General features: G+C 46.3%; 1 protein-coding gene and 1 long non-coding RNA gene across 2 annotated transcripts; one reads left to right on the top strand and one right to left on the bottom strand.

Moving 5' to 3' along the window:
- Nucleotides 1-28,294: 28,294 nt before the first annotated feature.
- Nucleotides 28,295-98,036, bottom strand: LOC146859823 (uncharacterized). The gene is made up of 3 exons (XR_014979057.1): nt 97,977-98,036; nt 82,581-82,767; nt 28,295-28,410 (listed from the first exon to the last, which is right to left on the bottom strand). It is a non-coding gene; the product is annotated as an uncharacterized LOC146859823 (long non-coding RNA).
- Nucleotides 79,472-140,955, top strand: LOC146859822 (guanylyl cyclase-activating protein 2-like). The gene is made up of 5 exons (XM_085646295.1): nt 79,472-79,667; nt 82,655-82,804; nt 98,049-98,157; nt 119,039-119,174; nt 140,848-140,955. The coding sequence occupies exons 1-4, from the start codon at nt 79,473-79,475 to the stop codon at nt 119,164-119,166; spliced, it is 582 nt and encodes a 193-aa protein (XP_085502421.1). The 5' UTR covers nt 79,472; the 3' UTR covers nt 119,167-119,174; nt 140,848-140,955.
- The last annotated feature ends 3,224 nt before the right edge of the window (nt 140,956-144,179 follow it).

Below are 144,179 nucleotides of genomic sequence, written 5' to 3'. Positions count from 1 at the left end.
GGCCTCTAAGAAATCATGCAGCACACGGCAGAACATGCTCTGGGACATGCCACCAACTTGAGCTATGGTATTTTGAAAGGTACCCGTGGCAAGAAAATGTAGGGCTGCCATTACCTTCAGCTTGGGTGTCAGTGCCGTAGGATACCTGTGCAGCGGTTGCAGGTGTGGTGCCAGTCTTGCCGTCAACTCCAGAATCAACCGTTGGGGGAAGCGGTAGCACCGGATACAGTCATTCTCCCGCATGGCAGCCAAGTCCGGAATTGGTCGGGGAAGAGGCGGCGCTCTGCAGTAATTTGGAAGTGACAAGGAAGAGTGAGTGCACCAGAACAACAATTTATTTGTACTGAGCACATGTTAATCTGTCAATACACATATGCTACATACGGAGTCAGGTATGTGCCACATGCCCTGGATACGTATGGCTGCCAGGTGACACTCCTACCAAGACCCAGCTACACACAGAGATTGTGAACCTCCACATGCCATGGCATGGGATTAGCTGTGTCCCAGTGTAAGTGAACAGCCAGACGCAAGACAGGAGTGACATACATCCACACATCAGCAGAAGTAGGATGTCGATTGCAGAGACTGGTAGCGGAAAACTAGAGCCACAGGTCACATGACATTACACTAGGACAGCCCACACACCTTGCCATGAAGGTGTACATGTGATGACTCACCACACATTCATAGAGAGGATGCAGACATGTCCTTGTTACGCTACTCCGTGTCCCATGCATACATACGCACCTCACATCCGATACCACATGTGGCATGGTGTGCGGAACAGTGTGCCATGTCAATCTACACACAGACACATGTTGGTTGCTGCAACAGCTGCTGCTTTTGAGGGAGCTCCAACATCAAGCTAATGGGAATCCCCCACACATACATGACATAGTCACATCGTGCACCGTGGGTAGTGACATGTCAGGTGTGGTAACCCCTGTACCGGGCCTCAGGGGACACTTCCGTGTGTTGTTGTCCGTGCCATGCCAGTGACGCTCATCCCAAGTGTGCAGTACGACATGCACACATGTCAAAGGAGTCAAGGGCATGCCTGGCACACATTGCACCGTCACACATTACATGTGTACACATCTCATCATACATCTGGTGCCTTCTCGACTCAGGAGCAATGTGCCACATCACAGCCTTTCACACCTGTGCCCCACATATGTAGTACTGCCCAGACAATGCCTTGATGTCCATCCATGGACAAGTATGTCAGCCCTATTCCTTCCTGTGTGCTGCCTGTCACCACTGTGATGTGTGAAAACCACCGTACTTTCGCAAAGAGGGCCTGTGTACGTTCCCGTATCACTATGGGAGTGCTGCCGTATGTGTACCCATAGTGATGGTGAGCGTACAGGCGTGTGTACGGTCCGTACCACCATGAGTACGCATACGCAAGAACACCCATAGTGGTACGGACTGTACACGCGTGCGTACGTTCACTATCACTATGGGTGTTCTCGCGTATGCGTACTCATGGTGGTACGGACCGTACACACGCCTGTACGCTCACTATCACTATGGGTACGCATACGCGAGCACACCCATAGTGGTACGGACCGTACACGCGTGCGTACGTTCACTATCACTATGGGTGTTCTCGCGTATGCGTACTCATAGTGATAGTGAGCGTACGCACGCGAGTATGGTCCGTACCACTATGGGTGTTCTTGTGTATGCGTACTCATGGTGGTACGGACCGTACACACGCCTGTACGCTCACTATCACTATGGGTACGCATACGCGAGCACACCCATAGTGGTACGGACCGTACACGCGTGCGTACGTTCACTATCACTATGGGTGTTCTCGCGTATGCGTACTCATAGTGATAGTGAGCGTACAGCCGTGTGTACGTTCCGTACCACCATGAGTACGCATACGCGAGAACACCCATAGTGGTACGGAGCGTACACACGCCTGTACGGGCCGTTGATATGCATTTGGGGTGCCCTAGGACCCCGGAACGCACCGTACCTGTGTGTGAAGCTCCAAATTACATAGGGGACACATGAGGGACAAGTATAAAGGCCTACATGCATGCTGGTTGTCATGGAGACCAAGTTTAAAGTTAGAATTTGTTCTGGAAGGTGCACAGCAGAAGTCAGTTGGAATGAATCTACTTTCTTGCAATGTGTTTGTGGGGTTGACATCATGCTGAAGAAAAAAACACAATAAGAACCCACTGACTGTGCTAGGTTTGAAGGGATTGGAGGAAACATAGGATGCAAATGTGAGTGACCAATCACTCTGTACTCCTGTGCATGAAACAGGCCAGCAAGGCAGATATAAGGCAGCCAGGCCCCATGAGGGAGCACTTGCCTGCACATCTTTGTATTCCACGACCCAGCTGCTGCTACTGATTCCCTGGAACCATGTCAAGGTCTGTGGAGAGGTCACAGCCCTTCACCCTGGAGGAGAACCTGGCTTTGTTGGATGTGATCCTCCCACAGTACCCCATGCTGTATGGGCGACCAGGGTATCAGGTGAGTGCAGAGTCCACCAGCACAGACTGTGTCCCTTTTTTGTGAGTGTGACTTCTGGCATTGTGTCCAGGTGTGGCACACATGCTATGTACTGTAGGAGGGGTCCCGGGGGGGAGAATGCCTGATGTCTCCCAGCCAGTGTATGCTGTGGTGCATGTCTGCCGTCCTCACTTGCATTGTGTTTACTGTGACAATCACTGCATGGTGCATGCCACATTCTGCCTGTCTTGTCCTCCTGGGAATGTAGCCTCTACAGTCCTCATGTGATTCTGTGCTCACACCAGTGTGACCGGTGACTGTACCCACAGATGTGTGTTAGTTCTGTGTACCTGTGCTGAGAGTGTCCACATGATGTGTTCGTACCCTGGACATCGGTGTGTGTGTAAGTCCCCTGTCATGTGGGTGGGTGCATATGTGGAGTGTAGCACCCCAGCTGCATGAGGGATGGATATACCCTAGCCATGTGATGTGAGCAGGGAGCAGTGCTGTGTGTCTGACGTGCAGAGCCAGCCCCACACCTGTGAGCCCCTCCCCCAGTCTAGTGGCACATGTGCAGAGTGAGGTATGTCGCTGCATTTGGCAATGGCAGGTGAATGTCCTTTGCCTGTGTGTGTCTGTGTACTCTGCTGCGGTAGCGTCAGTGGCCTGTGGCATGTGACTGCTTAGAGGTGCTGCACATTATCCTGGTGTAGCTTGTGATGCACAGTGTGAGCCTGGATCATTGATTGTGTAGTTGGCCTCATTCCACCTGTGTCCTTTCAATGGCACGTACTGCTTTTGCCCTTCCCCAGAGGATCATGTCCCTATGACAAAGGTGCAATGCGTTGGATGCATACTATGCCTTGTTGTAAACAGCAAATGTGTTCTAATATGTGTCCCTGTGACATGTGCCAGGTGTATTGATGTAGTGTCACTTGTTCATCCTCACAGGTAGGCGCCTCTGCCAAGGAGCAGATATGGCTGACCGCCGTCAGCGCCGTGAGGAGTGCGGATGGTCGGAAGCGGCGCCTGTCCCAGGTGAGGAAACAATGGCAGGATATCCAGTGCTGGACGCGGAGGATCGCACGGGTGCTGCTGGGGGACTCACCTGAGAGCCATAAGAACCGCGGGCGCCGCCGACTGACCCACATCCACAAGCGTGTGCTGCCGGTGGTATTTCCAGACTTGGAGAGGCGCTTACAGGAGAAGCAGCAGCAGGAAGTGGGTAGGTACATGTGTGCTTGTTGTGTTTCACCAGCATTTGTAAGTGCACAGTTGCATGGATACACTGCCAGGGTTTAAAGGTGCTGTGCAGATCCAGTTACCCACAGTATAGCTGTGCTCTCCTGCCTCCCTTCCCCTCCTTGCAATGTGTTCCCTGGTCTGTGTGTAGTCACTCCTTCCCAAGGTAATGTAGGCTGGCGCTTTCTCCACGTGAACTATGCCTGTAGCATCATGTGTGGGGGTGGTGTGTAACAGGTTTGGGGACCTTGCCTGTGCCCTGTCCAGTTCAGTACATGTGGTTTCCATTTCAGTTGGCACTGATGCAGAGTCCAGACATGGGAGTTAGTCTCACAAGTGTCATGCCTTACAGCGCGCATGTCCTATGTTGTGGCCTGTGACATGATGTGCATGAGTGTGCCGTACGCATAGTGCAGGGATGGTGGCGTGTGTTGCAGTCATTCCCATTCAGGACCATGGAGTTGTGTTGCCACTACTGTCCCATGGGGCATATTTTCATAGGTGTCATGTGTGTCATCACAAAACGTGGACACTCTCAGTGTCTACAGCACAGGTTGTGCTCTGTGCCATTGTCCCCTGGCACCATGTATATTGACGTGAAATGTAGTACAAGTGTCCACTGTACAGTCTGACCTGATTTTCCTTGTTCATAGTCACAGTGGCCAGTGCCTGTGTGTCTTGTTACAATCATCTGATGATGGCCATTTGTACATGATTATTTGGACAGGCGCACCTCGGGTATTTGGCATCCAATCTTGCATTTATGCATCCCCTGTGTATTTCACCCAGACTAAGAGATATAAGTGCCACCTGTGTCTCAACAAATTGTCTCATGTAGGGGGTGGTTGGTGCGGGCCAAGCCTACATGTCAAAACCAGAATTCTCCTTGCTAGGTCTAGCCAGTGTGTGATGTTTGTCTGGACATACACTCAAGGTGCAGTGAGCCAGTCATGTTGGGCATGTTTTCAGTATTACCTATGCAGCATGTGCCTCAAGCTCATGGATTTGGTCCCTCCTCATCCCTATTGTCGGCAACACTGTGTGGTGCAGATGCAGTGCTGGATTGTCCCCAGGGCCTGGCTCCTATGTCAAACTCCATTTCATGTCATTTGCTATTGTGTCATGCTCTCCATGGATTTTCATTGGCATGGTGGGTCAACCAACTGTGTGTTGCATGCCCTACATCTGTGCCTTGTTTTGTAGATGTTACTGATCTTTCTTTGCAGGCTATGCACTGTAACCTATGTAGATTGGACTCATGTGACATATGTATACAGGTGTGGGATTAATTGCTGTCTCTTCACCTTGCCCACAGTCTCGTCGGGGGACACGGAGGGAGACATGAGCACAGACGGAGCGGAGGGACCGAGCACCAGTGCCAGCGTTGACATCGTGGCTGGCACATTGAGTGGTACAGAGGCGGAGGAGAGTGAGGCCGAGGACCTGTCCACTGGCACCACCGAATATGAAGCCGACGGGTCCGAGGATGATCTCTCCGAGTGGGCAGAGGCTGCACCAGCAGCTGACAGCGGAACAACATCGCACCCCGCCCCCTCCATTGCCATCAGCCGCCTCCCACTTGCTCGTGTCCCTTCCCAACGTCCACGGTCACCACATGTCTCCTTCCTGCCAGGCACCGCACCCCCTGCCCCTGTCTCCACTGCTGCCGCCAATGCCGAGTCTGTGGACATCCAGCGGCAGTTGCAGGTTGGTCAGGCTGCGATCCTTAATGTCCTCCATGGCTACAGCCAAGTGCTGCACAACATGGAGGCATACTTGGAGGGCATTTTTTCGTTGCAGGCTGACCAACGCCAGTTGCTGAGGTCCATAGACTCGACACTGACTGCAGCAGTGGGTCTCCTGCAGCGCTACGTCCCACCCCCTACCTCTGCCCCATCCACACTTCCCACTCCCATGCCTGTCCCACGTACACCCAGACGTCAGCATGCACCCACCACAACAGACACAGGCACCACACCAGCAGGGAAGGTCATACGCACACCTCCTGGCACGCACACACAGGGTGAGGTAGGCACACCCACTGGGTCGGGGGCAAACATAAGACACGCAGCCAGAGTGGGAGTCCGCATTCCACCCAATCCACTCCCTCCAAATCCCCTCCCCTCAGCTCTCCTGGCCACATATCCGGCAAGGACTCCTTCATGGCCGCTCTGTCCCTGAGCCCCACTGTGACACCACCCCGCAAGCGGTCAAGGGAGTCCCTGGTCAGGGTGGTTGAGTCCCCCCCCTGTCCACACCCTCCCCCAGTGGCGCTGCGACCCATCCCTCTGTCCCCCCCCCCCCCCTCCTTGGGGCCTGTGGTTCCTTCGGGTGCAGCGGAGACGCTGGAGGACCTTGCTAAGGTGTGCAGCGAGATCCTGGCCTCCGCCTTTGGCCCTGCCCCACTCCCTGTGGTGGAGTCCTCCATCCCTGCACCCACGACGCCTACCCTTCGCCCTCCTGTCCCTGCGGTGCCTGGTCCTTCCCCCCAACATGATGCCCTCCCCGCTGTGGAAGACAAAGGAGTCTCACTGTGCAGGCAAGCTAGGGGACACGCGTCCCACTGTGTCCCCCGTCCAGCTGTGACTCATGGACTGCCCTATGGGCTTTGTAACTATTGAACTTTCTACGAACACACTATTTAAGATCATGCTGATTAAAGCCATTTTTGTTTCCTTTGAACACTACTGCTTTTCTGATGTTGCTGTTGGTGGGGCTGCTACATGATTTTGGGTGGTAATAATGTGTTGGGTGTGTGGGAAATGTATTAGTGTGCTGGTCATAGGGGGGACCCAGTATCTGTGTGCCATCACACGGTGTTAGCTAGGTTTCTCTGTTCATGTAAGCAGTTACTGCATGGTGAAATTGTCCCAAGGTGTATTCCTTCCTCTGTGTACCCTGACATCTTCCCTGCAGGGTGTTCCCAATATTTAGCGCTGAGCTGTGTGTACATTAGCTGGGTGTGTGACGGACTCCTTCAACTTTGCACATGCATGCTGAGCGATGTCTCCACCTGCATCATTCGTGGCATCCTTGGTAGTCATTGTACTTGTGTATGTGGACTATTGACATGACTTCATGTGGACATGTTTTCTTTTCGGCGCTATGCATGCGTATACTCCCAGCCTCGCACACATGTGGTACATGTACTGCAGGGTCTTTGTGCACCTGACTGACATTTGTGGGCATGGTGTGGCTACTCCACCCTTTGCGTTCCATGGGCACTGCTGGGAGTGTTAGGCACCCACCCCTCCTGTGTTTGGGCACTGCTGGGAGGACTCTGCACACACCCCTCCTGTCTCTGGGCACTACTGGGAGGACTCTGCACACACCCCTCCTGTCTCTGGGCACTGCTGGGAGGACCCTGCACCCACCCCTCCTGTCTCTGGGCACTGCTGGTAGTGTTAGGCACCCACCTCTCCTGTGTCTGGGCACTGCTGGGAGGACTCTCCACCCACCCCTCCTGTCTCTGGGCACTGCTGGGAGTGATAGGCACACACCCCTCCGGTGTCTGGGCACTGCTGGGAGTGTTAGGCACACACCCCTCCTGTCTCTGGGCACTGCTGGGAGTGATAGGCACACACCCGTCCATTTGGTACATGTACTGCAGGGTCTTTGTGCACCTGACTGACATTTGTGGGCATGGTGTGGCTACTCCACCCTTTGCGTTCCATGGGCACTGCTTGGAGTGTTAGGCACCCACCCCTCCTGTGTCTGGGCACTGCTGGGAGGACTCTGCACACACCCCTCCTGTCTCTGGGCACTGCTGGGAGTGTTAGGCACCCACCCCTCCTGTCTCTGGGCACTGCTGGGAGGACTCTGCACCCACCCCTCCTGTGTCTGGGCACCGCTGGGAGTGATAGGCACACACCCCTCCTGTCTCTGGGCACTGCTGGGAGTGATAGGCAAACACCCCTCCTGTCTCTGGGCACTGCTGGGAGTGATAGGCACACACCCGTCCTGTCTCTGGGCACTGCTAGGAGTGATAGGCACACACCCCTCCTGTCTCTGGGCACTGCTGGGAGGACTCTGCACCCACCCCTCCTGTCTCTGGGCACTGCTGGTAGTGTTAGGCACCCACCCCTCCTGTGTCTGGGCACTGCTGGGAGGACTCTGCACCCACCCCTCCTGTCTCTGGGCACTGCTGGGAGTGATAGGCACACACCCCTCCTGTGTCTGGGCACTGCTGGGAGTGTTAGGCACCCACCCCTCCTGTGTCTGGGCACTGCTGGGAGGACTCTGCACACACCCCTCCTCTCTCTGGGCACTGCTGGGAGTGTTAGGCACCCACCCCTCCTGTCTCTGGGCACTGCTGGGAGGACTCTGCACCCACCCCTCCTGTGTCTGGGCACTGCTGGGAGTGATAGGCACACACCCCTCCTGTCTCTGGGCACTGCTGGGAGTGATAGGCACACACCCCTCCTGTCTCTGGGCACTGCTGGGAGTGATAGGCACACACCCCTCCTGTCTCTGGGCACTTCTGTGAGTGATAGGCACATACCCCTCCTGTCTCTGGGCACTGCTGGGAGGACTCTGCACCCACCCGTCCTGTCTCTGGGCACTGCTGGGAGGACTCTACACACACCCCTCCTATTTAACAATATGTACGCTTAGAACATACACGTGTGTGGGTTCGCTCCATGCATACGAGGTGGGGGTACGTGTCGTACATACACGGTTGGGGTGGGGGTACGCTCCATGCATACGCGGGTGGGGTTACGGGTCGTACTTACACTGTTGGGGTGGGGGGTACGCTCCATACGTACGCGGGTGGGGTACGGTTCGTACTTACACTGTTGGGGTGGGGGGTACGCTCCATGCATACGGGGTGGGGGTACGGTCCGTACGTACACTATTGGCATGGGGGGTACGCTCCATACGTACGCGGGTGAGGGTACGGGTCGTACTTACACTGTTGGGGTTGGGGGTACGCTCCATGCATACGGGGTGGGGGTACGGTCCGTACGTACACTATTGGCATGGGGGGTACGCTCCATACGTCCGCGGGTGAGGGTACGGGTCGTACTTACACTGTTGGGGTGGGGGTACGCTCCATACGTCCGCGGGTGAGGGTACGGGTCGTACTTACACTGTTGGGGTGGGGATATGCTCCATACGTCTGCGGGTGAGGGTACGGGTCGTACTTACACTGTTGGGGTGGGGGGTACGCTCCATACGTCCGCGGGTGGGGTTACGGGTCGTACTTACACTGTTGGGGTGGGGGTACGCTCCATACGTACGCGGGTGGGGTACGGTTCGTACTTACACGGTTGGGGTGGGGGGTACGCTCCATGCATACGGGGTGGGGGTACGGTCCGTACGTACACTATTGGCATGGGGGTACGCTCCATACGTACGTGGGTGAGGGTACGGGTCGTACTTACACTGTTGGGGTGGGGGGTACGCTCCATGCATACGGGGTGGCGGTACGGTCCGTACGTACACTATTGGCATGGGGGGTACGCTCCATACGTCCGCGGGTGAGGGTACGGGTCGTACTTACACTGTTGGGGTGGGTGTACGCTCCATACGTCCGCGGGTGAGGGTACGGGTCATACTTACACTGTTGGGGTGGGGGTACGCTCCATGCACACAGGGGTGGGGGTACGGTCCGTACATATCCGTCCCCACGCTATGTGATGCTTGTGCGGGCCGTACCCAGGCCTTTGCCACGTGGGTACAGCCTTCCCGCCATTGTTGGGATGACGTAGGTGTGGGCGGGGTACGACTCGTACCCACGCTCTTAAGGCGTGGGTACGGGACGTACCTGTATTGTTGTGTTGCCTGTTCGCGTCGTCAAGCACTTCCGTTGTGGCGGACGCTGGCTTTGCTGGACACGCCCCTACCCCCTCGTAGTGACCAGGGCCTGGGGGTCAGGTATGTCCAGGGCATGTGTGCTGTGTGACTTTGGTGGGGGTTTTGTGGCCTGCCCCTGGTCCTGCCCCCCCTTTCCCCCCTCCCTTTGTTGTTCTGACCTTCTGCGGCGTCTGCGTCCGAACCTGTAGAGGAGGTCGACTGCTATGAGGGCCGGGATGACACGTAGGTTCGGGTCCATGTCTGTCCGTCGCGTGCAGGTACTCCTTGTTCGCGTCGTCCTGATTTCCCGGCAGTTTTTGGCAGCCGGAAAATATTCACCGTGCGGGATGACGTCGGTGCGAATCGTAATTCCTGGTTCGTGATAGGCAGGCTGCGTGCGTCCCGACGTCACGTCGGCGCTTTCCCGGATCGCATTTGTATGTTTATTTTCGCCGTTCGGGGTTTTGTACGAATCGTACGGAAATGGAGTTTCTGTGCGATTCGTAATTCCATGTTTGTAAGTTTTGACGACCGGGTACGCGTCGGACGGAGAATATGCTCCGTCCGACGGTTCGCACCCGGTTTTTACAGGATCGTGATCGGCACCTTACTCTTTCCTGTAGGTACAGAAGTGCTGGATGACCTGTTACTTAGACCTAATATTGGCATCTAAGTACCATTTCAAGTACTGAACCTTCCTGAATTCTAATGTTCCAGGGGATATGATTGCAGATGGTGGGTGTCAGCTGTTGTTTCCTCGTGAAAAGGCAACCTTCTTTTACTTTGGGAGACACAAAGGCATGCTGTCATTTAGTCCCTTTAACATTGGTTGATGGGTCAGATTTAGGTTCTTTAGCTGATCGTTGGGGCTTTGTCCAAACTTGATGAGTGGATGGTCGGTCAAGAGCCCTTATACATAGCCTGGGATAAAAACAGCTCCTTCCAGCAGCTACACAGAATAAAATAAATGAAAAGGTGACATATGTCTCCTTTAGAGGGTCATAGTTAAGAGGAAAACCCCATAAAGAAAAAAAAGTCTTCTTTGGCAATCCTGTGATTCTTGATTGAAGGTGCTTATGGTGATGATAATAACAAAAAGATACCAAACTCCTCCTGACATCAATCAATCAATCAGGGGGTTTATAAAGTGTGCTACTCACCCGTGAGAGTCTCAAGGCGCTTGGGGTGGGTGGTGAGGGGACAGCTCCGGATCAGTTGAAGAGCCAGGTCTTGCGGATCGTGTGCAGGGTCAGGGAGCGTCTGTTGTTCACAGGGAGCTTGTTCCAGGTCTTGGCTGCGATGTAGGAGAAAGCTCTCCCGCCTACTCGGTTTTTGCGGATGTGAGTGACCTCTGCCAGGGCGAGGTTGGCGGAGCAGGGGTACCTCTTGGGTACCTGGAAGGAGACTCTCTCGTTGAGGTACTTTGGTCCGATGTTGTTGAGGGATTTATAGGTGTGGATGAAATGAGCCTGGCAGAACAACAAATCCAAGGAAAGAAGGTCCACAAGGAATCCCACCATATTAAGAAAAATAATACAATTGTGTTGAACTACTAAGCAGAAAGGAACAGAAAAAAAAAGTTAATTCAGGAAGCTAAAATCTAAACTGTCAAGGAAAAAGTGTGGACCAAAAATTAATAACCACTTAATGAAGATAGTGTCAAAACATCACAGAGGTTTTTTAAAAGAACCCTCACACACCAACCTGGTTGGTGTCATGCTTCGTCATTGGGTTCCCAGTTGGGTAGCCGAATGCTACCCAACTGTGCTGCGACACCTGATTACAGTGGAGCGGGTTTTGGTTTATTTATGTATGATGAAGTGGTGTAAGTGGTGAATATTAAAAATACCTATGGGAAGCTCACTATATAATACTTTATTCCCAGTGTCCCATGGTATGCTTAAAAAATATATAGTGGATAATCTGTAAGAGCAATAATTTTGTGTCGAGATTATCCCTAGGTCAGGTCGCCATGTTTCAGCACAGTAGAAGGATTGTTGGAACTTTCTTCAGGACCTATTAAATAAGTGAATGAAGTGCAAAGTGTGGAAGTGAGTGGTAAAAATAAACCACGTGTGTAGCGCAAATATACACACTCGCTAAGGTGTGTTTACCATGCAAAAATCAACTGACCTTCACTATCCAGTGGACGCCGAAGCAGGTTTAGCAGCGGAGAAGCTCTGAGACAAAAAGTACCTAATAGGAGCTCTTCCCGCCCTGGATATGACTGACATGGAAATCTGTGAATAACGATTCTTATTTTTACTATCATTGAAACTTGAAGGTCAGTTGATTTTCGCATGGTAAACACACCTTAGCGAGTGTGTATATTTGCGCTATACACTGTGATGTTTTGACACCATCTTCATTAAGTGGTCACTCTTTTAAGTGGATCGTCTCCGTTGATTTTGCGATTACTACATAGGGACAAGAACGGCCCGTGCAAAATAGTCCTACCTCTCTCGTTTGTTTTTTGAAGGACCAAAAATTAATCACAAAGGGGCCGATTCCGATGGCCGGTCGGACAGCTGTCCGTAGCCTTACGGTGCGACCGACATGTACCCGGAGACGGTCCGTCCTGTCGAGTAAGTACAATGCGCATAACTGCCAAAAACACGACCGACACGTAGGCTGTGAATCAAGCCCCATTCTCCGTCCGAAGCAATACCAAAGGAAATGATTGACGGAGTGTTGAACATTGCAAGCACTCACCCCCAGTCAACTGATCTGGGTTTAATCCACCACCGTTCTTTAGCCCACTCTGCCACCCCAGTTCAGACATGGCCATATGCAAATCAGTCTGACCCTGTGCCTCATGGGAACAGTCCAGCCCGAACTGCCAAGCGTCCGAGCAGTAACTCCTAAAGATGAACCTAGTCACCCGGAAGCAGTATCCATAGCAGTTACCGGCATGACAAGTACGATGTGTACTTCTTACGCGCCGGACGGGTCATCACGTACGGCACGTCACAGCATCTGGAAAACAAGCATATCAGCTACGATTCACGCCACAAATCAATACATGGCTACGAGACGGACCAGCTTGATGCGTGTGCGAGACGGAGCAACAAGCAGCGTATTCGACACGAACACATCATGAATCCCATCACGCAGGTCATACCAGTACTCTACATCTATGACCGGATCAGGGACCAACGCCGACGGCGCAGACAGTAAGTCAGACACCTACAACACAAACAAACGACACTTACACGCAAAATGGCACACACACACAGGGGATCCACATCCTGGCCACTAACAACAGCCCACCATATGGGTTGCATGGCCAGCACCACTAACACCCCCACCCATAGGGGGCCTGTTGCCCATCACTACTGCCACCCCCACCCATAGGGACTATGTTGCCCATCACCCGTGCCACCCACACCCATAGGGGACCTGTTGCCCATCACCCCTGCCACCCCCACTCACAGGGGACCTGTTGCCCACCACTACTGCCACCCCCACCCATAGGGACTATGTTGCCCATCACCCCTGCCACCCACACCCATAGTGCTTATGTTGCCCATTACCCATGCCACCCCCACTCACAGGGGACCTGTCACCCATCTCCCCTGCCACCCCCACTCACAGGGGACCTGTTGCCCATCACCCCTGCCACCCCCACTCACAGGGGACCTTTTGCCCATCACCCTTGCCACCCCCATTCACAGGGCTTATGTTGCCCATCACCCCTGCCAACCCCACTCACAGGGCTTATGTTGCCCATCACCTCTACCACCCACACCCATAGGGGACCTGTTGCCCATCACTGCAGTCACCCCCACCCTTAGGGCTTATGTTGCCTATCACTACTGCCACCCCCACCCATAGGGACTATGTTGCCCATCACCCCTGCCACCCACACCCATAGTGCTTATGTTGCCCATCACCCCTGCCACCCCCACTCACAGGGGACCTGTTGCCCATCACCCCTGCCACCCCCCCTCACAGGGGACCTGTTGCCAATCAACCAAGCCACCCCCACTCACAGGGCTTATGTTGCCCATCACCCCTGCCACCCCTACTCACAGGGCTTATGTTGCCCATCACCCATGCCACCCCCAGCCATAGGGCTTATGTTGCCCATCACCCCTGCCACCCACACCATAGGGGACCTGTTGCCCATCACTACTACCACCCCCACCCATAGAGTTTATGTTGCCCATCACTACTGCCACACCCACCCATAGGGCTTATGTTGCCCATCACTACTTCCACCCCCACTCATCGGGGACCTGTTGCCCATCACTACTGCCACCCCCACCCATAGGGACTATGTTGCCCATCACCCCTGCCACCCACACCCATAGTGCTTATGTTGCCCATCACCCCTGCCACCCCCAGCCATAAGATGGGTGATGCGCAACACATCCAGCATACGCAAACATCAGGTATATCCGCAAAATACATCCCCCATGACATCATGAGAACAGTGTGTAGTGTGTGACAAATGCCCACAACAGTGATTATGGCTATGAGCATACAATGTAAGTAACAGCACATGTGTGACCAACACATGAGTGTGACATACACAAGGCAAGCATCACCATAGCACTGTGGCAATGTAAAAAGAACATCCCCTCACTGTGTAGAGCAGAAGTTAAGTGGGGGATCACAAAATGCAGCAGATGTGGAGCATTGTGGTGATGGGGACCAAACCCCTCTCATCACAGTGACCAAAAGGTAAGTGCTATCATGGTCAAAGCTGCAAATAACAAACAGCATGTATGATCCCTGCTCCCAACACATCAAACACTTCTGGGGAAAACTAGTGGTTGTGTCCCATACACACAGAGATGTGGTAAGGCTAGCAGTGCTCTGAAAACATAACACTCTCAGCCATGCGCAGACAAGCACCACACATGGGGGCTGACAATGCACACAGCGTACAATGACACAACAGCAGAAGTGAGCATCACCAAGGATGCACACATCTCGAAAATAGACACACCAATCAAAACAACATGTGTAGACTGTAGGTGTCAGCTCACAAACTCACATTCCATGCCAGCAATGGCACCCAACAACCAGGATGAATGTGCACAATGATGTGAAATGACTCACAGGGCTATCATGCAAAATCACAGAAACAGCATCCAGACAGCATCCAGACCAAGGCCCACAACAGAAATACCAATGCACTGGTGCAGATACACAAACAGGCAAACTCACACTGCACATCGGACACAACATGTGTGTGTCACAGTATCCCCAGGCAACTATACAACACATGAGGCGGGCTGAACCACAGTGACACAGATGTGTACACAGTGCCATAGAAAAGTAAACCAACATTGGGACACCCTCAGTGGGCAATCAAGCATTGGGAGATGGGAGGGAGCACAACAGACACATGTAACACAAGCTGGAATGAGCACCAACTAACACAGCAAGAGACTGACACAACACAGCACTACCCCCAGGGACCAGACATTGGGGAGACACAAGCATGCATGACACCTCCACTGTGATGACAAAGGCAGATGTCGTACAAACTGGGAAACCCAGACATGTGTCCTGTGTCACAAACATACATCACACATACACAAACACAAATCACTCAGCATGGCCCCTCATCCATGGACAAACAGGAGCTAGGGGACCATCCATGCAAACATTTACATCAGTCCACCCTCAACACCACACACCCTGAACTGCAACAATGTGTATCTGTGAAGCCCACACGGACAGTTGACATTGCACATGCACCCATGACAAACACAGGAATGTTGGCAGGAACTAAGGAGCACAGACACATCACACAAGGACGGTTTACAACCGTGGGGAATGACAGACACACTGCACAGTATGCGGTACATGGCCATGACCTCAAAGGTCATGTAACCTTCAGAATCCCTGCCACAGTCCCAGGACTATGCAGCTGCCAAGGAGAAACACAAGGCACCCATGCTGACACCTGCCAGCATCGCAGCCGTGAACCTGACAAGTGGGAGCAGTCACACACACATACAAATGTCTCAATCACTGAAAACTACCACCTAGGGATAACTACATGATATTGCGAACAAACAAGTGCCTTGAGGAACCATGACTGTGTCCCATCTGTGTCTGACAACATCATCACACTCAAAACTGACAATCCCAATGATGATACACCAATTAAGAGTAGTGTGTCATGCACCCACACATCTGGTAGCCCATTGGAAAAGTAGTGGGATGAACCCAGTACCACTCAGCAAGCATCAACAACAGGAACATATCAAGGGAACACTGTGTATGAACAGGGATGTGGACACACACACATACAACACACACCATGGGCCCAGGCCATGTCACTGGACAACACACTAACTTGAGGGGACACAACTCCTGTGGGAGCCCAGCTGTGCCAAACATATTCACCGCATGTCCCACTCATGTCTGCAGAACACTAGGTCAGTCAGCCATCAGTTACCACACAATGAAGGCTCTGGTCACAACAGCCTAGGTACGTGAGTCTCCCCTAAGTCATCTGCACATACCCACAACATATGTCTAGCAAGTTGCACAGAGGCCCCAGTTGCTCCTATTACAATGATGCCCACACCTGTAGGTCCAGAATTGATGAGCACGAAGTATGTGGAAGTGACAATTTGGACAATGGGAAGCACATCATATGTGCAGGGGTGCAAGCCACAGATGTGACCATGCCAATGAAATGCTCACAGTGAGATGTACACAAATAGTTGAACCTGACACACCCAGGTAGCTACAAAGGATGACATGGATACCCACCAGAATAGGATACATATCTCATGGACCACAGGGAGTACCTCACAACAACACTTCAGTATGCAACATTGTAAACCAAGCATTGCAGGTGCAAGGGTATGTAAAACAACATCAACATGATGTACAGCTAAATCAAGTTCACAGGGACAAAGAAAAAAGCTTTATTCAGCATATGAAAAGTGAAACGTCTGATCATACAAAAGGCCAATGGCCAGTCCACGTCCAAATGGCAAGGAGTGAACTAGAGTGACAAATTCAGTATATGAAATTCTAAACGTCTGTGAAACCAAAAGGCCAATGGACAGTCCATGTCCAAATGCCAAGGAGTGAACTAGGGTGATAACTGTCACACCTTGCTTGCCTGCACTGCTAAGGACCGGGGTCATCCCCTCGGAGGGGCATACATGGGGGCAGGCCAGGCACCGCAGGGACAGGATCATGGCGCAGCAGAAGGAGGCAGTGAAAAGGTGGGGGATGCAGGCGAGACACTTACAACTGTGGGGCACAAGTCAGATGGGGTGGGTGCCGGCACAACTCCAGTGGGCAGGTCAGATGGAGTGGATTGGCTCACCACTGCAGTGCCCAAGTCAGACAGGGTGGTCGTGGACTCCAAAGCAGTGCCTACATCCATGGGAGCGGAATGAGGGACAGATGAGGTCGGCAGGGCGGGGATGGACACGGTCCCCACATCAGTGGCACCAACTGTCTGACCAGGTGTGGAGGAGCAAGTGCTAGGGGGGATGCCCTTAGCATTTTGGGGATGGTGTATCTGTGTGTGGGGGAACCTGGGGCAGGGAGTGGCGGGGGAACCTCTGGAGTGGTGGCCTGGGGGATGGAGGATGGAGACTTTGCCTTGGAGTTGCGTGGTGGCGGGGGGGCTTGCTCTTCTTGCGCCAGGGGGACTTGCGGGTGGGCGTCTCGGTCTGACTGCGCGTGGGGGAGGGTATCTGGGTGTGAGGGGCACTCTCTTCTGTGTGTGGGGACTTTCTCTTCCCCTTGTAATCAGGATCTGCTGGGTCAGTGGGGAAGAGGCCAAGGTCACAGAGGAAGAGCTTCTGGGGGGATGGGGTTGCAGGTGAGGCAAAGGAAGGGGGCTGGGAGGGAGAGGTCTCGGAGGACTGTGGAGTGGTTGTGGATGACTGTGTGTGTGTCAGCAAACCAGCCCTCTGAGTGTGGAATCAGTCCCCTGTGCTTGCTTGTGTACACGTTTAGCCCTTGGTTGGGGGGTTTCTGTGCTTGGGACAGGTAGGGTGCTAGGAATTGTGGGTGGTGCAGGGGTAGGAGAGGTGCGGGACTGTTGGAGGAGGGACACTGCTGCCGTCAAGGAGGCCATGGACTGGTTGGTCATCTGTAGGGCAGACATGCCTGAGGAAATGCGCTCCACGAATGACACTAGTTGTGTCAACAGACCTGTGTGTGCATGGAGGACCTTCAGCATCGACGTCTGCCCTACATGGATCTGTCCAAGTAAGTCCACAGACTCCTCCCTCAGGGCAGCAGGGGACACAGGGGCAGGGGATGCCGGTGCCTGGCACAAAGGAGACATGCTCACGAACACGGGAGCCCACAGGGACCTCTGGAATGCGAGCCGATGGGAGGGGGGTGGTGTTGGTGGCAGTGGCGGAGACAGCCTCACTAGCTGGGGTTTGGTGGCTGCTGACACCCGCCTCCACAAGGGAGTCATCCTCAGAGCTGCTGTGGCCTTCAGCTGGGGGGATGGTGCTGACGACTCCTCTGTGTGGCTCAACTCGCCCTCTGTGCCACTGGGTCCACCTGACTCCTCTCCTTCTGTCTCTGTAAGGCTCTGTGGCTCCTCCTGGTCCATGGAGCTGTCCCCTCCTGTGGCCGTGGATGTATATGGATAGGAATAGGAAGTAACAGAACTACATCAGTCACCTGCACCGACTGCACATACCACAGTGAGTAATCACATCACAGGGCAATCCCTGGCATCATCAGCTGAACACAGCTCAAAGTGCCAACACTGTTTAGGATAAGACAATTCTCATTCTCAAAATCAACCATGGCACACATATCCCTCCTTGACTTTCACACATATGTCCGTTGCATGTTGGTTGCAAACACACCAATGTGCCAACATGCACCACCCACACATTAGTTGTACATGCAAGTGAACATGTAGGAGTATGTCACTATACACACAGCACATCTCTTGCGACTGACTCAGTACAGGTGTCCGGATGAAGGGATGGGCAGAGACTCATTTCACATGCTTGGGATGCATGCCAGCAACACACACTATGATGTACTCATGTCCTGATGGGCAAGACCACAATGGGGTGCCTGCTGCACACTTGAACACAACACAGGCTCACTCAAAGCAAGTTCAATGCCATGGCACTGGGATGCCCTGAAATCAGTCAACAAGAAAGAGAGAGAGGGTCAAAAAAACACACTCTTCGTCCCCCTAAAGTTTCCTGACCAACCTGTGGTATCATTGGGAGAAGGGATATACCTGTTATCTTTTCCATATACGCAAATTTTGTTTGTATCTCTGTTTATTCTTACAGATACGTTTCTTCAGAAATTCTGAATTTCCTCTCCGGTAAAAGGAACCGTGAGTTTTTTACAAATATTGCTGCCAACGGTAGGGTGCACCTTAGTGTGTGTATACCACCGGGGCAGTAGGGTCCTGATGAATGCCTGGTGAACATTCCAACAAGGCAGAAACATGTCGACCAAATTTTAACATTTCTTGTCACTACGAGGGTTGACTAAGCCAGATCTGGTATTTAGTTATTATAACCCATTTTAATTTTAATGCCAGGTTAACCACAATAAAGGATTTTGGTTGAAACCTAGACATTTTTTACATTCACTTTGCACATCACTTTGCACTACACACATCACTGTCAACTACCAGCTCCGCTGTAAACAGGCGTTGAAGCACACCGGGGAGGTATTAGACCTCCCTGGTGGGGGTCCAATGATGAAGCATGTCACCAACCAGGTTGGTGAGTGAGGACCCTTTTAAAACACTTTGTGTGCTTTTTTCGGTAATTCCCCTTCCCCTTTGTAAAGTTAGTTGTTCATACTCTTTTGTTGTTTAGTAATAAAAAAGCAACAACTGTATAAACAAGTTGTTGACAAATTCAGATCTCCTTGTCTGTTCATGTTCAGGCAACGTATAAAACAGGTGCAAAGAAACAGTAGTGAAAGAAAGCATAGGTTGGGAGGTGGGTGCAGATGTCTGTGGTGTAGCATAGACAGTCCAACCCACACAAGCTAATGTGATACTTAAAAACATCAAAAAGCACAATATTATAAAACATTTGCGATGTATCAGTGTACAAAATCTTGTCTTAAGATCTATTCTCTCAACATCTCTTTAGTTACAACAGACTCCATCCTCTAACATGCTGCTTGCGGCAATTTTCCTTCTTCACTCAAGTGTGCATTCAGGCGTCCTAGACGTCCCTAGAACCGCAGCCCTTTCGTCAATATGCAGGCCAACCCTTAAGTTCTTATATCGCGACCCTGCAGCTGAACCCGGATGGTGGTTGGAAAAAGAAAAAGAAAAATAGTCTCTTGTCTGAAAGAGTGTAATTCACAAAAAAATTCAAATTTTATTTGTTCTTTTTAGACCATAAGTTGTAGCGTTCTTTACCAGGCACAGTTTGATCCTGAAAGAGTGTCTCTGTGTGCGTAGTATCAAGTCTCAAACACGGCGGCACAGCTTCTTGCAAGACTTTATCATCCGCACGTTCTGACTGAGTCTATTCCATATGTGCATCGCTAAAAGGTACAAATCTCAGAACCCTTCCACTCTCGGCATCGGCAACACCTTCCCGGACCCACTTATCGTACGGTAAGGGCAAAAGTATCTTCTTACAATGGGTACCATGTACCCAGTTTTTCTTGACGAACACCTTAATAGCAGTCCGAGGTGATAACAGGACTTGGTATGGACCGGTCCATCTTGGTTCCAAGTTCTTTGACCTCTGGAAATTCTTGGTTAGAACCCAGTCGCCAGGTTGAATCGTGTGGCCTGCGTCTACAGAAACTGAAGGCAAAGTGTCATGGACCTGTTGGTGAAGAACACGCAATTTAGCAGTCAAATCATGTAAGTAGTCAACCAACATAGGGTACTCGATATCACTGTACTTCTTAGGCCTCGGCACACCCCAGACATTCGTCGGGAATCCAAAAACAATCTCGTATGGGCTAAGTCCCACGCGATAATGTACTGTCCTTCTCGTGGACAAAAGTGCCAATGGTAAGGCATCGGGCCATGTAAGACCAGAGCTCGCTTGCACCTTGGCCAACTTCAGCTTCAGAGTGCCATTATAGCACTCGACCAGGCCTGCTGACTGGGGGTGATTCGCAGCGTAGAATTTCTGGTTGATACCCAGACCCGCACATACTTTCTTCAGAATCTGACCCACGAATTCACTTCCATTATCACTCCATACCATCCTCGGCAAGCCATATCTGGGAAAGAATTCTTTGAGCAAAACCTTGGCTGTAGACAGGGCAGTATTATCCTTTAGGGGGTAGGCCTCTATCCATCTGGAAAAGGCACAAACAACCACAAGGACATACTTCAAGTTATTGCATCTTTCCATATGAATATAGTCTATCTGCAACACCTCGAACGGATACGTTGGAGGAGCAAAATGACCCGCTGGAGTTGGGGTTCCCTTTCCAGGATTATGCATCAAGCAAATCATGCAGTGTTTAACCAAATTCTCAGCACACTTAGGAATTCCACCATTCTGCCATACCGGAGCCAACAACTTACATATCCCTTTTGAACTAATGTGAGCTAACCCATGAACCATAGTAACCTCCGGAAGCACATATGCATTCGGCAACAACCATCGCTGGTGCTCTGACTACTCAACGTAACAGCCTGTTGAATCCAACATTCCCGTACTCTCTCCCCACATACTCAATTCTTTCTCAGTAGCTTCTGCCTGAATCATCTTCACATTTTCTATTGTATCTTCACACATTCCTCCTTCCATAACCCATCTGGCAGGACCTGCAACATACATCCGACTCGTCACATCTTTCGCCGTTTCTCTCGCTACTTCATCTGCAAACGCATTCCCTTGACCCACATCATCCGTAACCTTCTTATGCGCACTACACTTCACTATCGCAATTTGGGTCGGCAAAGTAAGTGATTCAAGAAGTTCACTCACTAATTGTCCATGCTGATTATTCGTACCATGGGAAGTAAGAAATCCTCTCTCTTTCCACAAGCGACCAAAACTGTGAGCCACGCCATATGCGTATTGGCTATCAGTATAAACATTCACTCTCTTTCCTTTTGACAACACACACGCTCTAGTCAATGCTATCAACTCCGCTGCTTGCGCTGAATTCTGTGCAATACGTGCTGTTTCAACAATCGTGTGCAAAGTTGTAACAGCAAATGCTGACGTCGTCTCTCCATTCGGAAGCTTAAAGCACGAACCATCTACCCATAGGGTACCATCAGGATTCGAAAGAGGAGTATCTTTCAGATCAACTCTACCCTTCGTTTCCTCCTCTGTCCGGAGAAAACAGTCATGCTGTTCCTGAGCATCTGTCTCTACAAAAATCAGCAACAATGTAGCTGGATTCAATGTGTTGCACCGCTTGATGTGCACATGGCTAGCCAAAAGCGTCAACTCATAACCTGACAAACGCGCACTGGTAAGGTGTTGAGTCTTCATTCTATTCAATAGGGTATCCACTGTATGTGGGACCATCACAATCAATGTATTATCCAATACCAAACCAGCAGACTGTCGGATAGAAACAGCCGCTGCCGCTGTAGCTCTTAGACAACTAGGCAACGCCCTAGCTACCGGATCTAAAGTAGCTGAAAAATACGCACATGGGCACTGCTTGTCTCCAAATTGTTGTGCCAACACTGGCAACGCACAACCTTCTCTCTCATGCACATAGAGTGTACTATAGTCAGGAGTACCTAACACAGGAGCAGAACACAGTGCAGTTCGTAAATCCATAAAACTCTTCTGACATTCCTCTCTCCTTGGAAGAGGGTGTGGTGTATCCTTAAGAGTAAGTGCCAACAGAGGTTTCGCTAACAGAGAAAAATTCGGAATCCACTGTCTACAATAAGATGTAATGCCTAAAAATGCACGCACCTCTCTCTGTGTATGTGGTACAGACATTTGAGCAATTGCTTGAATACGTTCTGGGGTCAATTGTCTTCCCTCCTTCGACAAGAGATGACCTAAGTAGGTCACCTCTTGGCGGCAATACTGCAACTTAGAAGGTGAAGCCTTGTGATGAAGGTCAGACAAATGGCGTAACAAAGAAAGAGTAACTTGTTTACAAATGTCCTGAGAGTTAGCAGCAACCAAAAGATCATCAACATACTGGATAAGAGTAGCACCAGGAGGCAGAGGAAAGGTATCAAGCTGTGTTTTTAAAGCCTGACTATAGATAGAAGGACTTTCACAATAACCTTGAGGAGCTTGTTTAAACCGGAAGCTTCGGCCTCCTAAAGAGAAGCCAAAAATATCCCTATTCTCTTCAGCAATAGGAATGCTGAAAAAGGCATTCTTCAGATCAATAACAGAAAACCAAGCAGCTGAGGCAGGGATCATAGTCAATAAAGCAGTAATGTCCGGGACAACAGGAAACTGTGGCACAACGATCTTATTGACCTCTCGAAGGTCGATCACAAACCGATACACGGGTGGCTGAGAAGAGTTAGTACGCTTAAGGACAGGCAGAACAGGACTGTTACACACATTACCTCTTGTTTCTTCAACCACACTTTTCGCAACCAAATCATAGATAATCGCTAAAAGAGCTCTTTCGCCATCACTGGAAATTTTGTACTGGGGAATGCGAGGTAATTTAACATTCAACTTAAGGGTAACAACATAGGGTGGAATCTGCAAGAGACCAACATCATTGGGACCTGTAGCCCAAAGTGTATCAGGGAGAGAACGCAGTTCCAGTGATCCTTATACAGATACATCGGGGAAATCACTGTCTTACCCACGGTAAGATGTATTCCCGAAGGAGAACAATGTAATGTCGCATGCAATCTTTTCAACAAGTCCAAACCCAACAGATTCTCACCACAGCCTGTCGTTAGAATAAGGGAGCCTCCAATTCCCAGGGACCAATAGAAAGGGGCAAAGGACAAGAAACCGGATTACGTACTGGGGCACTAGAAAATCCTACTGAAACATTAGTCAAGCCAGACAAAGGTGCGCCGGGGAGTTTAGAGTGCATGATAGAACTCTTTGCTGCACCAGTATCCAAAAGAAAAGGTTCTGCCACACCTGATGTAATCACTTCAACATAAGGTCCACTCTGGTCTACTGGAACTGACACTACTCCCTCCCTTTGTCCATGGCTGTCCTAACTATCATTAAAACCAGCACTCTCACTTCCAACATAATAATCATCAGCGTAGTACTGAGCAGACTGGACGGTTGGAACATTCTGTTGGTCAAAATAATTCATAGAATTCTGAGGGGAAAAGGAACGTTTATTCTGGGGAAACGTACCACGTCCCCTACCCCTAGGTACTTGTTGGAAACCACCACGACCTCTCAGACCAGACATACCATTCACACGCTGTAGCAAGATCGGGCAACTATTCTTGAAGTGACCTTCTTCTTTACAATAAGCACACAGATTAGGGCCTAGCGGGAGTCGCGAAGCAAAAGACTCAGGCTTCTGCAACAGTTTCTGAAACTGTGGGGGTTGCTGAAACTGGGAAGGTTGCTGAAACTGACGCTGATTAGGGCGAGGCAGATAAGCCTGCTGCAGAAGAACTTTCGTTTTTAATTCTCTAGTCTTCTTCTCTACTTTATCCTTCTCATCTTTATCTCTATTCTCATAGTATTGTGCAGTAGCCAATATCTGAGCCAAAGAAGAAACAGCCCATGAACTCTCAGAGTCCTTTAACTTATTAGAAAGTTCAGGAAGTAAATTAAAAACAAACTTATCTACAAACAACCTCTGACCACCTTCTGTACTCATATCCTGACCACTATGATCAATGAATGTTTCCTCAAATCTAGTGAAGAAATCAGACACACTCTCGTCTTACTTTTGTTTGCATGCTGCTAACTTGTCCCAATTCACCCGCAGAGGAGGTATCATAGTTTTCATTAAATCAGTAAACCTACCAGGTAGTTCTGCAACTAAGGGTTCAGGTTTGGCACCTCCTACCTGCCGACCATCTGCAGCAGTAATATTAACCCACGTATCTCCTAACTCTGGCGCGTGATCCTCGTGACGGATCTTCGCCCACAAGGGTTGAGGAACTACATTACCCATCAACATATCTATATCAGTTAAATTCATAACACACGCATAAACTGTCTGAGACAACTCCTTATAATAACCAGCAGGATTTTTACGGTGGTCAGGCAAAGTCTGCTTAAGAGCCAGGACCTCAGCTCTCTTCCAAGGGACATGCACCCACACTCGCTGAAAATGAGCTGGTGCAGCCGCAATACCATGAGCGGCATCAGCCACAACTGCCTCTCTCCATACAGGGGGAACCTCTCTCATAGGATACTGCTTCACTTTTCTCCTAATAGAAGGGTCAGGTTCGAACAATGACTGAGGTGGAAATCTAGACCTAAAAGTGAGTAGTGTCTCTACCGCTTCCTCAACATCGCAACCCACTATCGTCCCTTTAGCAAGTTCAGACTGAACATTAAGCAATTCCAGTGGAATTGAACCCAACTCATTATCTTCCCACTCCTGACGAAGGAAGCTACACATGACATCAAAAACATACCTTTGTTTTGGTGCCTCCCACTGTAGGAAGATATCCATAACCACTTATGGACTGTACTTGGAGGTATTCGAAACCCATCTACGAGCAAGGAGATCTAACACGGCCCGCTCTTCAGGACCAGGGAGCTGACTACGTCTCTGCTTACGTTCAGAAACAGGGGTCATATTCAGTGACCCAAAGAAAGGAGACAAAAGACTAGTGACAGTCTCAGTCATTCGTTGCCGAGCAGAAGGAGAAGAAGTTGACATGAGGATAGGAGACAAAGTGTTTTGAGGTGACAGAGACGTAGGGACAGAAATAAGAGAAGTCGAAGATAAAGGAGTGTAAGGCAAAGGAGTTTGAGGCAAGGCTGGTGGCAAGGCTGGCGGCCCTGGAGGGGGCTGCGCCGGGGGAACCACCTGTGAAGCAACGGGTGGCTGAACAACAACAGGGGTTGAACGACAACAAGGGGTGCAACAACTGGAGGTAACTGAGGTGCAGTAGCACCCTGCACATAAGGGGGTGGTAATCTCAGTAAATGTGACATAAAAGGATCCTTTTCAGGGTCTACAGTCACATTTGAAAGGGGAGGAGGCAAAGCCGGGTAACATTTGTCAATGGCCATGCAATGTTGTCTATTTGACACTTCAATCGCACGATCTTCTTCATCTTCCTTAAACTGCCTAGCAGCTTGCATTACCGATATATTCCTTTCCTTCCTATCTTTCTTAGCTTGCTTAATTTCTCGCTGTTTGGCTTCCTTACGCCAAAGGCGGAAAGAGTCAAACATCGCCGGCCGGGCTTTCTTCTTAAATAGCGCAACTTCTAGGTTATCTAAAACATCTGCTTCAAAACTACCATGTTCGGGCCATCGTAAAACACCATCTTCCCTTGTATAACGAACCCATACTGCATTAAAGGTAATGGGACCTACACCATGCTTTGAATAGAGCTCATAAGTTGGAGTTCCAACCGGAGGTATCGGACATGAGTCCTCCAATCGGGAATCCCTATTACAACTACAACAAAACCATTTCCTAAATTTGCTAAAACCAGGCCTCTTTTAGCTCACTAGTCTTGCTTCAAACTTCAAGGAGTTATCAAAAATGATACACTCGCAAATATACGAACCCCCCAGCTTCGACTATTGCAATGGCCGAATCAAAACCAAGAAACAAAACAAAGTCGTGGGAGCGACCCACTTATAATTAACTAAAATGTCTGTCACGCCACCAGAAGACCGTCTAACGTCTTGCTAAGAGGGTCCAAGACAGGGCGACAGTCAGGGCAGCAGTCCTTCGCAGCCGTCGGAAAGGGGAAGCCTCGCAGAAAAAGCCTTTGGTCCACGTCGACATGCAGTGGTTGATGAAGTGGCGGCCGTCCTCCAGAATTTCCTCACGGGGCTCCTCACAATCTTCGGGCTTGGACCAGTACCGCTGAAGTCGCCCCACGTTGGGCGCCAGTTGAAGAACCGGGGTTTAACCCAGCAGCGTCAGGGGCACGCCTAAGATCTTCGAGTTCACCTGTCTTGGTATACAGAGACACGGAATACTTCTGGATGGCATCAGAGACCAAGTTTATTAGCTGCAGCTAGTAACAGTGATCCTAGAAATACATCACGGTGTAAATTCTCAGGAGACTGCTCATTTTTACTAAGGCGAGACGTCTCCTTTTATACCCAATATTCACATTATAAATGTACACCCACTGCACAAAATTCTAGCCAATAAGGTACATTTTCAAACAAAGTGTCACATAACAAAAACTCAATTTACAGTATGCCAACCCAAAAGTTAATTATTAGGAATGTCCCAAATTTAATCTCCACAAGCCGGACAAACCTATAATTGAAAACATAACCCATATAATGAAGAAACATAAAAAAGAAACGGTAACAGATGCTGAACAAGATAAGGCATGTGCAAGGAAACTAAAAGTTAACGATGTCCTGAACATTGATTGGCAATCTCAGACAAAGATCGATCAGGGAAATTGGCTTTGCGGGGTCAGTTTCAGGTGCAGAGGTCAGTTTCTTACAGTTCATTTTAGAGTCAAAAAGAAACCTAGTTCATGTATACATGAACTAAGAAGGCCAGGCCACTTTATTCGGCAGGCTACCTTCACAGGCCTACGTGAGGGCAACACAAAATGGAGTCAGACTCGAGAATTACAGAACCTCAGCAGGGCATCCAGACAACAATAATATGCACTGACAATCCTAGCTCAGGGGTAAAGCTGACTCTGCAGAAGACCGGCGCACTTGTCCATCCCATGCAAACAACATATCCAGGACCCAGAAGACCCCACATCATGCAAATCATTCATATGAGTCTCAGAAAACACAAATCCATGTACATTAACACATCACAGTCTGCCATGCATGTAACCCAGCTGCATGAGGGACACAGTTGCATACACCATTGTGCGCTGTCAGATGATCACACACCTATTTGTCACACAGGTCTTGATCCCCAGTCACATTGCAGATGTCATGCTGACCCTCTGAATCATGGACACCCCAGTTGTACGTAGCAACAAGCCACACCCTAATGACACAGAGGCAGACACCTGAGGGCACATGTCACTAAGCACAACCTGCAATTTCATACACAGGATTGGGATTACAGAGTATTTCTGAATGCCCTTGAGGGGGCATGACTGGGCAGGACTAAGTGAAACAGTGTTTTGCCCCGGACAGTAGTCAGGTGGCTAAGCAATTGTGACATACTTGATATATATACACCAGATGCCCAAAAATTGGAGTCCCCTGCTGCATGGTTTTGTTTGGAATACCCCAGACACATGTTGCGAGTCAGACCAGCAATTGATACACATCTCAAGGGCACACACAGTTGACATGTCAGATCTCAGGCATTGTGTAAACATTTGACCCACCCATGAAACACACAACAGAGTCACGGGAATTGATGCTGACTGGTACCTGGAGCATAGCTGACTGCAGGGACACAGTGCCCTAGTGACACAAGCAACAGACTGTACGGGCCACACCTGTGGAACAGATGAGGAGGGTGCATCACACAAATGAGGGACCTGATTTTGGGACTACAAGACCTACGTAATGTGGAAGTGTGACAAGGACAAAAGACTGCTATTTGCATGTCAGACATAGTACACAGATTAGGCATGGACTTACCCCCTTCCTGCTGCTATTTGGCCTTCAGCTGCCTATCCAGGTCCGGGAAGACCACCACCAGTATCCGGAGCATGTGGGGAGTCAGGGTCCGGTGTCCGCCCCTCCTGCGTGGAGGTGACAGCTTCAGCTGGACTCTAGCTATCCTCCGGGTCCAGCCCCGAAGGTCCTGCCACCTCTTCTGGCAGTTGCGGATGCGGCGCTTGTAGACCCCCACAGAACGAGCAGCCCGGGCGATGGTCAGCCAGATCTCCTGCTTCTGGTGGGCATCAACCTGTGAAGATGACAAAGTGAAAAGTACATTAACACACATGCCCCAGATTTGTGCAGCACACAATTGGATATACATGTCATCATCACAATGGGAAATAGATTACACAGGTAGTGCAACCATGGGAAATGAAAACTCACATGCATGTCTGACATGTTAACAATGCCTGAATAGTTTAAGCTTGCAATAATGCACTTTAGCAGCAGAAAAACTATTCATTACATGTACCTACACACTTTGGTGGATGAAAGTAGTCAGTGAGAATGCTTGCCACTGGTGTACACACTGCTAGTACTGCTAGTCAGACAACATGCATAATTATGAAGGCAGTGGACAGCATACTCACCTGCTCCCTTGGTGTCCCATAGAGCTTTCTGTACTCTGGAAGGAGCCCATCCAGCAGGGCCTGGTTCTCCTCCTCAGTGAAGGCTGGGGCCCTCTCCAGAGTACGTGCCATAGCAGGATCCAGAGGATGCATAGACAGCAGCAGTGGTAGCAGGGATGTGGCCCAGTAGCATGTAGTGCAGGCAAGTGAGCTCCCTGGGGGCCAGCCAGCCTTATATCTGTGCTGCAGAGGCAGACTCTGTGCCATGTGTCCCAAGTGATAGGTCCAACACGGTTGCATTCTATGAATCTGGCCAATCCATTCAAAAGTACGACTCGTACACGCCTTCCGCATCGTTCAAATCTTCACCTTCATGGAACACTTGAAATTGCAACATTGTTGTAGGCATCCAACTGAATTTGCAGTGCATAATTCGTACAAGTTTTGAATCTGCATCCGTCTCCATGACACTCCTGAGCCAATGGGTGCGCCCAGCTTGTTCAACTGACTGTACAATGCGTATTTTGAACATACACATGCACCCGTCTCCATACGATTCAATGGCCAAGGCATACGTCTGTCTCACACCATGCTGTCCGACGCGTATGCTTGATAGTCACCCGCGTCGGACCTCATTGGATTCAATGACAAAGCGTACGCACGGCTCGGTCATGAACCGTGCAGTGAGTACGCATTGTCACCCGCGTCGGACCTCATTGGATTCAATGACAATGCGTATGCACGGCTCGGTCATGAACCGTGCAATGCATACGCATTGTCACCCACGTCGGACATCATTGGATTCAATGACAAAGTGTACGCACGGCTCGGTCATGAACCGTGCAATGCGTACGCATTGTCACCCGCCGTCGGACCTCAGTAGTGTGACTATTAGACGGATGCAACACACATATACTGGCCATGGACACCTGCGCACACCTGCCACACTATAGCATTGTCCACACAGTGTACCATGGCATGTAAGGCTGCATTCCCTGGGTGTTTGAGGGGGCCACAGCTGTTTTTTTGTCTGGCACTTTGTGCAGCCACTCCCAGGCTGTTATATTGTACATGGGGGCAGAGTCCTTTGTGTGTTGTGCACATTACCACTGTGATGTGCAATTGGACAGTAATGTATTGTATTGTATTGTATTGTATGCGGAACTTGTAGAGCGCAGCTATCACCCAACGGGTATCTTGGCGCTAGTACGTAAATCCTCAACAAGCTGTGGGGGGGAAGACAATATGGACTAGCAGAGCGGCTCCCGAGTACCTTATACTCTAGGAAACAACCATGTTTTGATCTTTTTCCTAAACTGTAGCATATCTGTCATCTGTCTATATTCCAAAGGAATGCTGTTCCAGAGTTTGGCCGCAGCCGAGCTAAACGCTCTTCCTCCTGATCTAACTCTTTGAGTTCTCGGGACTTTCACCAAACAGGCAGTGGCTGATCTAAGGCACCTTGATGGTGTGTACCATGTGAAAAGCCCCTGAAGAGGTCTAGGTCCCAGGCCATGAAGGGCCTTAAAGACCAAACACAGGGACTTAAACTGAACCCGCTGCAGTATGGGTAGCCAATGAAGTTCTGCCAGTGCTAATGACCCAGACGAGCGGCAAGGTTTCATCAATGCCAACTTAGCTGCCACAGTTTTGACTCTTTGGAGGCGCTGAATCAAAAATTTCGGGGCCTCCAATAATAGGGCATTACAATAATCAAGCCTACTAAGGATGATACTACCAACGACCAGCGCCCTGGTCGTCTTTGGCAGTAACGGAAGAATTTTCCTTAGTGCTTTAATCAGCGAAAAACAGTTTCCCACCACCTTATTTACCTGCATTTCTATGGTCAGATGTGCATTCAGCAACACTCCCAAATTGCGTTATGTTCCAACTGGAGTTTGAACAGATGTAGTTGGGGAGGCCAAAAGTTGTACAGAAAAGGAGGGGGGAACTTCTCCACACCACAGTATAAGACTTCCGTCTTATCTTAGTTAAAGTGGAGTGAGTTATTTCTTAACCATTGGGCAGTATCCTGCATGCAGTCATGAAAGGATGCTAAGGAGATCGACTGGTCTCCCTCCAAGGAAAAGAAGAGCTGGGTGTCGTCGGTATAGTTCACAACTCTCACACCATGCGCTTTCATAACTCCTATCAAGGGTCTCATGTAGATATTGAAAAGAATAGGGCTTATAGTCGATTCCTGAGGAACGCCATGGTGGATATTAAAAAATTTAGACTGGTACGGAGGAAGAAACTGCCTGACTTCTGTCAGAGAGATAAGATCGAAACCACTCCAGAACTACCCCTGACACCCCAGCCTCTTCCAACCTAGTCAGCAAGATACAGTGATCCACCGTGTCGAATGCGGCAGACAGGTCGAGTAAAACTAAAATGCCCGATTGTCCCCTGTCTGCCCGTAGTCGGAGATCGTCTAACACGCTCACTAGAGCAGACTCAGTTCCATAGCCCGGTCGAAAGCCAAACTGAACATCATCCAGTCTAGAGTTAGATTCCAGGAACTGAGACAAAGAATTACTTGCTAGCCGTTCAAGGATTTTGATCGGGTATGGTAGGAGAGAGATGGGTCTATAATTCCCCATACATGCCGGATCCAGAGGCGGTTTTTTTAAGAGCGGTGTAACCTTAGCCCGTTTCCAACAGGCTGGCACCAGACCAGAAGTTAAGGAGTGGTTGCAGATCTGGCGCAGAATAAGAAAGAGCTCAGAACCCAGCTCCTTCCAAATCTTATGAGGAAGAGGATCTAAAGGAGACCCTGAGGATACACTCATGGCAATTTTGTTAAATACTTCCTCAGAGGGAAGCTCAAAAACACTCAGGGAGAACAATTGACCTACCTCTACCCTAGTTTCCCACCCTAGGTCTCGTGTCTTATTACATCCAAGTATGATTCCTTCTTTCTGCGAGAAATTATTCCTATTGAGTCCATCAATGATGGTACTAATTTTCTCCATAAAGAAGGTTGCTAGGCTATCACACAGAGCTTGAGTTGGTATAATTTTAGATTGAGTACACTCCGGGGCGGTCATATCCTTCACTATCTTAAAGATCGCTCTAGAGTCATTCTTGGAGTGTAAAATAGTGTTGGCAAAATAATTAGATTTTGCCACATTAATTTCCTTCTTGTATCCTGCCATAGTGGCCTTCCAAGAGGCTCTGTCCTCATTCAGATAAGACTTCCTCCAATTCCGCTCAGCCTTTCGGCAAGTCAGTTTTAACTTTTTCAAGTGATCATTATACCAGCAAGCCGATGGCCTACCATTCTTTTTACAATCTTTAATAGGGGCAATCAAGTCAAGCATACTTTGGATCTGATCGCAAAAATCCAAATAGATATCTTCCACTGTTCTATCTATATCAAAGGCCAGATCCGCAGAGAAGGTAAAAAAAAAATCAGTCTTCTTTTTAAAAAAAACTTTCCAACCTCTACTTCTAAACATTCTAGTTACTTTGGTGGCAGGCCGACCCACTCTAGGGTCAAGTATCTGAAACTTGACCAGGTGGTGGTCGGACCAGCCAACCGGGAGGATCTCCAGTATCTCCACAGCCTTTTCCTTAGAAAAGACAAGATCCAATATATTCCCTCCTCATGGGTGGGTTCAGTAATCCACTGGTGCAATTGCAGGTTCTCACAAGCCTGAATAAGATTACTGTACCCAGAATCTAGGTTTCCATTGCACCATAGATTGAAGTCACCCATAAGGAGTAGATTAGAATGGGTGAGAGCCACATTACAGATAGTGTCAATCAATTCCTGCAAATGAGATGCTTTTATCATTCCTGGGGGTCTGTAACAAATAATGCCCAACAGTAGGCATCCCCTAGAATCTTTAAAAGAAAAGCCAAAAAGTTCAAAGCCCTCAGTTTCATCGATCTCAATTTGAGTGAGGTCCAGATTTTCAATAAATATAATCCCTACCCCACCTCCTCGTCCTGAGGCTCTCGGTTTATGTATAATTTTATAACCTGGAGGACAGGCCAGGCCTAAATCAACCTCCAGTCCAGGGTGGGTCCAGGTTTCAGTCATAAAGAGAGCATACAAACAATGAAAATCAAGTAGCAATTTGATCTCTACGTGATGTTTGCGCAAGGACCTAACATTAAGCAGCCCTCCCAATATAACATTCTTCCTTCTAGGGTCAGATTTAATATCCAATACACTTTCCAAGCAGGGAGTAATAACCCTGTCACTTACTGACCTACCTATCTGTTTAAGTTCCTCATTGGAATAGCAAAGCCGCTCACTGGCGGTGTCACCCACAGCGACACGGGCAGCATAACTGGCGCTACGCACTGTCCGGGCGCGAACAGGCGCAGACGGGCTTGCCTTAGGGGCGTCTTCGGCGCACCAGCAGCGCATCCGCTGCGCGCATCCGCTGCAAGGCTACGCCAGCGTCCCACTTATGTAGTCTAGCGACTGACGACTAGACTGCTAACCCAAACGAAGCAGTTCCGCTCACTTAGGCGGCCACCTGCAAGTCAGTCAAGTTCAAATTCATTCGGTTTGTGCCCATTTAGACAAAACACATTGGCAGTTCCCTTAATTAACAAATATTAAAAATTCCCTCAGTTTCCAAATATTAACATTACAACACGCTCCTTTACACACTCCTTTTACTAAAATCAATTGCGCATGAGTGAAGGCCATATTGTCAGGTTGGATATGTTTAAGACATGTCACATACACTCCGAGTCCTGGGGGTGATGGCATGTACGTCACAGTGAAACCTGTAGCCCCAATACTGATGTGCACCCACAGTCTGTGTGCATGTTGTGTCTCAGATGTGTCTGATCACATGTTACCAATGGGTGACAGTCTCCACATCCATGTGGTATATGCATCAACCTTGATGGGGTGTGTGTCTAAGAGACGTACATGTAGGGCCGACAGGAACAACAGTGGCCACTACCTGTGGGACTTACGCTTGCCTTGTGGTGTGTACTTGCTACGCCATGTCCATTGCTGTGTTGATGTGGCAATACAGGGAGCCTGGGTTTCTGCATGGCAAAGATCTGTGATGCCTGGGAGACATGAGTCCTCATTTGTCACTGGGGTGGTATTTTTAAACGTTGCAGCAGCACATAGATTGGGTGACACAGCCAGATGATTAGCCCATTGCACTACATGGCACTCATGTGGACATGTGGAATTGAGATGTGAGGTGGTGGTCTTGTAGGTGACATACGTGTCCATGACCAACAGCACACACCTCAGTACATTGTGTAATGTCATGAACTAGCATGTGATAGTGATCGTGGTCATGGCCACATGGGTGGATGTACTGACAATCTTCTTTTGTGCATCTCTGTACTGCAGGGCACCAGCTGTCTATCGTCTGTTCCCAGACCTTGCAACCATGCAGGAACGCGAAAGCATCAGACGGTACCACTTCACCAGGCCACTGATTGAGGAGTTGGCGGAGCAGTTGGCGCCACATCTGCTACCTGGCCGGACATACCCTACAGCACTGACCCCAGAGGTGAAGGTGATGGCAGCCCTGCACTTCTTTGCTACCGGTACCTTCCAGTACACTGTGGCTACTGCTGGTGGTATGTCGCAAACAATGTTTAGTCGGGTGCTACGCGATGGCTTGGAGGGGATGTTGCAATTCCTCGACCTGTATATCAAGTTCCCGAGCCAAGATGAACTCCCTGAAATTAAGGATGCCTTTTATACACTGGGGAGGATGCCAAACTTCATTGGATCCATTGATGGGACACATGTTGCCCTGATACCACCACAGGCACATGAGCAAGCATACCGGAACAGGAAGCACTACCATTCGATCAATGCTCTGGTGGTCTGTCTTGCTGACATGTTGATCACACATGTGTGTGCACATTTCCCTGTTTCAGCGCACGATGCCTACATTATGAGGAAAAGTCGCATTGCAACGCTGATGTCACAGATGCCAGCTCAGCGTGCCTGGCTTGTCGGTGTGTACTAACTGTTTCTCATTGTGTGTGTTTGTCAGTGTTGTATTCCGCACTCCTACAAAACTCAGCTACTTGTTCATTTTTGTGTGTGTAGGTGACTCTGGATACCCCAATATGCCGTGGTTGCTAACACCCCTCAGGAACCCTGTGACACCAGCCGAGCTGCGCTACAATGAGGCACATGGTCGGAGCAGGAGGCTGATTGAGCGGACATTTGGCCTCCTGAAAAGCCGCTTTTGCTGCCTGGACAAGACCGGAGGGGCCCTCCCATATGAGCCTGCAAAGGTGTGCAAAATAATACTGGTCTGCTGCATGCTAAACAACATGGCGGTGCGGAAGGAGGTGCTTCTCATCCAGGATGACGTTGACGACGACCAACGTCCGGCACCTGTGGAGGATCCCGGCCTGGGCCAAGATGCCAGTGATGATGAAGATGATGGTGACGTCCGCTCCCAGCTCATCAACAACTTCTTCACCTGAATGTGAGTTTCCAGTGTTGTTATGTGAATGTATGGAGGTAGCCTGGAATGTGTTGAGCCAGCTCTATTGCTGTCTGAGTGTGTTTGTGTGACACTTGACTGGATGCGTGCTGTAATGTGTCCATTCAGGTGGTGTGTACTCCACAATAGGGTAGTACTGCTAACTAGTGTTTGTGTAGGTGTTTTGCAACATGTTTTGTGCATGTGTATGGCATTTCTCTCCTGTTCTTCTGTGCTTTTGACTGTATCTTGTCTGTCCTTCCCAGGGTCCTTTGCCTGTTGTGTGGTCAACACTGACCCCCAACACCCAGAAGCCAACACCAGTGTGGAAGTTGACAATTCCCATCAACTGATGTACCACACATCCCTGGACTTCCAGTCTCCAACACATTGTGAGCGCGTGTCCACTGTTACGTAGAATTACCGTGCAACTAGTATGGAATAAACATGTTGCTGATGTGTAATGAACCTGTGCTACGCTTTGTTATGTGCGTTGTCTGTCTTCCCACATCTGCTTACCTCACCTGTGGACTTGTTCCCACTGACTGTGCTTGGTGTTGTGTCTGAGCATGCCAATGTGTTTCAGGTCAACATCATTTTGTGTGATGAGTAACATGGCCATGGTGAGGATGTTTTGTGTTGCCATAGTGGTGTGTCTCCCTCACATGTGTCACATCCCCATGACTCACCTTCTGTTGGTCACATTGTTGCAGTATTTTTTATTTTATGTAGTTTGTAGAGCGCACAGCTACCCCCGAAGGGGTGTCCCGGCGCTAGAACCTGAACCTCCAAAGGAGAGGAGAGGAGCAAGAAGGGGAAGTAGCGCAGTAAATCAGAGTCCAGAGAAGAGCCAAGTTTTGAGTCTGGCCCGGAAGATGGATTCGGAGGGACAGAATCTAAGATCGACTGGCAGCGCGTTCCATAGTTTTGCCGCAATGACACTGAACCCTCTGCCACCCATTCTGGATAGTCTGAAACGGGGAGAAATCAGAAGGCGTAGGTCATTGGATCTCAAAGATCTGATGGAACGGGATATTGAGACACGTTTTTTCAAGTAGTTTGGTCCGCGATCGTTGATGGCTCGGTGAGTCAGAGTGAGGATCTTGAACTGGATACGGCTGGCCACAGGTAGCCAGTGCAGTTCCTTACGATATGCGGTTACTGATTGACGGTAGGGAATATTGCCAATCAGTCTGGCCGCCGCATTCTGAACAATCTGCAACCGGTCAATCAGGTATTGGGGAGCACCAGCATAGAGGCTATTAGCATAGTCCAGGTGGGACGTGATGAGGGCATGGGTAACTGTACGGCGGGAGTCCAGAGGGAGATAGGGAAGTATTTTTCTAATCATGCGCAACTTCAGGAAGCAGGCAGAGGTCACTTTATTAATCTGAGTCTTGCATGAGAGGGAGTCGTCAAACTGGAAACCCAGGTTGCGGGCCGAGTGGACGGGAGAGGGAGCGGGATCAAGTGCCGCGGGCCACCACCAGGAGGATGGGATGGAGTTTTTCTGGTTAAAAAACAGCACCTCTGTCGTGTCTGCATTGAGTCTTAGATGGTTTTCAGACATCCAACCACTGATGTTATTGAGGCACAGGCGGAAGTTGGAGAACGCGGAGTCAGAGTGGTCTCTGAAGGAAAACACTAGCTGGGTATCATCAGCATAGGAGACCACCCTGACTCCGTAGGACTCCACCAGGCCGGCCAGTGGGGCAAGATAGATGTTAAAAAACAGAGGGCTGAGGGCAGAGCCCTGTGGCACACCGCAAGACAGGGGTTTTTCCTCCGATTTAAAAGGCCGCAAGAATACCCTCTGACTTCTTCCTGAGAGGAAGGACTCAATCCAGCTAAAGGCAGTGCCGCCAATGCCAATCTGTTTTAGTCGGTCAAGGAGGATGGGGTGAGAGACCGTATCGAATGCAGCGGACAGGTCGAGGAGGACTAGCATGGCCTCCTCGCCCCTGTCCACGCACTCCCGGATTTTCTCCGATACTTCCAGCAGAGCCGTCTCTGTGCTGTATCCCGCCCGAAATCCAGATTGTGAGTCGTGCAGTAGTGAGTTGCTTTCCAAGTACTCCGTGAGTTGCAACTGCACGGCTTTTTCCAAGACCTTTGCGGGTTTGGGGAGAAGGGAAATGGGGCGGTAGTTGGAGAAGACAGTGGGATCAGCATCTGCCTTTTTTAGAATGGGGATCACCAAGGCTTCCTTCCAAGTGGTAGGGAAAAAGCCATGGTGCAGGGAGGCGTTCCAGATGGTGAGGAAAGAGTCGGCTAACGAGGGGGCCAGCTCACCCATGAGTTTGGCAGGGACAGGGTCAGAGGGTGCACCAGACTTGCAATGAATGAGTAGTCTGATGGCATCCTCCTGGGTGAGTTTATTAAAAGCGAGAAAGGACGGTAAAGCAGGGGGACTTGTGGACGGAGGCCGGGATATTGGCCCTTTAGGGAAGGAGATGCATAGCTTGTTGATTTTTTCAAGGAAGAAGTCCGACAGTCCTTCGCACAGGGTCTGACTAGCTGAGTTCTGAGTGGCCCTGGCCGGAGGATTGATGAAATCTTTAACGATGGTGAAGAGGTTTTTTGAAGAGTTTTTGGCCTTGGCAATTTGAAGCGAGAAATAATCTTTCATGGTGATTTTTTTATGTTTGAGAAATTTTTTCAGGGCAGCTTTGTAGGCAAGCTTAGCTTCAGGGTCGTAATTTAGTCTCCACATCCGTTCGAGTGCTTTGCATCTGCTTTTTTCCTCACGGAGAGAGGTGGAGAACCAAGGAGCAGAGGGGCGAGATCTAGTAGAGGCAATGATTTTCTGGGGAGCAAAGTGGTCGATAGCATTGATGAGGGCGGTATTAAGCCTGGCGATATTTCCGTCGATATCAGAGGATAGATGATCCGTCTGGAAGTGGAATACCGGGTCCAGGGTGGCGCATGTTACTTTGTGCCACTTCCTTCCCAGCTCCTTCCTGGGTGCAGGAGGAACAGATTTCCGGTCTAAGGCCAAAGAAAAGGGGATGAGGTAGTGGTCGGACCACGTAAGGGGGAGGGGAGGGGAGACAGTGATAGTGGAGAAATTGGCGAAAATAAGATCTAAGGTGTGACCAGCCACATGAGTAGGACCGGTGACTAGTTGAGTGAGGTTAAGACTACCCATGATTTCCAGCAGATTATTCGCTTTCGCGCAGAGAGGGTTGTCAACGTGGAGGTTAAAATCACCTAAAACTAAAAAGCATTGATGTTTAAGGGATAGATCGGCCAGCTGGTGGGTGAGAGCGGTAAGAGAAAGGGAAGCAGCAGTGGGGGGGTTATAGATTAGTGAACCAGCCAGTATAACTGCCGCAGAATCGGATACAGAGAAGTATAGGGCTTCAATTATACCAATGTTGGTAAGTTTGGTGGTGGTCAGCTGAAGATGAGATTTGAAAATGACTGCTAGTCCGCCTCCCGATTTACCCCCAGCCCGGTTAATACATTTTATGTCATAGCCTGGTGGGATGGCCAGATAGATGTCCGGAGAGGAGGAATCAGTTATCCAGGACTCAGTGAGAAATAAAATATCCCACTCGTCGGAGGAAATCGACAGCCAGATGTCGTTGGCATGACGGGGGAGAGACCGGCAGTTGACCAAGCCTGCTTTCAGCATCCGGTGGTTAGATGCGGGGAGCTGCGGCGTGGGATGAGAGGGAAAATGAAAAGGATAGGGCGGGAGAGTAAAGTTGCATTGAGGGCAATGAAAAGGAGCGGATTCTAAGTGGTTAGGGTTGCAGGGGGTTGTGGCCGCGCAGTGGGAGGGATTGAGTGAATGAAGTTGGGAATTGGTCCAGCACGTGCGAGCGGAATCAGCGGAACAGACAGGGGGACTGGCCCTGGGCCCGGTCCAGGCCCGGACGGGCCCAGTATTTGGCATGCACTGTGTTGTGTAGCAGATCGACATCTCCCTGAACATGACAAGTTGGAATCACAACAGAGGCAAGTATGGTGTACTGGTACGTTTATTTACAAACATGTGTGAGTGAAGTGCACAGCATGGTGGGTGCTGTACAGTGGTTTGGGAATCCAAAGTTCACATTGGAGTTGGAAGTGCTGGTAGATGAAATCTCCAGAGTAAAGTCCACAGTCTTCTGCTACATTGGCCCAACATGAATCCTCCATGTAATGTGGGCGAGTTGTGTGCGATTGGACAAGGTGAACGTGTTGCGCATAAAGAACATTGTCCAGAATAGGTTTGGAGGCCCTGGTGGGATGTGCTGGGACATCTGCCTCACACATGTCCTTCGGACAACCCCTCTTCTTCCGGGGGGGGGGATCCTCATGTGCAGGCCTCTGCGGTGCAGGGGAGTCTCCGCCAGAGTCCTCCTTCCTCCCTGTGGCGCTGGCAGATGGTGTTGCGACAGATGTTGTGGGCACACAGGGGGGTGAGGACAGGTTGGTGTGGATCTGGCGGAGGCATTGTAGTATGTCCCGATGCACCGCAGTGATGTCATCCCACTTGGCCTCTATGCGGGCATGGTGGGCGACCTGCTCGTGTTGCATGTCCTTGAGGATCCCCACTACCTGGCCAAATCCTCCGATGCTATCCTGGTACGCATCTAAGATGCGTGCCAGTTGGGGTTCATCATGCAGTCCAGACCCCTCTGCAAGGCGTGCCCTGTGCCTCCCACCCCTCCCAGCACCCCGTTCTACACGGGCAGGACCAGCGGCGGTACACACAGGTGATACTGGGACCCCTTGGGTGGTGTTGCTGGTGGTGTTGGCTGTAGCTTCCGGGGGGTCCTGTGTCCCTGTGCTGTGGCTGTTGATTGTCCTTGGTCTGTCCGTGTTGGCGTGGGTGCCCTGTCGGTGTCCAGATGCTGGAGGCGTGTGTACAGGGGGGGCAGATGTTGCTGCTGCTGGTGCTGCATGATGGCTCACACCGGAGGGGCCAGGTTGGTTGTCGTTATCCAAAGAGGACAGTGACAGAGTGAGACCAGAGAGCTCAGTGTCCACCAGAGTCTGGGACTGGGTACCCTCGTCATTTGGTGCTGGGTGCCCAGCACGACCTGTGTTTGGAAGAAACACACAATGTGATTTATGTTTCTACATGCATCGTTGGTTCACAAACATGACATTTTCTACCTTTCAAACAGATGCCTGCCTGTACACTGCTTTTTCCCAGCTTGTCACAGACAGAGTTTTATATTGTTGTTGGCCATTTACCAGCTTTTCCTTGTGCTCCCCACAACAGAGCCCAGTGTCAGACATCTTGCCAGTCCCTTCCCACTCCCTGTGAGGCGAGTATGGTTCAGTTTGATCTTGCAGGGCCATGTGAGTGGGTGTAGGTTGTCTGTGACTGCGAGTCCCATCATACTCTTTGGCTACACCCACCTTCCCAGCATGCCCATGCTTCCTCCCTCTTGACTCTGCTTCCCTGTGTGGGGGTGTGACAGCAATGGCAAGATGGCTGACTGTGAAATCCTGGTGTTTGTTTGGCTACAAGTCACAGCATGGCCTTGTGCTCCCCACAACAGAGCCCAGTGTCAGACATCTTGTCAGTCCCTTCCCATTCCCTGTGAGGCGAGTATGGTTCAGTTTGATCTTGCTGGGCCATGTGGGTGGGTGTAGGTTGTCTGTGACTGCGAGTCCCATCATACTCTTGGCTACACCCCCCTTCCCAGCATTCCCATGCTTCCTGCCTCTTGACTCTGCTTCCCTGTGAGGGGGTGTGACGGCAATGGCAAGATGGCTGACTGTGTAGTCCTGATGTATGATGTTGGCCATTTGCCAGCATGGCCTTGTGCTCCCCACAACAGAGCCCAGTGTCAGACATCTTGTCAGTCCCTTCCCACTCCCTGTGAGGCAAGAATGTTTCAGTTTGATCTTGCTGGGCCATGTGGGTGGGTGTAGGTTGTCTGTGACTGCGAGTCCCATCATACTCTTGGCTACACCCCCCTTCCCAGCATGCCCATGCTTCCTCCCTCTTGACTCTGCTTCCCTGTGAGGGGGTGTGACAGCAATGGCAAGATGGCTGACTGTGTAGTCCTGATGTATGATGTTGGCCATTTGCCAGCATGGCCTTGTGCCCCCACAACAGAGCCCAGTGTCAGACATCTTGTAAGTCCCTTCCCACTCCCTGTGAGAAGAGTATGTTTCAGTTTGATCTTTCTGGGCCATGTGGGTGGGTGTAGGTTGTCTGTGACTGTGAGTCCCATCATACTCTTGGCTACACCCCCCTTCCCAGCATGCCCATGCTTCCTCACTCTTGACTCTGCTTCCCTGTGAAGGGGTGTGACAGCAATGGCAAGATGGCTGACTGTATAGTCCTGATGTATGATGTTGGCCATTTGCCAACATGGCCTTGTGCTCCCCATAACAGAGCCCAGTATCAGACATCTTGTCATTCCCTTCCCACTCCCTTTCTGGCGAGTATGTTTCAGTTTGATCTTGCTGGGCCATGTGGGTGGGTGTAGGTTGTCTGTGACTGCGAGTCCCATCATACTCTTGGCTACACCCCCCTTCCCAGCATGCCCATGCTTCCTCCCTCTTGACTCTGCTTCCCTGGGAGGGGGTGTGACATCAATGGCAAGGTGGCTGACTGTGAAATCCTTGTGTTTGTTTGGCTACAAGTCCCAAGTGAGCCCCTATGCTTCACACAGCAGCACCAAGTACGGGGTATCTTTTGCTGATATTTCAATGAGGTGTGTGTCAATGCATTCTACCCGGTGAGTTGTGTGGAGTTTGTGTTGGGGGGGGTGTCTCCCCATGCTGAGTAGTATGGTCAGGGCTGTCAGTCCTCCTTCCCATCATGAAACGTGCTTCCATTGTAGGGCGTGCAAGTTGTCTTTCAGGATGTCAGTCAGTGGTGTCCTGCTTCTGATTTTCACACAAGCCCTACCAGGGGCTTGTGCTTCCACAGCACGACCCAGTGTCAGCCATCTTGTCTGTCAGTTTCCACTCCCTGTGATGTGGGCATGTTTCAGAGGGGTCTTGATGGGCCAATCAGGAGGGGGGGGGTATTATCTGTGACTACAGGCCCCATCATGCTTTTGGCTACGCTCACTTCACCTGCATCCCCAATATTCCTTCCTGACAGTCAGCTGCACTGTGAGGTGGTGTGTTTGTGGTGGCAAACTGTCTGGCCTGGTGTATTTGGCTTAGTGCCACTGGCTTGCTCTATTTGTTTGTAGGTTGGTGCATGTCATGACACAGTCCCCAGTCACTATGAGATGGCAGGTATTGTGTTTGTGTGACTGGCATACACATCTTGGGTTGATTATCTATTGGTTAGTATAGCTTTGATTGCGGTGCATGGTTTCACTGTCCCCTTGCCACACAATCTTGGGTATGTTGTTTGTGTACACACCAGGCTCTGGGATATGTGTTATACCATGGACGCTCTCTGGTGGTAGGATGTCCAGCACCTTCTCCTCCTGTGATGGGTGAGTTGTGAGTGTGTCTGTGGTTGCTGTGTACTGGTGTTTTGTGCTGGCTGTGTCTCCTGTTTGCAAGGGATGATGGTAGTGATTGTAGTCCTTTATATAGTTGGAGTTGTGGGTGTGTCTTTGTCCAATTTTTTTGGGGGGTATTTATTGGCTTAGTCATTGCTTGTTTGGTCCTTTTTTTGTCTTTTTTCCTTTTTGTTTTGTAGGCATGAAGGAGACGTTCATGTGACGGAAACGGACGCTGCTGTTGTCTCATTCGGGCTTCTCCGCCTCATTCACGCTGCCTGTCTTCTGTGTTTGGTACGCGTCGTTCGCGGCGGTCTCTATTGCTTGTGTGCCCGGTTGTCTGTGCGTGTCGGTCGTGCGGCTTGGTCTCCATGCGAGTCAGTCTGGTTTTACACGCATTGCATCGTACTGCGCTAATCGTACATCGCGGGTACGGGTCGGTCAGCTTCATTCCGGGTTCGTGTCGGTCGGTGAAAATCATGTCGGTTTTCCGGCCGGATCACTATTTTCCCTACGGCTCGGTCGTATGGCTTTTATTCTGTGCGTGTTGGTTGTAATTCAATCGCGTTGCATCGTACTGCACTGGTCGTACGGTGCTGGTCCGTGTCGGTCGGTATTCAGTCCGGGTCCGTGTTGGTCAGTTCGTTTTGCGGCCGGAATCGAAATCGGCCGCAAAGTGGCACTGAAAATGACAAAAAAATCACGGACCAACAAGCATTTCGGCACATAGGGGCTTATTTACAAGGAAGTGGCGTAGCGTGTTGTTAAGCCAGGAAGGCTAACGACACACTTCATCACTTTAGAAACTCACGACTGCAACATATTTACTGAAATATGGTGCAGCCCTGTGATTTCCACCGCACTGACACAAAATTAAGCTGCCTAGCTCCAATGCAGGCAACCCTTGCACCATAGTGCAAGGGTGCCTGTGTTGAGGGGAAGATTGTTTATGTTCAGGAAGGTCCCCCTTCCTGCAAATAAACAATCTTTAAATGCCATTTTGTAAAATCTATGTCTGCTGCTTAATGCAGTACACATAAAAGTTCCAAAAGGGCATTTTCTCAAATGATTGTTGACCTTCCTGCATACAAACAGTCATTGGCATTTTGCTTTTTCTATATGTGCTGCTCAAGGCAGCACACATGGAATCAGCAAAAGTTAGGAGAAACAAAGCATTTCTCCTTGTTTTGCCTATTTAAGACCACATGGTCTTAATTTTGTCTCTACCTACTATTTACACTGCTCTTGTAAATAGAGGGGAGCGTCAAATTCAATGGGTGTTGTGGTGGAACACCCACAACAACGCCCATTGCCCGGCTCTTTCACGCTAAGTGTAGCGTGAAAGGGGGCCTTATTTTAAAGGCAGCATTAACCCACGTTGAGCGGCTTGATGCTGCCTTGTAAATAAGGCAAAGCTCTAATTGCTATCACAACGTACTAGAATGGACTTTTTGGTGGCGATAGAGGATTGTAAATATGCCCCATCATGTCTTTCCTAGTGCTGTTTTTTTATATGCTTGAAACAGGAACATACTTCACAGAAGTTCCTCTGCCTCATCTTGGATTGGCATATTCCAAAAACTGTCCATCAATTGACCCCCATCGTGGAAAGGGCGTTTTATCAGGCCAAGATCCAGTCTCATTTGGGAGCTCTTGGCACCCGCACTTTCAAGAAGAAGACCAAAGTTGACATTTTGCATGTCATGAGGCACTCTCGAACCCCGCTGTTGCTGCCCGTGCTCAGCATAAGTAACAGCATGGGAGAAACCCCTACAGGTCCACGCAGGTGCAGCAAACTTGGAGCGGCTCCCAGTGTAAAAGAGCCTCATGTTAGACAAGGCAGGGGACCTGATTCACAAAGATAAAGTTACACTTTTGTGTAAGCTTACACTTGTTGTGGTAACTTTACTAATTTTTAGTATTCACAAGCTATCAGTGTAATTTTATACTAGTGCTTTTACTAGTAGTGAAATTACACAAGGAAAATTACTAGCAGTAAAATTACACTCATAAAATTACAAGTAGTAGAATTAGACTTGTAGTTTGCGAATACCAAAACAGTAGTTACGTGAGATAAACTCACTTTACCGTAAGTTTACACTTGCAGAGTAACTCTACCACTGTTTTGGCATTCGCAAACTATGTGTGCAATTTTACTATAAGTAATTATACTAGTAGTAAAATAACGCTTTTAAAATTACTTCTAATAAAATTACACTTGTATTTTGTCAATACCAAAACAGTAGCAAAGTTGTTATAGCATGGGGACAGCTTACATAAAAGTGTAAGTTTACCAGTGGGAATCAGGCCCAAGAAGCGTGGCGAAGTGCTGAGTAGAAGCACCTAGGAGTTCTCTTCCCCTTCTGAGTCTGCATGATCCAGGCACAGCTCTTTGTACAGTTTTGGGCATGAATGTGACAGCGCCGGTTAGTCCGTAATGGGGTTCCGGTTTCTACAGGAACAGTAGGCCTCTGATACAGTAAGCCTTATGTATGATCTAGAATTTTGATTTTTTTTCCCTCATCTATAGTGTTTTCCTGGCTGATTGCACTTGCTTGCATTTTCTTTCATAGCAATAGCTCCTTTTATCAACATGTCCTTCAAGTTTGATTTTCTCTCAAACACCAGGATGGGCAGTAATTGTTTCCCTGGACTGATGCGGTCCAACATGAATGACTTACCACCTCCTTTGAAGTGCAAATACATTTTCAATGATGTGGCCGCAATTGCGATCGCAAACCACTGATTCATACCATTGCAAACGGAAATTAGCAGGTCCTCTTTCACACTCACCACCCTATCTGCAATTTAGAATCAGTCGAAAAGCTCCATTTGTGATTTTGAAACGCTTTTCTGAATCACTAAAGAGGGTAACTCTGTGGCCAAAAGACAATTTTGGCGGTGAAAACCCTGTGAACTCTGTGAAGTAACACACTACACACACCTTCAGAGGAACCATTTCCCCTGTTGAAACTGAGGAAGGCAGAGCCTCATGCCTTTTACCCTGGGGGCTGGAAGGATGGGGGCAGTTTTTTGCTGGGAGCTGGTTTTGCATCGGTGCTGCAATATCGGCCTACATTAACAAAAGCAGCAAGCAAGGGGCGTGGGATAGCCATTAAAGACCCCTCTGCTTTCTGAGATATGGTTAGTCCCAAACCATGCTCCTTCTTTGCCACAATTAACCCTTCTCCCTTCTTGCATACCACTAGGTCTCTCCTACAACTTTTGAATCTGAGTGCTCCACAGCGAGACGGACTACTCTGTACGCCTTGTTCCGCGTGAAGTATGAATAGGACACCATGAAAAAATGCTGTGTTACCACCGGCCACCCCTATTACAACTGGCTTCATCAATCATATGCCAATCCTATCCCTCTTGTGGCACTACCATGCATTCACAACTGTGGCATAACAACCCACCCCTTAGAATGCCCGGTTACCAGTAGCAGCACTTTAATTCTCTCTTCCGTGCACATGACAAACTCATCTTCCCTCAACCACGGTCCAGTAAACTCATTCCTCACTGTCACCCATCTCTCCACCAGCACCCAGTGATACCTCTCTCCCTATCCACCTTCAGCGCAACCACTTATCCATAGCTATCACTGTTGTGAGTGCCTTCCTGGTGCGGACTCCATCTACTTTGGAAAGCATTGCAGATTTCACATGCGAATGCATCTCCCCTTCCCATACATTGGAAAGTGGCGCTAAACAGATGCAGGATCTCATTCTAGGCACACTTACTTTTTCAGCAATGGCTGGCGGCCAGCGAGAGCAGCTACACAGCTGTCTAGCGCCTCTCTTTCTGTGGCTGGTGACCGACTCTGCTCTGGGCAGCTCAGCTTAGCTACAAACTGCCGCCGCAGCCCGTGTTCAGTTAGCCGCCGCCCAAGATAGGCCTGGATGAGTCGGGTCGGTCACCCATTGTATTACCAGGCAAGCTCATTGCAGGCAGCAGAGCCACTATTCTGAAATTTAACTGCAGCGCTCTCAGGCCACAGGCGGGTGGCAGCCTATCGACACGTCCCATTTGCCTATAATTGTGAGTCTGAAGGAAACTCACACTCCTGACCTCACTGCCTAAATGTCTCTTTACTAGCCATGGGCAGGCGCTGACTTGACTTTAGTGAAATGTGTCTAATCAGTATGCCGGGCCGTGTGGTGATTGAATCAAGAGTGTTACATAGTTGCAAGCAGCTCAGCCAGCCCCTAAGTCTGCCGTGCAGTGTCCTCTGCCTGCCACTCTACTCCATAAAATGCTGTTATTATTAGCAGCAAGCACTTGAGCCTCAGTGCTTGACACACGAGGAGATGCTAATATGCGTGACTTCACATTACAGTGCAGTGATGCAGACCACCACACTGAAATGCGTTAGTCTAACGCCTGATGCGTGGTACTTGGCAGGGCTGACCTACCCCTCTCTATCCCCACACCCGGCCAGCCACCATGGTGTAACTTTAATGCTCATACCTCCGCTATGTAGCCTGCCACCCACCCTTGTTTGGGGCAACCTAACAGTAGACACCCTTCACTGCTAGAGTTACCCAGGACCGCTGGCAAGAATTGATGCAGGTGTGTAGCTTCATGGGGTATTTTGGGGTGTTACACACTCCTAATAAATATATTCTGTTGTAAATAATTGAGCACAGGTGCTATTAGTCGGGTGTGGTGATGTGTTTGTCTGATTTCACTTGGGATTTTTACACATGCAGACACACACACACACACACACACACTCTTGCCTCAGTTTGGAAGTTCTTAAAAAAGAGTTATTAGTAACCCTCACCATCCGCACTCCTCTCCCTTCCTACAGCTCCTTAAAGCCCCACCTGCCCTGCTTCTCACATAATTAAGTTTAACCAGCGTGATTGTTCGAAAATCTGAATTGCACACCTCGCCAATCTTACTCACCGAGCTACGCCACTGGCTAGATCTCCCTAGCTATGTGTCATGAGATAAGCTCGTAAATTCACCACTGCACCTCCATTTTACTAGGCTGCAGGAGTGGCTTGGTTGCCGATCCCAGTGATTTCTACAAAAGTTCGCCTGTTCCCTGGGAAATGGGGGAGGTTCAGACTTCACAAGTCAATCAAGGTGATTTCTGATTGGACATGGGTGGGTTTTCTGTGAAACTGATTCCAACGTTCAACCTCTGCACCCCGGATAGGGGCCTGAGTATCGACTCTTCCAAGTGGAGTTAGGAAAGCAAATGTTTTCAGTTTGATAACTCAGCAACATTGTTTATGTGTTCATGCTCCTCGCATTCCAAGTAGCCACCAGAAAGCACGTACACATTTCTGTGTAAATTGCTTGAGTACATGGGGAGTCCCTGTAAACCTGCACCAGCCACTGTGTCGGGGTCTGAACCCCTCGGAAGTCGCAGCTCTGAACTCTACAGCTAACAGCCCTGCTGAAACTTGCTGGCTGAGGACACTGAACCCCTACCATTAAAATAGCCCCCTCTTCCTTACCCACTACAGTGACATGGAGGGGCAAGGTCGGATTGGTAAAGGGGGCACTTGGGCAATGGGCTGGTCTCTGGGTTTGAGCAGAGGTCCGCTTTTTTGGCCAGTGTGGTGGCCAATTTGGGCTGTGTCTGTGCTATTTGGATACCTCCAGCGGCCTCAGTGGCCTTTCTGGAGCCAGATGGGCCTCTATTACCTCCCTTTTATCAACAGAGTGGAGGTGCCGTTCCCAAAGACAAAATAAGTATATTTGAGATAATAAAAACCATTCAGGTCGATAAAATGCTAGAATCGCAAAGTGACTGGACACTAAAAAAGACTTCTTTATAACTGACAATAAATGGTATAATTTTGAGCAAAGTTCTGTTTAAAATATTAAGACTAGGAATTGTATCCAAATCAAATAAAAGCAGGAGCGCTCGCTTTTTCTTATTTCCTTAGATTTAGAAACATAAATTTGAATAGGGAAGGCCTCACAAAAAAGTTGCTACAGAATTCATAGAGGAATACAGTAGACATTGAATTGTAAACCAAGATCATCGAGCTCACAATAGCTTTCATTAGTACTCGTTAAAGTGCTTGTGTCAAGATATAACATTTGGGTGATCTCCATAGCTCTACATTTATTTACATATTCAACTCCAGGTTAAATAGGGTGTTAGTCAATACTCCATTAGGGAGTTCAAAAGTGATTAAATTATAGTCTATTTAGAATATTAATCATAAAATCTCCCAGTGTCTCGTTTAGTGCTATCCTTATACCAAGATGAAGTGCAGAGATGTATGTGCATTCTCACTTAAAAAGCGGGAGAATTGTATACAAGATTCCTCAAAATAACTGAATAATAAAGCTGACTAGTTACACATGATGTCTCCACAACATTGGTGTCGATTCCGATCCTGGAAAAACCGGGTACGAACCGTCGGTCGGAGGGTTTTCTCCGTCCGACTCGTACCCGGTAAAATAACCCTACAAACTTGCAAGTACGATTCGTACGGAAACACCATTTCCGTACGAGTAGGAAAAAACACCGACCGACTGTAAAAACACATACCAATGTGATCCGGGACAGCGCCGACGTGACGTCGGGACGTATGCAGGCTGTATTTCACGAACCAGGAAGTACGAATCGTACCAACACCAGTCCGGACAGCAATATTTTTGCGGCACCCAAAAAGTGCCGGAAAAGCGAAGTACGGCGCGATGTGAGCGGAATTGGGGGCCCGGTACGTGCCGAACCCCCCCCAGACCCCGCGGATGTACGTGCCGTACCCCCACCCATGTATGTACACCCGTGTATGTACGAGTCGTACCCCCACCCGTGTATGTACACCCGTGTATGTACGAGTCGAACCCCCACCCGTGTATGTACACACGTGTATGTACGAGTCGTACCCCCACCCGTGTATATACACCCGTGTATGTACGAGTTGAACCCCCATCCGTGTCTGTACACCTGTGTATGTACGAGTCTAACCCCCACCCGTGTATGTACTAGTCGAACCCCCACCCGTGTATGTACACCCGTGTATGTATGAGTCGAACCCCCACCCCTGTATGTACGAGTCGAACCCCCACCCGTGTATGTACACCCGTGTATGTACGAGTCGAACCCCCACCCGTGTATGTACGAGTCGAACCCCCACCCGTGCATGTACACCCGTGTATGTGTGGAAATATGGATTTTCCTGGTCAGTTATGTCCCCTATCTTGGACCCCAACGGTTCTATGTGCATGTCGCAAGTACATGTATGGTCCCTCCAGTTCCAGTATTGATGACGCAAACACATGCGTGTCCACCGTCAACATGTCCTCTGCCAGATCCGCCATGAATAGGCCGGATATTCCATTCTTAAATATGAAAGGCCACCGGCTTTATATGGTTCACTTATGCCACTTTTCAGTCCAGGCAAGTAGGCCCTGATTCTGTCATCAAACTCTTCTTGCCTTCTGCCTCTGAAAGCTCCAGCCCGAGCCTGCATCTGTGACCATGAACTTTGTCTCATTCTCTGCGCGGCTCGCGAAGCCTGACATCAGCTTACTCTCTGCCAAGAACTGTATTTCACCTTCGAATTATCTGCTTCCCCCTCAGCCGATGCATTCCTGCCTAGTAGTTTAAGTAAACATTCTTCCAGTTACCAAGCAAAAAGACCCATCTTCTCTGTCCTCATGCAAGTAATTCATAGCCTTGTTACCATGGAATATTCCTACCCCCTCGCATTCAGTGTAGACACTTAGACGCTTGTACACGCACAGTCAGTATAGAATAGATTCTGTCCGAGAGTCCTCCTTTTTGGATAACATAGTTCTTTAAACATAGGATGTTAGATATGATTTGGGATTAGGTTGACTTGACCTCCCAGACTTCTCGTCTCCACATATAGAGCTAAATGTCAAGTCCCCGTCACCCCCTAGTTACACGTCAAATTACACGTCATACTGCTGCGCGCGCATCCATGCCAAGTATTATCTTATAGATCCACCTATACATGACATCACAACCAATCATGTTCCTTTTTACTCATTATTACACCCATTTTCGGTTACGCAAACCAAACGTCACTGTCCTTATCAATTGTTACGCCTACTGTATTCACTTCATTATAATGTATGTATTATAAAAGTTACTGCTTGTCAATAAAGTATGTACTTCACTTCCTGAACCCCCGTGGTGATGGAACTTGAGGCATCCGATTATAATCGCTTATTGGAATAAAGCCCATTCCGAAACTCTAATATCACGGATTCTGCCTCTCATTTTACTGAGCTATTTTATAATGTTTCTGTACCAAATTCAGTCCCGGTAAAGGAGAAATATTTACCACATGATGGCGCCCGAACAGGGACACTTTCTCATCTCACGCGCCGGCGGTGTGTTGCAGGCCCGGTCTCCTGCCACAGCTGGACGGACAATAACGCGTACCAGCAGGATTTCCTGTATCTCCCTCCGGTCAAGCGGGGGCGACTGAGACTGCAATCAACACCCAGACGAGGCGGTGAGAAGTGCGAAGTATCCCGACCAGAGCCTAGCTGAGAGAGCAAGATCCGAGGTATACAGAGACCCACCAGTCCGAAGTCAAGCCCAGTGTCCGACGAGTCGAGTCGAGTCGAGTCGAGTCCGGTCCGGTTCAAGTTCAAGTTACTGAGGCCTTCCGTTTCCGAAGCTACCCGGTGAGTACCATTGCTGGGGAGGCATTTCTGACGTGCACATAGGTTGTGCCGGTCAAGACGGGTTTGGGTACACAAATCCGGTCTGCACTGTTTTAGCAGTGTATCTGTACTGTTTAGCAGTATATCAAGTATTCCGAAGTATTCCGAAGTGTCTAGTTATTGCCTAGTTATTGTCGAGAATTAAGCTTGGTGATTAGTTATGCAGACGATCATCATTGTTGTTTCAGTTAATGGTTTAATGTTAAATGTTTAAAGTGTTTAAGTATGTTCTGAATATCGTGGTATGAATGACTGTTCATTATCGTGTTTATTGTATTAAGTCTGTTCAAATTCGAGTATCAGGTCAAAATCAAGTATAAGGTCAGTTCTCAATATGCCGCTCTTTTCGAAATTAAGACAGATCACTACCAGAAAAGGGGTTCTCGAAGAAGCCGTCCCTATTCCTCCTAGGGACACTCCGGGGCACTTTATGTATCACAAACATGGCTTAGACGCTATATTATTTCTTGATTTATGGGTAGACTATACCAAGGGATTACCAGAAAGTCAAAGGTGGCCCACAGCGGGGACCTGGGATGCAGAGTGCATCATGAAAGTCGAGGAAGAGTTATGGAAAAGAAAAGTCAGACAGTCACAGAAAGACGCCGTTGAATTATGGCGTAAAGAATCACATAGACGAACAGAAAAAGCACGTAGACAGGAGGAGAAGAGTAAAGAGAATTCCAATAAAGTTCGAGAGAATCTATTAATTGAGGAAGGTATCCGAGTAAAATCAGAACAAGTAGACAGACAAAGAAATGCCCTTATGAATGGTATGTATCCTCTCCTGGCCGAAGGATTACCTAAGGCTACTCCAGAAACACCAAAAGACTTGCCAACCCCATTGTTCCCAATAAAGGTACATCCTAAGGGGCATCCTAGAACCGCAGAAGATGTTTTTCTTTCCTCATATTTAGATGACGCAGCTCCCGAGTATGCTAACTCTGCCCTACATAGACCGCATACCAGGGAGGTTCAACGCCAAGATCCAGTACCCGTATCCCTACAGCAACAAATCGAGTCACAAGTTCCGGCAAGCACATCTGTTTCTGTATCCGCTCCTACAGCTACTTCTATGGCTGTGTCCACACCTGTAGTTGCTGTGTCACGTTCGACGAATCCTTTTACACCCGACGCCCCAGATGGGGCCGCGGGAGGAGCTACCAATGTCTTTTCTACGCCACCCAGAATAAATAAACTTACTTTTCAAGAGTCAGCGCATTCACGTACACCCAAACTCCTTAGTACCCGTACGCTTAAGGAACTTCTTATAGACTGTAGATATGACCCGGTGCCTGGAAAGGAGGACGAAATGACCCTAGCATCATTGCGTATCAGACGAGCCGCAGTGTATTTAGCAAAGTTACCAGGAATGACTGCGCATCTAGATAATATATATCATTTTGTCCAAACAGGGCGAGATCCAGAATGTATTTACAGAGCTATGGAATACCAGAAAGTAGAGATACAGGGGGAACTGTTACGTTTCCTCATAAACTGTGTGATCAGAAATCAAGACCGACCGGGGGTAGACCCGGAAGCCATGAAAATTCTTACAAGATGGAGCCAGAATATATCGGAAGGGAGACATGATAAACAAAACTGTATAATAGCCATGTGCCGAAAGATCCGTAAAGAAATAGAACGCCTACACGAAGAGCGATTAGAGGTAGACGAGTTCGAACAAAACGAAGAAGATGGGTCAGGACTGCCCACAGGACAGTCGGACACCATAGCCTATGTAGGTAGAGGAAGATCTTGTAATAGGAGTAAGACTAGATATCACACTGACTCAATACATCCGATATGTCCAGATAATAACAGAAATTTTCAAATACCTATAATTAACATAAGGTCTAACGAGCATTCGTTCCAAACCGCCGACAAACTACTATAAGAACGAAGGGGTTATCATTTCCTCGATTCTATGGATGAACAAGATTTAGCCAGGGCAGCTGTCCATTGGGTGGACAGTCCCGGAAAATATAGTGATGATACAGTAGTACGCACATTTTTGAATCTTACCCCAGATGAACAAAGGTTAGCTGGGATTTATATGATTCAACAACTCATTATACTATATCGGAGTCAGCATTCGGACCCTGGTCCCTTGCCTGACATACTGACTGAATTACTTATGAATAAATGGAGAGGTCCAGGTACTGAATTAATTAAAGAAATTCTAGAATCAAGAAAGCAGTATATTCTTTTTTGTATGTTCAGAACATGTTCCATTGTCTGTCAAGGAAAGGACTACGTATCACATAGATAGACAGAATCCCTTACGAGAAGTGCACCCAATAAAGGGTGAGGACAACGAGTTTAAACGCGTATTTGTATATACGCCTATATCGAAAATAGAATTGTTAGAAATGAAGAAAGTAGTACCCAGTCATGACAAGGACCCAGCGGGGTTTCACCGAGAAATTAAAGACATGTTACTCATGGGAGAATATACCTACCCCGACATTATGACAATATTAAAGGTGTTGATGCCTGCTGGCATTTATGAGAAACTCAAGGAAAAAGAGTGGGAGGTAGGTGATCAAAAGATAGAATGGTCAGCATTAGAAGCAGAAGAAAGGGCCCGAGGTCCAGGTTCGGGGCTTGGGGACAAAACTAAGGCATTACCAGGACTACTAGTACAGGTACTGCCACGTTTATTAACTACGAAAAAGGAAGATTGGGGTACAATTTCAGCCTGTAAACAGAAGCAAGACGAAGACACTAGTGATTACTATGCCCGTTTTGAAAAATGTTTTGGTATAAATAGTGGCATAAAAGCAAGTAGCGAATCATACCCACATCTGTTTGTAACAAAATTAGTAGAAAATGCTCTGCCCCCAGTAAAGAATAGAGTATTAAAATTCGAGAGTACCTGGCAAGGTAACACTCCAACACAAATGTTACAAATGTTACAGTACCACCACAATAGAATTAAAGAGGAACAAGAACATGAACACAGACGCATGAAAGACACAAAAATGAAAATGCTAGTTTCCCAGACAGTTCCAGCTGAAGGACATAAAAAGGGTATGACACATTCCGATTCAGCAGGACCTGTAAAGGGGACATGCAATTATTGTAAAAAGCCAGGCCATTACGTACACGATTGTCCAGTTTTAAAACATAATATCGCCATAGGTAAAACACAAGAAAGATCACGGCCACTAAGACAAGATCAGAATGAACAAGGAGCTATGCAGCATGCCCAGGCCATGCCAGCCTCACAACAGCCAATACAGTTTGTGCCAGCTGCACCACCGTTGCCTGCTGCTGCCACACAGACAACAACTCGACAAATGTATCAGACCGCACAGTATGAATATCCCGAGTATCAGCGTTACGCATGAACAAGCCTAGAGAGGGAAGTTGACTTACCCCTTATCGAGATTCCTGTAGATCAAGAAGGACCTTATGTACATAGTAAATTATTAGGTCAAGATAGAAAATTTTTACTCGATACAGGGGCAAGTCGAACAACTATAAAACGTAGTGAAGTTCCAGGGGCACCCCTCTCAGGCTCACAGAATATTTCCCTTGGTTTTTCAGGAAAACCTATTGTTAATGAAGTGTCACAGCCTTTGCCACTTACGATAGGACCTCTGACCCGAACTACAGATTTACTGCTTACTAAATCATGTCCAGAAAACTTGTTAGGAATAAAAACGTTGAAAGCTCTAGGAGCTATAATATGTTGTTCTCCGGAAGGAGTAAGATTGTTTTTACGTGATTTTAAAGGTCACTATGTATCTAGAGACATGGATCCCCGACTGCAGACTTTACCTACACGTCTATGGGCACAAGGCCCTACTGATGTTGGTTGCATGAATATTACACCATATCGAGTCACATTAAAGGCAGGAGTGGTGCTACCACGAATGCGACAATACAAGTTACCACCAGATGCTGTAGTGGCTTTACTACAAATCATTGACGAGCTCATTGCCCAAGGAGTAGTTGTGGAAACAGACTCCAATATATGTAATTCACCGATAATACCGATTCTTAAACGAACAGATCCTACAGCGCCGCCAGTATATCGATTGGTTATTGATCTGCGCGAATTAAACAAATGCATTGTGCCACAATTTCCTGTGGTCCCAGATATCTCGTCATTACTGACAGCCATTGATTCCGAAGCGACATTCTTTACTGTAATTGATCTCAAAAACGCCTTTTTCAGCGTCCCAATAGATCAGGAAAGCCAATATTTGTTCGGATTTAGTTTAAATGGGCGCAGCTTTAAATTCACACGCGCACCTCAAGGATTTACAGAAAGCCCCAGCATCTATAGCCAAGCACTGAAACGAGAACTTGACAGTATCCACATGCCAGTCAACACTGCTTTGCTTCAATATATCGATGATCTGCTGATTACCGCAAGAAGCGAACCTGAATGTGAGAAAGCATCACTGACAGTTTTACAATTTCTGGCCGAAAAAGGGCACAAGGTGTCCCCTTCTAAGCTGCAATTCTGTGTCCAGCAAGTTGTTTATCTTGGACACTCGCTGGACAAGGAGGGAAGGCAGCTTACACCCGACCGTATTCAGTTAATAGCTAACATGCCAATACCCAAGACACAAAAGGAGGTACGGGCTTTCATAGGCCTCACTTCATATTGTAGGCAGTGGATCCCTCAGTATGCATTTCTAGCAAAACCACTCATTCAATTGACAACACAGGAGGCAGCCACATCGACTGTTCTCCCTTGGACTCAGGAACACACACAAGCTTTTGAAAGCCTAAAGAAAGCTTTATGTCAAGCACCCGTTTTAGCAACGCCATGTTACAAAAAACAGTTTACACTCTTTGTTACAGAACGCGAAGGTACTGCCTTGTCAGTACTCACACAGGAACAAGCAGGAGCACACAAACCATGTGCCTATTTCTCTAGTACATTAGATCCCGTAGCTCAGGCTCTGCCTGCGTGCCTGAAGTCAGTAGCAGCGACAGCTTTAGCAATCAGACAAAGCGATGCCATAGTGTTAGGACATCCATTGACAGTCCAAGTACCCCACGCAGTAGAGGTTCTTGTAAATAGAACGCAAACACAACACTTGACTATAGCGCGACTTACAGGATATGAACTTACATTGTTTCAGCCACATATAGAAATAAGACGCTGTAACACATTGAATCCGGCCACACTTTTGCCAGTAACCGGAACAGACCCACTAGCCCATGACTGTATTGAAGTTATTACTGTAACGACAAAACCCAGACAAGACTTGACCGATGTTCCATTGTCAGATCCAGACTTGACATTTTATGTCGATGGTTCATGCATGAGAACAAGTACAGGAGAGTTAGTAGCCGCTTATGCAGTCACAACAGATACTGAAGTCATTGAAACTAATCGTATAAATACTTTGTCAGCTCAAGCCGCAGAGCTCATCGCTCTGACGCAAGCCTGTATTCAAGCCACGAATAAAAAAGTCAACATATACACTGATTCACGTTATGCATTCGGAGTTGTACATGACTTCGGCGTACTGTGGCGAGAGAGAGGTTATTTAACTTCCCACGGTGCCCACATTCAGCACGGACCCCTCATTCACGCATTATTAGACCCACTGAAATATCAATTATGAAATGTAAGGCCCATACGAAGGTTACTGATATCATTTCCCAAGGCAATGATCTAGCCGACAGAACAGCTAAACTGACTGCTCAAACTCAGACCCCCGACATGACAAAGACAATAGTCCCGACACCGACACATTGTATGACCGTTAAAGATCCTACTCTTGACGTAATTGACATACAGACACATGCTACACCAGACGAAATAAAGAAATGGACCGAGTTAGGAGGGATCCAAACGGACCAAGGATGGATGATGAAGGAAAGGTCTGTATGGTTCCTTCCTGATTCAATGGTCCAAGTCGTAATTAACACTATACATAGTCCGGCACATCTAGGAGAAAAAGCTATGCTAGACAGCATTCAACACATTTGGTTCAATAAACATTTACGAGCAGCAGCAAAACAAAAGGTCCGTACCTGTATGATCTGTTGCCAGTTCAACCCAGGAAAAAGTGTTCCTGTAGAACAGGGTGGATTTCATCCTCCTGATCACCCTTTTGAAGTCCTACAGATGGATTATATCCAGATGGAACGATGTCGAGGATTCAAATATGTTCTCGTAGTTGTCTGCGCTCTGTCCCGTTGGACAGAGGCGTACCCGGTTTCAGATTACACTGCCCCGACTACTGCCAAACAGTTGGTTCGAGAATTCTTCCCACGATACGGTTTACCACGTGTTGTCTACTCAGATAACGGCCAGCCGTTCTCATCCGAATTAATGAAACACGTTTCACTTCTGTTAGGATATCAGTGGAAATTCCACTGTGTCCGACATCCCGAGGCAGCAGGTCTTGTAGAAAGACATAATCAGACACTGAAAATCAGACTGTCCAAAATATGCAGAGAGAAAGGGGTCGACTGGATAGTAGCATTACCAGTTGCACTTTTTTACATGAGAATGGTAGCACACTCTAGAACAGGGCTATCCCCGTATGAGGTGATCTTCGGTAGACCACCGAATATGTGGGGGACGCCTATCCCACGCAAAATAACTGATATTGACTGTAATATGCTGACAGATTACTTGGCTTCCTTGATGTCTGCACTACAATCTTCTCGTTCACAGGTAGCTGCAGCCTTTCCCGACAACACTGAGTTGAAACCCCATGACGTGGTTCCGGGGGATCTTGTCTTTGTGAGAAATTTCGACCGAAAGACTCAACTGGAGCCCAGGTGGAAAGCACCCAAGTTGGTCCTGTTGACCACAAGAACAGCCGTGAAGATCGAGGGCCGCAAGGGCTGGATTCATTCAAGCCACATCAAGAAATTTCATGGACTATCTTCAGATATAGACATTGTGCCCTGCACTCCCTCACAGACTGATACAAAGCTTCCTTTTGTTGAACCGAGCAAATCTGAAAATTACAAACTAAAGCTTAGGCCCACCAAGTCGAGCAATTTGATTGTTTAAGTCCTCTCCAAGGTGAAGCGGTTGAATTGTCTCTGACATGTATCCCTTGGACCTGAGTAGAGAAAATACCCGAAAAATGTTGAAACGACAGGCGTATTGTAAATCACTGCGTAGCCACTGCATAGTGACATTATTAATTTTGTTTTTATTGAGTCTTTTAATAATTATTACAAGTATGTTGTTGCACATATATTACCCTATTTCTAGACATGTTTATAATGTTGCTGCTGAACATTCTTTTAGTGACTTACCTCCGCATGAATTGTCTTATAGACTTGCGCTGCGCAATAACACTTTCATTAGTATGTTACATCATTCCCATCAGACTAGTAACGCCACCAATTGTTGGGTGTGTGGCCGACTCCCTCCCTACCAGAATTATGAAGGAGTCCTGCCTTTTTTTCCACATCCATTTACACATAATGGCTCCTGTGGAGCATGGTTTAGTTTAATTAATTCCATAGACTCAGACACAGCAGTTTACCAAGACCATTGGATATGGGGAAACCTGAACCTAGTTTTATTCAAAGTCTGTTACCCTGACAAGGAGGGTCGCCCCAAAAGAACAGGAACTGATCTAGAAAATGAAGTATATGGATTAGGTAATTTTACACCTAATCTCATGATTCTAAATGTCGTATCCGAAGTTGAGCTAGTCTTACCCACCATGTCAGTATTCCCAGCAAAAGGTGAATTATGTGTAAGAAAGGTTGGTTCCATACATATGGGCCACAGTCAATGCACTACTACCGTAGAATTCAGTGACCAAGGCAAATCTTCATTCAGAGCTTCTCGCCACTCCTACTTCCTATGTGGTCAGACTGCATATATGCGTCTACCCCTAGATTGGGATGGTACCTGCTACATTGCATTCCTTTTGCCACCTGTTTTCCTAGCTCCTCCTGATTATTACAGAAATATTCATTTAGTACACAACAGAAAACGGAGAGATCTCCCCATTGTCGATTACACTGAGACGGCATGGGACAAGTATGTAGATTTTAATAAAGGCGTCTTTCCCTATATAGGTACTGTTACTAATAGTAAGCTGATACGTAGATTAACTAGAACCCTTGAAGCAGTAGTGAATGAGACTATTTCCGCCTTAGGCAATTTAACGGAAGAGCAGTCTGCTATGCGGATTGTTGTGCTTCAAAATCGTCTTGTCCTTGACGTCATCCTGGCTGATAGGGGCGGAGCTTGTAGGGTCATCGGATCAAGCTGTTGCGTATTCATACCAGAAAATTCGCCATCTGTATATAAAGCCATCACTCGCCTTCATAAGATTGTAAGCCAGATACACCAGAACCCAGGCACTTGGACTTGGTCCAGTTGGTTTTGGAATGCGGTATCAGCCTGGGGATGGAGAGTTCTATCCTTCCTAGGTATTGGCCTTCTCATACTATTCAGTTGCTGTCTATGTCTACAATGTGGACCAGCGATTTGTGGTCTGTGTGCCACATCGTGTATCCCACATCAAGATTTTCATTCGAGATCCCGGAAGAAGAAAGAAGAACAAATGATGCTATATGAACAGATCAATGGATTGATGAAGATTGATATCTCTTGAAGGGCAAGTAGGGGACAAGGAGGGAATGTGGAAATATGGATTTTCCTGGTCAGTTATGTCCCCTATCTTGGACCCCAACGGTTCTATGTGCATGTCGCAAGTACATGTATGGTCCCTCCAGTTCCAGTATTGATGACGCAAACACATGCGTGTCCACCGTCAACATGTCCTCTGCCAGATCCGCCATGAATAGGCCGGATATTCCATTCTTAAATATGAAAGGCCACCGGCTTTATATGGTTCACTTATGCCACTTTTCAGTCCAGGCAAGTAGGCCCTGATTCTGTCATCAAACTCTTCTTGCCTTCTGCCTCTGAAAGCTCCAGCCCGAGCCTGCATCTGTGACCATGAACTTTGTCTCATTCTCTGCGCGGCTCGCGAAGCCTGACATCAGCTTACTCTCTGCCAAGAACTGTATTTCACCTTCGAATTATCTGCTTCCCCCTCAGCCGATGCATTCCTGCCTAGTAGTTTAAGTAAACATTCTTCCAGTTACCAAGCAAAAAGACCCATCTTCTCTGTCCTCATGCAAGTAATTCATAGCCTTGTTACCATGGAATATTCCTACCCCCTCGCATTCAGTGTAGACACTTAGACGCTTGTACACGCACAGTCAGTATAGAATAGATTCTGTCCGAGAGTCCTCCTTTTTGGATAACATAGTTCTTTAAACATAGGATGTTAGATATGATTTGGGATTAGGTTGACTTGACCTCCCAGACTTCTCGTCTCCACATATAGAGCTAAATGTCAAGTCCCCGTCACCCCCTAGTTACACGTCAAATTACACGTCATACTGCTGCGCGCGCATCCATGCCAAGTATTATCTTATAGATCCACCTATACATGACATCACAACCAATCATGTTCCTTTTTACTCATTATTACACCCATTTTCGGTTACGCAAACCAAACGTCACTGTCCTTATCAATTGTTACGCCTACTGTATTCACTTCATTATAATGTATGTATTATAAAAGTTACTGCTTGTCAATAAAGTATGTACTTCACTTCCTGAACCCCCGTGGTGATGGAACTTGAGGCATCCGATTATAATCGCTTATTGGAATAAAGCCCATTCCGAAACTCTAATATCACGGATTCTGCCTCTCATTTTACTGAGCTATTTTATAATGTTTCTGTACCAAATTCAGTCCCGGTAAAGGAGAAATATTTACCACATATGTACGAGTCGAACCCCCACCTGTGTATGTACGAGTCGTACCCCCACCCGTGTATTTACGGTGCGTACCCACGGCTGGGGGTACAACTCATACATACACGGGTGTACATACACGGGTGGGGGTACGACTCGTACATACACGGGTGTACATACACAGGTGGGGGTTCGACTCGTACATACACAGGTGTACATACACAGGTGGGGGTTCGACTCGTACATACACGGGTGTACATACATGGGTGGGGGTTCGACTCGTACATACACGGGTGGGGGTTCGACTCGTACATACACGGGTGGGGGTACGACTCGTACATACACGGGTGTACATACACGGGTGGGGGTACGACTCGTACATACACGGGTGTAAATACACAGGTGGGGGTTCGACTCGTAAATACACGGGGACTCGTACATACACGGGTGTACATACACGGGTGGGGGTTCGACTCGTACATACACGGGTGTACATACACAGGTGGGGGTTCGACTCATACATACACAGGTGTACATACACGGGTGGGGGTTCGACTCCTACATACACGGGTGGGGGTTCGACTCGTACATACATGGGTGGGGGTACGACTCATACATACAGGGGTGTACATACATGGGTGGGGGTACAACTCGTACATACACGGGTGTACATACACAGGTGGGGGTTCGACTCGTACATACACGGGTGTACATACACGGGTGGGGGTTTGACTCGTACATACACGGGTGGGGGTTCGACTCGTACATACACGGGTGTACATACACGGGTGGGGGTTCGACTCATACATACACGGGTGTACATACACGGGTGGGGGTTCGACTCGTATATACACGGATGGGGGTTCGACTCGTACATACACGGGTGTACATACACAGGTGGGGGTTCGACTCGTACATACACGGGTGTACATACACGGGTGGGGGTTCGACTCGTAAATACACGGGTGGGGTTTCGACTCGTACATACACGGGTGGGGTACGACTCGTACATACACGGGTGTACATACACGGGTGTAGGACTCGTACATACACGGGTGTACATACACGGGTGGGGGTTTGACTCGTACATACACGGGTGGGAGTTCGACTCGTACATACACGGGTGGGGTACGACTCGTACATACACGGGTGTACATACACGGGTGTAGGACTCGTACATACATGGGTGTACATACACGGGTGGGGGTTCGACTCGTACATACATGGGTGTACATACACAGGTGGGGGTTCGACTCGTACATACATGGGTGGGGGTTCGCCTCGTACATACACGGGTGTACATACATGGGTGGGGGTTCGACTCGTACATACACGGGTGTACATACACAGGTGGGGGTTCGACTCGTACATACACAGGGGGTCCGACTCGTACATACACGGGTGGGGGTTTGACTTGTACATACACGGGTGGGGGTACGACTCGTACATACACGGGCGTACATACACGGGTGGGGGTACAACTCGTACATACACGGGTGTACATACACAGGTGGGGGTTCGACTCGTACATACACGGGTGTACATACACGGGTGGGGGTTCGACTCGTACATACACGCGTGGGGGTTCAACTCATACATACACGGGTGCACATACACGGGTGGTGGTTCGACTCGTACATACACGGGTGGGGGGTTCGACTCGTACATACACGGGTGTACATACACGGGTGGGGGTTCGACTCGTACATACATGGGTGGGGATTCGACTCGTACATACGCGGGTGTACATACACGGGTGGGGGTTCGACTCGTACATACACGGGTGAGGGTTCGACTCGTACATACACGGGTGGGGGTACGGCACGTACATCCGCGGGGTCTGGGGAGGGGGTTCGGCGCGTATGCGGGCACATGTCTCCATGGTTGCTATTGCAGTTCGGTCTGTACGGTATATTTTCCATACGGTTGTAAAATTGGAAGGACGGGACGGATCGTACTTGCGCGGTCGGACTTCATTTTTCCGATTCGTAGGGTAAATTGTCCGAGGATGTGTCGGACACATTTTCCGACCCGAGGACGTGTGGGGATATTTTCCCAATGCAATTCGTATGGACTTTTTCCCATACGAATCGTACTTGGCAGTTTGTACGCTACTTGTACGATTCGTACGGTAAAAATCCCGGATACGATTTGTATGGGGAAATTTTTTCCAGGATCCGAATCGGCACCTATGTATTGCGATTCCCATGAGCAAAAAACATTATAGCAGATAAAGTCAACGGAGTTATACATTTCTTTAAAGTATCACTGTGCCCTTCCGCTTCCACCTTGTTTCCAGCTTACAGTGCAAACTTGTCCGTGCAAAATGGCGTAAAGTGCATGAGGGGTTTGGACAAAACTTGTCAAGAAAACAGTACCATAAAATTGACTTGGGCAAGTAATGCCTCAGCATCCGTGTGTTATATGTCCCTTGACCAGCTGCCAGATGCAATCAATGTTGTTACAAATGTATTCAAAGTGTCACTGTGCCTCTCTGTTCTCGAAGTAGGACCAGAACTGCAGACATATTGATTCAGGATAATTAATTGAAAACCTATGTGGCGGTCATCGGGACATTCGCTGATAATAGCTTGTCAGCTTTGAGAATGAATTTTATAAAGGCTGCTGTTATTTGTGGAGATTCACCTTTTATACACAAAAGTAAAGCATGCCGACATGTTCTAATGCCCTGCTGATTAAAGATTCAGTTCAGTAATGTCTTGCATTCGGCTAACAGGATGGGACAGATCCATAACATGTGGAAAAGCTTTCTAAGTGTAAATAGCATAGTCTACACTAAGGGAACATAGGTTTCGGCAGCCATCATGGAGTGTTACAGTGTTTTCATTTCAGTGTTTGTATTTCAGTGTTTGTCACAGACCAAAGTGGAGATGTAGTAGCTTCTTTTTGTAGAAAGATCTGAGTAGAGTTGTTAAATATGGCTATGGACAATATGTGCGCAACCTGGCCGGTCCAGTCTCTCGCTGGGCCGGCCCATTAATATATACAGATTGAGCAGGGGCAGGTGGTCTGAGCAGAAGTGGCCTTCCTTATATTCAGGTGTGGTTCACAAATGTGAACTAATCTGTGCACAATTAGTCCGGGCAACATTTGCATTTATTTATCTCAGTAAAGTTGAGAAAACATGCCTCTTTTAGAGAACCCTCCCTCCTTCTTTTCATTATATGTCAACAATAAAGCAGTGTTTTGAGATAAGGCACAATCCACAAATGTTGGCCACATATTTTTTGGGCTGTGACCGGGCCTATTTTGACCCCAAACCAACTCCGGGGAGGGGAAGACTTCGTGATTGTCAACATATGCACCAATAAGTGCCAGGTGCTAGCGTTTTCTGATGTGCAAGTTGCTAAGGAGCATTTGTTTGTGCAGTTTTATATAGCGCGAACTCGACCCAAAGGTATTGGAGTGCTTTACATAAGCACCAGTTACATTACACAAGGACACATTCATTTTTTAGGTCGAGCCTAGCAGCAGGGCACAAGTGCTACTTGCTCTGTGAGGCATGCTGTATTGGACTATGCACTGGAAGCCCAGTACACTCTCTGCCCATATTTGTCATTGGCTTGTGTCATTGTCCTTCATAAATGCTGACTTCTGATTCGTAAATAGGCTAGTTAGTCCCTCCTTGGTACCGCCTTGTCTTCATTTGTAACCTCCCTGAGGACTGGCCCTTTTACTTCTGTTGTTCCATGGTACATCTTCTTTAGACTGGAAGTACTATTTTATTTAATGTTGTTGTTGTTGTAGTACTTTATTCGATATATAAAAAATATCATAAAAGTGCAGTGCAATGTGTGATAAAAACAGTTTAGAAACATACTACAGCAAATGGCTTCAATCCATGCATGGTTAAAAAGAATAAAAACAGCATATATATACACGTATCAATTTCACATATCCCCTATAGTTGATAATATGAACAATAATGGCCAACGGGGTCAGGGGAGTGGGTGGTTTGCTTGTAGATGGTGCGCCTTAAGTAACCTGCGTCTTAATCTCCAGGCCCAGCCCAGGTATTTGGCGGTCCCACAGATTACACTAGGGACAGATGTGTCGTAGGTCAAGATACGCAATGCCACCCTAGCGGACCTTACACCCAGATTTTTGCAAACAGGTTTAAGCCACCTTAGTCTTGGTTGCCTGTACGCCTGGCAGGCGAACATGAAGTGGCCAATAGACTCTGTGGGCGAGGCACACCCTGGGCAGCCTTCTGAGTGCGTGATGACCTTGCTCCAGCGGGTTTGAAAATCATAAAGTGGGAGCGTGCCATATCTCAATTTGAGATATAGAGATCTGTCTTCAGGTGATTCAATGAGGTCCATAAAGGACTCCAGGCTGGGAGCTGGTTTTGTATCCAAGAAGTTTACAGTAAGCACACCCTCCTGATTTCTTAGGGTATCGGTCGTAACCCAATCCCAATAGATTTTTTTTATCGTAAGTTTGGGAGGGGGAACCTGGCTCGCCCAAGCTTCTTCCAGACCAATCTTCTGCAGATGTTTTTTCAAGTTTGATACCCATGGAATCTTGTGATCTGCTCCCAGATTTAATAACTCGTCCAGGGCAGAGGCAAAGTGGTGGAGTTCAGGGGATCTTCTAATCCTTGCCCAGTATAGTATAGGGCGCAACCTTGCCACATTACTGATGTTTTGTCTGCCAAGGTCACTACGGAGTGGAACTAGCGGGGTGGACAGGGGAAGCGAGACTAAGTCCCTAAAGAACTTGTTCTCGGATCTAAGTAACTCTGACAGATTTTCAAAACCCCACAATTCCGCCCCATAGAGCGCTGCTGGCAGTGCCTTCCCCTCATAAACTTTAACAGCCGCCGCTATTGGCCTGCTATATGAGAGCCTCTGATGTCTCGATATTGCCCCTGCAGCTCTTTTGTGGGCAAGGAGCATTTTTGAGAGATGGGAAGCCCATTTAAGCTTGTTATTTACCCTCACTCCGAGGTAATCAAAAGCGTCCACTAGCTCAAGTGTTGTACCATTGAGCTTGATATTATTCTTAAAGTTTTTAGAGGGAGATAGCGCCATCAGCTTAGTTTTCAGCGTGTTTATTTGCAGCCCCCTAGTGTCACAAAACTCTGAGAAGCGGGACAACAGTCTTTGTAAGCCCATAGGGCTTTTCGAGATCAAGAGAGTGTCGTCAGCAAAGAGTAGGGTAGATATTTTTTCCCCGCACAGGGTTCGGGCATCGACCCTGTCGTCTCTCAAATAGTCTGCCACACCATTTATATAGAGAGAAAGCAGGGTCGGGCCATGACACAGCCCTGGCGCACTCCTTTCTCGACGGAAATCCTCTCTGTGAGCTGTCCCTGGTGTCCCCACCTAACTTTAGCAAAATTGCCTGCGTGGAGACGTTTTCAGGAGGTCCAGAGTTAGGGGAGGGATGCCCAGGTCGTGCAGTATCAGCCACAGCTGTGAACGTGGCACCAGGTCAAAGGCTGTTTTTAAATCAATAAATGCCAAATAAAGGCTGCCTTTTTCGATGACCACGGATTTCCAGTATATAATACAAAATCTGAAGACCTGGTCGATGGTACCTACTCCCTCCCTGAAACCTGCTTGTAGATGACTCAGGATGCCCTCCTCATCTATCCACTCCTTAATCCTAGTCAAGAGGACTCTGCCAACTACTTTTTGAATTACATCGATTAAACTAATCGGTCTGTAGTTGGCAGGGTCCCCTCTATCCCCTTTTATTTAATGCCTTTCTCGTACTGCAGGCACGACATGCTTTCCTTCGCGCCATGCGCGCTTTTATTTTTAAAGCATCCCGGCACAGTTCTTCTTTTCAATGAAAGAGATCTCGTTAAGAATGTTAGAGGCTTCACCTACGTGTTATCGACATCTCCATTTCAGTCTTTCCTTAGGTGAAGATGGGCATGCGTCGCTCAGAGAGTGGTGAAATGATTTAAACAAAACCGGTCTAGCCACAACTCGAAACTCCTGGCCCACTTATCAAAGCTTTGAAGTGAAATTACGAATTACATAATTCTACTTATGCTACTTTTTAATTTAGCACCAGCAACTTCTCAAAACTGCTCACTAGGGACCTCTAAGAACAGCTTACGGTACTCCAGCTAGCCAAGCAGTGCTGGTGGTAACTAGACATATTATCGAAAAAAAAATATCGAATGGACATAATATCGAGTCTAAAATATAGAATGGACACAATATCGAATGGACATAATATAGTCGTTAAAAATATCAAATTGCAGGTAAGTAATATCGAATGTCATAATATAGGCATGAAAAAATATCGAAATTTTATTAATATCGATTTTTTAAAGTGTTTTGCATGTTAGTATAGGTGTTAAAAGTGTATAATATTTTTAGTAATGTATGTTTAATTTTGTAAAAGTAATGAATTTTATGTTATTAAATTTTTGCGTAAATTAATTCCGTAGCGGGTTGTGGGTTTATAGGGGAATAGGGTGGGAAATAATTTAATACTAATTAAGTAAATATTTTTATTTATTTATTGGTATTGATAATTAATTTACTGTTAATTATTTATTAATTTGCATTTTTTATTATTTATTAATTTTTGGTATTGAAAATTAATTGGTTGTTGATTAATTATTAATTGGAAAATAATTTGTATTAATTGGTAATTAATTTTTATTAATTATTTAATTGATAATTATGCTAATTGTATTAATTTATAATTTGTAGTGGGTTGTGGGTTTATTGGGGAATATGGTGGGTACTAATTTAATTGTAATGAATGAATTGCTAAAAATATTTTTGTGTATTGATAATTAATTTACTGTTAATTAATTATTAATTGGTATTTTTGAATATTTATCAATTTTTGGTATTGAAAATTAATTGGTTGTTGATTAATTATTAATTGGTAATTAATTTGTATTAATTGGTAATTAATTTGTATTAATTGGTAATTAATTTTTATTAATTGTTTAATTGATAATTATGTTTATTGTTTTAATTTATTATTTGTAGTGGGTTGTGGGTTTATAGGGGAATATGGTGAGAAGTAATTTAATTTTAAATAATGAATTATTGAAATTAATTTTGTATATTGATAATTAATTTAATATTAATTAATTATTAATTGGTATTATTTGTATTTAATCATTTTTGGTATTGAAAATTAATTGTTTGTTAAATAATTATTAATAGGTAATTAAGTAAATAAACAATATTTATTGGTATTTATAATTATTTGATTATTAAATATTTTGTGATTGGTAATTAATTTTAATAATGTTTGTATTGGTATTAATAATTAAATTATTTTAATAAAAATATTAAATTATTATTTTCCCTACTACTGCACTCACTGGAGTGGGAATAGTAAATTTTACCCTACCGCTATCCAACGCTTTCCCTACTGTTGCACTCTTTGGAGGGGGAATAGTAATTTTGACCCATACGCTATCCAACGCATTCCCTATTGTTGCACTCACTGGAGTGGGAATAGTAAATTTTACCCTCCCGCTATCCAATATTATCCCTACTATTGCACTCTTTGGAGTGGGAATAGTAATTTTTACCCCTCCGCTATCCAACGCTTTCCCTTTTGTTGCTCTCACTGGAGTGGGAACAGTAAATTTTACCCTCCCGCTATTCAACGTTTTCCCTACTGTTGCACTCTTTGGAGTGGGAATAGTAAGTTTTTACACATACGCTATCCAACGCTTTCCCTATTGTTGCGCTCACTGGAGTGGGAATAGTAATTTTTACCCCTACGCTATCCAACGCTATCCTTACTGTTGCATTCTTTGGAGTGAGAATAGTAATTTTTACCCATACGCTATCCAACGCTTTCCCTATTGTTGCACTCACTGGAGTGGGAATAGTACATTTTACCCTCCCACTATCCAACGCTTTCCCTACTGTTGCACTCTTTGGAGTGGGAATAGTAATTTTTACCCATACGCTATCCAACGTTTTCCCTATTGTTGCACTCACTGGAGTGGGAATAGTAAATTTTACCCTCCTGCTATCCAACGCTTTCCCTACTGTTGCACTCTTTGGAGTGGTAATAGTAAATTTTACTCTCCCGCTATCCAACGCTTTCCCTACTGTTGCACTCTTTGGAGTGGGAATAGTAATTTTTACCCCTACGCTATCCAACGTTTTCCCTACTGTTGCACTCTTTGGAGTGGGTATAGTAATTTTTACCCATACGCTATCCAACGTTTTCCCTATTGTTGCACTCACTGGAGTGGGAATAATAAATTTTACCCTCCCGCTATCCAACGCTTTCCCTACTGTTGCACTCTTTGGAGTGGGAATAGTTATTTTTACCTCTACGCTATCTGACGCTTTCCCTACTGTTGCACTCACTGGAGTGGTAATGGTACATTTTACCCAGCCGCTATACTACGGTAAAATTATTGATTATTTTGTATTAATATTACGTTTAAAAAAAATAAAAATGTAAGTTAATTTTTTTGAAGTTACATTAATTATTTATTATTTTGAAGGTTATTTAAGTATTTTTAAATATGTTTTAGTTAATTATATGTATTAATTTATTATTTTTACATTACTTTTAATACATAAAAAAAAAATCGATATTTTGACTGACTATATTTTTTACAACGATATTTTTGACTCGATATTTTTGTACTTACCTGTTTGTAGATAGGAATTCGATTTTTTTGCATTCGATATTTTGGCATCGATATTTTGTAGGTTTATATTTTGGTAGTCGATATTATGTCAGTGATCCAGTGCTGGTGCCTTGCTCACTAGAGACCTCTAGGAGCAGCTTGTGATACGGCACCTAGACATGCAGTGCTGTTGCCTTGCTCACTAAGGACCTCTAGGAGCAGCTTGCAGTACTGCACCAAGAAATATAATGCTGGTTCCTGGCTCACAACGCAAGCATTTGCAATGCACTAGGTCTGACATTACTGAAAGTATGAGCTATTGGCGTTGCATTGTTATAAGCGATGCCAATACCTCAAACTATCAGAAATGCGAGACCTATTGTATTCAATCAATCAATGAATGCATTTGTAGAGCGCACTACTCACCCGTGAGGGTCTCAAGGCGGTAAGGGCAGGCAGCTATAGCTCGAAAAGCCAGGTCTTGAGGCGTCTCCTAAAGGTCAGCAGGTCCTGGGTCTGCCGCAGATGGGCGGGGAGGGTGTTCCATGTCTTTGCGGCAAGGTGGGAGAAGGATCTGCCGCCGGTGGTCGTTCAGTGAATGCGTGGGACGGTGGCGAGGGTGAGGTCGGCGGAGCGGAGCTGGCAGTTCGGGCAGCCGTTGGTTGAGGTATGCTGGTCCAGTGTTGTGGAGTGCTTTGTGAGTGTGGTGAGGAGTTTAAAGGTGATCCTCTTGTCGATCGGGAGCCAGTGCAGCTCTCTTAAATGGGTGGTGATGTGGCTGTGGCGGGGGAGTCCGATGATGAGGCGCGCAGAGGTGTTCTGTATGTGTTGGAGTTTTTTCTGGAGTTTGGTCATGATTCCTGCATAGAGGGTGTTGCCGTAGTCCAGCCTGCTGCCGACGAGAGCTTGGGTAACTGTTCTCCTTGTTTTGGTGAGTATCCATCTGTAGACTTTGCTGAGCGTTCGGAGGGTGTTGAAGCAGGAGGAGGAGATGGCGTTGACTTGCTGGGTCATAGAGAGCATTGAGTCCAGAATGAACCCCAGATTGCGTGCGTGGTTAGAGGGTGTCAGGGCAGCTCCCAGAGAGGTGGGCCACCAGGATTCGTCCCATGTGGAGGGGGTGGAGCCGAGGATGAGGACCTCCGTCTTGTCTGAGTTCAGTTTTTTGTTGAGTGGTCTTCATCCAGTCTGCGATGGCCTTCATTCCCTCGTGGAGGTTGGATTTGGTGATGGCTGGGTCTTTGGTGAGGGAGAGGATCAGCTGTGTGTTGTCGGCATATAAGATGATGCTGAGGTGTTGCGATCAGTGCCATGTAGATGTTTAAAATTGTTGGGCTGAGGGATGAGCCTTGGGGTATGCTGCAGGTAATCGAGGTGGCTTCGGATCGGTATGGGGGAGGCGTACTCTCTAGGTTCTGCCGGTGAGGAAGGAGGTGATCCAGTCCCGGGTTTTACCATGGATCCCTGCGTCGTGGAGGCGTGTGCTCAGGGTGTGGTGGCGTTTTTTTTGTAGGCACAGGGTCATTAAGTGATTTGCCCAGATTCACAAAATGATGAGCTTATGTTGAGACTCAAACCCACATTGGCCCCTGAACAAGCCACTAGATGGCAATGAATGTTTATATCGATGTTGTGGCAGGTCATGCAACTGTGCCAAAAGTTCTGGGCATGCAGCATGCCACAGTAGCCCCTCTGCTACCAGAACACAGTGAGGCATCCGAGTCAGAGTAGGATCATGTGCATCCTGTCACCCGGTAGGGTGGATGCTGCCCCTCCTGCAATCATCATCATGGGTGGGAGGTCGTTGGTGTTCTATAACCTCACAGACCTGCCTCTACTGTCAGCAAGACCCTTAGGTGCTCGTGTCAGATTCCTTTCCATGCCATAGACAGTCTGAATGTAGCTCACCGTGTGTTGTGTGCGGTCTCAAGAGAGCACAGACCAACTGCACTCTGCATTGCTTTGCTTCTCCTCCAGATGGGTTGCTTGAACACCACAGCAAACCAAACAGAATTTTTCAGCTATGTTTATTACCTATCAAAATCATGACTTTAGCATCCATACTCTAAAAATGGATCCAGCTTCACTCTGTCATGGCAGTGTCATAGCAAATTTTGAGGGACCCCCTGCAAAGTACATGGAGAGTTCCCCTCCCCTATTCCCCCGACCCAATCAGGCGTTCTCAGGCGTGCACAGTCCTTAAGTGGGCTCTTTGGAGCTTGGGAACCCCTACACCGGGGACTAATGTACACCACTGTGTCCTGATAAGATCTCACATATATCAACAGGTTTTTGCTGCAAGTGTACATATCATACAAGCCCCTCGTCATATGGACTGAGGTGGGTAAAATTGCACATCAGACTTCAGTCACTCTAGGAACGAATAGCTGTTATTCCTGCTCCACAACGTGAGGGGCATTTAAGTCTTATAGATGGAGACTGCATTTCAGGACCTTTCTCATCTATTATTTTTATAGGACCAATTTATTGACTGTGGAGTGGAAGATATTGCCCTTTTCGGAACCAGGATGTTGAACTTTCTACGGTGAAAAGTTGTTGTGCTGAACCTGGCAAACAAGTCATTGCATGTCAGGCAAATAGGCAAGCAATGCAGGAAGCTTTCTTTGCCATGGCTAGCAGAAGAACCCTTCCGCTGCCCATGACCCCCCCCCGCTCCAATGAAAATGTGTCCAGTAACTAGACATGTCTCCCAGTGAGCACTTCGCTGCCCCATGTTGATATACCCCTACTTGCTGGCGATGCTGTCTGCTACCTGGTTGCCTCCTGCTATCCTCACCTTCAGCGGTTGGTGTCAGTCCTGGGCACACAGAGGGGCACCAAGGGCACACCCAGGCACAGGGCGAGCAGGAGCTTCACCCCTCACGGCACTCAGTGAACCTCTTCACCCCTAGTCCATGTTCAGAAGAATTAACGGAGCACAACTCCTCCTCATGGTAGCACTGGCATCGGGATACACTCAGGGAAGGGGTGCCCCTCACTGCTCCCCAGCTGAGCCACAGTACTTTAGAAGTATGCCCAGCATGGTGCATAGAGTCCTGTCATGTGTCTTAATTAGGCCCGTGGAGAAACGCTGCCATTTTTCACCATGTACATGTTTCCTAAGTTGCCTTCTTTTTCGCACAATGACTTTTGACACACCTTTGCTTGCGTGAAAATGCTGGATTAGTTTATCTGAAACAACATTGCTTACATATTTCACTTAGTAGGAACATTATCATGGCACTTAGAACATCACATATAATGCCTCAACACACATTGTGCAAATGTTGTTATTGTTTTCATCCATAAGGTACACAGCTATCAATAGATCATAACAAAGCTGGCCTGCTTCAGGTCTCAGTTCGAGAGCAAGGATGCACTTTGTTATAAATAAGCAAGCATTTCCGGGTTAAGCACTTTCTGATATTGCGAGGTCACTACACTCTGAAACCTCAGCGCAGCTGCTTGCTGATCTCTCTGCGACAAGGGATGTCCAAACTATGACCAAGATGGGGACCTACATTCTTTCCCTGCAGGTAATGAGGGTTGGACCTGCCGAAAGGGGATTCTTGGCAGAACACATACATGCATCTAGACATCTAGGGTAGAGAATGAATGGTTCACTGATAGAATATCAATGTTAAAAATATCGATGTTCAAAATATCTGAAAAAATATATAGCCTACATAAATAGCGACTCCCATACCTATGCAGGTAAGTACAAAAATATTGAATCAAAAATATTGATGTAAAAAATACAGATGTAGAAAATATCGATTTAAATATATATTAAATAAAATAATATATATTAAAGATTTTAAAAAATAAAATTAATTTTAACCAAAGAAATACATTTAATATACATTTTTACAAAACATTGCAAATAAATGTAATTAAAAAAAATAACCACAGAAACATAATAATGTATACATATATATATATATTTACTTTAAAAAGATATAAAAATAAAATATATATATATTTATACATAAATAATTTAAAATATTTACAAAAAATGTAAACATTAAACGATAAAAAATATTTAAACTTAAATTTCCCAATACAATCAGTGCAACAGTAGAAAAAGTGTTGGATAGCAAAATAATTAAATTTACTATTCCAACTCCAGTGAGTGCGACAGTAGGGAAAGTGTTGCGTAGCGCATGGGTAAAAATTACTATTCCCACTCCAAAGGGTCAACAGTAGGGAAAGTGTTGGATAGCGAAGAGGTAAAAATTACTGTTCCCACTCCAGTGAGGGCAAAAGTAGGAAAAGTTTTGGCTAGCGGAGGGGGAAAATCTACTATTCCCACTCTAATGACAGCAACTGTTGGGAAATTGTTGGATAGCGGAGGGGTAAAAAATACTATTCTCACTCAAAAGAATGCAAAAGTAGGGAAAGTGTTGGATAGAGTGGGGGAATACATTTACAACAAAATAATTTTTTTAAACTCAAAAATAATTACAAAAATGTATTAAAACATGAATGTATTTATTTTATTTCCTACCCTGTAACACCACACCAATAACAAAGCACTTGAACATTTTTTATTACATTTCTTTACATAATTAACATAATTAATAATGAATTAAAAAATATTATGAATAAAATAAACTAATAAATATTAATTGACTACACACACTTTGGCACTATAATATCTACAACACACACCTAAATTAAAATATTAAATAATTAAAAACAATGAAAACTTATTTTAAAATTAAAAACTATTACTATTAACAACTAATAATTTAATAATTAAAATGTATTTAAAACCCACCCTCTAGCCCTTTAAAAGTAGAAACAACACACAAAAAATAAACTATTACCCAAAATAAATATCAAATAATTAACAATAATTAATAACTAAATAATAATTAATTAAACACAATTTACTTCCCACCCTTTACTTCTATGAACATCACCACACACCCCTAAAATTAATTACACTATTACCATGGTTAATTACCAAATAATTGATTAAAATTAATTAACAACAAATAATTAATTAATTAATAATACATTATTTTACATATTGAACGCTATAACAACTCGAACAAATATTAGTAAATAAAAATTTATCAATAAATGTAATATAATTAAATTACTTCCTACCATATTCCCCTATAAGCCCACAACCCGTTTCGGAACTAAAAGCGCAATATTCAAATAAAAGAAAATTATAAACTCAATATAATTCAAATACTTCCCCCCTATTCCCCTATAAACCCACAACCTGCTACAGAAATAAAATTGCAAAATTCAAATGAAAAAAATAATAACTACTAAAAACTTAACACATATATAAAAATTAATTAACAACCTATTATTAATTCAGCAATGAAAAATGAATTACTTCCCACCGTTTTCACCCTTTACACCTATAAAAACCACAACACACACCTAAACTTAATTACACAATTACAAAAAGGTATTTCTAAAATAATTAATTAAAATTATTTACCAACCAATTATTAATTCATAAATTAAAAATAAATTACTTCCCACCCTTTACACCTATAAACACCACAACACACACCTAAAATTAATTACACAATTACCATAATTAATTACAAAATATTTAATTAAAATTAATTAACTACCAATTATTAATTAATTAATAATAAATTACTTGGCACATTTAACACTATAACATCTCAACTAAACAAATATTAATACTTAAAAATTAATCAATAAATGTCATATAATTAAATTACTCCCCCCCCCCCCCATTCCCCTATCAACCCACAACCTGCTACAGAACTAAAAGGGCAAAATTAAAATTTTAAAAATAATATCTACTAAAAACTCACCACAGATATTAAAAATACAAACAATTCTTATACAAAAAAACATATATCACATGCATATAAAATGTATACTAGAATACATAACAATAATAAAAAACGATATTTTTAACAACTACAATTTTGCATACGATATAAAACACTTTGATATATTTAAAATCGATATTACATACCTTAAGTTGATATTCTTGACCACAATATTCTTGCTGTCGATATTTCTGAACCACGATATAACTCGATATTTGTGCAACTCGATATTTTGTTCTCGATGGTCTGTCTCGGCACCAGAATATATATATATATATATATTCCAAACGAAATTGCACTCCACTTCAGGATTATGCAAAACAAGCTACAACACCGTCCTTTATAACCAACCTTTATTCAGGCAACAGCAGGTAATATGCATAACGCGTTTCATCACAAGTCTGTGTCCCTTCACCACTGTTATTCACAGTCCCTATTGGCTTTAAACTTATTTGCAGTTTCTGATCTTGCCTATCAAATGATTCAATTCCATGTGAGGCACTGTGCCTCTGAGGAAGAAATGAAAGGCAAAGGAGTTTGTTTAAACTCGAAGGATAGGTATCACAAGAAGTGGCAAAACCGGAGCTGTTTACCGAATTGCAGTATAACTCAGCCACACATGGAGTTGAACCAAGCGCACTATCTAGAGGATTACAAAGGCATACTAGAGAGATGACTTATAGGTTTTAAGTGCAGCGAACCTAGATATAGGAAACCTATATCTTTAGTAAGTGGTGCTAGCACCAGCTTACACAAGCTGCAATGGCAGGCCTGTAGTTCCATTTGAATGGTCTCCCATGAGTGGCACAATGCATGCATCAGTCCATGGGAGACCTCCGGGGGGCCTATGCCCTAGGTACCTTAGTACCATATACTATAATAACAATTTAGGGAGAAAGCAGATAGACTGGGGTCCTGATTAGTTGGACCACAGTCAGACTAGTCAATAACAGCTTAGCATCAGGCAAAAAGGTGGGGGGGGGGGGGCAACCATGGAGAAGGATCCTACCTTCCTACAGCGCTGATTTTCTATTGCTTCAAAAATCTATAACTCCGGTTATATGTGCGCTATTCCATCCATTTTGTTGTCTAAATTAAGATAAAAATACACTCTATTTTTATAAATTGGCGTCGAATTTCTCTCGGGTCATGTCAGTTACTTATCGCTCATGTTGGTGCTCCGAAATATTTAACACATGTTCCTCTAGTAAATGCTGACCGCTGTTTGCCACGCTACCAGGACTGAGCTCTGGATTTATTACTGTGAGTCCAAGGACAATCTTTGGAGTATTGTGATAGCAGTACATGGTGAGGACTAAACCCCCAACCAGATAATACTCCACTTTCTAACACTGGATGATAAGAATACGGCCAATTACAATTAGAATGTTACTGCTGCTGAGGGAAGTTACTTTGATCTATCCTGCCAGAGTCCATTTAGCCTTACAGTATTCATTGATAGCCTCGGCTCTAGAGGGGTATATAGGCCCCACCTGTCGTGTTTTTGCTTGTTTAATGAAATTAAGACATTCCTTCTCTTAAGGTTAAAAAAAGTGCATTTGATTACAAGACCAGAGGCTCCTATTGTGCTTGTTTAAAGGATAGGCACAACAGAATTTACTATCTGAAGATCAGGCTTGCACTAAAAGGTTTGAATCGTCAAGACATGTGCCCAGTCTGCAGATATAAGAATCACCGTCCCAGCCAGGGTCATGACGCATCTCACCCCATGAGGTAAAGGATGAGAGGCACTACAGTCCTGTGGGGTTTCCGAAACAAATAAGACGTTGACTAGAAGGGGGCGTTTTCATATCCCTAGTGGTTGGCTCTTGCTTTGTCAATAGGTGCACATGCCACCGTGACTACTGTTGCCAGGGTGGAACGTGCCATGTGGAATGTTGGGGGACCTGAGGCAGGTGGTTTTTGCTGCCTGCCCAGACCGGTCCGTGTCTTACCGACTGAAACAAACAGAAGCCTCCTACCTGCTGTGTGCGCCTCGTCTTCTTTCACTAGTATTGTCAGGTTACACCTTCAAACAGTGTCCCACAGAGTTTAAGTGGTACTGACCTCAGGTTAGTAGATAGAAACGTGATGTATGCATAATGGTGAGGTGAAATTGAAGTGAGCTTCATTTGCACATCTTGTCATTTTACTTTCTGAAATGCAGTAGGCTTGCACACTTTTGAATGAGTGAGTTGAGATTTACCAGCAGGTGGAACAGATCATTTCTACAGATTATTTGTGCCAGAAGTATATTAAAGTATCCCATTTTGGTTCAACATCAACTTGCACATCTCATGATGAGTGTGCGCGAAAGGATGACGCACGCCGAAGGAAGGGTGCACTAACAGAATGTTAAATGATTCGTCACTTCTTGCCGCAGGCTCCATTCATTTTGTCATTACAAATGCTGTTTATCATGTTAAAGCCTGCCCTAATGGCTTTGTCAGTGGTGCAAATTATTTTTTCACATTTGCAATGCTCCCTCGTGTGTTGCAACGGGGGCACTTCTCAGTGCAACTGACTCAGAGCTCTCAGGATCCCCAGTTCTACGCATAAACAGTTAAGGGGTTATTTGTATTTCTTTGCATTATAGTACTTGTTGTCTTGTTTTTATAATAGGATAAACTGGGCAACTTGTAATTCAAAGAAAAAACCTAAGCCGGATGAGCTACTCAGCAAGAACTTTGAGAGCTGGGATAATAAAAGATTAGAAAACACGGGCATTGTGTCTGCGTTTCAGCCGCTCATCATTACATTAAAAGCAAGAAGTCATTCTATTCTATTTTTGACCCGTGATCATTGACACTTAGATTCTATTCAATTTTTTATTTTATTTTTAGTGTACCCTTTTTACTCCATCTTTTTTCGCTGCATACAATATTGTTTTTTACGACCCCTGTAGCATGACAATAGCCGGGCTTGTACTTTACGCTTTACAGTAATGGACTGAATCTGCTTTTTAAACTCTTTCTAATAGACATATATATGTCCCGCGTTTTTATGTACTTAATATAAAGACCGGACTAGCACTTTGCACTTTACAATATTAGACTGAATCCATTTTAAATCCCATAGTGCTTGGAATGAGTGGTTTTATCTTTTGTAGCAAGTGGTGAAAAGTTGTTCCACATGCTAAATGTCCTTTCTCTATCACATGTTAAATGTCCCTTTTCTATTTCCCGCTGTTTTAACACTATCAACTCATGAAATCACCGTTTTAACCTCTTTTGAAATTTTAATATATTTTTAACTGTTATGAAATTTGATGAACTCATTTGTATTTGGTTATATTTTGTAATGTTTACTGATGTTTTTACTGCTCAAATTCAGTGATGTATGTATTTTACCTTTTGCTTTTATGGTCTGTAATGACCAAAATAAATCTTGGAAATGGAATTGAATGGAAAAGTTGTTCTTTGTTTTAGGTGTAAAGTATAATTTTATATTTTCATATGTGTTTTTTATTTTAATTTGCTTTTAGGACCCTGGCGATCGAAATAAAGCTTTACAAATAAAAAAGCTTTAAATTAGCCACAACAAATGTGAAAACCCTACCTACAAAAGACCTACAAAAGACAATATGAACTTAGATTTTTGCTGCCGCAAAACAGAGAATGCCGTAAAATGAAACCTGACCATAAAGCACACCTCTTACATATTATGTTGTTGAATAGGTCAGACCGGAATAAATAGTTCAGCTTTGTCCAGATGATATAACAGGACTCCAGGAGAAAAGCCACGAGGTTTAATTAGAAAGTAGAGAGACTGTAAGAACACACAAGAAGCTGATAGAGTGCAGGATTAACTAAGAGATCCCTAAGGATAGCATTCTCAATTGTGTTTTAATGGGATTGGTCAGGCTCTCAACTACCTCTACTGGTAAACACCTTCATCCCAGCTGATGGAGTCATTTAGCAAAGTGCGTAGAAGGCTTTTGGAGGAATGAAGACACAACACCGGGCTCCATGAGCTGTCAGATTACCTCCATATATAGCCAAAACCAATAACTCCAGCTCATGGGGCGATCCATGGCCTGGCCAGAGATGGGTCAGCACCAGGCGGCCATCGCTGAAGAGATCGACGTGGTGGACTTGCAGGAGATGTACAAGAAGTTTGTGGTGGAGTGCCCCAGCGGCGCCTTACACCTACACGAATTTAAGAACTTCTTTGGTGTCAAGGATAACAATGACGCCTCTACCTATGTGGACAGCATGTTCCGCGCGTTTGACAAAAATGGGGTAAGGCAAAAGACATCTAATTTTGTAGGAACATAAATGGAGAGGTATGCATGGCCCCAGAGCGTAGAGACTAGGAACCAGCCACAACTGAAATACTGTTACTTCTTTTTGCTTAAAAACAGTATCACCACTTTTTCAAACGCTTTTCCACAGTTCCTGCACTTTCAATTTTATAGATACTCATACGCCTGTTTTTTTTTAAATTCCCATGTCTGCCAAGTTACTCCATGATGTGTGACACCTTCAGCCAGTCCTGGCTTTTTAGCTAACACCACCTTTCGAGGCACCATTGATACGATATTTTAAGTATATGTATCACACTTTGTTTTAGAACTAGGTGGATTTTTATTTTTTTTAATACTGACACTTTGAATACTAATGTAGTCATCAACTGTCTGTAAATCAGCTGAGTTTCTTGCAGTTGATTGTAATTTTAGGGTATGCTTAGTGTCTTATACTTTTTAATCAAATTTGGAAATGGGTTTCATATTTCTAAATTTAGGGGCTCATTTATGAGCCCCTGCGTCACTTTTGCGCCGCCGGTGCGTCACTTTTTGTGACGCACCAGTGGCATAAAACATGCGCCATGTTGCGCCATATTTACAAAGTGACGCATCTAGGTAGATGCGTCACTTTGTAAACCCCTGCGCCACATTATACCTGCGCCAGGTATAATAGGGCAGATTTATGTTTGACTTGCGCCTCATTTACGCCGCCGTTGCGTCACTTTTGTGACGCAGCAGCGGCGCAAATCCTGTGCCATGGTGCGGGGTATTTACAACGTGACGCATCTGGGAGATGCGTCACGTTGTAAAGTCCTGCGCCACATGTAGGCGTTCCAGGGCAGGTGGGGGCGTTCCGGCGCAGGAACGCCTCCTAAAAGTGGCTGAGTGAAATCTACAAGATTTCACTCAGTCACTTTTGAGCCCATGCTGCGTCAAAACCCTGCGCCTGCTTGAAGCAGGCGTAAGGATTGACGCAGCATTGTGCAGATAGGGCCCCCCAGAGCATTGCTAGAGCTGCGTCGCGCTTGCGACGCAACTCCAGCAATGCGCCACTTTTACGGCACAGATGCGTGACGCATCTGTGCCGTTTTTGCCCCATGGTGCGCCGCATTATAAATGCGGCGCATCCATAGTGGCGGAGCTGGGGCGCAAAATAACTGGCGCATCCCTGCTGATATGCAGGGATGCGTCAGTTATTATAAATATGCCCCATAGTATGCAAGGGGGGCGTTTTGACGCAACAAAGGGTCGTAGAAGTGACGCAGTGAAATCTACGACATTTCACTGCGCCACTTCTAGTGTGCAAATGCGTCAATTTCTTGCGCCTGCCTCACAGCAGGCGTAAGACTGACGCAGGCCCTTTCACATGGGGCTTGCCCCATGTGAAAGGACACATTGCTGGAGTTGCGTCACTTTTGTGACACACTCCAGCGATGCGTCACTTTTGCGCCTACGGATACGTCAGAAATACTGACGTATCTGTGACTCCTTGCGACATGATGCGTCATACTGTAAATATGACGCATCACTGGAGTCGCAGGGAGGGCGCAGTGAAAAGTGGCGCATCACTGTTTTCACGCAGTGATGCGTCACTTTTCATAAATGAGGCCCACAGTATGTTGTGGATATATTATTATTTTATACAATCTTTCTCGATATAATCTATGCTCGTTGATGAAAATGATGAAATTGCTTTCTGGGACTTGCAGTTTTACTTTGAAGGCTTTAAAAACTCCCAAGAAAGATAAATCTTTGGAAGAAAGTGGGGACCAGCTGAAGGGACACTTCACTGTTCCTGGTGCACCTCGAAAACATCGGCTGTGGGGGCGAGGGTCGCTCTCTGCTCCTTCACTCCCTCACCGAGGCAGCTCCAACTCTAATGAAGCTTTAATTACACTCAGACCTCTGCCACACATTTCCATCTCACGACGGACATTAAGGGGCATATTTACAAGCCAGGCGATAAAATTATCGCCGCTAAAACGGCGATAATGGGCTTGATAATATGCTCTATGGAATTCCAATTGAAACCCATGTTAGATGTGAAGGACATCTAACATGGGCTTCAATTGGAATTCCATAGAGCATATTATCATGCCCATTATCGCCGTTCTAGCGGCAGTTTTCTGCCGCTAAAGCGGCGATAAATGTATCGCCTGGCTTGTAAATATGCCCCCATGTTCCGTGGTACTGCTGTGTCATTTTCGAGTCCTCAACTTTCAATTAGCAATCGAGTGCATTCTGGGAGCTAGTGGGATTAAGAACAGGGCTAGAATATGGCAAATCCGCACCCCACACACTGCCCGGAGTTCATTTCCTAGGATGTAATAATTCAGTGCGAACAGTGAAATTCATTCAGTCTTCTAGAAAAACACCTTGAATATGTATGAAAAACAATGACACATAATAAGCTTAAACGAAGATTATTTACACATTGTTGTTTGCTCTGGAATAATAGCAACGACTGGATTGTACTATGTTGTACGTTGGCCTTCTGCACAGATTGGAACAACTGGCAGAAAAACACTATAACCTCTGAAGTCACTGGGAGATGAAAAACTGGGCGTGCATGTGCACTAAAGATCATGTGACGTCATCGCTTGTGATAAAAGTAAAGTGTGTAGTAGAATTTGTGTTGATGAATGTTCTGGTGTGAACTAGCCCAGGCCACGATGGCGACTTCCAGATGCTTCATGAGTTAAATGCTCGCTGCTGACATTTACTGTAACACGAAGGTCACGTGTTTGAATCCCAGCTCAGCTTTCCCTCTTTCTGACGTCGTTTCATTGGCAAACAGTAAAGCCTGTTACTTACAGCTCTCAGAAACGGATACATCTAAAAAATCTAGTTTTTGTTGTGGTCTAAACATTTTGGGCGAAATACCTGAAATAGATGACGGTCTACCTACCCTGTGACATGAGGCAAGATGATGGCTGTGTAGCTAGAGGTACACACGGATAACTTCTTCGCCTGTCTCTGCAGGACAACATCATAGACTTCCTGGAATACGTGGCAGCGCTAAACCTTGTCCTGAGAGGGAAACTGGAGCACAAGCTGAGGTGGTCTTTCAAGGTGTACGACAAAGATGGCAACGGCTGTGTGGACAAGAGTGAATTGCGGGAAATTATACAGGTAATGTTCCTTTCATCCATGACCCATTCATCCGTCCATCCGTCCGTCCGTCCATCCGTCCGTCCGTCTATCTATCTATCTATCTATCTATCTATCTATCTATCTATCTATCTATCTATCTATCTATCTATCTATCTATCTATCTATCTATCTATCTATCCGTCCATCTATCTATCTATCTATCTATCTATCTATCTATCTATCTATCTATCTATCTATATCCATCCATCCATCCATCCATCCATCCATCCATCCATCCATCCATCCATCCATCCATCTATCTATCTATCTATCTATCTATCTACCTTCCTCTACGCAACTTTCTCTATTCATGCAACCCTCTCTATCTATGCAACCTTTATACATGCAAATCTATCTATCTATCTATCTATCTATCTATCTATCTATCTATCTATCTATCTATCTATCTATCCTTCTCCCTCTATGCAAGCTTACCTATTTATGCAACCATCTCCATCTATGCAGCCTTCTTTGTGTATTGAACTCTATCTGTCAGTCTATCTGTCTGTCTATCTGTCTTTCTATCTATCTATTTATCTCTCACCAATAAATACATATACATGTGATATGATTTACTAGCCATAGCCTCAAGTGGGCCATGATACCCCCCCCCCCCCCGCCCCAACAATGGCAATGAATAACATATTACATTCGTAGTACCTGCATATATGCTTTATGTCAAGGCATTTTATATTTGCTTAAAAACGATATTTGTCCAAAATTTGGCTAGGAGGGTTTAATTGGTGCAGTGTGGGATAACATCCCATCGAAGAGATTGTGACTATGACGAGAGCCCATTCCTTGTGTAAGGAGCTGTCATATCAACTCTGTTAAGCAGTAACATGTATTGTTTCTCGTGTTCATTGTAATGTATTGGCATTATTCGAATTTGACCTCTGAACTGTAATAATGAATGTGTGAATGTAGTGCTTAATTGCAGTGGGCCACACCGACAATCATTTTTGGCGACAGCGTTTATTTTTTCTAAACAGATTGTGATCAAGAGAAAGCCAGATAACACAAAAGAGGGAAAGAAAGAGGAAGAGAAAGAAAGAAATTAGTGAGGAAGACAAAAAGCAGGAATGAAAAAGAGTCTGCAAGAGTGAGAGAAAAGTGCAGGAAATACGTAGTGATGGATTAAAGGGCTATGAAGTGGACTCAAGACTACGCAGCCCTGGCGTTCAGCACACTGACCATCGATACTGCTGTGAACAAAACTTTAACCCAAGGCACAAAGGGCCATATGTATGAAACTTCCATTTTGCATTTCATAAACAGCGAATCCTAACGAGTCACCATTTCAGAAATTCACAATGAAATGTAACAGCGATTCCTACGCGGCCGCAATCACTATTAGCAAATCTCAACTGTATGCTCTCCTAATGGGGAATTGCAAATTTGTTAACGCACAACTATTCTTACCTACGGGCCTTAGGCCCCCCTAAAATTTAATGTCAAAGAAAGCGGTTCTCATATAAAGCGCTCCAATCCCCGTGGACGATTGAGCACTCTGTATGCCACTGTAAAAACAGCACTTTGTGTGCCTTTTTTTAATCTGCACATGGTTACCATTGGATTCAATTAGATGTTAATAGCATTTCCTAAATGCCCATTTAACATTTAGGAAATGTTATGTGCATGCGCTTATAAAATCGCAAATAGAAAATCTCCCTTTGCGTTTTCCTATTTTGGGAATCACGAAATACAATTTTGACTGGGTCGAAATCGCATTTTGCTACTGCATTTCAAACTTTGTACTTATGGAAAGTGTTAGACATGGCATCTTGAATGTGTTTTTCCTCTGTCTCTTTTGCTTCTGACCTTCTGTTTTTTGACTATGTGCTGCCTTTCGTTTTTGCTGATTTTAGAACTCTGGGCACTTTACCACTACTGTTCACTGCTAAAGTGCAAATATTCCTTGTGTAAGTGGTTATTGTGATTGGTTATCTATGATTGTCATACTTGATTTACTGGTAAGTCCCTAGTAAAGTGCACCATGTGTGTCCAAGGCCTGTAAATCAAATGCTACTAATGGGCTTGCTGCATTGATTATGCCACCTGCATGAGTTGCCCTATAATCATGTCTGAAACCTGGCACTGCAGTGTCTGTGTGGATAGTTTTAAAATATCCTGTTGACCTGGCAGTGCACCCACTTGCCAGACCCAAACCTTCCCTTTTACTACATGTGAGGCGCCCTAAAGGTAGGCCCAAGTTAGCCCCATGGGCATGGTGCAATGTATTTGAACGGTAGGGTATGTACTGGTGTGTAGTACATGTCTTGATAGTGAAATACTGCTACTTCCGCTTTTCACTATCCCAAGGACTATCTCGCCCTTAGGTTATCATTGAAGCTGTCCTTGTAACCTCTTACAAGTGTAAATTAGATAGATAGAGATTTGAACTTTGGGGACCCTGAAATCACAATTTAAAAATACATCTTTTAATGAAGCTGGTTTTTAAATTGCATTTTCAAAACTACCACTTTCAGAAAGTGGGTATTTTTTTGCTTTACCATTCTATGCTTCTGCCTCATTGTGGAATCCACATCTGAGAGAGGGTGACAGTTAGTCTGTTTGTGTATTCACTCTAGAAAGTCACACAAAGGGAGCTGAGGTGTGCCCTGCATATCCTGATGGCCCATCACCAGGCTTAAGGGTCTTACTGAGCTTGAGTGGGAGGAGTTGTCACTGACACTTGAATAGGGCTGTGTCTGTCCTCATACAAAGCTATCTCCACCCCCCCACCCCCGCTCCCCATGGTGCATCTGGAGTCAGGTCACGGAAAGGCAGGGTCTTGTGCACTGCAAAGACTTTCCTTTGAAGTTTGCCTACTTCAAAGGCAGAAACTGGTTTAAGTACCAATGCTATGACACCATAACTTCCGAACACTTCTGGACTAAGAAGAGATTCTTCCAAGAAGAGCTGGATGCTGTAGGAGAGGAACTTTCACTCTGCTTGTTGCTCTGCTGTGCTGGCCTTGCTGCTCCTGTCTTGGGCAGGGAAAGGACTGGAGTTTGCTTTCTACATCCTAAAGATTTCATCTGCAGCCCTAGAACTCCTCTGCATGGAGTTCTGAGGTGCCAAGTATTGCTATTCCAGTTCTGGGCCCGTAGAGGTAGTTTTGCTGCAAAGGACTAAGAAAATCCACGCATCAACCTCCAATGCCTGTTTTTCCTGATGCACCCCTGCTGTGCTGTTGAAAAACAACACATCACGGCTGAAGCATCGACACAGCGCCTGTCTTGTGGCTGATAGATCACCGCAACCTGAGTCCTGAGCACCATGTCACCGGCGTCTGTAGTACCTACTCTGACCCAGGCCCCGGTATACTTCTAAAGAAATCAACCGCTACGCAGATGGGAAAGCGATGCAGCGCCTGTTTCGTCTCTGTCACATCGACCCAGTGCATTTAGATTTTCGACACACTTGTTCGCCAAGTTCTTCATTGACGTTGCCCAGCAAGAAGGAACTGGGGCCGCGTGTCCGGAGATCGAGGCATCACCTCCACTTCCCACAAAGTAAGGAGCCAACGCATTAAATCCACTGACAATAAAGAACTGATGCATCACCTCCCCTGCGCTGCAGTAAGGAATCGACGCATCACCTCCCCTGGCAGTAAGGAACCAATGCATCACCTCCCCTGAGAGCAAGTAACCGACACATCACTTTGCTTTTCCGGCACCTCACCTACTCCGCGCCTGTTTTCATCTCTGATTTTGACGCATCCCAGGTAGTTTGGGATATAAGTGATGCATCCAAATTTTCCTATGGACTGAACTATTTTGACCCTTTTAAAAGTGATATCTCTACTTGTGCATGTTGGAGTTTTTATTGTTTTGGTCTTGTTTTATTTAACCCGTTGACCCGGTGAAACCCCGAAACCGGTCCTAGGATGCTTGTTTCCGGTCCAGTGAGGACCTGGCTCAGCAGTTCGGGCTAGACTGTTCCCATGAGGCACAGGGTCAAGACTGATTTGCATATGGCTGGGTTCAAACTGGAATGGCATGGTGAGCAAAACACGATGGATTTAGGCCTAGATCTCTGTACTGGGGTGAATGTATGACATAGTTCTGCATTCTGTCCATCAACTATTGTTTTTGCAAATGTCACCCCGAGTGGGACGGGTATGCTCAGACGTGAGTCCCGTGCTCTCCATGCCAATGGAATCAAGCTATCCTGACTGAAGAGGGGTGAAACCCCGAAACCGGTCCTAGGATGCTTGTTTCCGGTCCAGGGAGGGCCTGGCTTGGCAGTTCGGGCTCGACTGTTCCCATGAGGCACAGGGTCTAGACTGATTTGCATATGGCTGGGTTCAAACTGGAATGGCGAGCAAAACACGATGGATTTAGGCCTAGATCTCTGTACTGGGGTGAATGTATGACATTGTTCTACATTCTGTCCATCAACTGTTGTTTTGGCATTAGTAATGTAAGTAGGCACCTTGCACCAGTCCAGACAACACTTATGGTGATTTAAAAGGTCTTAGACAACCTTAGAAAGCCCTCTAAGTGGTAGCTGTGGAGAGCAGCCTTCAGGCTTTGTATAAGAGGAATGTAAAGCAGCATGTTTTACCAGAATGCAATCTCATAAAGACTCAGTGAAAAAGAACCAAACCAAGTATTTACAAAAATATGTATTTATTATATAATACTCTCTAGTACGTTCAAATATTTCCTCCATGGAGATAAACACAATGCACACAATACTTTGGCAAAGAAGCACAGAAAATAGCACAGAATACACAGTGGAACCAGGGGGAGACGCAAACTATATACTAAGAAAGTGGTATAAGAACCACGACTCGGGTCAAGACAATGTTGAGAGGAAGTAGAAGTGCTGGAGACCCACAGAACCACCCAAGGTAAGTAGATAGGGACCCCACGGAGAGCATGTGCAGTGTGGAAACACGATCGCGTGCTCCCCACAAGTCTACGTGTAAGTCGCGGTTGGATTTTATATGATTAAGGACCGTTCCCAGTGGACCCTGAAGAAACCCAGTGGAAGACAGAAGGTTGGAGAGCCACCCCACCGGTGGATATCTTAGTACCCACGTTACCTACACAGGGAAGCCAGGTGCATATGTGTGAAGTGGTGTCAGAAACCGCAGTCGAACCCAATGCAGTGCTTCAGGAAAGTACCGCTGTTGCAGAAGGAGAAAGTGTCCGGTGGATTCTGAAGGTGGATTGTGTATGAGAGATACCTGCAAGCAGAGGGGACCAAGTCTATGTCACTCAGGACTTGGAAGACTAATGCCCTCCAATGTCAGGTGCTGCAGGATGAATGATGATGACCTTGACTTTGCAGCTGTGAGGACCAGGCGATGCTGAGGAGGATCAGGTGCCATGCATGAGCTGTCCCACAAAGGAAGTCAAGTGCTGAGGGCTCAGTATCCGGCGGGAGCACCAACAAGCCTTGGCAAATGCAACCCACTCAGGAAGTGATGAAATAGGGAACAGCAAGGTCCAGGGGACTCACCACAAGCAGGGGAGTTAGGGCAGGCCCAAAGCAATCAGGAGAGCCCAAAAGAATTAAAGTGCGACCCTCAAATGGACCCACAGGTCGGACGCACTGGAGTCCCGAGAGGACCTCAAGCAGCTCACCAAAAGATGCAGGCCACGATGCACACAATGGGGTGTGGCTGAAGATTCTGATCATTGAAGGGCCTCAAGGTGGGGGCTACTTAGAGCCCGAAGATCTTTTTTGAAGAAAGCCAACAAGCCTTTGCAACAACAAGTTGATGCTGTGCACAGGGGTTTGGTTATTGCAACCCCCACTAAGGCTGCTGGCCTTAAACTTGGGCCCGGGAGCTGTGAAAACCAACACCTGTGTTGTAGAACATTACTGAGTCCAGAGGAGCTCAGGATCAGCAGGCCGGTGGACTTAGTTGCGGTGCTTGCTAATGGAAGGTAGTTACTCCTACACTCCAAGGGGAATAGGACACGTTACAACACAACCATTTACAACGCATGCCTTTACAACGCGGTTTTTCCATTGCAACATTCATTACGCATGATTTTACAACGCATGCCATCACAACGCATTTTTAGAAAATACATTTACAACGTATTCTGTTACAACGCATACCATTACAACGCATACCATTACAACGCATAATACTTTTAGGGCAACAGTAGGGTAAGTGTTGGATAGTGTAGGTGTAAAATTTACTATTCTCACTCCAGTGAGTGCATCAGTACGGTAAGTGTGGGATAGTGTAGGGGTAAACATTACTATTCCCACTCCAGTGAGTGCAACAGTAGGGTAAGTGTTGGATAGTGTAGGGGTAAAAATTACTAATCCCCATTACTTACCGTATAATGCGCTGTAATGGCATGCGTAGTAGTGACATGCGTTGTAATGGCATGCGTTTTAGTGACATGCGTTGCAATGGCTGCGTTGTAATGCCATGCAATGTAAAGGCAGTTGCATTGTAATGACTGCATTGTAATGGTTGTTTCTCCTCCAAGGGAGATTCCTTCAAGTTGCTTTGATGCTTCACAGGCCTTGGAAGGTTCCTGTATGATGCACAGGCACAGATGATGCAGCAGACTGGAAGGGAGACGAAGTCGGGCCCAAAGGAAGTCCAGCGAAGTCCAGAGTGCCCAGACAGTAGAAGAAGAAGTGGTGTCTTATCTAAATCTTATCCCACGATGAATCTAGGGATCTACACCCAGGTAAACCCTTAGGTACCCTAGAGAAAGGGTTGGGACCATTCAGGGGACCCATCCAGGGGAGGGTCTGGACATAGGGTAGGTTTCTCCCATGTCCCTTTTCCAGTTTCACACAAGAGCAGGAGACAAGTTTGAACTGGACTATTCACAGGTACAACAAATGAGCCCCTCATGCAGACTGACAGGCACTGGCAAGCGCACCCACCCTACCCCAATACACTAAATCCTGCCTGGGAGGGGGTCACACCTCCCTGTGACAGGATGCTTATTTTTCTGCCTTCCCCTGCTCAAGCCTGGCTCAGCAGCAGGAGGGCAGAATCGTGTCTCTGGTCGGCAGCAACCATTTTGTGCTGCCCTGGTCAAAAAGGCTGGTACTGGGAACACTGAGAGCCTAACGGAAGGCTCTTCCAGTGCTTGGAATCATACCTCCACACCAATAGGATACTTTGCTGCCAGTTTCGAGATGGTCATCGTGTAACCACGCAGTGCCCCTCTATATAGTATATGGCTGCTTTACTGACAACCCGGGAGAATGGACTCCGTAGGCTGTGGGATGTCCTGCTCATGCAGGGACACCCTCTCACCTAGAACCAAGCACCCTGGCTTCAGGATTGCAAAGGCATTGTAGAGGGGTGACTTATAGGTTTTAAGTGCAGTGATCCTAGATATAGTTAGTGGTGCTAGCCCCAGCTTACACAGGCTGCAATGGCAGGCCTGTAGTTCCATTTTGAATGGTCTCCAATGGGTGGCATAATACATGCATCAGCCCATGGGGGACCTCTGGGGTACCTATGCCCTGGGTACATGGGTACCATATACTAGGGACTTATAAGGGTACCCCAGTATCCAATCTGGGGTGTACCTTAGTACTGAACATAACCATTTAGGGAGAAAGCAGATAGCCTGGGGTCCTAATTAGCAGGATCCCAGTCAGACCAGTCAAATACAGCTTAGCACCAGGTAAAAAGTGGGGGTAACCTTAGAAGCAGATCCTACCTTCCTCCACACCCCTCCCAAACAAAAGGAGATAAGGCTAACCTTGACGAGTTGAGTCTTTATTTCCTAAGTGGCCATATAAGGAAGAGCATGGATACACCCTATCCTATGGTCCAATGAGAAGTTCCTCCCCTGTAGGGTCTTGGATCCTCTCAAACGTTGGGGTGTCTACCTGACATCTGTTTGAGCCAAGGAAGAGGCTGGTGGGGTGTATGATTAGGGAAGTGAGGCCCTACAGGGTTGGTCTCAGCTTCCTCAGAGCACTGGCCACCATTGGGGCCTTTTTCTCCATGGCTGACTTGTGTCTATCCCCAGGGGTCAACCTCTGGCTGCCTATAGCTTTTGGTTGACCCTATCTGGTTGGAACAATGGAGGGCCAGTGCCGGTTTGGGACAGCCTTGTCCCCGGTTTTACTTTGCTCAACAGAGTCCAGATAAAGGGTCCCTAATTTGTGGATGAGGGGGTACCGCTTAGCAGTGGGGTCCACTGACATCCCTGGCCTCTGCAGCCCTAGTCTGATCAATACCTGGTAGAGACGGGCAAGATCCCTGCTCCAGACTGGGTAGCTCCTTTAAAGGTACCCCTGCTCTCAGTGGCTCTGCCAGGACAGGCCTGACCTCCTCTGGGGCAGTTTCTGCACAACGGGTAGGATTAGTTCCTTGAGGAGGCTGACTCTTACCTACAGACTGGAGGGGGAGACTTTTCTTCATCCCCTTTCCTCCCTGGTGGAGTAGAGAGGGCTATTCTTTCAGGCTTCACTGCTCTTGAAGTTCCGTGGGGTTGGCCTGGGGCCCCAAGAGTCACACCAACTTTCTCAGGGAGGCCTAACATTTCTAGATGGGCCTTCAGATCTGTTTCAGCCCAGACTGAAGTTTCTAAATCATTGCCCAACAGGCAATCTACAGGCAAGTTTGGGGACACTGCTACTCTTCTAGGACCAGTGATCACTCCCCAGCTGAGATTGACTATGGCCATGGGATGATCCATTCTAACACCATCAGTGTTGGTCACCTGCTCCATGTATCCAGGTGAAAGCTGAAGTGAGGACACCCGTTTTCCAGTCACCGTGATGACACTAGCTCCCGTGTCCCTACAGGCAACAGCTTTCTGACCGTTAGTCAGAGGCTCCTGTCTGTACTCGCCCAAGGTACTGGACTTACAGTAAAAGTGGCAATTCCCATGCCACCATCACAAAATAAGGTGGCCTGTGTGGGGGACCTGGCTAGGCCTGTGTCCACCTCAGTACCCATGAGAACTTAACTAAACCTTTGGGTGTCCTGCTACTACCTGGGAGATTACTACTTGGTGCACTAGGGGGTAGTGTAGTAGTAGTAGTAGTAGCAGCATTTTCCTTATTGCTGGCCTTGGGGCAATCAGAATAATATTTCTTGTGGCCTTGCTTTCTACAAACAAAGCAATAATGGTTCTTTCTTGGGGAAGAAGGAGTTTGTTACCCACCCCCAGAGTAAGACTTCTGGGGACCTTCAGAGGGCTTTTCTTTAGACTTATCCCCACCTTTCTCTTGGGTTTTGGAACTATCTTCTGGTCACCACCACTATGGGTCTTCTGCTTAACCCTGGTTCTGACCCATTTATCTGCCTTCATTCCCAATTTTTGGGGAGAAGTTATATCTGAGTCCACCAGGTACTGGTGAAAAAGCTGGTTCAGACAATTATTAAGGATCTGCTCCCTCATTATCAAATGGTACAATCCTTGGTAGTCATTTACTTTGCTGCCATGACACTATCCACAACATCTACCCAGTCCTGGCTTTGTGCTTTCTGTGTGTCTCTGAACTTAATCCTATTCTGTTCAGTGGTTAAGCCAAACCCATCTATGAGAGCACTCTCAGAACAGAGTAATTATCAGCCTCCTCTTCTCCAACAGTGAGGAGCTTATCTCTACCTTTGTCAGCAAAGGAGAGCCACAATATAGCTGCCCACTGCTCCTGGGCGACCCTCTAAACTGTACAGGCCCTTTCCAAAGAAGTTATCCATTTGTGGATGTCATCCCCAACATGGTAGGTAGGGACTATCTTGTTCAGGTTTCTATGGGCAAAAGAAGTTTCTCTAACTCTAGGGACCTTGTTACTACCACCATGGGACTCTAGTTCCAATTTCTTCCTAGCTCCCTGGACTTCTTGGGACTCTTTGTCAAGGGACAACTGCTCTTACCTGAGCCACAGCCTAGCTTTCTTAAGTTCAAGAAGTTGGTATTTCCTATCCTCTTACAAGAAATGGAGGTCCCTACTGAATGTCCTGAAGCGTTGGATTCTCTAGAGGAGGATCTAGAATTCCTTGGTATACTCTGCGCTCTCCCAGGAGGAACAAAGGAGGCACCATCTGGGCCACCTAGAGTATCTCTGGAAGATCTGTGTTTTCCAAGTGGGATTCATTAGGCTCCTCCTACTCAGGGTTAGATTCCAGGTCAAAGAGAGGTTCATCTGCTGGCCTATCCTGATTCCCATGCCCACTCATCTTCCCCTGTTCATCAGGACCCTCTAGTTTTCTGGAGGTCACCTAACAGCAATGCCTCTTGGAGGAGTTGGGTGTTGGCACCTTGACCTGTCTTCAACTTTCTAGAGGCACTCAGGGCTTTCAGTTCTTGGAACGAAAGTTCACTGTATCTAGCAGTTAGAGAGCAACTTGCATCTCCTTTAGAAGACATACTAAGTGTGGTGGCTACCCAACCCTAAGTTCAGAAGAACTTACTTATTCTAAGCTTGTATTATATGTGCCTAGTATAAGTGATGGTTTTTTCAATTAATCAACACAAAGATTTATCTGGTAAAACAATGCAAACTTGAGTCCCAATGTGAGAAGCTGGCCTGGTATATGCGGCCCACTTTTGTAAGTAGGCACCTTGCACCAGTCCAGGGAACCCTTATGGTGATTTAAGAGGTCTTAGGCAACCTAGGAAAGCTCTCTAAGTGGTATCTGTGGGGAGCAGCCTTCAGGCTTAGTCCAGGAGGAGTGTAAATCAGCTTGATTTACCAGAATGCAATCTTATAGTATAGATTATTGCCTGTGAGATAAGCCTGACTGTTTGTGCAAAAGTACCAAGAGGGTGAGCAGTGGTTATCTTGGGTGTGTAACTCCCTTACCCTGACTAGAATAAGGGTCTGTTTTTGGACCGGATGCAAGCCTAACAGAAAGGCTAGTTAGAATTTCTAAACAGTGCAAATTAGCACTTTTGGTCCATTAAAAAATGCTAAATAGCTTTGTACATATGTACCTTATTCTTTTACAAACTAAACACTGGAAAACTGCCACTGCAAACCCCAGTTGGAGTAAAATATTGTTTGCAAATGTTAGTGACCTTTAAGTTACCATAGGTCTGATTCTCAAAGAGAAGCAGTAAAGTTGCGCACGCTGGTGTACCACAGTGCAGAGGGGCAGATTTGCAACTTTCATAAATTCATACAGGTTTCCAAAGGTACACATGGTAACCTGTGACAGCCACTAGTGTCCAGGAGTACATTTGGGCAACTTTTGTGAATTTCCAGATCCAACAATGCAGAAGCATAAATTGTATATTTTGGGCACATTTTGGCTCTTTTTTAGTTGTTTCAATTTTAGAAATGTCTTCAACCCCCCTCACCCGTTTTGGGAGAATACCTTTCCACTTTGCGATCCTCGTTAAGTTGTTTGGGGCCAGTTGTACGACCATTCCAAATTGCGACTTGCAATTTGCGCTCAATTGCGAGTCGCAAATTGCGAGTCACAATTAGGAATGTACAACAGTGTTTGCGATTCCCAATGGGGACACAAAATGCGAGGCTCATGAATATTAATGAGCCAACCGCAATTTGCGACCCCCATTGGGAATGGCTGGCCCTCCCAGGGATGGCCCAGCAGGCCACAGCCTGCTGGGCTCAACAGACCTCCATGTCTGGGACAGAGGTACTGCCTGGTCGTACGAAAGCCCCTTCCTGAGATGATGCGCTTTCAGGCACTGCAAAGCCAAATAATGGAGGGGACCTGGAAAGATTGCCTGAATGGAGGAGGAAAGAAGTCCTACCACCCGGGCAATCTGACGGAGGGAGGTTTGGGGACTGGAGATGGTCTGTCTCAAAGTATGATGTATCTTGGCCATCTTGCGAGAAGGTAGACTCAAGGAGGGCTGAATGGAATTCACGACGAATCTGAGAAAAACCAGATTTCGAGTTGGTGTTAGGACCGACTTCGTCCCGTTGATGACAAACCCCAGGCTCTCCAAGAGGGACACCGTCTGCTGCAACTGAGACGTCAGCTTCAGTGGGCACTGAGCCATGAGAAGGATGTTGTCTAGGTACACGATCATCCTGACTCCTTGACCCCTCAAAAACTCTATCACAGGGTGGAGCACCTTTGTGAAGCACCAAGGTGCGGAAGAAAGCCCGAATGGAAGGGCGGTGAACTCGTACACCTGGCCCCACCAGAGAAACTGGAGAAAACGGTGATGGGGACGATGGATTGGAACCACCAGATACGCATTCTTGAGGTCCAGCCTGACCATCCAATTGTGTGGCAGGAGTACATCCCGTAGGAGATGGATCCCCTCCATCTTGAAATGCCGGTAGACCAACCACCCGTTAAACTCTTTGAGGTTGATCACCAGATGCCGGCCCCCGTCTGTCTTTTCCACCAAAAAGATATTGCTGAGGAACCCGTTGGGGTGCAGAGTTGATCGACAGATGGCTCCTTTCCTGAGCAGAGCGGACACCTCCTCGTCATTTAGCTGAGCATCGTGGATGGAAAAAGAAATGGGCCTTGGGAGGTCTCCCTGAACCGGCTGATCGTAAAATTCCACGTGAAAGGCCTTTACGGTCTGCAAGACCGAAGCATCTGACGTCAGCTGTGCCCAAGCATCCTGAAAGGCCGCTAAACGACCCCCGACACGCACTTGCTCCGCCTGCATGACACTTACCGCTTGGTTGGCCACCGCCGGAGTTGTTCTTGAAGCCACCGCGGCCCCGGAAACGTTGACCTCTGGTAGGGTAGAAGTTGTTGTAATTGGCCGAGGAGTTGTATGCCCTCGCCTGGAACCTTGTCCCCTGTTACCAGTCTGCCAGTCGCGGGGCCCCTACCGCGACTGGCCCCTTGGGAAAAATGAGTTTGAAAAACTCTTTTAATGCTGGATTGGGCCTTGTCTAATGAAGTGGAAGTGGCTACGAACTTTCCCAATTCCTTTACGAAAGGGTCCCCGAAGAGGCCCCCTTGAGCCACAGCGCCGGCCTCGGAAGATGCTAAGTCGCCCAATTTTGGGTCGAGTTTGATCAACAACGAACGCCGGCGTTCTGTTGATAGGGCGCAGTTTGCATTCCCCATGAAGATTATCGCCCTTTGCGCCCAGTTAGACAGCACCTCGGGGGATATGGTAGAACCCGTAACTTTTGCTTCCTCCGCCATATCTAAAATTTTGGTCATTGGACCTATGGCATCCAAGAGCTTATCCTGGCAGGATCGCCAGGATCGATCTATTCCCTTGCGGGAGTCTTTCACATATTTAGCAAGGAAGGTAGCCATTTTCAAATCTAACTCGGGCGTCAGGGCTACCTTCCCCTCGAAAGTGGGGCGTGGACACTCCGCTCTGAGACATCCCCGTGCTTCTTTCTCGAGAGGCTTGCGGAGGCGTCCCGCCACGAACTTGGCCACCTTGTCCCCCGGTGCCCAGGCTGCAGAGCGCGGATGCATAATCTCATCTGGGTCCAGCATACCTGTGTCATCCTGGGGCAATGTGACCGTGGAACTGGCCGGACGCCAAGAACGCGAAGACCCCTCCTCATCGTCAGTATCTACCGGAGAACCTCCGGCCTGGGACGGGGAAGAAGGGGCGGTAGAAACTGCGGGTTCCGGCGGTGGGGGAGGCGCGGAAGGAGGGGGACCAGACTTAGCCAAGAAAGCATTCCGCAAGCGTTTAAAGGCGTCCTTGTCCACCCCTTGTGCCTCTTCTGCGCCGCCCTCCCTATGTACTTTCTTGGGGGGCTGGCCCCCCTCTTCAGGTAACGGGCCTGGCGCGGGGTGAACGGCCCCCAGATGAGCCTGTGCCAACCTAGCGCATTCCGCCACAATGTGGTTAGACAGGCACTCCTCCATAGGGGCTACCATTTCATTCACACACCTGAAGATAGAGCTATCTACCACCTCAAAGAAATCATCATCCAGAGGTACGTACTGTGCTGCCTCTTCTTCCTTATAATAGCTCCCCTGCTCCATCCTGCCCTCAGATATCCACTAGGGAGTGCTTCAATACCGGAGAAGTGGAGAACTTCGTGACAGGTAGGCAATCGCCAAGGTCAAGGCCAATAGGGGTATCAGCCACTACAGACCAAGTCTTTAGTAGGAATAGACGTGGACCGGCAGCGCCAGATCAATTTTGGGCAGCTCAAAGAACTGCAAGACTCAAACTGCAGCCCAGCCGCTGTGGGTGGCACACAACACCCCAAGCGCGCAGGCCCTCAGATGCTGTCCAGGCCACACCGCCACTCAGCGCGCTACGACCAAACAGTGCACAAACCTGCCATCAGGCAATTAAGGAAGCTCAGCAACCTCCGTGGAACATATGGACCCCTGGTGGGGCGTAATATATTGAATTTCGGGACAAAATACGGACCTCGGAGAAGGTTCTGGTATGGCGGCAGGGGGACAGGCTCCGGCAGACTCTACTCTCCCAGCGCGGCTCCCTTTGAAGAGAAAGCCGTGCTGCGAGAGCAACGAGACACACGGGCTCCCCCTGGCGGACAACAAAGGCCGCCGCAGGTGGGCCGGCCGCGAAAGGAGCGAGTTGAAATGCTTCCGCCGCCGTAAGGGACTCTGTACAGCAAACAAACAAACGCCAACAATAATTGCGAAACACTCGTGTCCCTTAAACCAAGGCCCACCACCACCAAAGCGTTATCAAGTCCTGAGCACCAAGCACATAATTCCCCAGAAAAAAGGAAGGGACTTAACTGGCTGCGCAGCAGCGAAGAAAGAGGAGGGCTTCACAGAATGAAGGAACTTTCTAGGATTTATGGACAGTGTAGAAGGACTTGGTTACTGTGTTATCCCATGGACTGATGGGAGTTGATGTTTACGAGACAAAAAAATGTGGATTGTTTTGCGTTGTGACCAGAGGTTGTTTTCTGGATGTTTTGAAAGAAAAAGTCACTTTTTAATGCTTTTCTGGCTGCTGCATGTTTGTCATTGATATTAAAGCGAAGGAAGAAAAGCATAATCGGAGCCTCCGGTCCTGCCATAGAATCAGGTTCTCCTGTACCCCAAAAAAATGCCTTGTGGAATGTAAGCTAGTGCTCCTATAAAGCCCTCTAATGCCTCTGGACACTAGGTGAAAATGGCAAAAAAAAACTCGTAGATTGTCAGGTTGCCGAAACTCACAAGGTATTGTCGCCCTGGAACATCCACTCCCTGCCCTGGGAGGACATTCGTTATGCATGAGCATATTATGAGAAAAAACAAACACATTTGAATACTCAGACATGCAAACGGCTATGCAAACCTGACCTCTTTCTGTTTTCTTTTAGCTGTCCAAGCTGATATTGTGTGTGGTCACCCTGTAGTCCTTTTCTCCTGCAGGCCATTTTCAATGTGAAGAAAGGCTGGCGGAAAGACCCAGACGTCCAGGCGCTGACTGCAGACGAGGTCTGCGAAAGGATCTTTCAGAGCGTGGATGCAAATGGAGATGGTAATCAGGATGTTTCCCCCTATCTAATCATCTTACTTCTATCTTATGGCCACAGCTGAGGCGAGGGTGGACAGAGGGAAAGAGTGTGCTCTGCAGATAAACACAGGGCCCACAAAACCCATGTACTAAAGAGCACAATCGAGAGAAACGGTAGTGCTGCACATTTTGGGAAACTCCTAGCGCTAAGTCATGAGTAAAGTATGTCTGAATTGTAGTACATCTGGGGGTTGGGTAAAAATGCAACAGACACCAATAATGATAACCTGGAAGAAACTTACAACTTGGGTCTGATTCAGAGTCTAGCATCAAGGGTACTCCCTCCCAAAGACAATGGAGTACCCTCTCTGCCATACTGAAGTGCAACCCACCTCATTTAGAGTCATGCAGAACTGAAGTATACCCTGTCCCTGAAATACACCTCTGACAGCCCGACAGGGTAAGGGCCACTGGAGGCTTGGCTATTTGACTGCCCGCCCGATTTAGAGTGAGCAGTCAAATGTCTAGTTTTTACTGTCAATCCCAGCCAGGTAAAACCTTTCGCTAAGGGGCAATAAAAACTTGTAAATGCCCCCACACCATGAGAGAAATCTTCCTTGATGAGGGAGTCATTGTTTTTATTATTTTCTTTACAACCCTTTTTTAGATAATATTTTTGCATTTGTAAGCGTGTTTGACAGGATCTCAAAATAACATCCAACTCCAGGATTCTAGGCAAATCTTACATACAATTACCTAAAACAGTTGCAATGCTTGCATGGTGAAATATATAAGGCAAAACCATCTTTAGCAAAATGCTGGGGCCTATCTACAAAGGCATTTTGGAGTACATACAGGAGCACTCATGTAATGCTCTTTTACAAATGTTACATACGTTGGTGCATTGGCCCCAAAACCTTTAAGATGTCAAGGAAATAGGAATATTCTGGACAGGCACCAATTGGTGTGAAACCAATCCTAGGTTACTTGTGTGCCGGTTCAGGGAGGACCTGGCTTGGGAGTACAGGCTGGACTGTCCCCATTGAAGCCGGGTCAAGAGTGATTTACATATGGATGAGTCCAACCTGAGATGGCAATGACAGGTTAGAATGCTACGCCGAGCGATTGCCAGTGGTTAGATCTATTGTATGCATTCCTCCCATCACCATTTATATGTTTGATATTCAGAAAATAGATTCATATACATTTAGTTCAAATAGAAAGGACAGGGCCCCTTTGCACTGTTATTGATAAGGAGTTGGACGTTTCGGTATGATTTACAAAGGATTGTAAGAGTACCGAAAAGAATACCGCTGTAAGACTTCTTTCTGTACTTATACATTATTTTCCATATCAACCCATAGACTTGATGCTGATGTCCAATTGACATTCTAACGGTTGAGGGTACATCAATTGTATTTCTGTAGAAATGTGTTCATCTTCATTTTAAATACCTTACCTTTTGTGATTGTAAATAATGTGTTATTAACAATCATGAAAGTAAAAAAGAGAACAAATCCTATAGATCCTAGCACCATCAGATGCCAAGACTTGAGTCTGCAAATGTAACTGTGGTTAAGTAAATTCCAAAGAAGATACCATTTCCACAGTGTGATGATAAATGTTTGTGAACTAAATAATTGGATCAACATTGGTGTATTTGTTTGTTGTATACTTGTTTCTGTAACTTTGTATATTGTTTTGAGGTTCAAATCACAGAAAACTGTCCATACGGGGCATGCCAGCTTCCAGTAGTAAATAAAGCAGGGGCCCACACAAGTCAAGGAGTTAAGACCCGTGGCCTAGACTTTTCCAGGGAAACTGAGTAAGACACTGGGGATGGGGGGGCACTACATGTACAAAAAGTACAGCAAAATCATGCATTCACAATCACTCAGAGCTGTCCGTTAGAGCTTTTCTTACAACTACCGTCATGACCTTTTAACCTCTTGGATGTGATGTCAACAATTATCCAGTGCATGTGTCAGCCTTTGACCATCACTGGGAAGGTAAATAGATGCCCCACTGGTGCTGTGCACCAGAGAGATTCCTTTACTTCATTTTTAGTTGGAGCTGCTCGAGGAGAGCTTCCTGAGCAGCCAGAGCCTTACTTTTACCATTACTGTAATGGCGATCAGCACACAGGGCGTGCTTACCTCATTACAGTCAATTGAAAGTAAAATTAACCGAAGGGCTTGATTTACTTTCACTGCATCAGTGCTTGAGGGCACATATCTTAGCCCCCCCCAAGCACTGATTGGGGTGGGAGGGGTGTCATTGGAAAGGGGAAACACTCTTTTTTCCAATGCTATTCCGGAATGGGGAGCGTCATGTGCGAGCAATTCACACACTAAGCACCAGGGATTTGGGGAGGGGCCCCTAAGGCAAGAACTTGTCTCCCCAGGGGGCAGTGGGATTATAAGATGAGAGGGGGTAGTGGCAGTAAGAGGGGCAGTGGTTGTGTAGTAGAGAGATGACAGGGTTGGTAGAAGTGAGTGGGAAAGATGGGTTGTATTAGAATTTTTGTTGTGCAATTGTGTGTCTTGGAATTGTGTGGTATGGTGTGGCATTATGTAGTTGAAATATGTGGCATGGTGTGCTGTCGCATTATGTGGATAGTAATTAAATGGTATTAAGTGTACTGAATTTATTTTGTCAAATTGTGTGTTATGGAGGTTATTATGTGGAATGGTATTGTGGAGAGGCATCTTGTAGAGTTCATTTATGTGGTGTGCTTTTACATTTTTTGTGGCATGATGTGGAAATTTGTGGTGTGTATTATGGGTATATGGTGTGTTGTGGAATTTTATTGTGTTTTTGAAATATGTTGTTTGGTGTGGAATTATGTGGTGTGTATTGGAATTGTTTCGAGTTGAATTGTGTGCCTGGTAATCTGTGGGGTTGAGTGAAAGTATGCTTATTAGAAGTTTGTGTCAATCAATCAATCAACATTTGTAGAGCGCACTACATAGCCGTGAGGGTCTCAAGGCGCTGGGGAGAAAACTGCTACTGATCGAACAGCCAGGTCTTGAGTCGCCTCCTGAAGGTCAGCAGGTCTTGGGTCAGTCGTAGGCTCAGTGGGAGTGTGCCCCAGGTCTTGGCGGCGAGGTGAGAGAAGGACCTCCCACCGGAGGTTGTTCTTCGGATGCACGGGACGGTGGCGAGTGCGAGGTCGGCGGAGCGGAGCTGGCGGTTGGGGATGTAGAAGGAAAGCCGTTTGTTGAGGTAGGCTGGGCCGGTCTTGTGGAGTGTCTTGTGTGCATGGATGAGGAGCTTGAAGGATATCCTCTTGTTGACGGGCAGCCAGTGCAGGTTTTTCAGGAGGGGGGGTGATGTGGCCGTGGCATGGTACGTCGAGGATCAGTCATGCCAAGGTGTTTTAGATGCGTTGCAGTCATTTAATGAGCTTGGTCGGGCCCCCGCATTTCCATAGTCGAGTCTGCTGCTGACGAGGGCCTGGGTGACTGTTCTTCTTGTATCTGTTGAGATCTACCTGTAGATCTTGCGGAGCATGCTGAGGGTGTTGAAGCAGGAGGAGGAGACGGCATTGACTTGCTTGGTCATGGAGAGCGTTGAGTCGAGGATGAGTCCCAGATTGCGTGCGTGGTCGGTGGGTGTCGTAGCTGCCCCCAGTGCCGTCGACCACCAGGAGTCGTCCCAGGCTGAAGGGTTGGAGCTGAGGATAAGGAACTCCGTTTTGTCCGTGTTCAGCTTCAGTCGGCTGGTCTTCATCCAGTCAGCGACGGCCTTCATTCCTTCGTGGAGGTTGGCTTTGGCGGTGATGGGGTCCCTGGTGAGGGAGAGGATCAGTTGAGTGTCGTCAGTGTAGGAGATTATTTTGAGGTCGGGCGACGTGTGCGAGTGGGGCCATGTAAATGTTGAACAGTGTCAGGCTGAGGGAGGAACCCTGGGGTACGCTGCAGATGATCTCGGAGGCTTCGGATCGGAATGGGGGGAGGCAGACACTCTGGGTTCTGCCAGAGAGGAAGGAGGTGGTTAATTCCAGGGCTTTGTCTCGGATCCCTACAGCGTGGAGGTGTGTGCGTAGTGTGCGGTGGCAGACGGTGTCGAAGGCAGCGGAAAGGTCCAGGAGGATGAGGGCCGCGGTCTCACTGTTGTCCAGCAGTGTCCCGATGTCGCTGGTGGCGGCGATGAGGGTGGTCTCGGTGCTGTGGTTGCTGCGGAACCCTGACTGGGAGGGGTCCAGGATTCTGTTTTCTTCGAGGTATGGAGTTAGCTGTCTGTTGATGATCTTCTCGATGACCTTGGCCGGGAACTGGAGCAACGTGATGGGCCGGAAGTTCTTGAGGTCTCTAGGGTCTGCCTTGGGTTTTTTGAGTAGGGCGTTGATCTCGGCGTGTTTCTGGGAAGATCGCGGTCTCGAGGGAGAGATTGATGATGTTGCGCAGGTGGGGTGCGATGGAGCTGCTGGCTTTGTTGAAGATGTGGTGCGGGAATGGGTCTGACGGGGAGCCGGAGTGGATTGTGCTCATGGTCTTGATGGTGTCATCGATGCTCACGCTGGTCCAGGCTAGCAGGTGGTCGTGGTTGATGGTGTGCGGAGAGTCTGTTGTGTTGCTGTCTGTAGGGGCTGTCTGGGTGTTGAAGCTGTCGTGGATGTCTGCTATCTTGCAGTGGAAGAAAGTGTTGTGGGAGTCGCGCGGGGCTTGCGACGGCGGGATGTTGTTGGTGTTGGAGCTGGAGAGTTCCTTTACGATGTTGAAGAGCTCCTTCCTATTGTGTGCATTGTTGTCGAGGCGGTCTTTGAAGGAGGTCCTCTTGGCAGTCCTGATGAGGTGATGGTGGTTGCAGGTGGCGTCCTTGTGGGCTGCGTGGCTGTCCGGAGTTTGTTCGCTGTGCCATTTCTTCTCTAGTTTCCAGCAGGCTCGCTTGGAGGCGAGGAGTTCTGGGGTGAGCCAGCTGGCCCTCTTGCTGGTGTCTCTCTGGGGGGGTTTCTTCAGCGGGGCGAGGGTGTTGGCGCAGTCGTCGATCCAGCGTCTGAGGCTGTGGGCAGTGTTGTCGGTGTTGGAGGGATTGGTGGGTGGGCTGAGAGCGAGGTTTGCGTGTAGTTGGTCTTTGGTGATTTTTTTCCAGCCGCCACGAAGGATCTGTTGGGAGCGGTGGTGTGGAGTGGGTTTCTGGAAGGAGAAGTGGATGCAGCGGTGGTCGGTACAAAGGAGTTCGGTTGTGTGGCTGAAGGCGACGTGGGGGCTTGCAGAGAAGATGGGGTCAAGCGTGTGGCCGGCGGAGTGGGTAGGCGTTGTGACGAGTTGCCTCAGTCCGAGGTTGGCGAGGTTATCGATCAGGGTTGTCGAGTTGCTGTCGTTGTTGTTCTCCAGGTGAAAGTTCAGGTCTCCGAGGAGGATGTAGTCGGTGGAGGTCAGGGCGTGCGTGCTGATGAAGTCGGAAATGGAGTCGCCGAACTGAGGTTGGGGCCCGTGGGGTCTGTAGATGAGGGTGCTTCTGAGGGTGGAGTTGGGGTCTGTGTGGATCTGGAAATGCATGTTTTCGGCGGTGTTGAGGGTGGAGTAGGGGTCTGTGCTGGTCGAGACCCTGATGCTGTTCTTGTGGACGATGGCTATTCCTCATCCGACTCCGTTGGTGGGGTCTCTGCGGGTGATCTTGTAGCCATCTGGATGGCTATGGCGATGTCGGGTGCGGAAGATTCGTTCAACCAGGTCTCTGTCAGGAAGGCGATGTCCGGGGATGATGTGTCGAGCAGGTCCCAGAGCTCGACGGCGTGTTTGCGTGTGGAGCGGGTGTTCAGTAGGATGCATCGGAGGTGGTTGAGGTCTTTCTTGGCGGGTTGTTCGGCGGCTCTGAGGCTGGTGTAGCTGCAGTTCCGGCAGGTGAAGGGACCGTGTGTGCGTTTCGGGGCGTCCTTGAAGCAGGTGTGGGTCCGTCTGGGGTTGAGAGCGTGGAGTGAGCTGGCATCGTAGCGGTGGTGGTCGTCGTGGCGGATGCGGGGACCAGGGGTTCTGGCGCTGGGCGCGGTCCGGGCGCAGACAGGCGGAGCTGTGTGGTGGGGGAGCGATCTACCAGCAAGGTCAAGATGTGGAGAGCATTTATGTGGATTGTTGGAATGTGCATAGAGTGCATTTATGTGGGGTGCATTTATGAGTAGGTTGTAATTATGTGGAGTTTGATTATGCTGCAATGAGTGATATTATGTGGAATGTAATTGTGTTGTATGGTGTAAAATCGTGTGGCATTGAATTGTTGGCATCATGTGGAAATATGTGGGATGGTTTGGAGTAGTATTATGTGGTATGGTGTGTAGTAGTAGTGGTGTGGAGTAGTATTATATGGTGTGGAATTATGTGGCATGTTGAGAAGCTGAATTTATTTTGTGCAATGCCAATAGGTCTTGCTTTTGTGAGAATTAGAGCTATTGGCATTGTAAATGAAAATGTATTTTACCCATGTGTTATGGAGTAGAGTGGATGTATGTGGTGTGGAGTGGAATTATGTGGGTTGGATTGGAATTGTTTGTTGGGGAATTGTGTGGTGTAGAGTGAATGTGTGTAATGGAATTATGTGGCATGGTGTGCAATGGAATTATGTGGATAGTAATTATGTAGTTTTGAGTGTATTGGAATTATGTGGACTGGGATTATGTGTTGGAAAGACTGAAAGGGCTGGGGCATTGTTAGTAGAACGGCATACCCTGCTTGACGTGCAACTCACTGCCACTGTAAAAGGAGAAAACTGTGGTGCCTTATAACATAAAATACATGTTACTGCGTTGGATGTACTGGATGGGCTGGGACAGTGTCAGTGGCATGCTTAAAGCGCAGGTCACTACCACTGTAAAATGCAAAAAATATTGTGGCTTTTAACCTCTTCAGTGTCCATGACGAGATAGTCTCGTCATGGAGCATGGTTGCGCTGTGCCCATGACGAGACTATCTCGTCATGAACCCCACCCACTAGTGCAACGCCCGGCACAGGAGGGGGAAAGGGCGTGGCACTGAAGGGGTTAAAACTAAATATGCTATACGTCTGTGCCTGCACACAGACCACACATAAGGAGGGTTGCATAATCTGTAATCAGTACTTGTACATCATATATTATTTAATGCAAACACTATATCTCTTAACACAGCTGTTTGCTACCATTCATGAACCGGAAACTGTCACGAGGCCAAGTGACACTGATAGCAGGCATTGTTGAAGGCAAACAATCTGACTTTAATGGACTAACACTTTGAAATTGCATTTGTACCCGACTTGATTTGTGTGTATTAGCTCCATACCTCAAAAAATGAACTCAAGCACTAGTCAAAAATACTTTCTCATCATTAGCAAGTCATGTTGTGGGCGAAGTTCTGAAAGTACTGCCATTTGTAATCAAGCCTTCCTGTTTGACACAGGCACTCTTGCAAATGAATTCCAAAATATGCTTTTATCCTTAAAGAACGACTTAAAATTAGATTTATTTCATTTATTTATGTCCTGCTTTTTAGGAACATATCTATTTCTGTTGTTTGCACACATTCAATATTATTGTAGGAAAGCTCGATTTCCCATTTAGAAATAAAGTGAATAGATAAGCGTTGGGCAAATCAGTTTGAAATGAAAATGTTTCTCTTCTGGGCAGAGCTGGGAGAATTCAAAGTGGAAAACATCCATTAAAGTGTTGGTGTCACTGTAACATATGGTCATTTTGGGCAATTCACAGTGTTTAGGGCCCATATCCTGTGGAGACTTTTATAGTGCATGATAAGATCGCTGCAGACTATGGCGCGAGCCAGCCTGGTTTCTTTCTACATTGTCACTTTCATGTTCACAACACATGATTGAAGCTTTCAACCTATGTCTCAAGTACTATTCTTGAAGAAAACAAGCATTTGCAATGCATTAGGTCTCGCATTTACGCGAGTTTGAGCTATTGACATTGCAAATAACAATGCCTATTGGCATTGCCATTTACAATGCCAATAGATTTAACTCGTGTAACTGCGAGACCTATTGCATTGCAAATGCTTGTTAGTGTAAGTAGCATGCATAGCTGGAGACCAGAGCTGGACTGAATCAATGAAAGAAAAGCCTAAACCAACGCTGTAATGTGTTGGAAAAATACCACTTTAGTACCATCAAAGGGACCTATGGCAGATGGAGGACAGTGCTAGCACGAATTACGCAAGACGTTACTTTATCAACACGTTGCATCACTCCCTTCAAGGGTACTCGAAAAAGCAAGTGAAGATGCCTGTCAAACAAGACAAGCAGGAAGTGGGATAAGGGAGGGGGTGGCAAATGGCGTGTACATTTTGCGGGCGCTTTTGACGCCACTGGAGTCAAGCTATCCTGGCTGATGACGGCTGATAGCCAGAAACCGGTCCTAGGATGCTTGATTCCGGTCCAGGGAAGACATGGCTTGGCAGTTCGGGCTGGACTGTTCCCATGAGGCACAGGGTCAAGACTGATTTGCATATGGCCATGTCTGAACTGGGGTGGCGTAGTGGGCAAAAGAACGATGGATTTAACCCAGATCTCTTGACTGGGGGAGAATGTCTGCATTGTCAGCATTCCGTCCATCATTTGGTTGTTGTAACGCTTTTCGCCCTAAGTGGGATGGGTATTCCCAGACGTGGGACCCGTGCTCACTACGCCACTGGAGTCAAGCTATCCTGGCTGATGACGGCTGATAGCCAGAAACCGGTCCTAGGATGCTTGATTCCGGTCCAGGGAAGACATGGCTTGGCAGTTCGGGCTGGACTGTTCCCATGAGGCACAGGGTCAAGACTGATTTGCATATGGCCATGTCTGAACTGGGGTGGCGTAGTGGGCAAAAGAACGATGGATTTAACCCAGATCTCTTGACTGGGGGAGAATGTCTGCATTGTCAGCATTCCGTCCATCATTTGGTTGTTGTAACGCTTTTCGCCCTAAGTGGGATGGGTATTCCCAGACGTGGGACCCGTGCTCACTACGCCACTGGAGTCAAGCTATCCTGGCTGATGACGGCTGATAGCCAGAAACCGGTCCTAGGATGCTTGATTCCGGTCCAGGGAAGACATGGCTTGGCAGTTCGGGCTGGACTGTTCCCATGAGGCACAGGGTCAAGACTGATTTGCATATGGCCATGTCTGAACTGGGGTGGCGTAGTGGGCAAAAGAACGATGGATTTAACCCAGATCTCTTGACTGGGGGAGAATGTCTGCATTGTCAGCATTCCGTCCATCATTTGGTTGTTGTAACGCTTTTCGCCCTAAGTGGGATGGGTATTCCCAGACGTGGGACCCGTGCTCACTACGCCACTGGAGTCAAGCTATCCTGGCTGATGACGGCTGATAGCCAGAAACCGGTCCTAGGATGCTTGATTCCGGTCCAGGGAAGACATGGCTTGGCAGTTCGGGCTGGACTGTTCCCATGAGGCACAGGGTCAAGACTGATTTGCATATGGCCATGTCTGAACTGGGGTGGCGTAGTGGGCAAAAGAACGATGGATTTAACCCAGATCTCTTGACTGGGGGAGAATGTCTGCATTGTCAGCATTCCGTCCATCATTTGGTTGTTGTAACGCTTTTCGCCCTAAGTGGGATGGGTATTCCCAGACGTGGGACCCGTGCTCACTACGCCACTGGAGTCAAGCTATCCTGGCTGATGACGGCTGATAGCCAGAAACCGGTCCTAGGATGCTTGATTCCGGTCCAGGGAAGACATGGCTTGGCAGTTCGGGCTGGACTGTTCCCATGAGGCACAGGGTCAAGACTGATTTGCATATGGCCATGTCTGAACTGGGGTGGCGTAGTGGGCAAAAGAACGATGGATTTAACCCAGATCTCTTGACTGGGGGAGAATGTCTGCATTGTCAGCATTCCGTCCATCATTTGGTTGTTGTAACGCTTTTCGCCCTAAGTGGGATGGGTATTCCCAGACGTGGGACCCGTGCTCACTACGCCACTGGAGTCAAGCTATCCTGGCTGATGACGGCTGATAGCCAGAAACCGGTCCTAGGATGCTTGATTCCGGTCCAGGGAAGACATGGCTTGGCAGTTCGGGCTGGACTGTTCCCATGAGGCACAGGGTCAAGACTGATTTGCATATGGCCATGTCTGAACTGGGGTGGCGTAATGGGCAAAAGAACGATGGATTTAACCCAGATCTCTTGACTGGGGGAGAATGTCTGCATTGTCAGCATTCCGTCCATCATTTGGTTGTTGTAACGCTTTTCGCCCTAAGTGGGATGGGTATTCCCAGACGTGGGACCCGTGCTCACTACGCCACTGGAGTCAAGCTATCCTGGCTGATGACGGCTGATAGCCAGAAACCGGTCCTAGGATGCTTGATTCCGGTCCAGGGAAGACATGGCTTGGCAGTTCGGGCTGGACTGTTCCCATGAGGCACAGGGTCAAGACTGATTTGCATATGGCCATGTCTGAACTGGGGTGGCGTAGTGGGCAAAAGAACGATGGATTTAACCCAGATCTCTTGACTGGGGGAGAATGTCTGCATTGTCAGCATTCCGTCCATCATTTGGTTGTTGTAACGCTTTTCGCCCTAAGTGGGATGGGTATTCCCAGACGTGGGACCCGTGCTCACTACGCCACTGGAGTCAAGCTATCCTGGCTGATGACGGCTGATAGCCAGAAACCGGTCCTAGGATGCTTGATTCCGGTCCAGGGAAGACATGGCTTGGCAGTTCGGGCTGGACTGTTCCCATGAGGCACAGGGTCAAGACTGATTTGCATATGGCCATGTCTGAACTGGGGTGGCGTAGTGGGCAAAAGAACGATGGATTTAACCCAGATCTCTTGACTGGGGGAGAATGTCTGCATTGTCAGCATTCCGTCCATCATTTGGTTGTTGTAACGCTTTTCGCCCTAAGTGGGATGGGTATTCCCAGACGTGGGACCCGTGCTCACTACGCCACTGGAGTCAAGCTATCCTGGCTGATGACGGCTGATAGCCAGAAACCGGTCCTAGGATGCTTGATTCCGGTCCAGGGAAGACATGGCTTGGCAGTTCGGGCTGGACTGTTCCCATGAGGCACAGGGTCAAGACTGATTTGCATATGGCCATGTCTGAACTGGGGTGGCGTAGTGGGCAAAAGAACGATGGATTTAACCCAGATCTCTTGACTGGGGGAGAATGTCTGCATTGTCAGCATTCCGTCCATCATTTGGTTGTTGTAACGCTTTTCGCCCTAAGTGGGATGGGTATTCCCAGACGTGGGACCCGTGCTCACTACGCCACTGGAGTCAAGCTATCCTGGCTGATGACGGCTGATAGCCAGAAACCGGTCCTAGGATGCTTGATTCCGGTCCAGGGAAGACATGGCTTGGCAGTTCGGGCTGGACTGTTCCCATGAGGCACAGGGTCAAGACTGATTTGCATATGGCCATGTCTGAACTGGGGTGGCGTAGTGGGCAAAAGAACGATGGATTTAACCCAGATCTCTTGACTGGGGGAGAATGTCTGCATTGTCAGCATTCCGTCCATCATTTGGTTGTTGTAACGCTTTTCGCCCTAAGTGGGATGGGTATTCCCAGACGTGGGACCCGTGCTCACTACGCCACTGGAGTCAAGCTATCCTGGCTGATGACGGCTGATAGCCAGAAACCGGTCCTAGGATGCTTGATTCCGGTCCAGGGAAGACATGGCTTGGCAGTTCGGGCTGGACTGTTCCCATGAGGCACAGGGTCAAGACTGATTTGCATATGGCCATGTCTGAACTGGGGTGGCGTAGTGGGCAAAAGAACGATGGATTTAACCCAGATCTCTTGACTGGGGGAGAATGTCTGCATTGTCAGCATTCCGTCCATCATTTGGTTGTTGTAACGCTTTTCGCCCTAAGTGGGATGGGTATTCCCAGACGTGGGACCCGTGCTCACTACGCCACTGGAGTCAAGCTATCCTGGCTGATGACGGCTGATAGCCAGAAACCGGTCCTAGGATGCTTGATTCCGGTCCAGGGAAGACATGGCTTGGCAGTTCGGGCTGGACTGTTCCCATGAGGCACAGGGTCAAGACTGATTTGCATATGGCCATGTCTGAACTGGGGTGGCGTAGTGGGCAAAAGAACGATGGATTTAACCCAGATCTCTTGACTGGGGGAGAATGTCTGCATTGTCAGCATTCCGTCCATCATTTGGTTGTTGTAACGTTGATGTTCGCAGTGGCTGCGCGGCTCACTGCGAACATCAAAGCGCCCGCGAAATGTACACGCAGGCTGCCAAATGGTGCGCGCGCCCTGAGCACATGCACTGTGTGAAAGTGATCGCGATCGCGATCAAACATCAAAGCGGCCGTGCGGCCCGCGAAAATGAAAGCAAACGAGTGCTTTCAGGCCTCCAAATGGTGCGCGCGCCTGGCCGGCGCACATGCACTGTATTTGGAGGCCTGAAAGCACTCGTTTGCACTTCCAGATCCCCCATTTACAAAACTCTCGCGAGAGCAACGCTAAAGCGCTGTCTCAGGCGAGACCTAAAAATCACCATCCAGCCAGTCTGCCAGTCAGCCCACGTCACAGTGAGCCGCCCAGCAGGCCAGCTACTAAAAACGTTACGACGTTACCGGCACTTTTCCTTGATCATGCTCGAGAATTTCATTGCCACGTAAAGTGCAATGATTAAAACCCAGCTGACCATCCTCTCTCTAAATACCACCAAATGAAATGCTCTTGATCTGAGCCAAAAGTATGAAAAACAACAGCACTGCAAACGCGTGCAATTTTTTTTAACTCTTCTGTCTTTATACATTATCAAATGGATCTCTACAGAGATCCTCCAAACATTACAATTCTTCACATTGCTTATCATTTTCACACGGAATACAATAACCCACGACGAAACAAACCTATAATACAATATGGACCGCTATAATAACTTTTCTAGTTCCTCATACTACATGAAAATAACGGCGACTAAACAAAATTAATGACATGAATAAATGTAATGCTATATTACCAAAACATGTATACACCTAAACATATTTCTGATTCTTAATGCTTAAAAAGGTTGTTTTTACTCATTGCAATGAAACGAAAGTGATTGTGGCTCTGCGTTGGTTTCTGGGTATGCAAATTCGCGATCAAACATCAAAGCGGCCGTGCAGCCCGCGGATGTGAAAGCAAACGAGTGCTTTCAGGCCTCCAAATGGTGCGCGCGCCCGGCAGGCGCACATGCACTGTATTTGGAGGCCTGAAAGCACTCGTTTGCACTTCCAGATCCCCCATTTACAAAAGTTCTCGCGAGAGCAGCGCTAAAGCGCTGTCTCAGGTGAGACCTAAAAAAGAGGAAAGAAACAACACCAGGGATTGAATAGATAGCTATACAATTACTGCACACTGGGTCATGCAGGGTGATTTAGGAATACGTGCTTGCTTGATACACGAAATGGAAAGTGTTTCAACCAAAGTGCAGTTTTAAATATTTTGCCAAGGACGCCCTGCTGCCCCCAAGTCTTGCTGAAAGGCCTTTGGTGGCGGTTATCAGTCACAAGAAAAGAAACTGTGTATCTGGGGCATACAGGCACGCCTCTTTCTTAAATTACTTCAGTCAGAGATTCAATCAGGTCTCCTTGTTATCATGCTCTGTAAACATACAGTCTGCGATTTAAACTCCTTGATGCTGCGCATTCTAAGAGCGGCTGACAGAAGATAAAAGTGATATTCTTACATATCAATCCCTTTCACCAAACACCAGGGGTAAATGATGCTGTCAAACCTCAGACCCCATTGGAGTATTTTGTTATTTAATTGTTAATTAAGGAGTTTTGCACTGGACTACATTTACCCTGCAAGAGATGTTCATACCGTAACAAAGGAAGTATTTTTGTTATGTTTAGCATGCACCTACCAATATCACAAAAATGCTGAAAGGAACTACGAAGGAACAATACTTCAAACTTGGGGAGTGGGGAAGTGGGTTCGAGCCTTGGCATCGGCTCTCCCCGTGAGTCGTTTGTTATTATTTCCGTTGTTGTTGGCATCATCATCATCACCAGTGCAGCAAGTCACGAAAATAGGCGGCCCTGGTGCCTTCTTTAGCGCTGGCACTCATCTTCCTTGGTATCTGCTCTACAACAGGTTTATCTGTGAGGAGCGCGGAGAGGGTGATGGAGGCCATTTGAAGCCTGTACTGCGTGCAGCCGGCTGAGCTGGGTGAACTGACGTAATACCGTCACAGTGGGCCTTTAACAGATTCAGACCACATCTGTGCGCTACGCAAATACGTATCATATGAGACACCTCTGCACGCTGAGATACAGGCACTACTGGGTCCGGCTACCTTCACGCCTTGGCCATCACCGCTTATGTCCATCTGTGTGTAATGTTTGTAAACAGATCGAATCAGGTAAAAGGACTGCAGCCCATGAGTCTAGGCTGGAGGCTTTTCTTTAACCCGTTAGCCAGTGCCACAGGTCCTCAGAGGCTGCACTGGACCCCTCTGCTTCGAGTCTGAGGGGCTCCTCTGACAGGGATACAGTGGGCACCAGTACCATCCCCATGATGCCCCAAATATGTGGTGAACAGTCTTCTGCAAAAGAGTACTGACATGGAGCAGTGAAAAATGCAACTTCTATAGCTAGTAACTCGCTCAGCTGTGCGTGAGGAGTCTGCCTTTCATTCCAAGGCAGAAAGGATAATACGGTGCTCTAAGGTGAAGTGGCAGAGAAATTCCTGGAATAATGTGGTGCTTTCCAGTATCATGATAAACACACCCCAGGAATAATGCGGTGCTACCCATCGTGTGGCAAACGCACTTGTAGAATAATGCGGTGCTACCCATAGCGTGGCAAACGCACTTGTGGAACAATGCGGTGCTACCCATAGCGTGGCAGACACAATCCTGTAATAATACGGTGCTACCCATAGCGTGGCAAACACACTTGTGGAATAATGCGGTGCTACCCATAGCATGGCAGGCACAATCCTGTAATAATGCGGTGCTTTCGGTACTGTGACAGACTCACCCATATATACCTGATTTAACTTACATTTTGCCACAGAAAAAACTGGACCACTATTGGTGTTTCCACCGAAGAACTTAGTTTTAAAACTATAGAAACAAGCATTTGCAATGCAATAGGTCTCGCATTTATAAGAGTTTGAGCTATTGGCATTGTAAAATTACAATGCCTTTTATTTATGTTTTGGTTTTAAAACAAATAAAAGCCATTGTCATTTACAATGTCAGTAGCATAAACTCGCATAAAAACAGTGTGTGGAGTGCAGCAGTGTGCGGTGTGCAGCAGTGCGCGGCGTGCAGCAGTGTTCGGCGTGCAGCAGTGCGTGGCGTGCAGCAGTGTGAGGCGTGCAGCAGTGTGTGGCGTGAAGCAGTGTGTGGCGTGCAGCAGTGTGTGGCGTGCAGCAGTGTGCGGCATGCAGCAGTGTTTCATGTAGCATTGTGCGGCGTGCAGCAGTGTGTGGCGTGCAGCGGCATGCAGCAGTGTGTGGCATGCAGCAGTGTGTGTTTAGAAACGAGAATGAAGTTAAAAGTAAATTTACGTTTCATCATTGTCATCTAATGACTTCGTTATGAGAACTGATGTACCCTGTCTTACTTTGAATACTTCAAAGAAAAATCATCTACATAGCAAAAATCTTTCAGAGAATCAGAATGTGTACCCATTTCTATTAGTTTAATGTTTTGGTCCCAATTACCCAGACAGGGACAAAGCAATAATTAAAACAAGCATTGGCATAGCCAATAGGTGTCGCTTTTGGGACCTTATAAGTGTTTAGTCATGCAACACGTGATGTTGTTGCACCAAGGATATTGTGCTGCATAACTAAATACTTATAAGGTCCCAAAAGCGAGACCTATTGGCTATGGCAATGCTTGTTAAACACGTTGTCACATTACAGTTTGGTTTAGCTCGATATTTTTCGGTATAAGGAGGGTCACTTGATGACTATCAGCGTGAAAAATGTCTTTCTCGCAGGCAATTTTGTTTCAGAAATGAATTTCTGAACTTTTCCCATAAGGTTTCAGTATATGTTTTGTTAAAACCATGCTGAAGACATTACAGCACATTCCAGAAAGCAAATGGCATGGTATTCTCAGTCACTGGAAAGTAATTTCTAGAAGATAATTGAAGCCAGACTGTTAATATACCACGGGCAATGTTTAAAGAAAACAATTTTTTTATAGAGGTTGTTCTTTTAACATCAAAGTGACGTGCCAGGATTCTACATTAAACAAGCGCAAGCAAAGCCAGTTGTCTAACTTTACTGTGCCAACAAGTGCGAAAACAACATGGATATGGTGTGTTAGTAGTTATTTACTGGGGTTGTATGTGAACGTCCAGTCTGCCTCCAGGCCTGGTTTATGATGTCAGCATAGAACCTTCAGGGGGAAGATTCCTAATCTCGGCAGTTGGAAAGAGGCTTTGGCGTGGTGAGGAGTGGGGGAGGGTTACCTGTGCATTCGTGCCAGTTCGTACCAATAAAACTCTTACTTTTCTACAGTGTGGACTCAGACGTGCTGCCAGGATTCTACATTAAACAAGCGGAGGTCCAGACAAACACATGATTGTGTTCAGTTTGCACATGATTGTGCACATTGTTTTTGCACATGATTGTGTTCATTGTTTTTCGCACATGATTGTGTTCAGTGTTTTTTGCACATGGTTGTGTTCAGTGTTTTTTGCACATGATTGTGTTCAGTTTGCACATGATTATGCTCAGTGTTTTTTGCACATGATTGTGTTCATAGTTTTTTTGCACATGGCTAATAGACTTGTGAGTTTTTTTCTTCGTTTTGTCTTTTTGAAGGGAACTGTTTCTTCATTTGAACTAGATGGAGACTGTTGGTCCTGTCTGCACTGACACCTCCAAAGCCTGCTTCTACCCTGGGGTCACCCTGGATCCCAGGCTGTTGAGTAGGTCAGATCGAATCCGAAGCCAAGAGTGACCCTCACCTGTCCACAGAGGACACATCCACGGATATCTCATTACAAGTGGAAACAGCGCCTGGTGTGGAGGAAGTCACCCAGTGATGAGTGGGTTCTTGCTATAAGGTTGTGCTCGTCTGTAGGGCTTACTATAAAGTAAAGTTGTAGTTTCAGTTACGTTTATAGACTCTTCACTAGTGCCCTAATATGGATGTAGACATTTTTTTAACGTCATTATATGGAACCCAGCCTACTGCAGGCCAAGAAGCGCTTGACCCTGAAAGAGCAGCATTTGTATAGCAGCGCCTGTTTCTGGTCTAGTTTTTTAATGCGCATCTCCGCCGCGGCGCGCGCGCTGTCCAGTTCTTTGAAAAGATGCAGGCCATAGTGCTAATGAGGGAGTTAGGTACAAGGTTCTCTGACAGTGATGTATAACAAACGGGTTTTGGAATCCTCATAAATGTGCATGCCTCTCTATATACGTGTCTGGCTACCGCTGCACTGCATGTATGGTAAAGTTAGGCCCCTGGACGCGTCCTCTCGGCGCAAGGGTAATCGGACCACTCTGCATGGGGCGTGTGGGTGAGACAAATGTAGTCACTGTTGCTGTTTAAAACACGACCTGAAAATTGGACTGGGTTCGTGAAAGCCACATAAAAGGAATCTTTAATCCATATTTGGAAATATGATATGAATGTTTATTTAACCTCCCTGGGATCAGGGCCAGGCGCAGGAGCGTGTGTACAGTAGGGATATTGCTGCCAAAGCTGGGGAAACGTTCATTTCGGGTTTCCGCCAGTTGTACTCAAGCCAGATGGCTGGAGATGTTGTGGTTTCTAATATATGTTGTGGAAACCGGGGTGTCAGGCCAGTTGTGTGACTGCGCCTTGCGTCACAACCTGAGGACACCGTTGTACGTTTGTGACATTTCTTGCAGTTTACAAAGCAGTTTTAAACAGTTGTAGGAGAAGGAAAATGCCAAAATTAGGTTTTGCGGTAAAATTCTGTATTTGCAGCTCTTGGTCTGTAATCTTTTAAAAGGTTAAACACATTGTGCATCAATTCCATGCCTTTCTCGTGGCCTTCCTCTTGGCGAGTGTGCTGTGGGTGAAAGATCGACAAGCCAGCTAGCGGCATATCTGCTCTTGATTGGGAAGACAATGTAGGGACTTCCTCGTTGGGCTCAGCACACACATTGGCTTTGTAAGCGCGGAGTAGATAAATCGGTCAGTGTCGAAAACACGTGAAATTCAATACGGGCAGGAAGTGGGAGGGGGCGGCAAATGGCGTGTACATTTCGCAGGCGCTTTGATGAGAACATCAAAGCGCCCGCGAAATGTACACGCAGGCTGCCAAAGGGTGCGCGCGGATGGAGCACATGCACTGTGTCAAAGCGGCCGTGCGGCCCGCGAAAGTGAAAGCAAACGAGTGCTTTGAGGCCTCCAAATGGTGCGCGCGCCCGGCCGACGCACATGCACTGTATTTGGAGGCCTGAAAGCACTCGTTTTCACTTCCAAAACTCGCTTACTATAAGTCTCGCCAGAGCAGCTCTAAAGCGCTGTCTCAGGCGAGACCTAACAAAAAAGTCAAACAATGGTACACGCGAACATAAATGAAAGTCACCATGTAGTCATGAATTCCGCTGTCTGTCTGTTTCTAAAATATGCCTCAACGCCTCAGACCAACTCATGTAACAACAACAGCAGAGATATACACCGGGGAAGGCACTTTCAGGTGAAGCAGCAAAGAGAGGAGGAACAGCTGGCAGATAAGAAACGGAATGCAAGAAGAACGGAACAGACAGAAAGCATGGCAGTGAGGAACAGAAAGTGCAAGTAAACAACAAAACAGAATGACAAGCAGTGAAGGGGGTTGGGGGGGGCTTTGGGTTGGCAAATGGTGACCTGGATGAGGTGGTGGGGGCAGGGAAGCAATGTTGAGAGAGGGGGTTGCAGAGATGGGTGAAGGTGCTGCACGGGGGCCGGAACAATTTACTGCACTTAACAGAGCTTGAAGCAGCGCGACTAAAAGAATTGAAAGAGTACCTAACAAACAACCCATAAAGATGAAAGCGTACAGATACGGGAAGTTAGGCGCTGCTGAGTGGGAGGATACCAATGCCACGAAGGCGGGAGAAAAAAGAAGAGTTGACAAGCAGCCATGAAGCATTTTTGAGGGACAGACAAAGGAAGGAATGACAGTGCATAGGTGGGATGTAGAGCCACAGAAAAGATTACAGCTGGTCTCGTAGAGACAGCGCATGCGCTGCCTAAACTCGACCTAAACAAGCATTGGCATAGCCAATAGGTCTCGCCTTTGGGACCTTATAAGTGTTTAGCCATGCAACAGTTGCATAACTAAACACTCATAAGGTCCCAAAAGCGAGACCTATTGGCTATGCCAATGCTTGTTTTAACTGCTGCAATATATTGAAGCCTCACGGAGAACATCAAAGCGGCCGCGAAAGTGAAAGTAATCGCGGTAAAACGCGACGCGCGCGCCCAAGCACATGCACTGTAGCTCTAGGCTGGCCTGGTAGCACTTTTTGGAGCCCTCACAAAACATCTCGCCAGACCAGCGCATGCGCTGCCTAAACTCGACCTAAAAAAGGGTTAAAAACCTTTCCTATCCTTTTGCACCCTTCACACTTTGAGAGACTACACATAATCCAGATGCAAATGTCACTGTGAAAGAAGTGTCTGAGGGTGCAACAACAAATATTGCTGTTTAATGCCTTTCTTTCCATCCTAGGAAGAATATCTCCTTAATGTTTAAATACCAGGATGACGGCCTGGGTTGCTTTCTTCTTTAATATTTGCTGCCTTTTGTAAACTGAATTCATTTCTGCTGATGGCAGTTTTTATTTTATTTGGTGTCTATGCAGTGCGTCCCGGCCCTGCTTAGCTCACCGTATTTGAAATATTTTGATAGAATACATTAAATCCATGTACTGTGCTTGCTAGAAGGTTTCCTGTTTCTAAACCGGATTGGGCCTGCCAAGTAGCAACAAAGACACCTGAAAAAAGTTTCTTTTGACCTCGGATGTTCAGAGCAATTTGTTGCCATGCGAGCATCCGCTGCTCCCTGAAGAAGCTTTATCAGTCCACAGCTCCAAACTCCAGAGGCCACACTGGATCTGAGTTGGTGGAACTAGGAACTAGAAAGAGTAAGGAAGACTTGCCCCCCCCCGCACCCCATCCCCCCCCCCCCGTGGTATGTTCCTCCCCTAGCTTTGACATAACAAATGACCATGAATGCACCAATCCTTGGCACACTGATCATAAGCCGGGTCAGCTAGAGAAGATATGTATGAGCTGGCCTTCCTCTATGAGCAGTGCCATGTGTGCAGTAACAGGATAGGTGCACATATCTTACCCTCAGATTCATAACCCTACACATTCCCAACAGGTCAAACGTTAAGCTTACATTCTTCTCCCATCCATGCAAATTTGTCTGGCTTACCGCAAAGTGAACCAGATCTGCACAGCGCCTTGAGGCCAAATCAGTGGTAGCTAGATAGTGCAGTTTGCTAAATATAAATCAATTCCTAATGTAGTGAAGAAAGAGACAAAAAAGCAGCAAGGAACACAATTAATTGAACTAGTCGCTTTTGTAAACTGACTAGTCACATTTGATATATTTCTTCTGGGACTTTTGTATTCACCTGGATGCTGTATACTGCTTTCTTTTACAGGTAGGTTTGAGATCTTGTGTATGCAATAAGGAGCACATGGGCAATGCATATCGTAGGGAGCATTTATGGATGCTAGGGGCCTAAATTAAGAACGATGTCTACAGGACAGTCAAATGCGGTAGGGAAAGCTGTTTATTTATTGATGAATGAGAGTAATAGCAGCAATAATTCAGGTCATCAACGTAATTGACCAAATTTGATAGGAGAAGAAACGTATTGATATATAATTGAACCTCCTAGTAAAGTCATATGCTGCGGGGGAGGGGGGGGGGATCATTCAGTCGTATTGTGATGTCAGCAGCAAAAATGACAAATCGTGACTAGAAGCGTATTGAGTGTGCAATAACCACAATTATATTTTTTTAGGACAGCTTACCTTACATGAGTTCGTCGAGGGAGCCCAGAAGGACAGCTGGGTTTTAAAGATGCTTCAGCTGGACACAAACCCGTGCAGCTGGGTGATGGAGCAGAGGCGGAGGAGTGCGCTCTTTTAGAATTATGTGTAAGAGTACCAGATGCTTCATTTCAAACTCTACATGTATATCCCTCGGATAGGTTGGGAGTTCTGACACTTACCTTGCACATTTGCATCTTTAGAATTCTAAATTAATGTAAAGGTTTTCTCAGGCGTGGCCAGTACAGGTAAGAGTGGTGGGAAGGGGTGGGGGGAGTCGCAAGACGATGGAAAAGGGTAAATAAAAAAATAAAAATACCCTTACCTTATATGCGCCGCTTTGGCGATGCATCGCGTGCAAGGTAAGTGGTTTTATTTATTTTGTTATTTTATTTTCCCTATTACATCATCTGTCGACATCCCCCTGCCCCGCCCTGCCCCACCGCTCTTACCTGTACCGGCCGCGCCTGTGCTTTCTCATATTAAAAAAGGTGTTGGTATGTTCAGTACTGCAGTCTTTCACTGGTGATGGAACATTGAAGGACCTGGGGTTGGATTCTGCAGAAGAGCAGGTTCTGTAAGCCCTGAAAGGATCAGTGCATTATGGTGTTTGTCTGTAGAGTTCAAGCTGAACCAGTCTCACTCTCTAGGCAAAGAGAGATAAACATCTACTATGAAAACTCACTGTTTCCACTTCTTTTCCCCATAACCACCGTGTACAAGCGAGGAAAGATTTCACACTTGCGTAACATCAGTTTTTATAATGCAATACTGAAAGCATATAACTGGTGTACATCTGGCTGCAAATGATACAAATAAAAATATTAATTCATAAAAAGGCCATTGAAACTAAACCTAAATACCATATCTCTATTATTTACATTAACAATGTTAACAATATGCATCAGGAATGGCAAAGGGTGGAATTTTTTTTTTTTGTATAAAGAAATAAAAAATAATGCACGGGTGTTTTTGGGATGCAGGTCTGAGTGATGCGGGTGCTATCTCTTAGAGAATATGCAATCTGGAGCTCCTACTGCAGAATGAGGGATGGTGTTTTATTCAGACTAGATGAAGCAAGATACCCCAAGAAACATCAGAAAGTTTGGGGGCAATGGTGGACGAACTACGAACTGTGCTCTTCGACTTTACACATTTAAGGGGGTAGGATGGTTTTGGGTGGTAGCCCCCTCTGTGGCTCGAAACTATTTGATAGTGTTCTGTGTGTTATAAAACAAATAAAATGTTGTTATAAAAAAGAATATATGAGGCAAAGGGTCTCTTAAGGACAAGATTCCATACAGCATTTCAAAATACAGTCAAAAACTAATAATTACTCTAAAAGGGAGCCCGAGATCAGTGAATTAGGAAAGCCATGAAGATTTATTACAGTATTAAAGTGCAATACAGAAAACAAAAAATACAGTTAGGTTTAATAAATCAGTCTTAACGTTCAGAAATCAACTGTCATGAAACTCTTAGTATTTTAATTATATGCGACAATGAGCAAAATCTGGAAATAGACTAAGACTAGAATGTGCAACAAATCAATCGAGGATCAGAGAGCATCCATAGTAGCTCAAAAAAGTGTCTGGCTCACACCCAAATCAGGGGCTTTAATATCAATTTATGCAATAGAAAATAAACAAAATCGCATAAAGAGGATAGGGTGTAAATGTATCAATACAACATCGAATCATAAAGCCACTTTATAAAAATGTCATTATACACCCATCCTTGCACTATCCTCCTAAATGAATAATTATGAGTCACTTCTAACCTAATGCCATTGAAAGTGTCAGAACAAATCTGGTGACAGAATCAATGCAAAGTCTCATAAATGAATGGCCTACTGTGATCAAGCAGGAAGAGCTGTGAAAAGTAACTAATGGCTTCCCCTGGAAATCTTCAACGAAAGCATGTCGACATAATCAATACAAAAACCCATAAATAAATGGCCTACAGTGATCGAATAGAAAACGAACTAAAGACTTCCTCCGGAGATCTTCAACACCAGCATTTCAACACAAAGCCACAGGGTGCAATTTGCTTCTTGCAATGTCAAGGATAAATATGAACACATGGTATATATTATGAATCAGACATACAAATAAAGATGAATTTGAGGTCTAGTTTGGCGTAGGCCAGGTATTCATAGTTCTGCACATTACAACATTATTGTGTCAGTCGTAAAAGGCTTGTGTTAATAAGCCAATCAGAAATTAGCTCCAACAAATCCCCCTCTGACGATTATAATCGTCACCAATACCACACTGTTGCATTCACAATACAGTCTGCATCACATTCTGTCTTTGCGTCTCGATGTCTTCAACATCTTGATGCCATCATAGTCTTGTGCTTTGATGTCTCCCAGTTCATAAAGATCACAATTTCTTTTATTAGCCAACATTGCTGACCCTTTCTTCTTACACCCACATTTTAGTCACTTTTGTTATAAGATTGCTTGAACCACTTTAAGCAAAATAATACCAATTCCACAAATGTACACAATAATTAATGAGATTCGGACAGAATTTAACATTCTCCCTCCTATGCTATTGAACCACTCACCGACCTTTTCCAATCTTTTTCCAATCTTACTAAACCAGGCGCCAACGGATTCTTACAAATCATACTTCTCAAGAGCTTTTACTTCATGAGAGATCTTTTACTTCATGAGAGATATTAGTCACATAGGTCATATAAGCATTAATAAGATGACTTTTATCCAGGATGCATGTAAAGCAATTTTGAACCTCAACACACGGCAGAATCCATCATAGAAGGATATGTAAAGCAAGCGGTTTGAATAATCATAGCACGCGTATCCAGCAGTTCCTCATTTATTTGAGTTAGTGCATCAGCAGTGTTAGAAGCGACTTACAAGCATAGATTATCTCCAAACAACAGCATCACTCATTTCATTCACATGGTAAACCGGAGGAACTACCATAGCAAGATAACAGCAAGATAGTAGCTTCATACTCAAATATGTGGATCGTTAAAATATATAGTCTTTCGACAGACTTGATAAATTCACCACTTCAAAACTAATCATCAACAATATAACTTGTTTCACACTTGCTTTCTACAACTAATTCCACTGAACTAACACTTTGAGACTTGTGCCGCACCATACACAACACTACTTTTTCACATGTTCCATACTCAATCCAGGGTTCTTTCATTTCTCTTTAGCATCCTTTTGCATCCTAATCTCACTCATATCCTCCCAATTTCCGAAAATGGTTCTCTTCCTTCATTATACTTTTTTAATAAGGACACTCTCTTCTTCTCTTAAACTACACACAAACTATTTTTTGTCTTGTTAATATTCAGGTAAGGTTGTGCAATCTACTTTGAAATATTTAGAAATTCCCATAAAAAGAATTGTCTCCTCAATGCATATTTTGATATTCAGATTCTCTGGTGACTATTGCTAAATCTTAGTCACTTGCAACTGGATTTCTGATTATATCTGCATCAGCAACTTGAGTCTCTGTGAACCGCTTTTCTCTGGGGGATCTTGAAACACCAATTTACAACTTCGCTTATTCATGAAATGGAATTTCAGTTTCTCGTTCTTCTTGTTCTTGATATTGTATTGTATCTCTTTGATTTTTGTCTTCATTTTCCTCACACCTATAGTTCTTCAACCCTGCGCTTCTTTTTGTCTGTGGATTCAAGCAGCAACCTCGAGATTCACTCTGTTTACCAGTGGTTGTTGTCACCACTTCTGCATATTCAATCTTTAGTCCCTTCATGTGAGTTGCATGGATCCACTGTGGTAAACCAGTACACTTCAGAGCAGTTTATTCCAAGAAATACCTGAACGGTGCCGTTACACCGTGGCTACAATCAGTTTTTGTGAGTGTGCTTCTTCATTGATACCCAGTCATCAGGTTGCTATTGATGCAGCGGAGTTTACCAGCTCTATGCATACATACAAACAACACTCATTTGGGCCCATATACATTCATACATTCAATGAGCTGGCAAATTTCCGCTGGCCATCAATTTTGATTTACCTCAGAGAACCTTTACACCAGTGTTCTCACCATCCCTGTTTCCTAAGTAAATGTACTTTGTCGAAAAATCTAGTAGTAGATTAGAATAGGTAGGGAATAATAATATTACATTTAACCTTTATTCAAAGAACCACAGACTCAGTAGTAGTTTTGAAGGATTATCTGAATTAATAATTTTGTGAGTCAAGTCAGAATACAAGTAAATACACCAAATTCTCCAACAGGCAAGAATATACAGTTAGCTTAAGATCATTATTAGCTAGAGACTTTATGATGACAGTACCTGAGGAGAGCAAAGACCAGAGAGCAAATATGAAGCACAACCCTACAGAGCTATATTTACCTAGAATGGTGTGAGGACCTGGACATCGGAGTATCAAGAATTCAGGACAGGTTCAGGACCGGGAAGGTGATCTCTTCTAGTGTAACGCCAACGTTACACCCCTCTCTGGTGCTACTCTCTCCGGCTCGGGCTCGTCCGGACCCCTTCCTAGATTTGCCTCCTCGGTTGTTCCACGATTCTTCCCTAGTGTTGGATTCTTCAGTCAGATTTCAGGAAATGGGGCAGCATCTCAGCATAGCATCAGCATCTCGTGGGTCAATTGTGTCTAACTAACTAGAACTTACTTCTGTTATACCAATTCAAATGTATGATCCACCCCCAAATGTTTCAATTCTATGTTCACCCCTCAATTTGATAGGACCAGGCAGTGGGGTGAGGACATCACACCATACTAAGTGCAATACCTTTCTTTAGTTCTATTGTCTAATTCCCTGCCGCTTAATTTTAATACCCACAAGCTTTATTCCCACAAGAATTTCATATGTGGATCTATAAATCTGCAATACAATGTTTCGACTACTTCCTCTCATAGGGTCAGAAGTTGATCTCCCCATGCCCTTGCTGGACACATGGATTGGCAGCCATTCAATGACTTCATTGGTCTCAGAACAAGGATGTAGGACGCATGCGTAGTTGTCGCAAAGGATAGAGACATTGGTCACCCTCCAAGGCCCAAATGTGAGCTATTAATAAAGTCAGAGAAAATCAGGTTAGAATACGAAATTAAATGAATTCACTGTATACCAATTACTTCTACTCTAACCCCATTTACTTAATATATTCTTTGCATTAATTGCTTAGTAAAACTTGCATAGGTTAGTTTCAACACGGTATGTGCGTTAATATGAGGGTTTCGAGCAGCCATGTTAAAAGCTATTGCGCAGCTGCCAAGACTTCCCACCAAGCGACAGGAGACGTCATACTACGTAGATGCAGTAGACACATGCGCAGAAGAGTTCCCGAGTTTTTGGCAGCCATTTTAAGGACACTCGGGTTACTAGTTAGTAGAAAACATAGAAAAGCTTCCCCCAGATACAATATGTAAAGTGTAATGCAAAATTAGTACTCACAAACATGTTGATTATAATGTTACAGATTATTCGAGAGAATTGCATACGAGCAAGTTTCTTCTTATACGAAACATTGCTCCATCACTATGCATGACACTTCTTTTGTTGATGGCGTTGACAAATTCACCTGATGAGGCAGATTTTGCCACATCAGCCAGACCTTTTCAGTAATCCAACAGAATGTCATCACTTATTGATACAAGTGCAGCTGAGGGAATGCACAGCACTTCATGTGGAGAGAAAGGAGTCTTTCTATTTGGTGTGCCTCTAATTTTCATTAGAAGTCGAAGTGCATCAGGCCATTTCATAGTAATTGAAGCACATCATTTACCCAGTTTGGATTTTTTGTGTTCCATTCATTTTCTCACCCATTTTATTTCTCAAGACAGTTTATACAGTTTGCAAAGCTGTACATAGAACATTCAGAATTTTATTCTTGAAGTGGTCCCTCTATCTGTCTCAATGGAAGACGGCATAACATATCTAAGGATCAATGCCCTTAATAGTAATTTGGTCAAAATCATGCTATCACATCTCCCAATTGAATAGTCCTCAGCCCACCTAGAGAATAACCAAGCTATCACAAAGGTGTACCAAAGACGGTTATACACAGGCATTTCAATATAATCTGCCTATAACCTAGTGAAATGTCCCTTAGATTTTCCTGTCTGACTCCTGGTCACCAATGTTGCTTTTCCCTGATTAATTTTCTGACAAGATATACATCTTTTACATAGATCTTCTGCTACAGCCCTAAAATGTGTATTAAACTAGTACGCTCTGAAAATTCTTACCATGTCATTTCTACCTATATGTGTTTGGCCATAGATCAACCTGGCAATAGATGGCACCATTGAATCAGGAAGTACATGTTCGTTCTCAGAGGTTACCCAAATGTCATTGAAATCTTTCTTACAACCAGCTGTTTCTCACTCTTCTCTTCATCCTCTGGTACCTCCTCTTGATGCGCTCTTAGATCACTCAATGCTGCTTGTACTCAATTAAACAAAATACAGTTTGCAATATCAGTTTCAAATTTCTTGCTCTTTTTAATCTTTTGATTTGATCATTATGGTTTCAAGAGCACAATACCTGGCAACCTAATCACCATAGTGGTCGCCTAGGGTGAACTGTCTTCATCATAATAATAGGCAATGTAGTTTTCAACCAAAATGTCTTTAGGATACCAATAAGCCTCCAATGGGTTCAATGTGTATGTCCCATTCCTGATGGGAGAACCAGAGGATGTCCTAAAGCCCCATTGTGACTATAATTACCTAAAATCATGTACCACTTCAAAACCATATTGGCTGCCTGTGTACACCATCGCACTTAGTTCACTAGCTAGGCAACATGTTCTTGTCAGGGTAATCAGTTCTGCTACTTGTGCTGAAGTTCCATTCCACAAGTATAATGCTTTGACAATTTCGGAAATAGAACAGCCTGCATGTGGTGCTCTCAATATTCCTCAATGTTCCGAATTAGATATGAGTGCAAGATATATGTTTTCAACCTCTGAAATAATCATGGTGGGAGTGCTGACCCGCCTGTTTGATATCTTGAATTTTTGTTCCCTCCATCTGGGACACTGCATAATTCTACAATGTAACAATTATTATAAGCTTGTAGAGAATGTGATGTATTGAATTGTGCTCCTTAAGTGAACTTTTTCTTTACGATTGAATTGTATTGACAACATTTGAAATACTCAAAAAAGGATTTTTTAAAAAGTGTATTGTCTTTTATATTTGCTCTTGGTCTAATACACAATTGTGTTACACACGTGTAGTCATGGTCAGATTCGTCATCATCTTCATCGTTGTTTGGAACTTGCAGCAATGTGACAGGATTTAAAGTATTGCATCTTCAGATTGAAATGTTATCACCTGCCAATCTCTTCTTCTCATTTTTTGTCAGACCGCTATTTGTCATATGCTGACTGTAAATATGGGACTAACACAATAAGGGGCACATTTACAATTAGTTCACACAACAGAGCGTAACAAAGGAACTTGCTGCACTCTGTTTCTTGAAAGGGAGAGAGTAAAAATGCTTCATAATTCCAGATATATGGAACCTTTCTGCTCTCTTCTTGCGCAGGTGCACTGTGCCCAATAGTGCAAGGCTGTCTGAGTTACAGACAGGATTGTTTTTGATCAGGAAAGCATACATTCCTGCACAAACCAAAGTGGCATGTTCCTCTTCCCATGTGTGCTGCACAATACGGAAAGAGGAAGTAACAAGTAGAAACAAAGCTATTTCTCTTCTTATCCTCTGGTGGGCAGTTGCACCATTTTGGCAAAATCGAGGTTTATAAGTCATTGTATATCTGGGTTTGCTTCAAAATACATGGTTGGATGCTCTGGGGCCACCAATGCTCTACCCATGTAACATCTACCTGATGGAAAGTAATGCACCGTACTTTGTATTTACTAAGCCACACAAAGCCCTGCACATGGCTTTGCTGGGCCTAGTAAATGCCAAAAATGATTTTGTGTCAGGTCTGCACCTCAAAAGTGACACAACCCTGACGCAAAATCCTAGTAAATCTGGACCTCACTCTGTAACCCATTACAATTCCTTTGCTCTGTTAAACTGCCAGGCAAACAGCTGCCACAGATTTCAAACAACCAGGTAGAGCTGTGTATATTGGATCTAATGTATTAGAGAAGCATGCAACAGACCACTTTACCTCACCATGAATCTGAAATAAAATTGAAAGGACAAACCCTTCTCTTTTGTAACAGCGTAAGCAAAGGTCCTTCCCATGAGTTGGCATTCCTTGAGGTGGTGCACTGCAGAGCTTGTTTCTGAGTGCAAGGAAGGCACTCATGTATTCATCATCACATGGGAATGGGGCATTCCCTGTCAGAGGCAGATGTACCTCACACTTAGGCCTGCCCTGTCGTTGTCCACATTTCCAGAGTGGCACCAACCCCTGTGGGGAGAAACCCTTTCCCAGAATTGGTATGGCGGGAGAAGTTCCTCATTTCCATGTGAGAGTGTGAGAAATGTCGATGTGGTTGAGAGGGATGCAAGCATACTCAAGCAACAGCTACAAACCTTGTCAGTGTGAACCCCAAAATTAACCGGTCCTTTACCCTCTAGTAGTTTGGCACAAACACAGTCAGGCTTTACTTAGAGGCAAAGTGTAAAGCATTTATGCAGCATTCACCAATAATAAAGTGAAAGCACAACACAAGAAAAAAATATCACACTAATTTAGAAAAATAGAAAAAATTATAGTAAAATATTTTACACAAAAATGTCAAAAATCCAATCAGTTGAACCAGACTTATGAATTTTTAAATATTTAAGTGAAAAATAGCACCTAAAAGATCACAGCACCAACTGCGGACATCTAGTTGCCGAGTTTACTGGGGTAAAGTTGGAATTTATGGCCGACCACAACGGAGCACGGTTTGGATACTTCAAGTCAATTGTGTCCGTCTCCACTTACAATAGGTCTTAGAAGAATTTATGAAGAAAAATGTCTGAGAAGGTAAAGTTCAGCAGGGCAAGTCATCCTGTGGTGTCCAAGGTGGAGGTGTCATGGTTGAGGAGCTGTTTGACGCTGTGAAGGTTCTATGTTCGGACTTAGCTTATTTTATTGAAGTCAACAATCTCCAATCATATGAAGCTGCAGGCTGTGGTCAAAGAAGGCTCCACAAGGCCTAGTATCCCTTATGTAAGGACACTCTGAACAGGATTTGCTGCTGTGGAGAACATAGCAGAATCTGCCACAAAGTCAGGCAAACTGGTGATGCAGGCAGATCAGCGAGCAGGTAGGTTCCAGTCTTCTATCGGTTCTCTTTTTGGCAGAAAAATGTCTATTTCCCAAGTTTGGGATTTGGGCTATGTGAGCACATTTACCTGCACTTCTAGGGATTTTCAGACTGGAGGGGAACTACTTGGAGGGTCAGGACACGTTGGGTCCAAGGGTTCAATGGGGTTGGAGACTTCTGTGCCTGAGGCTTTGAGAAGGAGGCCAGCCAACAAGCCATAGGCATCACTCCGGAAGTCTTGTGTTCAAACAGGAAAGCAGGTCTAATGCATCAGGGGAGTCCTATGAGGGTGCAAGGCCACAGGCATCAGGGCAGTTCATTTTAGTACATTCCAGGCCACAGGTAGCAGGTCAGTCCCCCGAGATTCCTTCCACAGGTCCAGAAGGGAAACAAAGTGTGGATCTGAGGGTCCTAGTTGTATACCTGGTTCCAGCTTTGAAGTGCAAAAGACTTTGAGAGAGTTTTCCCCACTGTCTGGAATGATCTAGCTCCCTACACTGGTCCTAGGGTGTCTGAGAGCACAGTAGGCTAGTGTTAAGTTCTTTGTGTGTGTGCCAAACCAATGTCTTTGGAGTGCACGTTTGGCTGTGCACTTCTTTACCCTGTCCTGCCAACATCGATGCTCTCTATTGTGTAGCTGTCTTAGAGGAATACACAAAGGCCAACTGCACTTAGTTGTGTGACCCAGGAAACAGGCTGTCGGCTCTACATAGTTAGGACAGGAAAAATGTAGTTTTCTGTATTATGACTTAAAAATCTGACTTTATCATTAAAGAGGATTTAAAATTACAATTCCTTAGACACCAAACGTTATTTTCTGCTGACAAACAAATTATCACGTTTTAAATGTAATAAGGCAGCCCAATGTTTTCCTATAAATGAAGTAGGCCTCTCAGTAGTTAAAGGCTTTTAGGAGTTTTTCACTACCAGGAGATGTAAAACTTAAAAGTACACTATCAACTTTTTAAATACCATGCAGCTTGCCCCACGGGCTGTTTAAGGCCTACCTTAGGAATGACCTATATGTATAAAAAAGAGAGTTTTAGACCTGGCATTGTGTTTATTTTGCCAAGTCTGATTGGCAGTTTAAATCTGCATACAGGCTGCAATGGCAGGCCTGAGATGTGTTAAGGAGCTACGTAAGTGAGTGGCACAAGAAGTGCTGCAGGCCCACTAGTAGCCTTTACCAGCCCTGGATATATGTATAAGTAATTAAGTATAAGCCAATTATACCATGCATTAGCGAGTAAGCACAAGCACTTTAGTACTGGTTGGCAATGGTAAAGTGTGCAGAGTCCTAGGGTCAACAAATATGCATTTATTAAAACAGGAAGAGCGAAGGCAAAATGTTTGGGGGAAGACCACCCTAAGTTTGACAGGTCTAAAACCTAGACACATCTTAAGAGTGTGCCCAAAGCTCTGACCTAGGTTATAAAGATTCTTATATGTTGTAGTTGTGCAGAGCAAAACCCAAGGAAGTAGTGTCAAAGCAGATAGGATTGGCAATTTGTCCCCTATTGGTTAGGGAGTCATTTCCACTCACAAACTAGTGCAAGGCATAAATCCATCACCTAGGTACCTTCTTCAGAACAGTGCTGCTGGACACTGCTGTTGGACCTGAGGAAGACACCTGATTAAGCCTTTGGACTTCTGAAAAAGGACTGCACCTGCTGCATCATGTGGAGAGAGACACCAAGGTTTGGGCCTGCTCCTACTTAAGCCTAGGATAGAAGAGTGGACACCGAGGGTTAGCTGACTAGCCTCCTGTTAAGCTACAGGGATACAAAGAGCTGCAAGGAGCCCACTTTCCCAAAGAGCTCAGGTGGCCAGTTCTAACTGGTGCTGTCCTGCACTCTCCTGGTGGCTTCCACTGGAGTGAGTCTTGCCCCCCCTCCCTAAGTGGTGTCCCTAAGGTCTTGGGGCCATTGGTTAAGTGTCAGATTGTACTCCTTCTGCCTAATTATAAATGCTGAGACTTATACACATTTTCAAATGCTTTTGCAAAAAGAACTAGAGGCTACCACTGGACCACTGCCGAGCTGCAGCTGCCAACATTGCACTGCCAGTCGGACTCAACTTGCTGGTTTGCCCTGCTGAAAGGATCCTGACATCCGAAAAAGTTTCTATGTCGGATGGTAGAGCTCTTCACAGTGCAAAGTACCAAAAGTATCCTGTCAGTGTGTGGTCTTTCTTGGGTGTGATTTTCCAATTTCTCCCACTCAGGTCTTTACCACCTCATGGAACTCATCTTGGCAGCAGTCTTAGAGGAATTTTGATTTCCCTTCCAGAGACTATTACAAAAGGTAAAACTTTCCACTGGAGGGAGCTTGGTGCCTGTATGCGATCAGCTTACTTTTGGAATTTGACCCAATTAAGCGTGACCAGATACCCACAGTGGATGCTATAAACTTCTAAACTTTTGAAAAATCATATCTCTAGTTCCCTACATCTGGCTTTAGTCTTTTTGGTGTCTAAGTGCTAATGAAAATTTCTCAAGTTTTGTAAATTTTAGTGGGAATTTTATTCTGGAGTGGTTTATACTTTTTAACTGTTTTGTTACTGATAAATGGTTTACACATTTCTCCTAAGTTAAACCTATCTTTCCTGTGTTACAGCTACCTGTGACCTAAACAGACCTAGTAAGTAATAGTGGCAATATTAATTGAAGAGGGCGGCCATCCTCTTCAATGTTTAATCCACTTTCTCACAGGCATTGGCAGCCGGTAAGTTTAGGAGAGAGGGGTGTAGGTGAGACACACATACACACTCACAGCCATGCATTCACAATCACACTCACGCACACATACACAAACAAATCCATTCACAACACTCATTACCAAACATTCATACATACACGCATGCACGCACACAGCCACCACTTTAAATAAAAATAAAACACACACTTACCTACAGCTCTACCTCGGAGGCTTGGGACTGCTGCCTTCCCCCATAGGCTGATCTTCAGTCCCAAGGTCAGCCAATGAGGGAAGGTAGCAGTCCCAACATCATCACAGAGTGGGATGGGGTCAGTGAGAGTGCTGACCCCATTCTACTCTGTGATAAAGTGTCACTGATTGACACTGAACCCTTTGTGCTTCAGGGCTTAAAACTGAAATGCCCAGGTGCTAGACAATAAGTGACGCTACCCCTAGTCACTGATGGGAGTGCCTCAGGGACCCTTGCTGAGCCAAGGAGGTTACACCCACAGTAGCTGAGACTTCCTCAGCCCAGCAAAGTTCCCCTCTGGCAGCCAGGACCCTGCGCATTTAGAGCGTGTCTAGCGCCTGGCTGCCTGACCTGAAAATGAACAGTGTCTGTCAGGCCGACCTTTGCTCAGCCTAACAGGCACTGTTTATGAGGAGCGAAACATGGGGGAGATGCGTGGCCCCTCAGCCCCAATGGCCTGGCCGCGGCTGCCTACAGGGTTATGTATAGTTGGTTGGTATTTAGCCTGACAGTGAGGTCTAGGTAATTCACTCTCTAGTACCAGTTAATGCATGAAACAAATATCAGGTTGGCAATTATTCTGCTAGTTATCATAGTTCAGTGTGTCTGAGCTGCATAGGCAAATCATTAAAACATAATTTGTATTTCTTTTTCAAATATGAATGATTTCTCTGATAGGATTACAGTATGCAAAGGATAGTATTAGATTCATGAAGGATATAATTTGACTTGAGATTTTCCATGAATAAAATGCCAAATTTATGAGCGAAAACTGAAGTAAAGAGAAAATTAATGTGTTCAGGACTTTCATTGTGGATTGAGGGAATCAGTGGGTAATTAGCTCGCCAACCTGTTCCACCGCTCAGCTCTTCAGCAAAAGAAAAAGGTGTCTTAACATTTGCAGAAAAAAGCTAGTGTATATGTACACATTTGAAGTTATGAGGCTGTAGGTTAGGACTGGCTTGCTAAAAAGGGCTGCTTGAAAGTATAAATATTTGTTGAAGGGTCTGATTCTTAGTACATTCACTACTTTCCTCTCTAAAGCACACATGTCCAAAGAGAGATGTTCTGTACTTACTCTAGTCCTGTTCAGTCAAGCCACATTCTATAAAAGCAGAACTACTGAAGAGAGGCTCAATGGTATTTAAGCTGCTGTTCCCTTTACCCTCATGGCAAAAATGTATAGACTTAGGGCCTCATTTACGAGGCCCTAGCGGCACATTTGCACTACCGAAGAGTCACTTTTTTATGCTCCCTTGGCGCAATGTGCCACAGCATGTATACAAGACCACGCAAAGACACTTTACGTGGCTTTACATGACCTTGTAATTATGTGCCCCTTTCACGCTGAACACTGCATGAAAGGGTACTTCAATGGGAGTTGCTGAGGGTATTCCCATGCAACACTCATGGAATCTGAAGCATTCCCAGATTTATGAGGAATTGTAAACCTGGAAATGTGTCAAATTTCTACACTTCCCTGTGGTAGACGTAGGAGTGGCACAACAAGGAGAAATATTTTTATTTTGCTTTGTTTTTCCTCTATCTTTGGGTGCTGCATTATGCAGCACACATAGAAAGAGGAATGTGCCATCAATGATTGTTTTGTGAAGGAAGATGTCCCTTGCTGCACAATAACAGCCATCCCAACAATGCAGGCACTCTTACAACATGACACAAGGATGTCTGTGTTGGCCCAAGGCTACTGTTTGTGCGCCGACGCAGGAGAGGACAGGAATGCGCCATATCTTGTAGATAAGCCGCATTCCTGTCCTTTTCTTTTGACGAACGGCAGCGCAGAAGGAATGCCTGCTGCTCTACCACGTGTCAAAAGTGTGCCAATGAGGCCCATAGTCTGTCTATAAGACACCAAGTACCTGATCAAAAAATAAATAACATCCGGAACGACTCCCTCCCTTTTTTATGCCCTCACTGCATTGGCTACTAGTCCGAAAGGGATCATCTTTAAAATGTGTCACCTGACACATAACTCTCTGATTGAGAAAGGCCTTGCCTACTTATCTTCTAGGCTTACTCCATATCATCCATCTAGACTCCTTAGATCTAGCAACAATGCTTTATTGATAGTCCCACGGGTCAGAAGGACCCGTACGGGAGCAGATCTTTCTCTTATCTAACCCAACTGTATTAAAACAGATCACCCCTACACATCCGAATGTGTACTGAAGCTCTCCAGTTCAGAAAACTACTTAAGACTGAGCTCTTTTAAAACACCAGTCTCCAATTTGTGTTTTTTTCATGTGCCATGACGCCCCTCCCAGTGATTTGTAATCAATAAAACTTATATTAACTAAATATAGCTTAGCTTAGAGCTTCTCTTAGGTACAACATGGTTGGAAGCACAGTTTTATCTGTAGAGTTATCTGCATCAGATATTTGTAATGTCAATAGACCTCAATGCAGCCTAATAATTGCCTTTGTGTAGGTTTGCCATATGATGTGTGGGGGGAAGAGGCAGAGGTTGGTCTAAAAAAGTTCTTCAAAGGTTGAGACAAATTGGCCTGTGCTATGAGTGTTTATGTTCATGAGTGTTTAGGGAAACCCAAGGAAGACACTACTAAACCCAACTCAGAGTCTAGGACCCAACTAGCAACTGGTAAATTAATTTATTAGGGTGTTGTGACACCTCAAACTAAAAGCGGTGGCCATATACAAAGGCTGGTGGGCGGGTGGGGTCGTGGAAGTGGCGTCGCGTGCTGGGTGGTTAGAAATACAATAGTAAAAGAAAAAAATACATGCCTTTTGTCGCCGGCTGCCTCCAGCGCTGTATCTTGTCACGTGGCCTTTCTTCTTCCTGCCTGGTCCCAGCAGCTCCTGGGACAGCCTCTCTGTCCAATCCCTGCACTGCAGAGCAGCACGGGGTTTGGTCTGAGCGGGCAGGAAAGACGCCCTGCTCAGACCAATGAGTATGTTCAATGCTGCTGGGCTGGGGAAAACCTAAGTGCGCATGCGTGTTTTGGTCGGCCAGAGACGGCTGGCCAAACACACATGAGCACCTAGGGAGTGGAGAGCACGTAGCACTCCCCCTCCCCCACCCATGCCACGGCCACGTCCCTCCCAACAGTGCTGGCTAAGAGCTGACAAAAGCAAAATGAAACAATGCAAGAACATAATTTTAATTTACATTTGCTGGCTCTGAGCCAGGCAGTGGGGTGCCACTCCTCCGCCATTGTGGAGGAGCTGCCACTGCAAACTAACCCTTGAAGCTATACCCCTCATGAGCATGAACAAACAGCCAAAGATACATCAGTGCTGGGGTTTGTTGTGAGTGCTGTGCCGTGAACTCTGACCTGCTGGTAAGTACCAGTTACTTATCTGTTTACATGTTGATGATATTTTTTATAATGTGTGTTTTTTACTATCAGAGCATAAAACTATTGCTGGAAAGTATCTCATCCAGTTGTATTTAGGGTATTGCAAAAAACCGCAGAAATGTTACCTGTAATTTGCATTGGTCCCTCCGTTCCATATGTGAGAGATACAGGAAGGGCTACAGATGAATTGAGCAGCAGAGTCAAGGTTGGGAAAGCAGAGGGTGCAACAAGCACCCTCTCTATACCAAAAACTAGCAAAGGCAAGATATAATGCTTCTTTTCTCCAGACAATAATGTAACTGCATGCTGGTACATGTTGAAATGTTCCTTCTATGTTTTTTCAACCAGATGCTTTTTTGATTGCACTCTCTGACATTTCAGCTTGTGTGGGGCAGCAGCTCTTCTAGATCTGCCTGGGTTGGAGCTGAAGCCCATATCAGACTCCTGTCTTGTCAGAAAAGTCTGCTGAGAGCTTGAGTATTGACTGCCAGAACCTCTTTTCATGGAGGTCTGATCTTGGACTCACATTATACTGGACCGAGAGTTGCCTCCACAGACTATGTGGCTTCCCACTTTCGGCAAGACTATGGGCCTGATTATGACTTTTGGTGAAGAAGCAGTGCCAACCGCTGTGCCACTGCTCTGCCAAAAGTCACCTCCACCCGCCCGCCCACCATATTACAACCAATTTTGTGGTCTGGTGGGGGGCGGCATGGCAGTCCCGCTGTAGGTTGGCTTTCAAAGGTTGTGGTGCCTTTGAAAGAGGCACAGCAATTGGAACTCAAAAGTTCATCTATGCCGTGCAGGAACCTGGGTGCATGTACGTAGGAGGGCACATGTTGTGCCCCCCTGCATGCATACTCAGGCTGAGGAGGCACAGGGTCAGCACCGCAGGCCTTTTCATGGAGGAAAGACCTCCATGATACCGCTGGCTGTCCTGAAACGTGTAAAATACATGGAGGTGCCACAGCAGTGCCATCTGTATATGCATAGCCCATGACCGCTGTGCCACCACCAGGGAAAATCAGTTCCCTGGCGGAGCCGGTGGTCCAATTACGGTCCATTCGTCCAAGTCGTAATAGGGCAGTCAGACCGCTGGTGAAGCGCTGGCTGGATTGCCACCACTTCACCGCCAAGGACCTGGCGGTCCTCGGACCGCCAGATTCCTAATTGGGCCCTAAGTGATTTGCACAGAATCACATATTGTTGAGTGGACTCCAATACTCAAATCTGGTTTCTGGTCCTTCTTTCTCTTGTGGATGTTTATTTTCAGTCCATCTATTTATGAGCAATATGGAAAGAATTGTCCGCCTAGAGTAAGTAATGTTGGCACCAGGAAATCCTCAATGGTGGCTATATTTTTGGTTACTTGCAAAGATATAACTCCTGTAGAGGGAAAATGGAAGCGGTGTTTAACATTGGGCATATTTTTTGGGAATATAAATAACTGAAGCAGTATTTAACTACTCTAGAAGCTTTCCTCTGCTATGCACAAAAGAAACCTTGCTAGATGAGTTAGCCAATATGTGTTTAATATTCTACAGTAGAGCAACGCGTGGGTGGTTACATTAAATATCCTTGTATTTATTCCACATGGAATAAGCCCTCTGACAAGATGAATATGAGAGATGCCAAGATAAGAGGATCAACATATGGTGTAAACTCTATGGGGCAGATTTACAAGCCCCTTGCGCCACTTTTGAGTCATTTTTAACATTGGAAAAGTGATGTATGGGTGGCGCAAGGGGCTTGTAAATCTACCCCTATGTCTTTCAGCAGAATTTCCAAAACTTGGAAAGATTTAGAAAAATTTGAACCTAAAAGGAATGTTGTAAGAGATAACTTTATCAAAGGCAAAACCTTTGAATATCTTGAATGGATTTTTCAAGTCTGCAGACTCTTATTGAAATATAAGTCAAACAGACTTTCTTTAAAGAGCAAAATAAGTGCTAAACAAAACAATCACTCAATCAGGGATTTGTAAATCGCACTACTCACCCGTAAGGGTCTGAATGCACTAGCGAGGGTGTGCAGCTCCGATTGGGTCATCTGAAGAGCCAGGTCTTGAGGTCTTTCCTGAACTGGAGCAGTGTAGGGCATTGCTCGAGGTGGAGGGGGAGGTTGTTCCAGGTCTTGGCTGCGAGGTAGAAGAAGGACATTCCACCCACTCTGGTGCTGGAGAAGCGTGAGACGGTGGTCAGGGAGAGGTCGGCTGATTGGTGAGGGCGTGAGTGAGAAGCTGGCCTGGTATATGGAGTCCACTAATGTAACTGGGCACCTTGCACCAGTCCAGACAACCCTTATGGTGATTCATGAGGTCTCAGACACCCTTAGAAAGCTATCCAAGTGGTAGCTGTGTAGAGGGAAACAACCTTTACAATGCAGTCATTACATCGCATTACCTTTACATAGCAGTCATTACAATGCAACATCCTTTACATCGCATGTCATTACAATGCAGCCATTACATCGCATGTCACTACAACGCATGTCATTACAACACATGTCACTACAACGCAGGCATTACATCGCAAGTCATTACAATGCATACCATTACAACGCATAGTACCCTTATGCTATCCAACCCTTACCCTACTGTTGCACTCACTGCGACAAGTGTAATGTAGGGATAGAATATAGGTGAAGAGTAATGAGATTACCGGGGCCTATATTATGATACCTATATGGAATATAACAGGCTTGTTGGGGCTCCCGCCAGACACCGACCCCTCCGCACTCCACATCGTTCATGGGACAGCTCGGCTCAGCAGCTACAATACTATTTATTAGCTGTTGGTTAATCAAGCTAGAAGGACACAGTGCTTATAATATTGTGCAAACCACCTTATCTTAGTTCCCTTGGAAAATATTTCTTCCTTTAAACAATGACTGAAGACGCGGATAACACAGGAGGAGTTGTCCAAAACTTGCACCTTACAGATGACGAGGAAGATGCAAATTCAATTCAGATTGTTGGAAATATTAGAAATTCAGTCAGCCTGAAACTGCTTGCGCATTGTTTAACACCTAGGGGTGGCATAGTAGCTTTCGTGATTGAGGCACACAAATCATACAAAACAGAGGTATTTTATTAGTGGGTTAAATTCCCAGCAGCAAATGCAAGAACAAAAACATTTCACTTCTACACAGAAGGTGATGCACCAGCGGAATATTGTCCGCATGAGGACATTGAGGTTCAGCTCACGTACCAGGAACACTTATACTGGTTTAAAGGCGCCCTACCCCATATAAGGAGAAGTGTAAGACTCAGTCCGCTTGGAAGAGAAGGAGCGACTTGGCCAATATTAGCAGCCTACACACCACATCCTGACATTGAAACAATGACAGGACCAGACTTACTCATACTTCAAAAAGAATTAATAAAACTTTACAGAAACATGATGCAATACGTCATGAGGACATTTACAGTCCAGCCAGCAATCGCAACAACAAATACAGCTCAAGTTCAAAATACAACGACTACACGCACCACAAACATTACACGCAGTAATGGGTAAGATGCCCGCAAAATGTGAACAAATGCCATTCTGGATAGCTCAAAAAATCACAGAGTATTCCCAAACACTAGCCCTTATGAAAAACATAGAATGCTGACAATCTGCTTACCCATGGAGATAACACCACAGATAGAGGATTGTATCTTGTGGGGTACAGTTTTCGCTGCCATATATACCAGAACTCATGGTATCCCAGCATTAGCAGTAATACCAGACACATTAAGACAGGTACAAAATGAATACGGAGCAGAGCCTGCTCTGAACTTGGGGATGAAGTTACTAGGTAACTATGCCCAGGTATCAGCCATAGTATCAGCAAATATTAAAGGGAAGGCAGCATCAGTGGCCATCCGCCAATCAATCAATCAATCAATCAATCATAGCATTTGTAAAGCACACTACATACCCATGAGGGTCTCAAGGCGCTGGGGGGGGCGAAGCTGCTACTGTTCGAAGAGCCAGGTCTTGAGAAGTCTTCTGATGGTCAGAAGGTCTTCGGACTGCCGTAGACGGATGGGGAGGGTTTTACATGTCTTGGCGGTGAGGTGGGAGAATGATCTGCCGCCGGCGGTCACTCTTCAGATGCGGGGGATGGTGGCAAGGGCGCGGTCTGCGGAGCAGAGCTGGCGTGTGGGGGTGTAGAAGCTGAGTCGGCTGTTGAGGTACGCTGGTCCGGTGTTGTGGAGTGCCTTGTGTGCGTGGGTGAGGAGTTTGAAGGTTATCCTCTTGTTGACAGGGAGCCAGTGTAGTTCTCTCAGGTGGGGTGTGATGTGGGTGCGGCGAGGGATGATGAGGATCAGGCGTGCAAGGCGTTCTGGATGCGTTGGAGCCATTTCAGGAATTTGGTAGAGGCTCCTGCTTAGAGGGCTTTTCCGTAGTCCAGTCTACTGCTGACGAGGGCCTGGGTGACCGTCCTTCTCATTTCGGTGGGGATCCACTTGAAGATCCTGCGAAGCATGCGGAGGGTGTTGAAGCAGGAGGAGGAGATGGCGTTGACCTGCCTCGTCATGTAGAGGGTAGAGTCGAGGATGACCCCTAGGTTTCGTGCATGGTCGGTGGGTGTTAGGGGTGTGCCTAGTGCAGTCGGCAACCAGGAGTCGTCCCAGGCCGAGGGGGTGGATCCGAGGATGAGGACCTCCGTCTTGTCCGAGTTCAGCTTCAGTCGGCTGTTCCTCATCCAGTCGGCGACGGCCTTCATTCCTTCGTGGAGATTGGTTTTGGCGATGGGGAGGTCCTTGGTGAGGGAGAGGATCAGTTGGGTGTCGTTGGCGTAGGAGATGATGTTGAGGTCATGCCGTCATGCAACGTGGGTGAGCGGTGCCATGTAGACATTGAACAACGTTGGGCTGAGCGTTGAGCCTTGGGGTACGCTGCAGATGATCCTGGTGGCTTCGGAGCGGAAGGGGGGGAGGCGGATGCTCTGTGTTCTGCCGGAGAGGAAGGAGGAGGTCCAGTCCAGGGCCTTCTCTTGGATTTCAGCGTCGTAGAGGCGTGTTTGTAGTGTGCGGTGGCAGACCATGTCGAAGGCTGACAGGTCCAGGAGGATGAGGGCCGCGGTTTCTCCGTTGTCTAACAGGGTCCTGATGTCATCGGTGGCGGCGATGAGGGCAGTTTCAGTGCTGTGGTTGCTGCAGAACCTGGACTGGGACAGGTCCAGGATGCTGTTCTCCTCGAGGAAGCTGGTCAATGGTTTGTTGACAGCCTTTTCGATGACCTTCACCAGGAACGGGAGTGGGGAGATGGGTCGGAAGTTCTTGAGGTCCTTGGGGTCCGCCTTGGGTTTTTTGAGTAAGGCATTGATCTCTGCGTGCTTCCAGCTTTCCGGGAAGGTCACTGTCTCAAAGGAGATGTTGATGGTTTTCCGGAGATGGGGTGCGATGGTGCTGCTGGCTTTGTTGAAGATGTGGTGTGGGCAAGGGTTTTCCGTGGATCCAGAGTGGACGGTGTTCATGATCTTGATGGTGTCGTCGTCGTTGATGTTGGTCCAGGAGAGCAGGTGGTTGGTGTGGGTAGTGGTCGTGGGAGCAGGGGGCTCAGTGGTAGCCGGGGTGGTGCCGGCGTTGAAGCTGTCTTGGATGTCTGCGATCTTGCAATGGACGAAGGTGGCCAGCGAGTTGCACAGGTCTTGTGAAGGTGGGATGTTGTTGGAGCTGGGGTTGGAGAGTTCCTTCATGATGTTGAAGAGCTCTTTGCTGTTGTATGCGTTGTAGTCTAGGCGGTCTTTGAAGGAGGTCCTTTTGGCAGATCTGATGAGGTGGTGGTGTCTGTGGGTGGCATTCTTGTGGGCTGTGTAGCTTTCGGGTGTTCGTTCACGGGTCCAGTTTTTTTTTAGTTTTCGGCAGGCTCGCTTGGAGGCCTGGAGGTCTTCAGTGAACCAGCTGGCTTTCTTGCCGGTGTGGGTGTTGGAGGGCTTCTTGAGCCAATGTCTAAGGGAGTTCAGTCCTTTACAATAGGAGCACAAAGTACCAAAAATAATTGAAACTGTGTATGCAGAGTTAGGCAGGGACAGTTTGGGTGGAAAAGCGTTGAAACCACTACTGATGGGTAGTTCCGAGAAGGAGACTTTCAAGCAGGCACCTACTTCTTCTAAAAAGACAATAACAAAAAACAAAATGTTAAAGAAAACAGATCTCAGTCCAGAGGTAGATCTCCTCCACAGGACCCCTCCGAAAGGAGGTATAGCCTTAGGAATGGACGATATTAGGAAACCTGACCGGTATCAAGAAACTGATATACGTTTCTCTCGTTCCTTTCAGGGTTCATAGAAAAACTCAGAGACATGCAGAACGCTCAAGACTATACTTCCAAAAAAGAAGATAAAGCCAAACCAAAACCACAGTTCAAAAAGAAGAAGGTTGCAGGTCTAAAGATCAGACATGCCCAAAATTCTGAGGACTCGACTACTGAACGGGGAATGGGCTCTGATGGTGCTAGACAGTGCGGCTGAAGTAACAATAGCTCGCCAGAACCTAATAGAATTTCTGGTGACAGCGTACTTGACTGATTATATCACTGTAGAAACACCTGATACTAGGGTAAGTATCCCACACAAATTATATGAAATTACACTCCAAATAGAGGGGGACAAATGCAGGACAGTTAGAGGTCTCTTTTGGGAGAACCTAATGTTTGGCTATGACATTACATTAACTGAACAAGATTGGCCGCCAGCATTCGTCATGGATTGCTCTAGGGGAGAAACTGTAATTTTACCAGCATTCTCTGACTAGGTTCCCAATTATTTCAAGTATATATATGCGCAGGAGTGGGCGGTAGCCCAAGCCCCAGCATTATACAAAAATCATGTTGGATGGGATGAGGATTCAACCCACCACATAATTGAATTAAAAAATATTTCAACTGCAAAGAGGCATTATCCAATAACGCAAGAAGCTAAAAAACAGGTCAGGAAGATCTTAGATCAACTTGAATACCAAAGAGTGATTGAAACATGCACTAAAGTGCATTTTTCAAAGTTCCAGGTTACACACACACATGCCCTTGGGGCATGTGTGTACGCAACATGTGTTCACATAAGAATTTCAAGGGTGCCACCTGGTGTCCTTTTGGCACCCTTGCACCCTTGAAATTGCATGCACAATTTGCGAGTACCTATTGGGTACTCCAAAATTGCGCATGCAATTCCTTTTGATTCTTATAGGCCTCTAGGCCGATAGGAATGAATGGGCAGCAATGCCTTAATTGCGACTTGCAATTTGCGAGTCGCAATTGAGGAATGTTTAGGAATCACTACTTGTTTTGGGATTCCTACATGCATAGGCATTTGCAATTCTTTCTTAGCGAATCCTTTTTTTTTGCTAATTAGAAATCGTAAATGACATTTTTGATGCATATGCCAGTAGGTCTTGAAATGCGACATTTGTCAGCAGATGAAAGACTCCACCTTAACACGTCCAGTGCAGACACCATTACTAATATCAGACAAACAACTCATAATCTGATGTGGTTTCCAAGTATATCATGGTTGTAGTGGATTCCTGCTCTAGGTTCCTATGGGTGTGGACCCAGTGCTCGGCTCACGCGCTCAAACTGTTGTAAAAGATTTGCGAGTCTTTATAGAGACATACGCAATTAGCACATTACATCCTGACCGTGGCCCAGCATTTTGCCCTAGGGCTTACAAGGAAGCTTAGGGAAGTCTGGGTGTAGTTTTGCAGTATTGCTCTCTGTACCATCCCGAGGGAAATTTGGTCGTGGAGAGAAAAAACCGAGACTTAAAGTAGTCAGTAACAGCTAGAGTATTAGGCTTGATTGCGCCGGATTCTTATCTTTATATTTCCCTAAGAATCCTCGGTCGACTGGACCTTTGTTATCTGCTGAAAAGTGTAAAGGAGAGAAAACCAATACATTCACATTGGAACAACATGAACCAATTTACTTAGACTTTGAAAGAATAGCTGACTATGGATTCCAATTTAGGGTTTTTTATTACAAAGCCAAAAATAATTGAACATACAAGCACCTCATGACGAGTTTAAAGAAATACATGGGCACTAATACAAAATTCATCCTATGCACCAGTCTGATCCATTGAAGCATAAAAAGAATAAGAAACTCCAAGAATATTAAACAAGCGATAACTGCTCCAACATCTAAATTAGTCTTCATTAGTCGCGGTAAAGGAAATCCATTAATCTGTCCCTACACTATCTTTAAGGTGGCATCCCTACTTAGCATTTCCCAGGCAAGATCAAGAAAAGGTGTCAGCTCGTGAAGACCTTTTAAGAAGTACACTCACGTTGTAAGAGTCAGTAGCCAAAGCTTCTGAGCTCATTCTGTCTCCTTCCTCAGTATCGATCCTTTCCTTCTACTCTCTAACGGCTCTCTGCTCTCATCTGCCCTCTCCTCCCTTGGGGGACTGTTCCTAATACAAAATGTACAATATAGAGGACACGCCTCTGGAACACCTCTTCCTGCTAAGCACCTCTCGTAGGTAATTTTCCACGAAAACTTGTACTCCGTCCAGCAACGGTTGCTATGTCCTTGGATCTCAGGCTTCTTGCAATTATCGACATTTCAGGATACACTGTTGCAGCTCTCCTCCATACCTAACTCCTAAAACCAAAGGCGTCAGTCTACCTTACGCAGACAGTGTCCTTGCACCTGCAACAGAAGCATGAGAACAGAATGGTCTTGCACGCACATGAATTTTGCTAACTACCTCCAAATGAGAGCTCGGCCAGGGAAAATACACTTCGTGGTTACATAATTCATCTAAAATAAGAAATAAGAATAGGCCTTTCATAGCAAAATGTGAACATTCATTTAGGCCTTTACAAATCAAGAATTTCACGCATTAATAAATGTTGCATCTTCATCATTTTTAAGGCAAATACTAATTACTTCTGCATATGCAGACTTTAATATGGTGCATGTTTAAATCTAATGCATTACATTACACATGGCTTTCATGACAGCAGCTTGTTTGTCAAAATCAGATATGTTAGTGCAGTTTCGTCGCTCTAGGTAGGTAGACCACACACTAAAGATATTTAAGATTAGATTATGTTTCATAACTAAAAGATAGGCATACGTAACTTTTTGAGTGGTACTGTTTTAATTGTATTTTCATGATTACAGTAACTAATTCCCACTAAGCGGATATTTGCCATCTATGTAGACAACCAATATTATTTCTATCATATTCCCAATTACGACCTATATAGCTGGTAATTGACTCTATGGTGTATAATTAAACAGCAATTTAAAGTATATACAATAATTTATACCACTTTACTTTTTAGATTATCTATAAAACATTGTTCAAAGACATACCAGTGATCCTGAAGTAGACGATTACTGTTAGTAAAAAGTGATATTAAAGGTAAAAAGACAAAAATCCTTGATTAATTAAGTTTATATTTAGGACTTTGTTTAGAACCTTGCTATCAACTGGTGCCCTAATTGTGTTTAATAAACTGTTACAGATTTTAATCCATATAACCCAAGAAATGGGTAGCTCTATCTTTAGCGAAACGCATGCCAGCTGCATAACAGATAATGTAAGCACTGATGCAGAAAATTAATCAATTAGGTGACTTTTGGGATATAACTGAAATTATCAGAC

The sequence above is a fragment of the Triturus cristatus genome, chromosome 3_1 (genome assembly GCF_964204655.1).
Source record: "Triturus cristatus chromosome 3_1, aTriCri1.1, whole genome shotgun sequence".
NCBI classification, from domain to species: Eukaryota; Metazoa; Chordata; class Amphibia; order Caudata; family Salamandridae; genus Triturus; species Triturus cristatus.
The sequence above is the reverse complement of the archived record's forward strand: the minus strand, read 5'-3'. Positions and strand labels throughout refer to the sequence as shown.

Bases quoted from the DNA above. Each gene is read 5' to 3' on its own strand.
- LOC146859822 (XM_085646295.1), top strand. From the start codon at position 79,473: ATGGGTCAGCACCAGGCGGCCATCGCTGAAGAGATCGACGTGGTGGAC. The intron at 82,805-98,048 runs GTAATGTTCCTT...TTTCTCCTGCAG, and splicing joins AATTGCGGGAAATTATACAG to GCCATTTTCAATGTGAAGAA. The intron at 98,158-119,038 runs GTAATCAGGATG...ATATTTTTTTAG, and splicing joins CGTGGATGCAAATGGAGATG to GACAGCTTACCTTACATGAG.